Raw genomic sequence first — 133,008 nt, 5'->3', positions numbered from 1 at the left:
AAACACTGAACAAAAATATTTGCTTTAAAAGATAAGAAAAAAGTAGATACAGAATGTGATTAGGCATTTTATATAAAAGTATTATTGATTAATATTACATGGAACTGTTAAACAAGAGTGAGTTGCAGCAGCAGAAAATATCAGTTCAAAACTCAATATATGTTAAACCAGGCTTTCTTTTATGGAATTAAAACAAAAATCATAAGCAGTAAGCAAAAGTAAGAAGAGTCTTGACTATTTAAGCACAAAGTATAGCTTAATTTCTTGCACATCAAATAAATGGGTATTTGTGTCTAATCCTGTAGGGATGCTTTCATTTGTAAGCCTTTATTACAATTATTTAAATTAAAAAAAAAAAAAAAAAAAGAGCAGTTGCATATCAGCAACACCAAATCACAGAAAATTAAAAATATTTAGGCTGGAAGGGACCTCTGTTTGTCATCTAGTCCAGGCCTCTGCTCAAAGTAGGGCTAATTTCTGTGCTAGCTCATGTTGCTTGGGTAGAGTTTGATTTTGAAGATCTCCAAGAATGGAGATTCAACAACCTCTCTGAGCACCTTGTTTCTTTTTTAACTAGGTGTATAGTATCTTTTTTATTCCCTATAACTGGTCAACATTCCTGCTGTTGCAACCTGTCACAGCTCTTTTTTGCCCTCTTGCTGTGCAGCTCTGAGAAGATTTTGGCTTCTGCTTCTCTATAAAAACCCTTTAGTCATGAAGACTGTAAACAGGTCTCCTGTTAGTCCTCATCCTCAGACTGAACAAATGCAGATCTCAGCCTCTCATGATGTGGCTGTCCCCTAAACATCTTAGTGGCCTTTCACTGGACTCTCTCCAGCTTGTCAATCTTTCTCTTACTTGGTGACCCAAACTGGAACACGATATCCCAGATGAAACCTGATGAGTCCTGAGCAGAAAGCACCAGTATCTTCCTCTGGTTATGCTTGTCCTGATGCAGTCCAGCATGCAATTAGCCTTTATTGACACAAGAACACTGCAAATTTGTCATCCAACAACCTACATCATTTTCGGCAAAGCTGTTACATAGCCACTCAATTCATAGTCTCCACTGATCCATCCCCGATGCAGGACTTTGCATTTGTCTTTGCTAAAACTCATGAGGCTCCTTTTGACTCATTCCTCCAGCTCACTAAGGCCCCTTTGAGCAGCAGCTCTGCCTTTCAACATAATGACTGCTCCTGCAATTTGATGTCATCTGCAAAGTTGATCAGTGTGTTTTCCATCCCATCATCTGGATCATCGATGAAGGTTTTAAACAGCATTTTCCTCAGCATTGACCCCTAAGAAAGGCCACCAGTTAGAAGCCAAACAATTGACCACCACGCTTTGGGCTCAGCAGTTCATATAGTTCTCCACACACCTTGTAGTCCACCTGTCCAGCCCATATCTCCCCAGTTAGGCTACAAGGATTCTGCAGGATACTATGCTGAAAACCTTGTTAGAGTCAAAGTAACTGACACCCACTGCTTAGCAAGTCACTTCGTCATAAAAAGCAGTCGTGATCAGGAACAATCAGCAGGTAAAGCCCTGCTGGCCAAGTCACATTCTTGTCCTGCAAGTGTCTGAAACCGGCCTTCATAAGGACTTGCACGACAATTTTCCCAGGGACTAAGTTGAGACTGAGCAGCCAATGGTTTTCCAGACTCTCCTTGTTGTCCTTCCTGAAGATGAGCATTACATTGTCTTTTTCTGTGACTGTGTTCTTTGAAAGCTAGTCACCTCCCTCATCCAGCCATAGGCCAACATGGTCTTCTCTTTGCAGCTGATGATAAGCTGTTATTTTGTCTTTAACATCCTTCATCAGTTCCAAACCAAGACAAATAAAGGTTTGATCTTCCTAATTCCATCCCTCTGTGCCAGTGTGATCCTTCTACACTCCTTTTGGCAAACCATCCCTGCTTCTGCCGTCTCTACCTTTTCTTTCTGTATTTCCTCTGGAATTCCCTATTCAGCTAAGCTGGCATCTGCTATTCTTCATAGAGAGTTTCTCATAAATAACAGTTTTATATTACAATAGACTGTTTTTCACAGCTTTCAGTCACAGGGGCAGATACTGACATAAGTTAATCTGCTTAACTCCACTGAGTTCAGTGAAGGTACTTCGGTTAGTGCCAGCTCTGAATCTGGGTCATTCATAGAGTTTAAATAAATTATGATTTACAGTGATGAAATTGTATTGTTCATGACACACTGTGCAAAATGTATTTACAATGTCTTTTATGCAGTACTTTGGCATAAGAGTCGACACACTGAAGAACTAAAGAAAGAATATGTGATTCTATGAGATATATGATTGCATTTTGCAATGTACTTCCTACGTTGCATTTTTGTGTGTGTGTTAGAATATTGTTGTATTGCTGTGGAATACAAGTAAAATTTTTAGAATACTTAGTTCTATTTTAGTTTGAAATTTAATATTTAGTTCATTTTATATTCATAGTGTACCTGTATAATCTGTTCTTTATATGTATACACGTGTGATCTCCTTCTTAGTGAATAACAGGGATCTACCTATGTCTATAGGCACAGATATGAAATTATATCTCTGTATGCTCAAGAAATGGAAAAGCAGATATAGTCACATATTCTGCACAACATTTTTTTCAGTCTACAGTATAATCTTGTATTACTGCAGCTGTGGTTTTCACACACACAGTCCTTCATTGGAACAAAACAATAATGGTTTGCAGAATTTTGCAATTATAAATTTAAGTGTCAAATGGCGTATAAAGCATTTTTATATGTGAGAAAAATTTTCAGTGTCTCTCCTTATTATTTTTCTCTTGCTACAGCTATAGATTTGGTTCTGTTCCTTATAAAAACGTAAAAATATAGAACCTAGAGATCATATGTATACTCACCAGGTCTAATTACAATCTCACAACATACTAATTTTACTTCTGTAGTTTTAGTATTATTTTCTGCCTATTAGGTGACATCAGAACTTTTTTTGTGTTTAATCCTACTACAAGGGGGAACATATAAATAGTCTTATTTACCAGAACATTGACTGTGATGACAGCAAAGACAGCCTTGGGTCTCCTGGGATCAGGTTTAATATCACTACTCAGATCTACTGCTCGAGCTGTCAGAGAATACTAAGATTGTCTTTCACTGTTCATTGCAATTAAAATGTTTGTGCACTTGGCAGAGTAAACAACTGTATATTTTTTCTGAGCCAGATTTTTAATTCATTATGGGGTAGGATAAAAAAAAAAGTTTAATTTAACTAACCTCTAACATAACTTCAATGTGCAGTTTTGAATAATCTTAGTTTCACAGATTTTTAGATCGTCATTTATTGCTATAATTAGATAAACAATGGAAAGATTAAAGAAAATTTCAAGTTGTTTGTATTCAGTTCATGCTATAAAATTAAGCTGTACAGATTTTTAAGAATAGATAGAGTCCATATCTGGTGTTTTATAAAATGCAAGAAGGTTTCCTAAATTGCCTCCAGAAGTAGTATGATTCAGTTTACTGAAGCTGGCCAGTCCTGATATCCAACTATGACTCACCCAAACAGCAGCTATTGTCAAAAACATTAAACATGTCTGTGTAAGCACTTGTAGCCTGTTTGTTAGCACAAATCTCTTTCACAACTGTGGCAGTAGCTATGGAAAACCAAGTCAATTTATGACTATCATCATGTTTATACATATTGGGAGACAGGACAATGCAAAACACAGAAGAAACCCCACAAAAATAGATACATGGCTGAATAAATAAATAAATAAGCCTTTGCAGCTTCTAAGCAGTCTTGAAAGGAGAACAGTTGTTTATCTCCTGCCTGTTTTGCTCCCAGGTGTACTTTTATGTATTTCTCTGGACACATCACATCTCCTGCACTGACAGTGGTAAACAGCACCTCCCGGTGCAGCATGAGCCTGTGGGTCTCTCTGGGGAGAGATTCTGCGTGACAGCTGTGGAGCCTGCTCAGCCTCAGCCCAAGGCTGAGCGTAGTTCTTTCTGTGACACACTATTCGAACGAGACTAATGTTGCCAGAGTTTTGGCAGCTTGACCTTAACACTGTAACCTCTCAGCCTGCACTCCTCATCAAAAAGGACCCCAAAGTGCCCTAAATTCTCCAACAATTGCACTGTGTCCAGGTCCATTTAGCTAGTTTAAATCAAAGCAATCCCCACATAGAATTACGCTGCATTAAACTAATGGATGATTTATTCCTAATTATGTATACAAGTATATACCCAGCATTAATAATCTGTAAAAATACATCAGCAATTTACATGTTCACTAGCAGGCAATTAGAGTTGGGTTATTGTAAAAACACATAAATAATTTTATTGATTCCTGATGTTTGACTTTTATATTGCTATTTGCTATGTTTGCCTCAGTTGTTGAGAGCTGTCGTCTTTTGCAGCCTGGGGAAGTGTGTGTGTGTGGAAATAATCCCCTTATACCTAAGGTATTTTGGTGAACTAGATGGGAGCACAGTGTATTATTCCTGGACAAATGCCTTGGGAGCAGCCTAAAAGAAGATGAATTAGTGACTTGACCCAAAGAGTCAAAGTCAAAAGAAGGTGATCACACAAATTTAATTTTCTTATAGATGGTATACAAGAATATTATGCTTAATTTGTAAGCTATCCTTTCATCTTGCTTTCCCACCAACACAAAACCCTTTGGGGTTTCTGGAGCTGCAAGTCAACTACTGTCACTGCTTAATTTTACATAAAAGCATAATAAGTGAACCTATGTCCACTAATATCATTAGAATCACCCCACTTGGCTTCAGCAGTGTTTGCAATTGCAGCTAAAATGCAAACTTGGTTTTCCTCTTTGAAGTAACTTGTTTTGAAGTAAGAATTAAAGGCATTTATAGTAACTAAAAACCTTGTATTGCTATCAACAGGTACAGCTCATCTGTGAATAGATGGTACATAGAAATGTATCTATGTAAGGGAAAATGAATTTTCTACTTTACTAACAGACTTTAAGAGAAAACGATGTTTGGTCAAGTTAACCAAGAGGATCTGGTATGGAATATCAAAGGTGTGCTTTTTTTTTTTTTCTTTTTTTCTGGGGGGGGGTGTGCTTTTTTTTGTTCTAAGTGTTATTTTCCATAACAGGAAAACTTTTCACAACCATTTTGACAAGTACTTTGAGCATGTGTATCTTTCAGCTGCAGGGTAGTACAATTTATATCCTCTAATTATTTCCAAGGTTTGCAAATGACCCCTTTGTTTGTGACAGGATCCTTCCATCAGATACATAGTTCATCAGTGTGTGCTAAAACTACATCCTTGCAAAAGTGTCAGGATCATAATTTAAATGTTTAAACTCAATCTGATAATAATTTAATTACATTCATATTTTTTCAAGCATCTAGAGCTAGCACATTCTTTTGAACAGGATTTGTACTGGACTTTGAGGAGGGCTAAATATTATTATATATTGGAAATACATTTCAGAGTACTCTCCTCCTTATACCTAAGTCTTATCAGCCAGATCCTACATGAAAGATCATACTTCTTTTGTTTGCACTTCTATTCTATTAAACTGAAATGATTACACTACTAATACATACTGTAAGGTCCTTTCTTCTACAAAGACAGATATAGGCATGCTTTATTTTACACAGCATAAATGTGTATCATTAGAATCAGCTGGACTATTTACATGGCATAACATTAGATAAACACATAATTCTTTGCTGGGCTGAGGCTTAACCATATACATAAGTCCCTAATTCATCACAGCTTTATAAAGTTCCACTTACTTTAACTGAGTTACTTGTAACACTTAAATTATAAAAAGAGACAGAAAGCAAAGAAGAAAGGGAAAATCCTTCAGACTTAGGCAGATGCTTGGCAGGGGCAAGTTTACAACAAACTGATGAAGTCTGGCAAAATTATATAATAGGATGACAAAAGACCCCATACCTTCAAGCGTTAGGCAATGTTAAATGGATTTTACTGCTGCCATAATGATAATTAATATGTAGAACAGGCTATGCAAAAATCAGTAAGATTAATAATATATTATTCCCCCTCTTCCATGGTTACAGGAATACATTTGGTATTAATGCTAATACGTTTAACTTAATGGATTAATTTGGAGTCAGTGCAGAAGTTATGGACATTTAGGAAATGATCTGTTTGTAATTCCATATGTTTAATATTAAAATAAAGTGCCTCACACTGGTACTCTGGTAGATGTCACTTCACAGTGAATTAAAATTGCTTCAGACCTCAAGAATCAAAGAAGAATTCAAAATTATTCTGCTATATAGTCACACTCACGGATATAATTAAAGGTCTGTCAGCACTTTCATTACATAAAGCCATTTTTAAGCAGTTTATAAGTTGGCCATGACATTTTGCTTAAAGCTGGAAATGGGCTGTGAGTTTCCTGCCCGGGAGTGAATTTTTGTTTCTTATGAATGTAATTGGAATCAGACTATTTTCCTGTGTTTCCCATCCATGACAAAGGGGTTAAAGAACATTGTCTGGTTTTTACATTCCTCCCACATGTACAAAATAGCTCTGTGCTTCAGTTTAGCACCTTGCAGATAATTAGGCTCCATCAGTATACAGGCAAATAAAACGGATCCAAGGCACAGGCTAGATCACTGACCCATAGACATGTTGTCCTGGTTTCAGCTGGGACAGAGTTAATTTTCTTCCTAGTAACTGGTATAGTGCTGTGTTTGGGATTTAGTATGAGAATAATGCTGATAACACACTGATGTTTTAGTTGTTGCTAAGTAGTGCTTACACTAAGTCAAGGGCTTTTCAGCTTCTCATGGTCTACTGACTGAGAAGGCTGGGGATGTACAAGAAGCTCGGAGGGGACACAGCCAGGACAGCTGACGCAAGCTGGCTAAAGGGCTATTCCATACCATATGATGTCATGCTCAGTATATAAACTAGGAAAAAGCTGGCCAGGGCGCCACTGCCCAGAGACTGGCTGGACATTGGTCGGTGGGTGGCGAGCAATTGCATTGTGCATCAGTTGCTTTGTATATTCTTTTATTATTATAATTATTGTTATTGATATTGATATTGATATTGTTATTACTATTTTACCTTATTTTATTTCAATTATTAAACTGTTTTTTTCTCAACCCACGAGTTTTTTTCCACTTTTCTGATTCTCTCCCCCATCCCACTGCAGGGGAGGGGGGGAGTGAGCAAGCGGCTATGTGGTGCTCAGTTGCCATCTGGGGTTAAACCATGACATGTGTACTGTTTAATACACAACCCTGGTATGGTTTTTGCCCACTCCAGCCAGAGCTTTCCCAGTGTTCAGGGGCACTTTGGGGAATACCACAAGCTAAGGGCAGTTTGGATGTAGCCATGCAGTTTTGGAGGTTTGGGGGAAAGAGTTTAGTCATAACTCAGACATAAACTATGACAAGACATTTGGCCTTAGGGCCAGAGAACAATCCCATTTTATTTGCTGTTTTTTTATAGATGGCAAGTAGATGAGCCTGTTTTATTTGCCAGTATAGACCTACTCTTAGTGTACTTCACAGAGACAGACTGGTCAAAGATGTTTATAAGACAGCATGTGCTCACCATGTTAGCTGGTATATAGTGGTCTAGGACCATTTTAAGATACCAGTTTGGTTTGAGCTTAATTCTAGATAAGAAGAAACCAATATCCATGGGATGTTGAAAACACAGAATAAAATTACTCAGCTATTAACACCAGTACTTATCCAAAATGCATTATTAGTTAGGCAGAGCTTCAAGAAAATCAAAGGGTGAGATTATAACAGAATTACAGATACGCTGCTTAATTGACTGCTGTGGGCTTTGGAGGCCAGAGGCAAGATGAATGTATGCACAGTCACTGCCAAGGAATCCTTTGAAAGGAAATTGCTTGCTCATTCCCAAGAGAAATCATGAGATTGCTGAAGAGGTTAAAGGAGCTCAGCATGCCCATCCTCCATACAGACAAACCTTTTTCAGTATATGGAGTATTTCCAGCACTTCTCTCATCACCTTGAACAGCAACCCAAGTGGAGTCACAAGTGTTCTCACGACTGAAAGGTAAGCAGTACAGACTGTATTTGTTTATGAACAAGTGTCATCACAGATCAGAAAATATGACTGAAACACTTACTTTAATTTCATTAGTAGTCAGAGTAACTTTTTAATCATAAAACTCACAAAGAATTAAATCCTTGGTGAAAAGATTACTGTAGCCTGTTCCACCTCTACTCCTACATAAGAAGGTAACTAGGAGTTCTCTGAGAGGAACTGTTTTGGGAAGGTCAACACTGTATGCTTAAAAAAGACATTTAGAAAGCTATCAACAGCAGGAGATTGGTTTGTCTTATAAACATACCAGTAGCATGGTAACACAACTTTTGACACACTCTCTACCTGGAAAATAATAATTAAAATTAATATATTGTCACCAGTTTATCTAAGATAGAAAGACATGATCTGCCTGCACTCAAAACAAATATCTGTAAATAAATTCAGTGGCTGAAGAAAGGAGAACTCCAATCACAGAAGTATCATTGTTGTTATAAGATAAAATAAGGAAAAAGAATAGATTATGCTGCTTCAGGAAAAATTAAGGATAGACACTTGCTTATTAAACTGGGAACAACATCACCAAAAAAAAAACCCACAAAAAAACCCCAAAAATGCAAGTAAAGAAAGAGCAAAACACATGACCAAGGATCACTTGAAATGTAGCCCTTTTCACAGTTGCTTTACACCTGAGGCACATCACAGGTATGAGGACTGAGAAGGATTCAGTAAGAACCAGACAGTTAACAAGGTATGTTTTCCCTTCAGAAAGACCATGGCAAGCTGGATCTACCCTTACTGAGTACTGGCAATGACCTGGAGAAGCAAACAACAGGGCTTGGAAGGAAAATTCTCCATTGTAAGTTGCTTTGTTAGTGAAACTAAAAACAATTAAAGAAACACGAGGATTTGGCTTGAGACTGCCGCTCCAAGTTAATGGAAACCCCAGATGTAGTGAATTATGGACTCCATCTGCTGTGATTGACTCTCAGTGAATTGGAAGTAAATATAGGCTCTGTTTCTTACGCAGATAAGCCATGTGTTTTTCTTGCTATTTTTCCAATTTTCACAAGAATACTTAATGCAAAATGCAATGTTGATGTTTGCCTGACATTCCAACTGGTTGTGGGGTGACACAACATAGGAAATTTCTGAAAAGAAAGAGGAAGATTATTGTCTACATCTTTTGAAATAATAGGTACTTTTGCAGTGGTAAAATACATTCTGTTGCTATCACTGCCTCAGACTTCTGAAGCCCACTGGTGAGGAGCAGCAAGGCCTTCATAGTTCAAGGAGACTGTAATCTAATGGTACCTAAATGACAGATACTATGACTAAATAAACAGTTGAGTAGATAAACCAGAAGTGCAGTTATTAAAAGTTCTTTTGAGGTATTCTGTAAAGAGCCAAAAAGAAAGCAGAACACAAGACTCAAGGAACCATTGAAAGATGAAAAGGCCTGTTTTGATCATTTGAACACTGACTATAGCATAGTATGCCAGTTCACGTAAGGAAAAGCATATTTAGCCTACACAAACTGCTAAATACTGTTTCAAATCTTGGCAGTACTTATTTACTCCTTCCCCTGTTTAAGAGAGTGAAATTTAGCAGTAAGCACATAAGTTTTTCCAAGTCAATAAAGAAAGCGATTTTTCCTGTTTAATAGTTTTCGAACAGCCTCTCGTGACCTATGCAATCATTAGACAGTCCAGCAAAACCTTTTGCAATGGCAAGATTTTTTTTTTACCCTGGTCTAAAATCTGCACAGATTTTGTTTTACAGTACACTACCTAGATACAAGCTAAAGCATTGAAACAGGGATATTTCTTTACCATGTAGCTTGTGTGCGTGAAGGGCTCTGGAAATAGCTTATAACTCAAAACATTAATCAGGTGGCTTTATCTGCAATTACATACTATACTTTTCATATGTTGTTGTTATCTGAACTAATCTAAAAACAAACTGAAAGGAATCTGCCCTCCATTGTTTACTGTAGTATTTGAATACTCATTTAATCATGCTCTAGGTTTTAATTTAGAACTCAATCGAAAGGGCTTTTTGTTCTTAAAATGTGTGTTTGCCACTACTGAATTCCTCAAGTTGCATTTCCAGAATGAGAAAAAAATCACCAAGTACATCTGAGATCTGGTCCTGGGATTAATTAGGAATGCAAAGGATCCACGCAAACTGGCCTCTAGACTTTGGAAGAAAGTTGACGTCAGAGGAAGATTAGGCATAGCATGGCTTCACCCTCCCATGGCCCAACACTTCGAGAAACCTTCCCATCTGATAGTAGTGACAGTGGAGAAGAGGGATGTGGCTGATGCTGATGGAAACAATTTCAGTTCTTCATTAATACTAATAAGCAGTTAGTGAAGGGCTGTTCTGCACATGGGCAGCTATTTTAGGCTCATTTCATTGTGCTCGTTGAGGACTAGAGGAGAACAAAGAACATGAAGAAAAAGGTGCATGAAAAGCATCATAATCTTCATTGAATTTTTAGTAATTCAGTCTTTTTGTCTAAATTCATATATTTGAAATATTACAGATAAAGAGGAATATTATTGACTCCAGGAATTGCTCTTGGTGTTTTGGACTCCAGTCTTCAGAAGTTAAAAGTGGTGGGGGCTGTAGGACAAAGTCTCGGCCAGCATACATTAAAGCCAGTAGAGTGAAGCTTACTGTGTAAGAAGTCATGTACTTCTCCATTAAGTTTATTATGAGTCTACCAGTTTCATGAATTTATGATGGGCTTTTAGGCTCCATCCAAGGTACCTTAGGGTGTCATATGGGCACTGCCACTGTGCTGTGAAAGCAGTAGATACTTTAAAATGTGCAGATTTTGATTCTCAAACTAGTTGTTCTGAATCCTGCCTTTGGGAACATATTTTTCTATTACTTCACCAGTTCTAGTATTCTAAGAATGTTAAACAGTACTTTAATAATTAATTTTATAATGCAGTTCATAGATAATAAACTTTCAGGCTCTTGGAAAGATGTATCATATGAAAGAGCTCAGTAAAATGAAAAGGCATGTTTTGACTCAGTCACAACCCCCCTGTGACACAGAGATTGGACAGTGTTTTCCTTTGAAGTCTATATAACATTATCCTAGGTATAGTAATATGGATACTACTATCGTAAATAAAATGAAACTTCAGCTTAAGCTTCATGATGGTGTATTCCAAAATAAATTAGCTGTATTGCATATTCTTTCTTTAAATAAAGTAGGTCAAGCTATTATAAGAGTAATACCCCTTTATTACTGTTAATCAATGATTGTCTTCTCCAGTCCTTAGCCAGTTTAATGCTATTTTCTTATTTTCAGGCCAACAGGCTCATTGGCAAGTAAAGCACACAGCTGCAAGGCCTGCTAACTTCAGCTTAAACTCTGAGTTTTCAACTCTTCTGGAAATCAGGTCAGACGGCTGAGGTCAGAGTCTGGACTGCTATCGGTTCTCTACCTTCCTAGTTTAGACTGTGGTAAAGAAAAAACTCGGACCAGCTGACTGAAGAAGTCTTCTCTGGCTTTAAAGTTTGTAGAATTATTGCAAACTTTTTTTTTTTCCCCAAAACACAAGGACTCAATTGACTTTTCTCAAGGTGGAAGCAAGTGTAAATAAAAACATTTGGCCTTCATAGGCTGATTTACATTCTCTGGGTTCATGTAAATGGTATTGATGCAAGAGGTCATACTGAGGTCACTATTGAGTACAACTGGTCGGAATTGTTTTGCCAAAACGTTTTTGAGTGAAGGATGATTGTTCTGTTTTTACTAAAAATTTTCATTTTTCCTGAAAGTTTCAGTGAAAAAATATTTCTGAAATTAAAGTGATTTCACTTGGAAAGTGGGAAATTTGCATTCGTTTTCATTTCATGTATTACTTCATTTGACTAGTCAGACACAAGTACAGGGAAAATAATTTTAGAAGTATAAACATGAGAAATTCCTCACAGTCTCTAAATACATCCAAAAGCAAAAAGATGGGATTCTTTACTGAACAAACCATGCAAACTTTTCAGTCAGGAAACCTAACCTTTTTCAGGAAATGTAAAATTTTTACAAAGTAGAAATTATAAATTCCAACTGTTCTACTTAAGTTTCAAAACTCTTCTCAGCTCATGAGCTAAATATTTCACTCAGTAACCATCCAGTCTTCTGCCCCTCTAGTTCTGATTTCTAGATTCTAGTAAGCCCTACTTTCATTTAAAACACAGCATCATTGTGCAGATGCACAGCAATATGGGACACACCTTGCTGTGTTTTAGATCTTCAAAGACTATTAAGAGGGTGGATTTGTATTAGGAAAGGTCTGTATCATTTCTTCTTTAAAACAGTCTGGGTACTTCTTGTTGTTTAGCTAAGCTGTACAGGAAGTCATTATAAGTTAGAAAACTTACTCAAGAACTTGAATAAATAATAGACTGGGTAACTGGGGCTACTGCATTTAACTTGAGGAAAGATATGAAATAAGGACTTTAAAGTGAGGTATCTTCCAAGAAAAGCTATAGTCATTGTGATTACATTGTAGGTCACATCCCACGCTCAGTTTTGCATTTGCAATGAACGTGTTCATTTTCATAGTCCAAGATTTCCATATCCCAAAACCAAAGCAGTATAGGTATAGCATAATGTAGTACTGCTCCACTATTCTGTTTGTGTATTATAATAGACACTATTTACCAAAATGCAACAGAATATTAGTTCTGATTAGATAATTTACTTTCACTTCCTAAATTACTGTCCATATTTAATGTATACACATGCATTTCTTTACAACATTTTTGTAAAACAATTTTTGTGTGGGATTTTGATCTCTGTTACATAACTGAAACTCCAGATTTACATCTGTGTCAGCATACCTGCCCACTAAGTTAACTAAAAGAGAAAATAAAATAATTGCAGTATTTTATTAGTCTTAACAGTTTGAGAAGCACCCCTTTAAAAACAGATAATATCTTAACATCATGAAACAAAAGACATGCTTGTTGAAGGCAAAATATGTTGAAAAGAGTGGTTTTGAAGTAATCATTGAAAATAACATTGAGATTAAGTTTCATTCATCTATTAGGAAGAACTCCTCAGGCACTCAGAAAACCAGACTTTCTCATTTTCACTCTTAAACTCCAGAAGCATGATCGGGATTTAACTGTCACCTTTAATATTCTTTTACTTTGGTATTAGTGTTTAATTGTAAATAACTCTTCATATTTTAAAATATTCCTGGCCTAAGAAGAAGTGATAGATTGAACATGATCGAGCTGTTTCCTATTGATTTGGTCTTGTTGCCTGTCTCACGCCTGACCATCCGACCTGCTTTTGTTACTCCAGAGGTTAGCCTTATTATTACGGTTTGCAGCAGTGCTATGCATATCACTGGCCAGCACATTTGAATTAATTATGTTTTCCTGAAGAAGAAATGGGACAAGAAACTAGGCCAATTATTCACTGTTAACCAACAGAAACACATTCACACTAGTGGTCCCAAATGTTCCCTGGGCCTCTGTTTAAAATTAATCCATCAGAAAATCACATGGAGGATGCTCAAGACCCCCCTCCAATTATTTAAAATCATGTCATTAAATCAGACAAATGCTGGCACTGCAACTCAGCAGGCGCTAATTTAACCCATATGCTTTGGGACCGTTCCTACATCCTTTTGTCCTAGCCAGAATTTATGCAAGAATTATTTTTTTTCCTATAAAATAAAATTGTGTTACAAGATAACCATACAATTTTAAGCCCAATGGGTTCTTAATTGAAGATGGATAAATATGAAAAAAAAGCCCTTTAGCTTAGCAGAACATATAATGACTTCTTGGAGACTAATATTATAGAAAGGAAGATCCAAAAAGTGCCAAAAATCCGAAGACTGGAGCACAAGCATGGAAGTCCATCCACCATGGAATTATGTTCCACAATAAAAATAATCAAGACAAATTCTTACAGATGCATGACATTGTTCTGGAAATACTCTACTAAAAATATTAAATGTGCGTCTCCATCTCAGCCTCATAGTCACCTTTCTTGTCTTTCTACACTTCTCATTTCCATTTCTTCATGCTGTTTCTTTCTTCATTTTTTCCTGCTTTGTCACTTTTTTAATATCTTCACATATTTGTCCTCTATTTTATCTTCTCAGATTATTTCCCATTCTTTCCCATGTTTTCCTTTGAAATCTGTGTGTGAAAGAAAAGGACAAAACAAAACAAGTTAAGGCTTAACATAATTTGGATTTTTTTCTAAAATGATGTTGTCATTATGCACAATGCAGAGTGTTAATATTCTATACATCAGCTTTTCATATCATGACTCATTCTAAAAGGAATATTGATTAAATTATTATGTTGATGTGTATGTGACTTAGCAATGAAACTGTGCAATTTTTGGTATTTGGAAAAATAATAATAAAAAAGCACTAAGTTTGTTGGGGTTTATTAGAATACTAATGAAAAAAAAGTTGTCCACCATAGTCATGGCTACTGACATTATTCCACTGGCCATTTACTATGTAGTTAAACAAGTTTCAGTGCAGTAATCCCAAAAGGATGATGCAGAAAGTACTTACCTACCCACAAAAAAAAATGGATCTTCATTATTTATAGTTTTGATTTGTGTTGTGATTGTGCCAGTGCATGATTTAGGAGGTTTATATGGGGTTTTTTTTTGGTTATTGCTTTTGTCTCTGTAACAGCAACTTGCCATCTGGAAACGCTAAAAGTGCATAAAAGAAATAGGATTTATATGCAGAAACAATAACCCCCTTTTTCAAACTTTCTTCAGTCGGGGCTATGCTTTTGTGTGCAAGTTGCTCTTCTCAACTGTCATTTGGTTTTTGTTTTTGTAATGGGTCATCACCATGAGATTCAAGTATATAATTCTGTGAACGCTTCTGTTTATTAATGAGTGTTTCAGCTGATTAAAGAATAGTCCTCTTTACAGGAAATTCAAAGGATGTATGACGTTCAGATTGAGATGCTTTTCTTCATTTTTGCAAGCAAATTGGGAATTGTGAAGGACTTTTACGTAAGAAAAATCAAAATACAGTATTACCAAAGCAAGCTCGTGCCTTGGACTATGCAACTTTTCTATGAATTTGGCATTCTTATCAATGTTGTACAGCTGAGAACAACAGTGAACTTGATAAAAGCTTGGTTACAAAATGTGATGCATGAGTCCAGAATCTTGCTGCCTCAAGGGAGAATTTCGCTCAGCCACAGACTTTGGAATCTCATCCCAGGATAACCAGTCCTTCCTTTGCCAAAAGTGTTTCTAAGCTCTTGCAGCCTTCTTGACAGTAAAGTCCTTGAAGCCTTAACTGGCAAAGGCTTTCCCTGCTGCCTTTACAAAGCATTGGGTGACCATTAGTCTCCTCTCTCCCTGATCAGTTATGTCCTTCCTGGTTAACACGTGGGTACAAAAGGCAATGACAGAGGATACTACAGAAACTGGAATTAAATAAAATAATTGATACATATTTGTATTCATTTCCATAGGAAATTCCCAAAGGTGGACTGGCTGAACCAACAGTATGGAAAGCTGAGGGATGGAGACTTTAGAGAAGTGGCAGGGGGAGCAGAGGCAACAGTTCATACTAGTGGGAGATTGGAGTCTGAAAGGGCACTGGCTGTGTGACACATTGCTGATGGATGGACACATTTGCACGGTTCCCAGAAAACATCAGACAGAACAGAAGATAACTTTAACTGGAGATCTGTAGGAAATGTTTTTCATGGTTTTTTTTTTTCCCCCCACTGTGACTCACAGCTGGGAGGGGAGGTTGGGTGTGATCTTTCCAGGGTATTGGCTCTACAAGAAGTGTTCCTGCTCAGTTTTCCTGCTTGGTTATCAAAGTGTGGTATGACTAAGACAGCTGTGCAGTCAGGAGTCTGCGCACTCAGACCAGTACCAAAATTGCTGTAACCTGGACCTGCTAATGATAACTTGAAAGTTAGTCACCAATTGCTTTAAAAAGGGGAATACACTGGAAAAGCTAATACTTCAGGTCTCAGTCAGGACAAACTCTAAACCCTTATCAGTTGCCCATTCCCCTTCACATACTCTCAGGGGAGTTATATGTTACTAACAGTCTAAAAAATCTCCTGTATAGCTGCTTTCCTCAGGTAGATCATTAGAGGAAAAAAACAGATCTGAACATTTTAGTTGTGTTAATTAAAACATGACTGAAACTTGCAAAGTTACCAGAGCAATTAACGTGGTATAAGAACCCACACAAACTAGAACATATTATAATTTATACAGCTTTTCTGAAAATATTTACAATTTTCTCCTCTCCTCTGAGCAGCTGTAAAGCATTCTTTCATTCCCTTCCTGTGCCTAGTGAGATGCAGGATGGAAAGCATCCTCAGCTTTACCTCAGGAGACACATGGCAAGCCACACTTGTGTGATACTCATACCTCCATGAAGGTGAATATATATTATGTAGTCATCAAAAGCTCCCTTTATGTTTAATGAAAAGAATTAGGCACCTCAAATATTCAATTCATGAAATATATGGATTATACACCTCACAATTGCCTATTTTACTCCACTGAATATAAATACAACTCATTTAGCTCAAAACTGCACACCTAATTACCTAAAATTCAATTAAATGTTTCCCTGCATGCATTTTCTTCTCCATGTCTGCGTTTTTGCAGGCTCTAACAGTGTTGTATTCCACATGCTACTTTGGGTTATTTTGTATTTGCCGCAGTTAGGAGCTTCTGATATAAATAATCATCCTGTGGTACTTCACGTTTTTGACAGAATCCATTTAGAGGTAGCATTAGATGTCTTATGACGCAGTTTGAACTCCAATGAAATCAACTGAAAGTCTCCCAAGTTTTTGCACTGGAATTACATTTAAAATTTATTTTTCTAGGCTGTGATTTTCCAAAGAATCTCTCCTCAATTTCAATTTTAAGGTGTTTGTAGTGAAAATGCATGTTAGTATATAGTTTTGGACTGAGAACATGCTTTTATAAATATCAAATTCAGTTACATGTTAACAGCTTAGCTACAAGGTGAATTTCATATATGAAAAGGGGCTGTGGAAATTGTTGGAGTAAATTCTTTCTGAAGACTCACCACTCTTATTGTCTAATCCTCTTCCCCTCTCCACAGGACTTTTATTGCACAATATATCTTAAAGCAAAGTTCTTTAAAATCAATAGAAAGAAATAGGAAGAGTTTAACAAAGAAACCATCTTTTTGGAATAAACATTGTTTACAGGTCATTTTGTAGTCTTACTTTGGGGTCAGTTTCATAATCCAGAGCTTGTTCAGAGGTTTTATAAATCATTCACTATCTGGATCCACTGAAAAGAATATAGTTGTTTTAGCTAAAGAATGCAGCAGAGAAAAATAAAAAAAACAAAATAGTTAAATGAGCAACATGATTTTTTTCCTTATGCCTTTTTAAAAAGTAGTCTTGAAAATAGCATACTGTGAGCTAATATTAATCATATGAGGACAGATCACGTAAACAAAGCCTATCTAGTGATCTAGTTCCAAACTTCAGAAGAACTGTGAATCCTGTTAAATTTTCATTTTTTGTGCTTCCAAACCATTTTTATAATGTAACATTTATTTTTGATAATGTTTAGAACTATAAATCACTTTACTTTACAACCCTTGAGTCTTAGGATTTATGAATACAGAAGAAAATCTGTTTCCTATTTGTATGCTCTACTGTTTGGAATTACATGCTAGTAGAAGAAAATCTGTCCTTATACAAATGTGATAACACAAAAATATATGAAGGTGCCCTTGCTTAGGTATGACTAGTCAGCCTCAATTGGGAAGATCTGGTGTGTTATTTTACTTGAACTATATAACGATAAATAAAGTACTTGGCTCACAAGAAAAGGAATGATATTCCAATACATATGGGCCATATACTTCATTCTGTTTCTGTTTTGTGACTGTAATTCACTGTAAGACTCAAAGGTTGAGGATCAAGTGTTCCCAGTTTAACATAAATTTATATCACCTTTATTCTCAGTGAGTTCCCCATCTGGGCACTATTTGTCTTAGGGTGTAAGTTCCTTTCTTTGGTTCAGACCAAAATTCTATTGTGCACCTAAGTTACTGTTTTCCAATGCAAACTACTATCCATTCATCAAGGATTTCTCATGTTAAAAAATAAGAGTGTCAATAAATAGTTCTCAGCCTCCTATAGTTGAATGCAAAGGAGCTCACTGTTTTTTAAATACAGCACAGAAACATATAGTAAATGTACTTGCCTTTTCTGCATTAGTACAAAGAAATCCTCCATATAGCAATGGGCCTAAATTATTAAAATGGTTTTTTTTGTTCCTAATACACTTAAAAAAATTAATAATTTGGAAGAAAATGCATGCAATTTATAAAGACTTCATTAACAGAACTAGAATTCTAGTGTTATAGACAATCAGGATGCTTCTGCAATCACTGAATTCTTTTATAAAGATATGTGATCTTTTACATGCTGAAAATTTAGATCTGTGAGCAAGAAGGATGACAATCAAAATTCTATTCTGTTCAAGCTAGTATAGTGAAGACAAATTAGTCTCTGAAGGCAGTGACACATACAAGTCTTTCTTAAATGCAAGTCTCTTCATTTTACGGTCTCTTTTCCTATGGGATTTCACAGAAAAATTCAAATGTGGTTTCTTGAGATTGTTTTCCATAACATTTCAAGAGCATATCTTTAGACTTAGACGTATTAACCATCCTCCTGCTGTGAGTCAAAGCAATTTCACAAGAGCACTGTGAACTTCACAACTCAGCCCTGGATTGACTAGGTCAAGAGAAGAAAGATTAGAAACGTATGACACCAAAAAAGAAAGATGTCCTCAGTCAGTGGCATTTTCCTCTCTTTCAAGGTTATGAGAAGATTAATACCAGCTAGGAATGTCAGCAGGATTTCCAAGGTCTTGATTGTACAATGTCTTCTGTAGGACAGTCTAACGTACCTACAGAAGTCCTACTGAAATCAGAGTTGCTTTCAGACACAGAGGTCTGCCCAGTTGTCACTACATTGCAATTGCAGTATCTTAACAGAAAAGAAAAAGTAAATGAAAAATACTTATTTTACAAAAGAGTAATTAAAATAATTGACATTTTCAGGCATCCATGTATATGATTAGCCAAAAATCCAATCTCAAAGCACACTTTATCTCCTGCAACATATGTAAGTTATTGTGTTCTGTGCTGAGTGCCCTAAAACTTACATTTCAACAGTATTCCTATACAATAATCCATCTGCTCAAATGATATTTCAACGAATGGCGCTCAAATTCAGTTTGACAGAGCTAAGAGGCTACACCTTCTTTCAAGGGATACCTCCCTCACTGTTTTCCGCAAGGATTTAGATGGACTTCTGATTAACTTTGGCTTTTCTAAGGGAAAATGGTGGAAAAATGGCATGCCTAGGCTGCATAATGTGAACTGCACAGAAGTCTTGAAGTCCAGAAGTCTTTTCTTTCAAGTCTTCTTCTTGAAGTCCAGAAGTGTTTCTCAGAAGTCTGACATCACATCAGTTTAGCAATTTTCCCGTGGAGGTCTCCATCCAGGCATTCTCAATGAGAAAACAGGACAAAATGTGCAGCTCTTTTGATTATGTAGGACATTTTTTTCAGCGTGTTTTATAATCTGTTTCAAGAGTTTCTTCAGGATACAGATCTCTTGCAAGAACTATATATACAGCTACTGAAGTGGTATACGTTTCAGGAATCAATACTGACATGCCTAGGCCATAAAATAAAAAAAAGGACAAATTACTTTGACTGAATCAAGTTTGTCTAATTTTTTGAAAGGTCTGATTTTATTTACATATAAATATGCATTGCATTAAAGTTGTCAGCACTGTCTATCTATAGTTCTTAAGCAAAAGCTAGCAAACATTAGTTGATTTCAATGAAGTTAATAAAAAAAGACATTGAATTTAATTAACTCCAAGAGGAAAAATGAATAAAGTTGAACACCAAAGCACAGTTAAATATTGTTGTCTAACAAAGGCCATATGTGATTTAAAGGTGGCAGTGTATCAAGTAAAAGTCAGTTAAGAGACTGATGGCAAAAGTTGGTGTTATACTGATTTGTACTCATTCTTGAAATGCAGCCTTTCACTAGAATTATTTTACCTTAACACCTCTCAGAACACAAAATCAAGGACAGAACAAGAATGAGGAGTTAGTATGAACCTTCCAGATGCCTATGGTAAATTAAGAAATGGTCCTTTGCTTACCCTCTTGAGAGCAGATGAAACTGTATTCACTCTGAACAACTATACAAGGTTCATCCCATTTCTATTATTTATCATACTTCTCCTTCAGCTAAAAATTGCTATAGAAAATTTGCCTGCTGTCTACCATGCTGAACAACTTTGTTGTAGTGTGCCACTGTGATTTATCATGTGTGAGTAGCCTTTTTTCTTATCTTAGACTGTATTCTGTACCTCAGAGGCTGTTTTGTACCCTTGGATCCCTGGCACACTACGGTTCTGGTCCACTGGATCAGGTGCTACTTAATGTAAGGCATTCATTCAGTTAGTATGATTATATAAACTCTCTGGATGCCTAGATAAACATTCTGCATTCAGGGTAGTGGAAGAGTTAGCCGAAGCTGTACATAAAATATTTCATTTACCAAATTGCAAATACCATTTGTATTGTGCAAATAAAAAGAAAGAGCCTATAGTAAGAGTTTGCATAGCATACTTGTTTTTTGCACCCTAGAAAAATTCTCCAGGCCAAATCTACACTGGCTGCTACAGAAGGTTGGCTTAATACCTAAAAGGAGAGGCCAGGGCACTTGTTCAAACAGATTCAGTACCCCTGGCTCCTAGCGCAGCTAGCACAAAGGAGATATAACCAGGCCATGTTTTGAAAAGCAGCTGTGAAGAGAAGGGTTATGCAAAAGGCATGTATTCTGACTCTCGTCTTGGCAGGGGTGACTTCCAGATCCTCAGTTCCATTGCACTCCACCTAACTAGATTCAAGCTACTTGAAATTTATGTGACTAGGCCTAGTTTTTCTCAAGATGCTAGCTGAACAGGCATGATGAAACACAAGAGTAGGCACAGTAATATTAGCTTGCATTGTTTGTTTACCTTTAGATGCCATGTTGCATGCCATAGGATCTGCTTTTTGCTTGTCATATTAACACACAGTCTTCCATTGGTTGTGTCATGTCAGCTTTACTGTCTACAATATAGGCAACACAAGATTTATGAAAGGTCATATTTTATGAATTTTCTCTTCCTTGTACACACACTTGTAGTTGTATCACACTGTTGTTCTACTGAATAAACTTTGAAGCTCAATGCTGACTTGACTGCTCACATAGAAAAACCTAGTTTACATTGGCATTATTCAGAAATACAACTAGTGTGTAGAAGGCAAGAGAAATTTACAGCATCTCTCGGTTCTAGAGACACAGGATAGACTTTGGGCTTCTCAAGACTGTCAAACAGGCTGAAGAAGCATGATCCTACTTATCTGGTTATTTTGGGGTGTGATTTTGCTTGTCCGTTTTTTTGTTTTGTGTTTTGCTCATTTTTTAAGAAAAGAAAATGAGCAAGATCTCATTGAAATACACCATTAATTACTACTATGATAGTACCAATTTTAACTTTCCCAGATATTTAAGAGTGACAGCTTATGATTTCTTTTTATTTATTTATTTATTTTAAAATAAAATAAAATAAAATAAAATAAAATAAAATAAAATAAAATAAAATAAAATTAATAATAATAATAATAATAATAATAATAATAATAATAATAATAATAATAATATTGACTTAGTGTGCCTTATAGAAAATCAATTTCAGAATGTGGCTTGTAAAGAGAACAGGTTAAATGCAGAAATCAAAGAACTTTTTTTAGCAGTAGTCTAGTTAACATCCACCTGAACTGCTGAGACTGAAAATAAAATTTATCGATAATGTTTATATGGAAAGAGACATGTCAAGCATTGCTAATGAATATAGCACGTTCTTGTGCTGCACAACCCAGCATGACAACTAAGGTTTTTTCACAGTAGAGAAATTTCCAGGTAGTCTAGAATCACCATAGCTGTTTTATATCATTTCCAGGCTCAAAGCTGAATATTCAAAGGTTTTATTTGGGGAGTATTTTGTGGTGGGAATAGCCAGAGGCTATCTGCCATTAATGTCTTTTTTGAAATATTTGTGAGCATAAAAACCCCAAACTTTCACATTATTATTGCCAATGTTCTTTTTGGTGAAACCTGTGTTAGCCTCAGTAGCAATAAAAAACAAAAACAGGTGAGCAGATGAAAACAGTAGTATTAATTCTTGCTTTGGTACCAAAATTATTTTGTCCTTAGCTGAAATTTATTTTATCAAAGCAACAAAGAATACTTAGAACTAAAGAAATCTCACATTTAAAGTTAAGAATGTGCTGAAAAAATGATAATTTCGTCCTTGAAAGAAAATCAAGAAAATATTAAGTCAAGGCTTAAATACTGTAGATCTAAAAACTGAAATACTACAGAAGCTGGAAAAAAATCTCATTTATTTTGAAGATAGTAAGGCACTGAAGTAAAATAAGATCTTAGCTGGCAGAAGTTTTCCAGAATAAAATGAATATGTGAGAGATGATGTAAGAAGCATGAGTAGCTGGATTGAAAACATATAGAATAAAAAGCAGCTTATAACACTGTTTTAGAATCAGGAAAAGACATCTGGGCTTCAAAGAATCATGCTGAAGAAAGGAGACAAATTTCAAATCCATTCAAAAGCGATGACATTCTGGCAACTTTCTAGGGTGGTTCCTTAGCCACAGCTCCTCCTCTTATTGTCTTAGTTCTGCTGATTTTCAACAACAATAAACACCTGCCAAAATCAACCTGAAATCTATTTTGGACACAAAATATAAGATTACCAACTAAGTTAGAAGAACAAACCCAACAAAATGCTTTTGAAATTTGAAGAACCATGGTATTTTGGATTCTATCCACATGAAATACTGCTCTTTTTCAAATATGTGAGAGCATTTACTGGTATTAAACAGCTCTGGGAATTGTCACTGTCAAGAAGGAGATTAGTGTCTTGTGCTCTCCTTATGGTATTTTCAACTTCTGAACCAGCCTGTGACTAAATTTTTATAATGAAAAACGTTTGCAGTACTAATGCTGACCTCATTTGTCTCTTAAATGCTAAATGAACTTTAACCTTATAAATCTAAAAATTCTTCTGTAGAAACAAAAATCTGATCATTTATACATAGAAATAGAAAATATTGGACTTACTAGTATCCAAGCAAAACACTGTCTGTGGAACAGAAAATGAACAGGTGATAACACTATTTACATCTCTCTCTTTTCCCTTTAATATTGTTAGATTCGTTCCAGTAGGTTTATTTTCAGTCACATTAATAGAATCCAAAGGAAAAGTCTCTCCCAAAGTTTTATTTACTCTAGAGAAAGCACTACTGTCTGTTACTCCAAAACTGGAGTTTTGTAACTAGATTGATGTGAACATCTGTTTTATCAGGTAAAATAAGGTGATTTTGAATATTAAAAAATACCCTATTCTGCATGCTTTGCATGTCTTAGTCATCATTATAAACAACTGCATTTCAGAATTCAGGACATTGAGGAAGGAAGAATTAGTTTTCTGAAAGAATAACTTTATTCTGAGTACTGAAACTCTAGTCACTCTCTTGATTGTTAATGAACATGCCTGTGTGTGCATGCTTTTTTGAGTAATGTGAGTGGACACAAACTGAAACCCAGGAGTTGTCGTCTGAACATCAGCAAACACTTTTTTACTGGGAGGGTGACTGAGCACTGGCACAGGTTGCCCAGGGAGGTTGTGCAGTCCCCCTCCTTGGAGATAAAGCCGCCTGGACTTGGCCCTGAGCAACCAGCTTTAGGTGGTCCTGCTTGAGCAGGAAGGCTGAACAAGACGACCTTCAGAAGTCTCTTCCGAACTCAACCATTCTGTGGTTCTGTGTGATTCTGAGTATGTTTGTGCTTCTATTTTTCCATCTTTACTGGAAACTCTTATTTGATCTCTGTTTCCTTACTGTTTCAAAAAGAGTGGGTAACTGGTAATTGACTACAGCAATTCTCTTTAAGTCATAATACAAGATGAAGAGATAAATTACTCCCTGCACCATTTATCTGTCATCATTTTCAATATCCTCATCTGTAGTGAAAACTTCTAAGATTGGGTGAAAAACTAGATAATTCTAATTTATATCTATTTTGGCTGTAAATCAAAACTAAAACCTGTTTTGTTTTGTTTTTCAAATATTGTTCATAGGTACTACAGTAAAATATGAGCAGTGCAGCCACAGTTGTATCTGTCTCTTGGTTCATGTTCCTCTAAAGTTATGTTTTGAAAAATGTTTCAGAAGTTCAGTCCAAAAGAAAAGTGTTTTTCAAAATTCTAGTACTTATTTTAAACTTTTGCATTGGAAATCCTACCAAAAGTAATCTGGACTAATTTGGAAAACCAGACAAGGCCTAATTTTAAGGTTTTTCTATCTATTTTCCACATGAAAACTTTAATTATTACCTTAGTAGTTACTGAGTTTTGATTAATACTAATCAATCTCAATATATTTTTCTAAAAATAAAAAAAAGATTTTCTTTTAAACCAGTCTGGACTTATCCTTATCTAAACCTTTAATGAGAGTGGACAGATGGCCTCATTTCCATTCAATTTAGCTTTAACTGATACTCATTGATAAGATTGTGTCCTGAACAGTTTTTATGATAATAATAACAGTGGGGAGTTATTGATGTGGTTTTCCACGTACACTTATAATGATGTTTCCACTTACACATATTATAATGATGGACTCAATCTATACCCTAATGTGAACAATCTGAAGCTACTTTAAATCAGTAAACAAGAAAAATTATTAATTCATCTCAGTTTCTAAGTGATTAGTTCCAATTCTGCTGTCAGTGGATGAATATATACTTCATTACAATGAGCACTAGCTAATTGACAACCTTTTCCGAGCATTCCAAAGACAAGGCAAAATCTGACTGCTCATAAAGGCTGAAGTTTCTCCTGTATAGGGAATAGGTCTCCCTGGGTTATGTTTGAGATGTGTTAGCAGAAAGTGACTGGGATATTTTAGGACTTTCTTTGTGTATTACTACTTCATTAGTTAGAAACATTGCAGAATTGCTCCTGAGTCAAAACTAATGACCAAATTTTCACTTCTATACCTGATTTCTTTTCAGTAGCACTCTCCTGGCCAGCATTTGTACTCCAGGGCAAACCCAGCTGTACTTGCTCCTAAATGTTAATATGATATTGTCCCGTGACTGCCTTAAAGCATGCCAGACAAGATGCTTGCTTAAGAACACTCCCAGGGTGTTGTCCTAAGAGAGTTCCTGTATCATTTCTTGAAAGGCCATGATGTATGTCTCTGACATAAGGCAGGCAGGGCTTTTTACTCTCAGAAAGCTCTTGTCATTCATAGTTCACCAGTTAGAGAGAAAGGGGGTTGGGGGAAAAAGCATCACCATTCACATGTTCCTTCAATAAATTTAGGATCAGTTACATATGGATGTTTCAGGAAAACAGAAAATATTTATTGTGAAATGCTTCCTTTCTCCATGGAGAAAACATTCTTTCAGGTTGTCAGTTCATACTTTTTACATCAATTTCAGAACTGACTATGCTGTTATTTGTAATGACACTGACACCTGAAAAAAATGTAGATAAGCCCACTTAGGTAATTTGCATGTTTTCCTTTAGGTGTGAAACACGATTGTCCTTTAATATATTTTAAAGGATTTCACATGCATGCCAGATACTTTGAGAGTTCATATCTATAAATGAAATTTCTGTGGAATGTAATTAAAGAGAATAAGGCAGAAGTCCACTGTATTAAGCAAAGGAAGACTTTTGGGGCACAAATTGGAGGTAAGCTTTCCTTTTTCTCTCAGCAAAAGATTCAGGCGTTTGTTTTGGATTAAGCATCAGTGACATCAATGGCATAGTCTAGCTTTGATTGTTCTGGATCAGTTTTTAAATAAACTGTAATTTTAAACGTATCTTGGAACCCTATGTTTTAAGAAAGCAAAAATTCATGAGGTGTGTGAGGGCTTGTAGAACTATGGCTCATTAAAGCGACTTCTGTCTACTTCTACTGTCAATTCTGCACAAACTTATAAAAAGTTTCCTTTATTGAAGTACATTGTAGTGGAATAGGAGCATGGTCTACTTGATCATGTTTGTGGAATGTCTTTTGTAAAAAGAAAATATTTTGGAAGCTACATCCATGGAATGAACACAGATTCCAAATCTGACTCTGTCCAGTGAAGATGCTAATCAGAAATGTACTTAAAGGATTGAGTAGAAAGAAAATCCAGAACTCACTCGAGTCAGTGCTGAGTTCTTGCAAGCTGCCAACAGTTCAGTAAGATTTTTTTCTGCCAACAGCAATAGGCTCATAAGTTCGGCTTAGTCCTGTGGCAACAGGCTTGATCTTACTGAGATTCACTGAGTTAGTGATAAATACGAGATCAGCTGTAACCTTAGAAACCAAGATAAACAAAGAGACTGGAGCAAGTGAGAACCCTTCTAAAGGCAGAGGAAGATAGTGTCATCTTTGTAACATAACAACTGAACTGATCTTCACTGTTAGAAGCTCTTCCCTCTAGCACTAATTGACTCTCCTAGCTGAATATCTTATTTAGGCGCTGACTCCCATGCACCAGACCAAACAGCTGCATTAGTTTAAGGCATAAACCCCTCATCTTTCTGCTTCGTTTTTCTATCAAAACTTATGCAATGGGACTGGGGTAATAGATGCAAATGTGTTTATGCCTCAGTACAGATTAATTGGTGCAACTCCGCCACTTCTAGCTTCAGAGGTGCAAACACATATTCCTTCTGTCACCACTTTTCAGATTGTCCAGGAAAGTGGTAAGGTAAAAACTATCTTAAACCACCACAGCTAGATTTGCCAAAGGGTTCAGTCCTATTATTTTTAGTGACTAGTGTAAGTCCCCTTATTGTTAATCTATCTTTTAATGTTCCACTTTTTGTATTATTTCTCTCGGTACATAAGACATCAGTCTTGATTGTAATTTTCACCAAAAGGATCCAATGACAGCACAACTCATGAGAAAGGTAATTTCTGATATAATTTATGCAGAGCTCTTCTCTCTGATATTACAATCAGAAAATTAATAAAAACTCACCTAGTTTATGTATCCTTGACAACCAGGGACAAAGTAGTGATGTTCGTATCCTCTATTTTTTCCTCTCATTCAGCTACCAAGAAGTTAACTTCCAAAAGCAAATGACTACCTAGCCCCTCTCAGTTAAAAGTGAAGAGGTACACCAGGAATTTGCAGAGGAAAAAGAACAAACTGAAGTTGGTGAGCTGTTGTCTCCAAGTCTTAAGTTTTATTATTTCATTCTTGGAATACCTACATTTTCATGAACAAGATTAATGATATATTCAGGGCCTTGTTGCCACGGATCTAAAGCACTTGGACAAAATGAAACACATCAAGTCAGGTCCTAACCAGTGTTTCAAGGAAGCAACAACAGCTCATGCCAGTTCCACATGTAATATTTCCTTTGGATGTTTTTAAGCATAATTGACATTTTTCACTTGGACATCTAGTGATTTTTCAAGGTGAAACTAAGCTAGCCTATTAATACCAGAAAAGCAGGGGAAAAAAAAGTTTCAAAACTGTGTTCAAACCTGTTCCTGCATGAGACACTCAGAACAACTGAATGTGAACTTATATGTTCTCCTGCTTCCTTTATACAAAATTGCTTAGAAACGGAGTACAGTTGAAACAAACACTTCAGTAAGCTCCTTGAAATGACCCAAAGCCAGACCTTTTTTTTTTGCTAAGGGGCTGCAAATACTTAGGTCATATTACAGTTGATAGCAGTTTGTTTTGTTTGTCTGCCATAGCTGCAGATGACAGAGATCCAAAACCCATTGACTTGAATAGGCTTTGGATTGACTGTGGGGAAAGGATTTCCACTGTAGATAGGAATGCTAAAAACATAATCATTTAAGGCTCCAGTTTCAGAAAAATGATTCCAGCTTCTCTCTGTCTCTGTCTTGCACACACATACGTTTGCTTAGGATCAAATTCTCTCTCCTTTGTTCATGTTAGATTACCATAAAATCACTGAAGCCATTCAAAGAGCAAGGTGCAATCCAATGTGAATAAAGCTTTAAATACTTGCCTAGAGGTGGGAATTTTCCCTTCAGGCCTTGTTGAAAAGCTATCAGGCACACCTTCAAATGAGGTCAGCAGATTCCCAGGTGGTTTTACATACAACGTTGTCATCGAAAAACCCACTCGTATTAAAATCACATTAGGTTGCGAAGTCAGGTACTCCATGGCTAGGGTATGCCAGAACTGGAGTTGCCCTTTCTTCGCCAGATAGAAACAACCTAGCCTCAGGCTGGCTCTGCTTTTCCAGGACTATAACTCACAGACGCAGAGTGACTGGGTCCAGACAGCACTCACCAACACATGTGTGTCTCAGACTTCCTCAGAACAGCTGAAAACAGGATTGATTCAGTTACCAAGAAAAGAGGAGTGAGGCACAGCAGCCAAGTAGCTTGCTGCTATCAATCATTTATTTTCAACTTTCAAAAGAAAATAAATAATTTAAGAGGGCCAGGGGTGCATGAGAGGAGGACAGTAATGGGGAGGGAGAGACGAAGAGGGAGAAAGGAAAGGGAGTTCTGACTCAGTCAGTGAGTCATTTTTTTTTCTCTGAACAAAAGTTCAGACTTATGAACAACTGAAGATGATCTGAACTGATAGCTTAAGTATCCCAAGGAGGCAAAGAGTAATTTTCAGTTTCTTTTTTTTTTCCTGTGATAATCCAAACAAGTAATAGTTATGGGATTTATTAAATCCACAAATGTCTATGTTAACCAGGTACTAACCTATCAAGGTAGTACATAAATTAACTTGGAATAGGAAAAAACAAAAACAATAGATAATTTTTGCAAAGAGAAACATGACATTTCATGCTGAACACAATGAATGCTATTTCCAGAATTACCTTAGGTAACACAGAAATTGAAGACACACAAAGTGACTGAAGCCCTTACAAGGTGACTTGATGCACCCATCAGGACTTGCTGAGGATTCTGGAGACATAGGTGCTCTTCCTGGCTGTGTCACTGGCCCACTGGATTAATATGGACTAGGCACTTCTGTCATTTTACTAGTGCCCTTTTGATTCATTTTAGGGTTGATGGCGGAGAAATATTATATGAGATATATTTCACTCAATACTTTAAAACTGAGTAGCCCTTAGATGTCACTGACTACACTGTGTAAGGAGTCAGTTCAGTTGCCCTTATATTGGGGTGTTCAGTGCCATTTAAGATGCCTTCAGATGTCCTACCTGGACTCCAGCTGATGGTCCAGAAGGGCATGGTGTTTCCATGGGTCCTGTGTCTTACCTGTCTCATCCATGTGTGCATTTGGGATACCCTAGGGCAGCCATCCCAAATGGCACTGGAAGCTTGTGTTAGGTTAGTAAATGCCACTGACTGTAATGGGAGTTGAGAAGCTTATCTCAGATGTAGACAATTACATTTAGATGCCTCAGGCTATGAATTGGGTCTTATTTTCCAAACCCCAGTAGGATTTAAACTTAGGATAGGTGTAAGTGTCTCTGCACAGGCATCGAGGCAGATCTGTGAAAGCACAGCAGTGGAATATGTGGCACCTGCAGCATTTGGGGACTGAAAATCAAAATATCCAGCATGTGATGATCACCAAAGTTAAAATGCAATAGAGATGTAGTTTCTAGGATTAAATTTGTGTCTGTAAATTTTACCTAGAACCTCAACTTGGCATCAAAGCAATTTTTGAAGTCTGATTGTAATTCACTCATGAACTAATGACCATTATTCCCTCTATTAGGACCTGTTAAAAACTTACATATAGTTTTAAGTATCTGAGGTGGGAAAAGGTGTCAAAATTTCACAGTTTACATACTTCAGTTCATAGAAGTTTTCTGTCATTTTAGACTGCTAAGATTTATTTTTATTCAGAACTCTTTGTGAAAATTTTCTTCTGAAATATACATTTCCTGCAGTCCTTTTTTTTCTATTTCTGAACCTTTATAAAAATGTATGCCACAAGTGTACTCCCATTCTTATCACCTCTCTCAGTAAAATAAAGAGAATGGATTGAGATAACTTTAAAAAACTTGTGTTCTTATTCTGTACATTACTTTGTGAGGTAGCGCACTGCTTGAAACCAAACCTTCCTGATTAAAAGCCAATGTATCTATTGCATGCTGGTGATAGTTAATATTACAAAGACATGCTTTCAGTACTATGGACTACATGTGAATTAAACATCTGCCTAGTATTATAACACCAATATAAAAAAACTATTAGAGCATCAAATTATCATCTTGCAAAGCTGAGAAACTCATCCTGTCTCCAGGGACTTTCAGATATTACACTGATGCAACACTTGTTCTTAGCCAAATAAACTCTGTGCTACTTTCTTTGTTTCATTATGTATAAATACGTACATTCATTGTTTATAGACTGTTTACTAAGCAAGGCCAGGTCTGATTCACAGCTGTGAAATTAATCATGCTCTATGTAAAGGGGATTTCAGGGAAAATTGTTTTATATCAGTACTCTGACTCTTCAAAGTGTTCCTTTTCTTGTGTGGTAAACCTTTAAGGCCAGGCAGCACAACTGGTAAATTAAATCTATGATTATGTAACAGGCTCAAAGAACAGAAGATTAAAGGTACAAGCAAACAAAAGAGCACAACAACTTAAAACATATATTTAAACATAAATGTACAGCCTTCAAAGCATAAGTCAATAGCTTCATGCATTGACTGTTTGGCATAAGAAAGACATTTGCCTTATAAGCTGTTCCTTCAGCAATCTTCTTCTCTGATACAGATAGCAATGCACAACAATGGAAAGTCAGCTGTTCTGCCTGAATGTGCAGGTGACAGGAGCTCAAATGGAAAAAGATCAGCAAGTACCTCTCAAAGTGTGAATCCAGATTAGTTTGTGAACAGCTTCCATGTACCATATCAGCAGCAAATGTGTTTTGCTTGTTCATTGCCTGAATTGCCATTCATAGAGTTGTGCCATTGGTGATTTCTAAAATTACTTTGACCATGAGGCAGCACAAACCAAAAAGGTTAAAATTTGTCTATCTTTTTGTGCTGGTTTTGGCTGGGATAGAGTTAATTTTCTTCATAGTAGCTCATATGGGGCTATGTATTGGATTTCTGCTGAAAACAGTGTTGATAATACAGGGATGCTTTAGTTATTGCTGAGCAGTGCTTACACAGTGTCAAGGCCTTTTCTGCTTCTCACCCTACCCCTCCAGCAAGTAGGCTGGGGGTGCACAAGAAGCTGGGAGGGGACACAGCTGGGACAGCTGACCCCAACTGACCAAAGGGGTGTTCCACACCATATGATGTCATGCTCAGCAATAAAAAGCTGGAGGAACAAGGAAGCGGGGGGACATTCAGAGTCTTCCCAAGTAAACATTACACGTGATGCAGCCCTGCTTTCCTGGAGATGGCTGAACACCTGCCTGCCGATGGGAAGTAGTGAATGAATTCCTTGCTTTGCTTTGCTTGTGTGCCCAGCTTTTGCTTTACTTATTAAACTGTCTTTATCTCAACCCATGAGTTTTCTCACTTTTACTCTTCCGATTGTCTCCCCCATCCCACCAGGGGGGAGTGAGCAAGTGGCTGTGTGGGGTTTAGTTGCCGTCTGGGGTTAAATCACAACACTTTTACATTCAGGGAAATAAAAACTCAGGGTTCTGAACACAAAGACATTTTTTTAGTAAAGTAACATCTATATGTTTCAAACATCGAACAAGTTCTACTTCCAGATATGTTGTGTGGGATTGCTGGAAGGAAATCAACAGTCAACAAGGACATCTATCCAGTGGGGTTCATCACTAGTCCCTTATAACACCATAAAATGCCACAGAACCTATGGGACCGACGTTCCCCTGGAACAGAAGCTATGGACCCAGAAGGATCCCCATAGCACTGGAAATGACACTAGACAATGAAGACAACTGCATCCTGCAGATCAGTTCTTCATTTTATCCGAAGACATCTAGAGAGACCTCTCCAGATGTAGAAGTGTTGGATGGCAGAGTCCATGGTAACTTGTGCAAAATATGTTCTTTCTTCACTCTTCTTTTTCACCCTTCCACTAATGAAAGACTTGTTCAGAGGTGCTCTGGATCAGGGGCTCTGCTCCAGTAACAATCCTAACTGAGACAGGAGAATAAGATCAGGAGCTTCAGAGAAGATCCAATCAGCCTGCATTGCACACTTAGCAGGCTGACCCAGACTTAATAAAAATAGCCAACGGATAGAGTCAGATGCCTCTAAATAATAATTCTGAAAGCTTGTGTGCTGAGCAAAGATCCAGTAGTCACAGGAGTTTTACATCCCTCTGCTTGAGATCCACATCCTAGGTCTCTCTCCAGAGCCAGGTGGTTAGCATCTTTCTAAGAAATCCTGGAAAGAGGACAGTTTGCACCAGCAAAACTCCAGTCATTCCTCTCCCTAACCACTAATTACAGCATAAAGCTTCCTCCTGCTTTTTCTGATTCCAACAGCTTTCTTTTTGAACCCAGCTCCAGTGCATGAAGAGGAGGTTACCAGCATGCAGGGTCCCCTCTAGGCCTTCATTATAGCGCTGTGTTTTACTGAGAACAGATTGGGCATAGAAAGACAGGTGGGAATGGTCTGACCCGCAGAGTGTTATGTGAAATGAAGAAAATCACCCCACTAACAACTAAGTTTAAGAAAAACAAAAAATTTGACACCTAAGCCCAGAAGATAGTTTCAAGCACTAAACTGTAGTTTCATAGGCATTCTTAACTGCAGCCTTGAGATGTACACCAAAAGACTTTCATGCAAGAGTCTCAAACAAACTGCTGTCTTTGGCATTTCCTATTAACTGTCTTAGTGCTGTTAAGCCAGTTTCAGAGCCTATCTCCAACTGAGAGATACAGAGGGTACAGGATACAGAGAGGAAATCTAACTGTGCATTATGAATGCCACCATCATGTTTACGGTACCTGAATTTTAGGTAGTGCAGTGCTAAGCTGAATCAGCCCCTAACTCTTACCTGAAAGCAAACCAAAGAAAAAAAAAAAAATTGGCTCATTGAGCTTTGGATTTCAGCAATTCTAAACATTTTTGAGAATTAACCTTTTTATGTTAATTCTCTGTTTAACACTTTTTACAGGAAGATCTGGATTCTTGGTTGCAAAATAGTGAGTGAAAAAGAGTGAAAAAGATGTTAAAAAGAAGAGTAAAACATAAACTTAACAGCTGAAATTTGTAGAACTCGTTGTTCTTCCTGAAGGCATAGGCCCACGTAGGGAACAAGAGATCATTAAAGTTAATATTTTTCCGTTCCATCTATCCATACTAATTTTAGGACTTTACTGCTTCAGACTTTTGAAGCCAATCCATACTGAAAACATGATGTGCCATACAAAATAGAAATTGGAACATGCTTATTTTTTTGGCTCATGGCAGTTAAGTAGGTGAGATCATCCTGTTTTAATTACAAAGCAACTCCCCCCCAACTATGTTTCTTATGTTTAATGTTTTTCCCCTAATAAAATGCAAAGGATTATTACTATATAGAAAAACATGTCATTTCTTGACAAAGAAGAAATATATTTCCTGTCTACCATGTGTCTTAATATTGTTCACTTTTCTAGTGAAAAAACAGTTCAAACAATGCTACTGAGTCAAAAGCAGCTTTTGCATAAAGCAGGATTTGACCTCATTTAGGTTCATCCTGAAGAAGACATTTAGGGAAAATGAGTAATATATTGAGAAATGTTAGTCTGAAGTCACAGGACAGGAAAAGTGGGTTGTAGCAGTCATCTTCACAGTAAAACTACATTTCATTTTATTTAATAAAAGTAGGATGAGCTATCATAACCAGGTTATGTTCTCCATTGCACTGGAAATATCCATAGAAACTGAAGAACTGTCCCCCATCCTACATGTCAGGTATTCATTACATGGTTTTGATTTACACCTTTAAGTGTCAACTGATATAAAAGACCTTATCTCAAACATTTCTCATAGCTGTTGTAAAAGCTTGTATCCTGAAAGTGCCATTTCTTGGGCTCAGAAAACACGTAATTCTACTTCGAAGAGAAGTGTTGACTTCTCCAGCAAACACAAATGCCATGGGCATTCATTCAAAAGGACAGCTGTCAGAGAAGAACAAGTTACGTTCTTTTCTTGATATCTATCTCAGTGCCAGATCATACACTTAGAGGCAGGAAACTTGGATTCAAAGATCCTTAAAAGTGAACGCTACTAGACATTTTCCTCTTTCAAGAGGGCCCCAACTACCAAACTCTTAAGATGTTGCCTACTCCTCCTGGTGGAGCTTTCAAAATAGCCTCTGTCTGGAGTTGGAGCAAAGAAACTTACTTTTCTCACTCTGTGAGCACACTGTTCACCTAAGAAGAGTCTCTATTCCCACTATTGTTTCTGTGTTTTACGTGACTCCTCCTTGTATAACAAGCATAAACAGCCCTGGAGAAGAAACTAAAATTTACACTCCTTTGCTGATGTCCAGAGTAGGAAATCATATCCTTTTCTTCACATTCAATAAATTATTGAAGATTTCCCTGAAAAACAGAAGACAAAATGTTGTCTTCAGTAGCAGAAAAAACACTGAACTAACATTTCATATGACCTGAAATAATATTTTAACTGTTGCTTTGTTAGTGACTCTTTTAATCATAGAATCATAGAATCATTTAGGTTGGAAAAGACCCTTAAGATCATCGAGTCCAACCATTAATGTTTGTCTTTATTTGTTTTGAAAGGGATAGTTCAAGGATTTTTCCAAGCTGTGAATCCTAATCTCAAATACGGTGAAACATATGAGCATCTGTAATACAAAATCTCTCTTTTCTTCAAATATGTTATTAACAGATGTCTGCCTCCCGCACACTCTGCAAACTGCTTACAGGTGGCAAGGAAATTGTTTGAAAACACTGTAACAAAGACTCAGAGTAAGCATGTACCACCTACCCAAAGAGACCTTAAAAGATCCCCAGAAAGTCATCACAGAAGAATAACACAGGGTATTAGAAACAGAAGGGCATTCTTCAAGAAGTGGAAAATGTTTTCAAGCAAGAGAAGTGGAATTAAGCATAAACTCTGGCAGGTCTAAAATAAGATAGGTCAAAAATCACTTTGTTGAATAATTGCATGAGGGATAAAAACTACGAATAAAACTTCTTTAAACATATCAAAAGCAGGAAGCATGCCAGTTTGTCTTCAGGTTTGATAGATGATATAAAAGGTATAAAAGAATTTCTCCAACAAAACGCAGTCATAGCAGAAACACTAAGTGAATTATTTGCATTGGTGTTCACTATAGAGGAACGTATGTAAGTTCTGACACTGAGCCTCTCCTTATGGCAGACAAATCCAAGAAAATAACTCAAACTGAAGTGTGCCTAGAAGAGTTTTAGAGTTCTGATGAGTTTTTTATCATTGATAACATGAAGAAAGCAAAATAGTTTTCCCTTGAAAATTCAAAATGAGGTTATATTTGAGATTGTCTGAATTGCTCAGATCAGCTTGGATGATGAAAGACTGAAGGTGCTGAACAAAATGGTGTGTCTTCAAAGAATCTGTCAGGAGAAATCCAGGAAACTACACAATAGTAAACCTCTTTTGTCCTGGACCAAGCAACTGAACTGCATAGCAAACCACATGAATAAATATGATGTAATAGGGAATATTAAACATGAGTTTTGCTGGGACAAATCGTGCTTCACTACAGACCATTTGAGCGAAACAAGGATTACAGGTGAGCTACCTAATATACTATACCTGGATTTTCAAAGAACTTTCAAAAAGTTCCTCATCAAATTTCTTAACCTAACAGGAAAGGTCCCCTCACAGATTAAGGGTCAGTTAAAATCTGGGAAACAAACAATGAGAACAAAAAATGTGAAATGTTACTAGTGGTAACCCATGAAGATCTGTACTTCAATGTATGTGGCTAAACATAAATGGCCTGAGGTGAAGAGGAACACAAAAACTTTGTTGAAATACATCTTTTCAAGGCAGTCATGCCAGAAACTGACTTTAGAGAGATGAAGATATCATATGATACTGGATGTTTAGATATTAAAATGTCAAATGCAAATTAACTGTTGATAAAGACAAAATAGTTAAAAGAAAGTCTAGTTACTCATACGTCATGATGGACTTTAAATAAACTGCTCTCAATGAGGAAAGGGATCTTTGGATCATTGTTATTTCTCTAGAATCACCAGTTCAATGATCATCAGCAATCGGAGGAAAATAGGATGCTAGCAAAGACAGAATAAGAAACCTTGTACCACTGTAGAAATCTGTGGCAAACACAGGCCTTCCATCCTATGTAAAGTGCTACTCACCATCCCCCTCTTCAAATAAATATAGTAAAACCTGTAAAGGTATAGAGAGCTGTGAAAAGGATGATGAGAGGTAAGGAATGCTTTCCATATGAGAAGATTTTAAATAGACTAGAACTCTTCCCAGAAAAAGAAGGAACTGAGAGTGATTTGATAGGTTGTAAAATCATGAATGGAGTGAAGAAGGTGACTGGGGAATAATCATTCACTGTATTTTATAACACGAGGATGAGAAAACACCAAGTAGAATTATCAGGCAGTAGGTTTGAAGGAAGTAACAGGAGAACTATTCACAAAACACCTCGTTATATTGTGGAACTCGCTGCCACAGGTTACTTCCATTGCCAGAAGTGTAAATGGGTTCAAAAACACATTAAGCAAATTAAGGGTTGGAAGATCCATCAAAAACTAATAAACCTGATGATGTGGTGCAATCTTCAGTTTGAGAAAGCCCCAACCAGAGACGGCTGGAAGCTGCATGGCTGTGCAGTTACCAAAGCATTTGCTGACCAGTATCAACAATATGATATTGGCACAGATAAGTTTTAAATCTGACTAAAACCACATGTTTTTATGTTCTTAACTTTTGTCACAGTTTCCAATGAGTTCCCCTTACCCGGACCACAATTTATGAGGTACCTTACCCCTGTCTTCAATCTTTAGTGACTATCTTCATCTGACTTTATTTTTTTGGGCCTATATGTTGCACATGCACATCCTCATTCATCTTCGACCCTTGGATTATACCCATGAAGAGAAACCGACACTCATTGTAGATCACTTCAGTCCAACCAGGACCACAAGTCTCCCTCTGGGAGTACGTGTCCCTTTCCCTTCACCACCTAGGTTTTTAAATTAGGCATCTTAGTTCCATGGTAACAGTTGGGTAGGACAGATATGGAGGGTAGAGTAGTTTTAGATTCCTTTGGCTTTATTAAAATAAAAAAAGGAAAAAAAAAGAAAAAGAAAAAAAGAAATGGGTGAGAAGAAAGATGAGAAGATGTCTAGAAACAGAGAGGGAAACTATGAACACCAAGTTATAAAAGAAGTTGAAGTCATTTCTGGTGATTGTTAATACTTGAACTGGCCAACAACATCAAGATGTAGTATTTTTTAAACATGTAACACATTTCCGCACGTGAAAATTTCAGTCTTTAATTTTATTTTTAACCCACCTTTTCCAGCCTCCTGTGTTTGAATAATACGAAGAAAACATTGCAAATTATTCGTCCATTAACCCCTTTCCTTGTCACTGAAGTGCAGAGGAATGCTATTGAAGGGAAAAATGGTCACAGTTTATAAGGAATTTAACTGAAAGTACCATGAAGTTTTTTTTCATATTTTGTAAAGACCCAACCATCTAAGCAGAAAGTGTAGTGTTCCACTTTTTTCACCATATGAACTGTACTCTATTCCAGATATTATATAGTATCTGTATACAGAGCATGCCACAAAAAATCAATTAAATACAACCAGCTCAGAAATAGAAAACAGCAAATAGTACTACTAAACACATAATAGAATAAGGTAGAAGACATTAACCTGAAGATATCATATTCATCTAAAGAACAGGGGAGGTAAGTAAAATATTCTGATCAGCAGTATTGCTTTAAATATGGAAACTAAATGCATTCAAAAGATAACAAACAAACTTTAATTGACCATTCTGGAAAAAGAGACAAAATGCAATAATGTGGTTTAATTAAGCTACAGTGTTACCAAGTAATATAAGACCATGGTCCTTCTAGAGAGTTTATTACCATGTTTTCTCTGTTGGTTTATGTTAGGTATGTCACCAGTCCCGTCTTTTCCTGTTTGGTCCAGGCACATCACTGCCCTCCTCTTGTACAAGAGTTCAGGAAGGCATATGCTTTTCTCCACACATGGATAAAAGGGATCAACCACATAGAGATTTCCTCTGCATTATATCTTCTAGCTCATTGGTAGCATTTTCAGGAGGACTCTTCTAATTCCGATGCCAGTTCATCAGGGAACTGGTGAATGACTGATCAGTGTTTTAGAAAATGTTAATTTTCTTCACTAAGAGACCTATACTTATGTCATGGTATTGCTGTCAAAGAATGTAAGAGAGGCATCAGCTTTTGTAGAATGTGTTTTTATACTCACTTCATAGGCAAGTCCAGCCTCATCTGAAACAACTCACTAATTCATTAAATCACTCTTATAGACTTTGAGTATTCACACCAATTGACCAATTTACATATGTCTAGGTTCCAGGGCCTACAAGAGTCTCTTTTAGGTCCCTGAAGCCAATTCCCAAAATCTGTCACCCATAAGTCAGGTAATACCTTGAATTACTTCATGTATGGCTATAATTTCAAACTTTGATGAAAAAAACATTTATTTACAGAAAAGAGTCCTAGTTTTCATAGATTCTGTACAATAAGCCTTTATTGAGGTTTTCTAGATAAAAATTTAAGCCCAAAGTGGGTAAGATTCTTTAGGTGCTTCAAAATAGTTTAAAATGACCTATGTTTGAAAACGCTGGCATACCTATTTTTTTTTTTTTTTTGCAAGGGAGCTTCTATGAGAGACATTCTGCCTATGTCAAAGTAAAAAAAAGGTATTTTTTGATAATAGCCTGCCTGTCTTGTTGCTGGGATGCTTTACTTTGTATTTCAAACAGTTGGAGATTGAGAAAAGGTGTTCCCTTTCAGTACTCAAATTTCATGACACTGCTATTTTTTTCCCATCACATAGGAAAATCCCACACAAGGGAGACGATATAAATGAGTACAACTTGCAGTTACTTTGAGATGACAAATACCATGATGAAACAAAAGAAATTCCCCATTAAAATAAACCACATGTCAGATTTCAGCCCAGATTCAGTCAGCTCTCAACTAAGGAAATATGCCTTAGCTGTAGATCACGGAGTAAATACATATCTGCTTTACTTAAAGTGGCCCATAGAGAAACAAACAGAAATATGAGCTAGCGCTGACTATGACAATAAACAGAAAAGCCTTCCATGGTAGGCCATCTCATGCTTTTACCAATTACCATATACGAAAATAAGCTGTGGAATTCAAGGCAAAATATACCCAGTGAGTTCTGGACCTCATACTGCTCAGGGTATTCCCTGTCACTAGATATAAAAAACATGACTAACGGTTGGACTTGATGATCTTAAAAGTCTTTTCCAACCTAAACAACTCTATGAAGAATTGAAGCCTGCCACAAGGACCAGCAAAATATAATTAATTTCCTTTGCCAGAGCTAAACAGATTCTCAGAGATCTCTATTTATCCAATTAAAGAGAATAAAAAATCTTTTCAGAGAGTAAAGGAAATACTGAAAATAGGGAAGATAATAGAAAACTCCTTTGTTACAAGTGATTAGCTTTCTCCATCCTTTAATTAGGCAGACCAGGGAGGTATGCTATGTGCTTAGCGTTCAGTTTAGTCCCCTCAGACTGACTCCATCCCCACAACAAGCAATGTTGAAGTGCTTAGGAATTGTTGACGGCTATTTTTTTCCTTAGAACTGCATTGTTTCAAAAAAAGTAAAAGATTTTTCAAGTGTATGTATTAACAAATTTTCTTTGGGCAAAGTTTCATGTCTACCAGGAAGAAAACTCAGAGCAGGAATGCTATTAACTGCTTCTGCCTCCCCTATCTTTCTTTCACTCCCCCTTAATCATACTCCATTCTCAATTTCATAAAACCTAATTTTGTCTTGCCTCAGACATTCAACAAAATCTACACAATGATTGCTTTCAGGTCAGTCTACTTCGATGTAATTCCTTAGATACACACTGGGGAATAAAGTATTCCAGAAAAAACAGGTGAACTAACTTTCCTGACGTGAGAAAAAGAAATCTTGAATGGCTGACAGGGTTTCAGGCCTGATATTTGAAATGTCCTGACTGTAAGGTACATCTTGTCCGTCTTGGATGAAAAGTCAAGATTAATATTTTTCTAAAATATTCATTCTATTCAATCCAAGACCCAGTCATGAATAAATAATATAGGCCTTAGTAGGTCATCAAACATTCTTTTCTCAGCTGAAGTAGTTGAACAGCTTTTAGGGAGTTTTTCTATGAATGGGACAATCATTATCCACACACTTCATTGCAAAGAAATAGGAATGGATTGCTGGAGGGATCCTCGTCCATATGTAAATCTCCCATTCCAGTTAAAACAAGCACTATACAGTAACAGAAGTAACAGCAATGCTATTTGTGGTCTTCTTTAGAAAAAAGACAAAAAAAAACCAAAACAAATCATCCCATACATAGTTGTATTTCACTGTAAAACTAAATAACTAAAATAATTTCTGGTAAAACTGAGTTTAAACAAAAGTCAGACAAGACAAAATAACTATTGTATATTTAATGGATATACAGTGGTGCTTCAATACTAATTGCAAGGCTATACCTGTGAATAGTTGGATGATAGCAAAATTGTCCATTTCTATTGTGATGTTGACTTTATGTTTCTTTAAAAGATCTATTTGGTAACAGTTTTACTATTTTATATTTTTGTCACATACCTTTATTGCTGGCACTTCTATCTAGATATCTTGTGTTTAAATTTAAATGATAAATGATAAATGTTTACTTAATTTTTAAAACATTATGTTTATTACATTTTAAAAGCATACACATGCACTCACTGATCCTTTTAGGATCAAGATTTGATGAATATAAAATTTAACTTTTTAAGCAGAATCTGCACAAACCACATGTGCTTTGGGAATTTATTTGGTTCCTTGCTTTAAGATGTTTTGTGCAACCCATTTATGTAGTCATTTGGTACAAAGTAGGAGAATTAGCTATATAGGTAAGGTAAGGTACAGAAGTCATATAAGGTAGAAGTATTTGTATAGCCAATGCTTTCAGGGATAGGCTGAATTTCCAAGATTTCAGTTCAGTTATTGATTAAAAACAGTTTCTTTCTGATTATTCATACTAAATTATCTACATTTTTTTCTCATGGTCTTCAGTATACATTTCAATATGAGATACATCAAAGCTGTGGGATGTTAACAGTCCCTCTGCCTCTTGCTAAGTAGGCACAGATTAATTCCTTCAGGAGAGGTTTCACTCTGGGTAATTCATTTGATTCTATCAATCCCAGTTTCATCTTGCTGGGAAACTACTAAGATTCTCAAACTTGTTTGCTATTGGAGGCAGTGGTACCCACAGCATTTTTACATGGATTTTTCACTTGTGAGGATGAAAAAAGAAAATATTCACCTGAATTTGCTTTAAGCATGAGACATAATTATAGAATTCCATCCAGCCAGAGTAGATTTAAATATAAAATTGGAAATCAAGATACTAAAGTCATGAGCAATAACAAAACACAAATTAAGACGATACTTTATTTATTCCCATGTAGAGATCAGCTCCAAAATAAATTGTAGATCTTGTTGAACCATGAGTAGGTAGATCATGTGATGGCTCCTCTGCCCAGAGTGACTTTCCCCTTTAACATTATCACTCCCTCAACAAAGCATTTAAGCTGACTCCAAAACAGAAACCATATGATTTTATATTCTTATAATCTGTGATTCTGGCCCATATTAAAAAATGAAAATTAAAAAATTGCTTGTAGTCTAAGGGCCATAATACTCCAAAAGTCTTTAAATGATATGCTGACTAAAACCTCCTGAAGACTGAACATAAAGATTTCTTTTCTTCCACATATTTCAGCTTTTATTGCATTCCATAATTTCCTATATTTACCAAAGCTTATATTATGTTTGGGTTTACCTCTCATAACTATTTGGAAAATTAATATTTCACATGAATATCATGAAACATAATATTTCTTTCTCTTCCGTGTCCCACAGACAGTAAGTCATCTGCCTCTCTTTTTTCTCTCCCATATAATATAGCTAACTTAGTACTTCTCCTGTGAATATCTCCTCCCTCATCTTTGTTTCACAGTTACTATCTTTTCTCCCCAACTATCTAATTGGTAACGTTTAGTAAACCTTGGAGCAATCTCTTCCTGGCTTTGAGGATTGCACCATTCCAGACCTGAAAAAAGGCTTCTGTGCTGGAAACCCTGTTTATTCAAACTATATTAGCTGCTCTACTAAAGGTGTTCCCATACAGGAAGCTGTCTTTCTCAGTGAGGACACCAATTCACTAGTAATAAAATCTGGTTTCTGTTGTCCATTACTCTATCTTTTAGTTTTAGCTCAATAATAATAGAGAGATGAAATGTGACTAGCAACTAATATAGTGCTAATACATTGTGGTTAGCACAGTATGACTGGCAACTAATAACATACAACTAAGAATAAGTAATTCATGACTTTGTGAATAACCACTGAAATTTAAGGTATTCACAAATATAACTATCACTCATAATTACAAGTAAAAACAGAAGTATACAGAATTTAGCATCAATGATTTAGAAAATAAAAGACTAACTTTTCAATTAATAACCCAGCTGAGCTTAGGCTATATGAAAACTTGGAGTAATCATCATTACAATTATAGATGGAGCTGTATGATTTCACCTTTTTTGGTATTGTATTTCAAAAACTCTTTGTTGAAAGAAATGGCGTGATGGAGACAGAAGTGATGAATGCACTGAAAAATTGCTTCCTGTCATAAATGACTTTATAAACCTACTGGGAAATTTTTCATGTCTACATCTGGTAGATGGTGACTAATGCAGGATAATCAAATTAGAAATCATTCAGCCAGTAGGGACTAGTGACCACACGAAGGTCCAGTGACTAAAGCAAGATTAGAAGTTGATATGTGTAAATCACAACTGATTCTAATCAGAAGCAGATGCCTGATTTCAGACAGGTCTTCATGGACAAGATGTCAAAAAAGATTAGAAATAATTGAGTAGATGGAGACAATGAAATGCAGACTACATTACAGCACAAACAATTGACAGAATTCTATGCAAGTAGATATGCATAGATTAAATGCACAGTGTCCACAGAGAATATGTATAACAAAAAATAACTGCCTTTCTACCTGATGACTGTGTAATTTAAATGAATAATATTTAGTGTGTACATCATGTGTAAACACACTGTAAAAATGTGGAATAGCTGATTAAATTGGACATATGAGATAATATTCCCAGTCTCTGATTTTCCATGGGCTAGCACCATTAGAATCAAGCATTTGTTATTAATTTATAGAGTAAAAATGTGCTTTTGAGGATTACATGTTTATATTTATCCTAAAACAATTCTAAACTGTAAATTTACATTTTAAAATATTCCTACCAGTGAATATCAGTTAAAAATCATAGAATAACTGCAAAATATATTTGCTGTGGTATTTATTATCTCAATTTCTTTGTTTTCTTCTAATCATTTGCACAATCCATTGTGATAGTTTAGGGATACTGAATAAAGTTATATGTCCCTATCATTACTTTGAAGAATAAATACTAAACATATAACACCTCCTTCTCCTCCTACCTTATTCACACAGGCACAGAGAACTAATCATGAGTCACATGTTGTATTACACAAGTTTGAATTTATGCAGTATGTCTTACACAGAGAATGTTCTAAACCGTATCTGGAAGGATATGTTTCACGATAGAAGGATTTCTAGCACTAGCAGAAGACAACAATAGATTCTCTATAAAGCCATGAGAATATTTTACCAGTAATAAGCACAGCAGTGAGCATTGAGAAAAGAATTTTGACATTCAGATAACAGAGATCTCAGCAAAGTGCTTGGGAGAAGCCAGGGTATAGGTTAATTTTACTAAATGAGATTTTTTTAATGATTCTTCAATTTTTTGTTCTTTTCTCCTTTTGATTAGGTGATTTTCAGACTCTGATTGTTTGCCAAATCCTCAGTCTGAATATTCGTGTGACTTATTACACGTTACTCACACTTTTTCATTGGCCAGCTAAGTCTCACATGGCTCCGTCTCCTGTCTGGATGACTCTTTAACATACAAATGATATCTGCTGATATTTAATCATAATTCTGTACATAAATACTCCTGTGAGTTGAGATTTAGAGAAACACATACACAACCATTACTCTGACATGAATGTTCTTCTAAGCCAAAGAACAATTTAGACAAAGTAAGAGTTGGAGAATATTAGTAAAAATGTGAGTCAGAGGCTTTCCTGCAGACTGAGTGAGTGGGTAAGATTAATGGAAAGGATTGAACTTACAATAAAGTCACACTTTTACTTTCGTTGACTGAAAAGGGCCATCAAAAAAAAAATCAAATTTTTTTTCCACCAATGTCTTTTAGCTGAGTGTTCTTTATTGATTTTAATGGTAGGATCTTCAATGTGGGTTTGGGCATAATGCAAAAGTTTGTTTCCACTACCACATTTATAATGTGCCTGGAATCCTTGCAGGTAAATGTGATGACATCTGAGTAACAATTCAGCACCACTAAAAACAATGTCAGTAAGAGCAGGCTCAATCTGCTGTCTGCTATTAGAGCACATATAAGTCATGTATACTAAACATAGTGTCACTAATCCAGGAATGAAATCATACTTCAGTGCAGAAAATAGGAACTTCGACTTACCCAGCCATATATAATAGTTTCCTAAAAATCAAGACAAATGTTTGTACTTGTACTGTTTGTACAATGACTGATAAAGGAAAAAAGGAATTTGTGTGAGTGTATATAAGATATATTTAGAAGGATAAATTCATGACTCAAAGCACACGTATAATTAACATCTAAGTCCTTTTCAGCTTCTGAATGCAAACACTTAGAAGCAGGAGAAATTAGCAAAAGCAGAAAGTATATTACACACACTCAACAGACAGGATTTTTGAGCATGAAAAAAACCACTCTTTTGTTAATTCTTTGAATCAACAACATATGTTGTTTACTTATTGTTGCATCTTGCAGAAAAATAAAGTTGGCTTCAGCAAATAATGAGCAGATGAATTTTGAAGACAGAGGACTGTGCAGCTAGAATTACGAATACCAGACAGTAATGCCATTATACTGTGGGCTTAAGGTTTTTCCACAGCAAAATAATAGCCTGCCAGGCAGACAAACAAATTAGCTGATGATGGACCTCCCTTCCACAACTAACCTTTAATCTAAGACAGTCCATTTAACTAATGAGGAATCTTCCTCTTTTACTACTATGATCATATGAAAGTGGTGTGGAACTGATAAGCTGAAAAGAGTCAGTCAAGTTTTTGACCTTTCTCAGAAATTCCTTTGACATCAGCTAGATGAGAATGTGAGGACTCAGCCATTGGAGTAAGTCTCCAGTGGTCTAGCCCCTAGAAAGTCTCAAATAACTTCCTTAGTCATAACAGGCACTTTGGCCTGACTCACAACACAGACTAGCATGTAAGTTCAACTCCCACTTAAAATTGTTAGTGGTTTGAGTTCATCCCACTTAGTTTTAACTAGCTTAAATATAGAGGTCTAGTCTAAACTAGTCAGTTTCCAAGATCCCCACATAAGCCCCTAAAAATCTTTCAGCTTCTGAATTTTCCTTGTGAAGTACTTAGAATTCTGCTCTAAGGTATGTGCTCATTTTGAGTAAAATATTGTAAATTAGCTTAGTGGCTATCTCATACTTTACTCCTTTTGGACTCACAAAACAGGAGTTTTCCAATCTCTGACATCTGTTGACCAGCAGTTTCAGAGTACATGCAAATCCTCATGGAGGTAAAGGAGGATGAAGTGCTGCCCTTGTTCTACATAAACTTTTTTCTGTTTGATCACTCAGATGATGGAGCATTCAGCCTTTTATTCCACTGTCACATGATATGGCTTGAACTCATTTCATTCACATTACTAGGGCAAAGAAGTAGTAAATGAGCTAAGTAGTAAGCTCTTTGGAGAGGGGGCAAAAAGAAAGAGAGCAAGAACACAGATTTTCTCTCATTTTCCAACTTTTACTCGAAATGGTCTAATTTTCACAAAATTAAATAAGAGTAAGCCAAGAAGCAGGTGAGGGTATTTTGCCCTGCAGGCTGTGGAAACAAGTGTGAAAACATGCCTAAAATGTAATGTAAGTCTAATCAGAATTTGCGTGACAACATTACATTAATACTGTTTCAAAAAAAATGGACAGATTTGTGGATAGAAAGTACATGTTTTGGGGCTTTTTACTTCAGTTGCCATTGAATGCAATGTTATCTCACTTTGTAGCAGCTCTGTTAGAAGACTTACAGTTTCAAAAAGGGAGAAGGAATGAAAATATACAAAGGTTTCTTTGCCCTTAATTTTTTTAAGTCTGCATTATAAGACATTCCACAAAAAATAATGGGCTTAAAATAAAGACCTTGGAATCAGGATTTTTCTTCCAAATCAGCCCTTGGGTCTTGGTATCCAGAGTTAATGACGAATGGCTCAGTGGGCCATTCATTTTCCTCATGGAGTCACTGTAATTCTTCACTGAATAAAGTTCATATCATGCTCTGATACTCCAGGAGAAACACTGGGACAACGCAGTAAGAATTTGTTTGTACAAGAGAGATATAGTGCTGCGATGACTTTACCAGTCCTGGTTTGCATGACAATGTTTCTAATTTCTGAAGACACATTTAGCCACCCAACCCAGTACAGCTGTCTTTCTAACTATACTTAATCAAAGGCAAAGGGCTAGGCAAGCATATAATGAAATGGACAATGCTTTTGACTTATTGTTTGATATAATCAACAGGGTTGTAATCAAAGACTACTGCCATTATTGTCCTCAAATTGTGTTATGGATTAAAAGCATTATGAATTATCAGAACAAGACCTATTTGTTCATATGCTCCCCTCATTCCCACAGTACAATACCATTTGAAGTGATGTATTCTTCCTTGAAGGTGGGCCTTCCACTTAGCCTGCTTCTCCACACTCCTGCAGATCTCATGCTTATTAAATTTGTGATTAATTGTGCCCTGCTCTTTTATTTTCTTATCTATTACTCAAAATTCTTCTCTCTGCCCCATGTTTTCTTTGATAAGGTGTTGCTTGGGTATCATAACTGGTGGAGGAGGCTGTGAGATGTATTGGCCATAAAGTTTCCATGAGCAAGAGGTGCTCTGAAGATAGGTTGTGCCTCATTATCAAACTGCAAGAAGAGAAAGTTAAGGAAATAGCAGGACCCAGACATAAGGCAGGAACGAGCTTTTGTTTTGTTTTGTTGGTGGACCAGAGTCAGCACAACAGGGGAAACAATATTCTGGAGAACACATGTAGCCCCACAGTGCCTATCAGCATGTTAACAAGTGTCCTACTCTACTGTTGAGAGAGAGGGTGCTCTAGCTGATTGGTATAGTTTGTACCACAATCCAAAATCCTTGTAACACTAGGTAATATGTGTGTTCCTCTTCCTACTTGTAGTACATTTACTTTTGATCTAGCCCTTCTTTTACCCATTTTTCTATGACAATACAAAGCATGAAACAATGTTTAGCTGCAGTTTGATCCACTCTGTTACTTCTGTGCTACACAACCTTTGCCTGAACCACTGAAGTTAGTTCATGGTGTCTAAATTTCAGTGGAGCTGTGTTGTTAGAATCAGAGCAGTGCAGAAATAGCTTTGGGATCTCATCTTCTGCTCCTTCTGATCATGCTACTCCTACCATGATTTCAGAAGGATATTCCTTGAGAGGATATATCTCCCAAAGAAAACAATTATTTTGTTAGAGTATTTTGATAGGATACTTCAACAGAACAGTTTTATTAACAATAGACCACGAAGCCAGCCCTGACTTATGATCTTAAAAGCTCTTTGTTTTAAGACTTTAAGAGCTAAAACGTGATCTCAGCATCTCATTGCATAGATTAATCTCAGAAAGGATACTTCCGTTTATGTAACATTTAAAACGTCAAGACTGCTGACCAGTTTATCTAATGACAGACAATTAGTATCACATTATCATAGTGAATGGCCATTAAAAGTAACCATATAAATCTAGTCAGGTATTGCTAACTTTGTACTTGGTTCTTTTCTCTAATCCCTATATTCTCAAAAATCCTGTGTTCCTCCTAGTCTGAAATGATCCTACAGTATTTTATGGATAATCTTGATATATTGATTATGTGAAGACCAGCACATCACTGAGGATCTTCTCCCCAAAAAGAAAGATATGTATCAGCAAGACATGTAGCATATTTGTCGTACAATCTGTTTTGGTACTAAATGAAGTAAAAAGTAGTAGACAGTACAGGCTCAAAGAAGGCTATATGGTATGATCTTATTATTAATTGAGAGGAGGTGATCATGTATATCTCATGTTTGCATATCCAGGGAAAATGTATTCCCTTGCAGTAAGTTACAAAGGCACTACTTGCCCTTTACTACTCCATGGATTTCCAGAGAGTACAACATGGATTCACTATGACAATTAAACAATAATCCAGGTAGTGCAGAACTGTGGTAATTTTTTCTAAGAAATCATCTATCCGAATTGGATGTGGTTTCAAATGTCAGAACAACAGGGGCTGTTGGAAAAAAATCTTTCAAGATATCTCAGACAAAGGCAACAGGAAATATAACATCTGGTGACCCCAAAATATAAAAGTTTTCTCCAATAACCGCAGGGTTAACTGATTTCGATGACTGAAAGAGAAAAGCATCTTATGAGACTTAGCTACAAATCGCCTTCAAGGTTGGTGCAGACAGACCACAACAGCCAAAACCTGGAAAGAAGTAGATTTTGGCCTAAAATTCCCTAAAGAGAGACAGATGAACATCAAACACAAGAATTTGCAGTGGAAAGCAGCATAAATGAAAAAAATGGCATCTCCTTTCTCAACATATATGCCTTCCCTCAGCTTATCTGATTTTATTAGGAAGACAATATTTGTGTTACTCCTTTTGATCCACTGACCTCAGAGTTCTGATGCTGTCTGTAGATGCTGTACCCTGCTGTGTACAACTGAATTAAATACACAAACCCAGTCAGCTGAAACCTGTCAAAAATCCTTCTAGAAAGGAGGCTGTGTATTCAAGGATGGCAGATAGAAAAAGCTTTCAACTTTAATGAAATACTTTATGCCCAAATCATTCAATCCAGTCGGTCAGTTCTGCGGAATCACTCTTTATAAGGAAATATCTGAAAGATACTTCAAGATGGACTCAGTCTACAAAGCAGTTCAGAAATGACTGAATTATTGTTGTTTTAAATGACCCTTTAAAAAACGCAGATTCTTCCTTTCTCACATACACGTCATCTACAAGCATTCTCTGTTCTGCTGAAATTCTGTCACCCTTTGAGGCATCAGGAGTTGGCTGTTATCAGAGGACAGATACATGTGTTGATTGTCCTCTAGATGGATAGGACATGACAAATTTTGTTTTGATCTCCCTTGGGGCATAGGAGATTTCAGCTCTTGTCTTAAAAGGATGAAATGTAAAAGTCTTGATGTGAAATAAATTGGAATAATTACAATAACTGTCTAATTATACATGGCATGGAATAAACCTCAATTTCAATACAGTTCAGCAAAATCTAATGAGGTCTGATGTTTACACCTATTTCTTGGCTCCCAACCAGGTTAATGTTCTCATCAAATCTGATTGGCTCTGGCAGGATCAGAATACCTGGCATTATAGTAATACAAACATTGAAAATAAAGTTTTATAATACCTTATTTTAATCCATATTTATGTTAAAAGTAACAACTTTGTCTGTCTTTTCTCTCTTTTTCTACCACTTACACTTTTTACCCATATTTTTAAAATTGGGTTTCACTCTCTCAGCAATCTGGGTACATAAGGATGCCTTACTTCGTTGCCAAAGGGAAAACTGTGGGACAGAGTGGAATAAAAAATTTGGTTGAGTTATGGAAAGTATAAAATACAGAAAGCTCAGTTTTGCTCAATAGTATGATTTGATGCACCTGTACTCATCATTCACACCTAACTAACAAGAATTCTTGTATCAACCAACAGCAAGTTTTTGATGAGGGAGGATGGAAGAAGCAGCTCTGTTCTCTCTCCCACATAAACACCATAATGCTATCTAGTGCTGGAAACACAGGACAAACAAAAACAGATGAAATCCTAATGCCATAAATCCCATATCAGTTGGGACTTAGATCTCTAGAGCATACCACATCCAAAACAGCAACTCTGTTTTCTGGGACAGCCTGATCCTCTGTTTGTGAACTGCCTCCCTTCACAGCCTCAAAGTTCACCTTAGGTTGGTCACAAGTACTTCTGATGAGATGGCAGTCTTTTAAATACCAGCTAAAACTCTGCTGCAATCCAGTTTATTGGCAATCACACTAGAAATCTGTCTAAATGTTCTGGAGAAACCCTAGAAGTTTTATGTTGTCATAATTGCAGCCAACTTTGACAGTGGACAGATACCTGCATATAGATTAGGTAACACTCATTCTCATTGACTGGTCCAGGTCAGTGCCTGCATAGTGATTCAGGTCAGCAGACCATGGCCTCAGGGGGGAGAAACACTCTGTTGAGCTATTGGATTATACCCTGAATAAAGCCTAGAGTTCTGTAGGTACGAAGTCATTCATTTTGCAGATTTGGAGATTTCCACTTCTGCACAGACAAAATTAGTAGGATGCATCCCAAGTGAATGAAGTAGACAAACATTTCCTGTTATTTGACTGTATTCTCAATAGAAAAGGATAGACGTGTACCTCAGACTGGATTATTATCTGGTGGTACCTAAGTTGCATACACAGGCCACAGAGCAGACATTTGATTTCAGTAGTCTAGAACTCCATCCGCAGATCTCAGAAGTGCTTATTTCTTTTCAAAACTGTTCAAGGGATGCAGGAAGCTACATTAGAGAAGCTCAGATATTCTTTCTTCCCTTTTCTGGCGCCAGACATTTCAAACTGGAAATGAACCGGTGTCTAAACTGAATAGACTAGACACCTGAAAGAAGAAACTCAAGTCTTTTGTTCACATCAGAGGCTCAAGGTCCTTGTCTGGAAGGGAATTTCACAACTGTGGATCAACCTGCCAGGTCCCAGCATAAACCATGGCAAAAATAAGAATATGCACATGAAAATAGGAAAATCTGTCTGGAAACCAACTAGGCAAGTGTGATTTTATGTTAAAATATGAGGAAAAGGGTAAGGTTAAGCATCAGCTTTCCATGGGCTGCAAATTCCTCTCTCTCTGTTAGAAGAAATGATTTCTTTAGGAATCAGTTTCAGAGTTTAATGCAGAGATTCAAACTTCATTTGGGCATCAAGACCTTAACAGAAATGAATCAGAAGGAAAATTATGCTTTTTCACTACTGTGTAGTTATGGCAACCTTTTGGCAGATGTGTATGGATTAAATTGCAGGGAGATTACCTTACAATAACCCAAACCTCCATAAAGCTCTCCTTTGCCAGCCTGATCTTTCCCACTAGATCTTCACCTCTGTCTTGCAGCCAATAGTGAACTAATACAGAAATCCCAGAAAAGAGACATTACCTTGTCATTGCAAAGTCAAGCATTGGGGTAGGCTGTAGGAAGTACAGCCTGAACAAGGGCTGAGTTTCATAAGTCTCCAAACTCATTTTGAAGGGAAAATGTGCTGTAATCCAAGCAAAGTTGATTGAGATTTGAATACAGAACTCGGTTTTGCACAGAAACCATGGGAAAATCAAGCAGAACTAAGGGAGGATTTTAATTGGTGTAAATTTTCACTGGTCAGAAATCAGGTGGACTGTTGCCACTGTTTGCCAGCTAAAGCTTTAGTCTTGTAGATTTGGTTATTCATATTTCCAGGAGACTGGTTTGGGAAACTAGAGAGTCAGTGTGCATGATATAGACTTTTTCAGAGACCTGGGGGAGATATTTCATAAATACAGGAGGCTTCAGTCTTGACCAAACAGGTCCATGCAGAATTTTAAAACTGCTGAACAGTGTGTTATAAACAAAATGAGCACAATGAAGATATACTACAAATTGAATTAGTAACTTTCCCTGGTTGTTGACTTAAATTTACATCAGAAAACTTTATAGAAACTTGGCAGAAACATAGCACAAAACCCAGAGGGAGTCAGAATTATTGTCATATATAATACAATGAAAAAAATTGGTAATGATTCAGAAGACATGATAGAAGTCTACACTGTCCACGTAATTTCAATATATTTAAGAACAAAAAAGAAGCAGACAGAGTAGTACTTCTCAGTGAGGATAATTTTACTGTTCCAGACATCACATGGGAATAATAGATCTGTAGAGACAACAATAACGTTTTCATAACAATGAGTGTAAGCTCACTGCTATATTGTTGGAACTAAACTATAGTTTTCTGAACACAGTGCTCTCCATGGATCATTTCTTCCAAATGACTACTGTGTGTTAGCCAAACAAGATTTCTTCAAACACTATGTGTTTTTTATATCACTGTGTGTGCATTTCTGTGCATGTGAGTGTCCATGTGTGTAACTTAGATTTTTTACAATAGTCTCATCTGAAGAAAAAAAATCATTAAATACCATCCCAGCCACTACAGAACATCTTACAAATGAATGTGTATTGTTCTTTTTTGACTAACAGCTGCTTTTAGTTTAAGTAGTTTACTGTAGCTAAAAGCTCTGACAATCCAGATACTTTTTGCTATCAAGGTTTATCTCAACCTGCTAAAGCCTAGATAAGGGGTTGCCAGTTTTCCTGCTTCAAAGGAGACAAGAGTAATTGGAAATATAAACTCTCCCATTCATCATTAAAATGCACATTTTTATAGGACCACAGAAAGCATCTGTATCTTTACTAAGACAAGGCATGCATTAGACAGATTTAAACTGAGACTGCTCAATACAGCAGATCACTTGTCTGACATTTGCAGATGTTAATGTGCACACACTCATTTCAGAAGAGGAGAAAATAGCACATGCTTAATCAGAAGATTATTTTACAGAATGAGGTCCTCATCCTGCATAGTTCTTTGCTTTAGCTGAAGCCAAGTGCCCTTAGTCCTTCACCGAGGCATTCAGTACCTTCCAGGATCAGGCCCTATAACTTTTTTCAGTGCAGTTTCTCTCACTTGTGCCTTGGCATAAAGGCAGTTTTGTACAGCTGGATCCAAGACCTAAGCAATCCTGAAGACAATTACAAACACTGTGCCTTGGCCAATTCTGTCAATTATTTATTTTTACAGTCCATTAAGAAAAAGTGGAATCTACCTAGCAACTAAATAGCACTGTTTTGTATAAGATGTACATATTTCCTTATGGTCAATTTGATGGAATCTTCACTTCCTTTTTAATAGCTTGCAAATTCATGAAACAGTTTCAAAGTGACTTAATTTTACTTCTACAGGCTGCCATTATCATCAGAATATACAAATTCCACAGTTTAAAGTAAGGTTTACCAGAGAACGAGACCAAAAAAAAAAAAAGTTCGGTTCCTTCCTCTTGTGCTCAATAATTCTAAAATGAGTCCCTGCTTGTTTCCACTGGAACACTGCATAGAAGGTTACCTGATAAGATGCCCATTAGTTTCCCTAGTAAAAGATATATTAGTGTTATCATAAAAGAGGATTCTGGTTAACAAATCACTGACAACTAAACATATGGCACTTCTAACAAATCTAGAGGTTTCCAACAAGTTTTTTCCATTCAAATGCTGTCTCTGTATATTCTACAAATGGTGGGTTTTGCAGGATACGTGAGTAGCCTCCAGTAAGCAAAATTACTTGTTCCATGAGAATGAATGAACAAGAACCATCTGCACAGATATTTTGAAGATTTTATATATATGTGTGTTTAGATGCTTTCCTAAGGAAACAGGATCACAGGATCACAGAATGGTTGAGGTTGGAAGGGAGCTTTGGAGGTCATCTTGTCCTACTCCCCCTCTCAAAGCAGGGTCACCTACAGCTGATTGCCCAGGACCCTGTCCAGGTGACTTTTGAACATCTCCAAGGATGGAGAGTCTACAACATCTCTAGGCAACCTGTTCCAGTGTTCAAGCACGCTCATGGTAAAAATGAGGGGGGGGGGGGGAGTGGTGTTCTTATCTTCAAATGTAATTTCCTGTGTTTCAGTTTGTGCCTGTTGCCTCTTATCCTGTTACTGGATACCACTGAGAAGAGTCTGCTTCCATCTTCTTTACACCCTCCCATGAGGTATTTATACTCACTGATAAGATACCCCCTGACCCTTACCTTCCCCAGGCTGAACAGTACCAGCTCCCTCAGCTTCTCCTCATATGTCAGATGCTCCGAGACCTTAAAACACGTTTGTGGCCCTGCAACACAGGAGGCTGTTGGCCTGCTTTGCTGTGATGGTGCATTACTGGCTCGTGGTCAAACCCTCACTGTTCAGGTATCCTCTGGTCCACCCTTCTCTAACAACTTTTGAATCCTCTGATCAAATTCACTTTAAAGGAAGGATAGGAGTTTACAAAACAATTGTGTTTCAGCACATGCAGGGCCCTGGACCACTCATGTTACTGCTCCCTGTTGTTCGGTGAGGCAGATTTGGTGTCACCACATAGGAAGATATTTAAGGGAGACATATCCATAGGAAATCAAACTTCCTTATTTCCTCTTTTAACAGAACAACATCTTGTTTATTGTAATTGCACAGGCTATAGGCATACTATAGCCACACTTGACAAGTTGCTCAAGTCTGCAATCCAATTATGTATGAAAATACATGATCAGTACAAGAAAATAAAAGATCAGTAGACTCCTGGAGGATTTAAATAGGATAATAAGGAAACTACTCCTAAATTATTCCATAATGAATATTATGTCTTACACTAAATAATTTTAATGAGCCCAAAACCCAAAAGAAAATTGTATTTTTATACTACAGAATTCTGAGAGCCTATTATAAAACTTCCTGTGTACCTCTCTTTATGTATAACTTCTTTAGAAGTCCTTCTAGACAGCTATGTGATTAGGTTTTTTAAAAATATGTTTTGCCAGCCTCTTCGCCTCTTTTATGACAAGAGTCTATATTATTTTGTTTTTCTTGCTTGTATCTTGTATACTATTTGTCTGTGTGATTGTGGTTTGACAGGTTCCTTTTCTAAACCCCCAAATGTATTACTTATTTACATACTCTGAGACCAAGTTTTATAACAGCCTTTAATGCTCTAACCTGAGCCTTAAAAAAGATTTTATTTTTGAAAGATTGTCTAAGAAGAGAGGCCCTTTCTTGTTCTGCAATTACTTTATACGTGTACAAGGCCCTACATGTGCCTGGCACTTCATATACCTAAGAGTTTGCAGAACAGAGTTTGGGGTGGTTTGTTCGAGGGTAGTAAAAAAAGTCACTGCTGAATTTCCTCTTCTCAAAGAGCTGTTGCATGGTAGGGCTGAATGAATTTTAAAACTCATTTTAAGATCTGGCAATATGAACAACATTGGCGTATAATTTTTCAGCAAAATGAAATATGCATGTGGAAGAAGAAAGAAAAAACCAAGATACTTGCAGTCTAATCCATTTAGCAATCTGTCTCTAATTTTAATGATGTATTTGTCATTTTATTACTCACAAAATGTCATTTTATGAAACTGTCACTATGATATTAGAGAGGAACAGCTTGCGTTAAACTGTGTAATGTCTTTGCCAACTTTCAATGTTAGTTGCATTCTACCTCTTTAGAATTTCCCTTACACTTTCAATTCAGCTTGGATATATTACTTCGTGTATCAAACTTTTGTACATAGTTGCTGTACAAAATGTGTGCATTTCATCTTGGGGCAGATACAGCAACGATTGTGTTTAGTTAATTCAACAATATGGCAATTATTCTGAAAATCATTGTGTAAAAATAGCCTGATGTGAAATGAAAGTCCTGCAGGATCCTGAAATACCTATCACAATTTTTAACAGTAATATTGAATAGGTGAAGCTGTAGTCACTTTCAAAGAGAAAGAATAATAAAAAGAAAAGCAGTGACAGTAGAATCATAGAATTATAGTATATTTCCTTTTCTCTTAAAGATGCTTAAAATTATTATCTTCATGCCTGATAAGCACTGAGCTGGTGGAAAGGTAGGTTTCTGTTGGTTTGGTTTTTTTAATATAGACTTATATCAGCAACTGTGATATACAGTTCATTACAGTTAAATGCAAGAAATTCACAGCTAGTCAATAATTCCAAAATTTGTAAAATTTTCTTCAGGAAATACAGACAAACAAACAAAAAGGCAAAGTTCATTGTGTTTTTACACATATAAGGGATTTAGGGAACTTTAGGTTCTCATCTGCCTTCTTCGAAAACTGTACCAGTTTCTCATGTTTTTCATGTTCTATTCAAAATTGTTGCTGTAAATAGGTAGAAATAACTACAACTTACAAATCTTAGAAGCACAGATTCACCTATGTCTTCTTTTGTAAAATGAAGGCAGTATCTGCTAATTACCTTTCTATGATCTCATAAGGAATCAGGAGAAAGCAATAGCATTTTGTATTGCATTTTGAAGCATGAAATATAATAGAGTTGTAATAAAGTTGTGTCATTGAACGCAATACTCAAACCCAAAGAAGGAAGTGTTTTTATTAGAATCAGATGAAATTATGGCTGAATTAAGATTAATGATATTTGTTGAAAGAGGAGCATTTCTAAAATGAAATTTTCTATTTAGGAACCACAGAATCACAGAATAGTTGGGGTTGGAAGGGACCTCTGGCAATCATCTAGTCCAACCCCCCTGCTAAAACAGGTTCACCTAGAACAGGTTGCACAGGATCACATCCAGGTGGGTTTTTAATATCTCCAGCAAAGGAGACTCTACAACCTCTCTGGGCAGCCTGTTCCAGTGCTCTGTCACCCTCAAAGTAAAGATGTTTTTCCTCATATTCAGATGGAAGTTCCTGTGTTTCAGTTTGCGCCTCTTGCCCCTTATGCTGTTGCTGGGCACCACTGAAAAGTGTCTGGGCCCATCCTCCTGACACCTGCCCTTAAGATGTTTGTAAGCATTGATAAAATCCCCTCTCAGTCTCCTCTTCTCCAGGCTAAACAGACCCAGCTCTTTCAGCCTTTCCTCATAAGGGAGATGCTCCAGTCCCCTAATCATCTTCGTAGCCCTCCACTGGACTCTCTCCAGTAGTTCCTTGTCTGTCTTGAACCCGGGAGCCCAGAACTGGGCACAGTACTCCAGACAGGTCCTCACCCGGGCAGACTAGAGGGGGAGGATAACCTCGCTTGACCTGCTGGCCACACTCTTCCTAGTGCACCCCAGGATACCGTTGGCCTTCTTGGCTACAAGGGCACATTGCTGGCTCATGGTTAACTTGTCCACCGGGACTCCCAGGTGCTTCCCCACAGAGCTGCCTTCCAGCAGGTCAACCCCTGACCTGTACTGGTGCATGGGGTTATTCCTCCCTAGGTGCGGGACCTTACGCTCGCCTTTGTGGAACTTCAAGCTATAAGCAATTTTTTTTCAATGTTTTCTAATGAGCAATCTTTGATTTTGTTTTTGAAACAAAGTCTGTCCATTAGCAATTAATGAATTTAGTAGGAAAAAAGGGAATTTGAAGAGTTAAATTACTGAATGGGGGAAAGATGTGGAGGATGTTCCCTATCAAACAAAGAAATTCAGGATGACATTCCCTTTTGCAGGCACAAAACCTTGACCACAGCAGGAAGAATTATCAGAAGCTTTCTTCTTGATTTTGTACTTCTTCCACTGAGCTGAAAAAAAAAAGGTATTATAACTATTTAAAATAAAGAATCAATGTTATCATGGTGCTGGGAGGGCTGGTGGTTCCCTGGGCCAGAGGCCAGGGGTGCCAGAGGCTCCCCGGGGCAGCAGGGCAGGGCCTGTCAGCCAGGGCCTGTCCCTCACAGCCAGGGCAGGCCGGAGGGGCAGTCAGGGCAGGCCCAGCCCTGGGCATCAGGCACCTCCTTGGGAATGGGGACAGGCTGATGCTGGGATGGGCCGGGGCAGATGGAGATGGTGTCCTACAGCCTCACTGGGGCAGGGACTGATGGCCCTGGGGGCTGGAATGGTGTCCTAGGGCAGGGGGAGCCCCAGAGATGGGTGGGGATATTAGAGCCCCTGTGTGCGCTCAGGGTCTTGACAGACAGTCAAAGATAAAGTGACTCTTGACAAGCCAGAGGCAGAGGCAAGAACTGAATACAACTCTAATAAATTCTAGTTTCATAATCTGTATTGTCATTAGAAAAAAAAAAGTTTCATGGTAATAAAGAATTGATACGTATATTGATTGCAAAGGACTATTTAAAAACTTATTCTTCCTCTAGGGAGGAGCATGCCCTCAAGTTCTTCCACGTGAATCCTCACTTGTCATCAACATTTGTTTTTAATCCACAAATCTTCCATGCTAATCTCAAAGCAATTGCCTTCTTTGTAGAGCTGTGGAATTGAGCTTTGCTAAACAACTTTGCATAATTTCTTGAATATAATTCAACTGGCTTGATCAAATAATTCATGTGATTTAGGTATTTGTAGTACACTTTTCAAGTGTACTTTTCAAGTCTTTTTTAATCTTAAAATTCCTTCTGAGGATGGACCAGAGTTTAATTTAGAGAAAAAATTTTGCAAAGCCAGTATCTGGGTCTTTTGCACATATACTCATACACTTTTAGTCTATAATGTAATCATAAAGGGGTTTTGACCCTGCCACGTGAATGTTTTGGGCTTCATTCTGATCTTAGATGAAGCACGTATCAGATACAGTTATCATCATGCTATAAATATATCTCTATATTCTACAAAATAAATGTCATGCCTGGTATACAATCTGTCATTTGTAATTTTGAATCCTAAGAGATATGTTTAGACAAGTAATATAGATGCCGCAGAGATATACAATCTAAATTCAGCTCCAGAGAACAGTCCAGTTATAGGTGCTCCCCACAGACTGAGAAGTAATTGGACTGAAAAATTAAATTACATTAAATTAAATGTGCTCTGCATTACCTTTCAACTACACAAAGATATATAATGAGACATCTAATAAGTCTGAAGACTAAACCACGACACCACATCTATTTTCACAGGAGTTACACAAACTGTGGTTAAAGCAGAAGTAAATTTGAATTTGTCCTCTCTTACATAGTTGCAGTTGTTGAGCCTTTGAATGTCATTTTAAGCTGTTATTTTAAAAAGAGAAGAGGAATGAAAGGGAGCCAGTAACATTTTTAATGTCAGTTTTGGAAGTCTTTTTTATGTTTATGGTGTTCCTGGCTTAGGTACTGTATAACAAGTCCCTTCCCCAACTAGAATCCTTATCCACATTCAGCCAAAGTCACAATGCTTTATAAATTCACTGGATTATTTGTGCCTTCAAAGGAAAGCACTTGTCAATGGGACTTAAGTTTATGCTTGAAGTTAAACATATGTTTAATTATGGTCCCAAATGAGGACCTAAGTGGTTTGTTACAGCATAATCTATTCATGTTCATATTATGGTGCTAAGTATGTCAGAAGTGGCAGTCTGGCTATTCTGGCTGAATTTCTATAGGTACATTCAGAATTTGAAAAGCATAAACCACAGCATCATGATAGCATATACAGATTCAACTCTTGCTACAAGTATGATGGTTCCTGCTGTGGAATTTTTAAAAACTGGACAAAACCTAATGTGTCAGTTATCTGGTTCAGCTATCTTGCACACTATAAACTGACTGCTTTCTCTCATACAACTTCCCTAAGAGCAGTTATGTTAAAATTCACATCAAAGATATCCTGTTAGAAAAATATCGACTCTTGATTCTTGCCCTCTTCCAGCTACCAAATCTTTACCCAGCTAACAGTCTCTAGGAACTAATTTTTTTTTTTATTTTCATGGTTTGACAGACTGCACTGCATCTGCCCAGACAGAAGAATTAATCAAATGAAATATCTTTGACAAGATTTGCCAGCTGGTTTTGACTGCTACATGGCAGTGCAAAACTGCTGCAAACACAGCAATTGAAGAAATTTATGGCAGCTCTGTATCACCAGAGCAATGCAGCAAAGACAAAATCCACTGTTGATCTTGACCTTGGCATATTTCAGACTATTTTTATTCTTCACATCATCATGTAACTGTTTCTTACAGAGATCCTAACTATAGAGATCACATTTAGTATCACATCAGTAGTAGCCTCCATCCTATATGATTCAGCTGACCTAGCACCTATTACAATAAGTCCTAAGTAAGGTGACAGAACCTCCTGTAATCAGATCCATTCTAGTTCATGTTACTTATTTCAATGGAATAAAAATTAATTTTGGAGGGAAAACCAAGCCTAGTGAGTCATACCTCTAAAGGGGCTGTCCATGTTTGCAGCTGCAGTTTTGTGCCAGATCACAGGCATGCAATGTCTATTGTGCAAATACCATCTACGAAGATAGTTCTCAATAACGTGAAGTACTGGACAATATCCTTAAGGCTGTAAAGGTGAAATGTTAGGTACTTAAAGATCTTTTTAGTTTCTATACTCTATGAAATATTTTCTTTTCCTAAGAGCTGATATTTTATTTGTTTTGAATGTAAGACAAAACATTAGGAAAGGCCTGGAGGGAAGTCTAGCACACAAATGACTAGTAACTCCCTCTGCTATTGGAAGAAAATATGTTTTGGTTTCTTTCTTCTTAGTCAAGTAAACAGATAAATATATTTCCCCTGGCTTCCATTACAGCGAGTTAGCAGTTACAGAAGAATCCTTTCAGTTTTGATTTCCTGTCAGCTTTACTAACAAATGACCACAGAGTACAGTGTTCTCTTGGTGTGGTTTTCATAGACTCTGTGCCTTAAAAGGAGTGTTTCTGAATGAAATCGCTATATATTTTCATTTGGAGGGGTTGGTGTGTTTACTGTATGCAGTACATTTCCCTTTTTAATGAATGTGTGAAATTGGGAAAATAATAGGAAGGATGTGGCCTGAAAGAGAACATTTTTTAAAAAAACTTTTCTTCCTTTGATCTTCATCTCCTAAGTTGGAGTCAAAAGACTGACTAAATTCAGATACAGACATAAACTGGTTCAGGCTGCTTTTTCAATCTGCCCATAGCAGGCAATAAAAACAAACCAAACCAAACCAGCTCCATGTGCAAAGGGCTGATCTCAGGGAAGTCAGTGGCATGCTGCTGAGTGATTTCAGTAGAGCTTGCTGAAATTTCTCCCTTGAAGTCGAATTTGTTCTCATAGGTCGATCTTCCATTGAAAAAGACCTGACAACAGGGGTCATGAGCTGTGGTCCAAAGCTGTGTGTTTCCTAAGCTCCCCAGTGGCCGCTCCTGTGGATTGGAACCTAAAATTATTGCCCTGCTTTCTCACACCTAAAATTCCCTGAGGGTAGCCCCTAACCTTTTCATTTATCTCTACAGAACTTCTCTATTTCAAGCCAGGCATCAATTCACTACTCACGTGCAGACAGTAGCCCATCCTGATGAGCAATCAAAAACCTACTGTATAAGCACAGTCTTTTCTAACAGTTTTTCTCTTTTCCAGAGTGAGTTTTCTTTTTCTGCTCTCTCACAGACCGCAGAGCTCTGTCTTTACAGACATGGCCTCTGGAGAGAGTAAGGCAAATATTGTAGAAATGCCACTCCACTCAGTGCATTTGCTGTATTTTGTTCTTCAACATATGTGTGCCCAGGTAGCCATATTTTGTTCTTCAACATATGTGTGCCCAGGTAGCCCTTTGCTCTGTATTTTGCAGAAGGAAAACGCCCTGCAGTGAAGTGCTCAGTACTGCTGCTGAATCTGCGCTGAGGGACACACACAGTAGTGTGGAGTGGGGGGGAAGGGGGAAGAGAGACAATATTACTTCATCACTTCCACCCTTACAGAGAAGATAATGAGGAAAGCACTTTCCAAATAGGGAAAGAGAAGTGTCTTCAGACAGTTAAGGAGGCCAAGAAAACTGTCAAGTGAGGAGTGAAGAACATTCCAAAAAGCTGTCCTTAGCAGACCATAAATCTTACCCAGCAGACAGTTCAAACACATCACTTGCACCAGCCCTACTCTTCCCTGTTTATTTTCTTCCTGTCAGCATTAAAATAGAATAATAAAGTACCAAACAAACAAACAAGACAAACAAGAAAATAAGCAAGAAAACCCAGTAGAGAAGAAAAAGAATTGGAGTCCTTGTCTGTCAGCAATGTTGAGGAGTCCCTTGGATCACACTGTGCTGCAGCCTGTGCAAACACCACTGCCTCGCCACATCCAATTCAAGACAGGAATTCACAAACTTTTCTTAAGTGTCTGAAATAACCATTCAGAGGAGTATGGGAATGCCAAGACTATATTTAAATATTTAAAAAGGAAGCACATCCAAAACTTTCAGTTTATGCCTGAGTGAGGTGTCTTCCTGTAAGTTTTGGCTGCCCGAGCTCACATATTCTTTCCTGCATTTAGTTAGAAACTGCTTTAAAGGTAAGGAGCATTACATGCTCCTGAAGAATTTGTCAGGGAAATGGGAAGAAAAGTCCATCCTCCCCCAGCGTGGAGTGGGAAAGACAAGAAAGTCTGCTGCCAATTTTGAAAGGGAATGCACAATTCATACCCGAATAGGCAGGGAAATACCTCTTTGGAGGAAGCTGCACAGAGCGGGAGCCTGGGGAGGTAAGCAAGCACGCTGGAGGGAAAACAAATGGATTTCAGTTGGAAACCAGCCTGGTCTCTGTCAAACATACCAGTAAAGCTGACATGTTCCTGCAGACTGAGTTGGTAAGATCTGCATGTCATGATGGGAAAAAGTGCCAATAAGAAAATTTAGTAGCTTTAATGCAAAGGCCAGCTAAACAAAACTGAAAAGCCTTATTTTTATTTTTTTTTAAACACAAGCATGTGTAAAACCATAAACCAGGCAGGAAGGTAGGGCTAAATAAAAAACTTCAGTAGAAAGTTAAAGGAATTAATACTCAGGGATTAGTGTTAGGGAGTTATATGAACTAAAATGTTGTTAACACTAAGTGGCATCGGAGGGGATTAAAGAACACCATGCTCACAAATACAGCCCATTCTCTCTGCTAAGATAAAGTAAGAAGTCAACCTGGAAAACCCATCCAGAACTTTAGAAGAGACTCCTAACCAAATTAACTAAGATAACAGCCCAGAAACAGCTCCAGTAAGGAAGAAAGTTTCTACAGGAAAAATATTTGGTTTTAAGACAGCTTTAACATCAAGGCCAGCCTCTGGTGATACCTAACAAAATTAAAGTGGAATAAAAGGAAAAAAAAGCATCCAGAAGGGTCTCCAAAGGCCTGTGCACCATTTCAATTAGCAGCGTAGATGCAAATGATTAGTATTGATTCCCTAGAGAGTTTGAGCATCTTAAGAGCCAAGGCTGAGCTTTTTAATTCCAGACTTTTGGGGCCTTCACATTCAGATTATAGTTTTACTGATGGGTCCAAACCAGTACACAGCTGGCTGAACGCCAATCAGGTCTACTTGTCTCCTTCCAGGACAATAAACATCAATGCCAGAGCTTCTACATTGCTTCAGGCAGAGTAGATACATGTGTATACGCACACATTAACAGGCACACACACAAAGACATATGCAAACACGCTGTCGCTGCAGAACCAATTGGATTGGTTTGGATCCAGCAAATCCAGAGCATGAGCAAAGGAACTGAGGCACATAAGACTTTTTCTCACAATTCAGGCTTACACTACAGAATTATGCCATCACAAATGTGCAAATTCAGGATGTGAAAAATTCATACTCCTGGCTGTCACCAGTAAGCTTCCCCTTGTTATTCTTGGTTATTAGACAAACTGAAATAAGTGCTCCTGGTAGGAAGACCTTTCTTTTCAGGTTGTCCTGTTCCTATACAAAGGCACTTCAGTTAGCACAGCTCTGGGGGACAGGGGAAATCCCAGGTTATAACCCTTTTCCTGAAGTATCTGTGTAGACCAAGAAGTTCTGAATTAGTCAGCTAGATACCATTGTAACGGTACTGTGTGCATTTGTGTGGGTGTGGTGTGCATTTGTTTGTGTGTCCATGTGTAATTTGTGTGCTTTAGTGCTCGGTGACATCAAGCCTCTGGCTATGTATGGACGATTTTGTACAGAGGGCTGTGGAGCACCTCCCCAGGGATGGCCAAACCTCACTGATGTGGGGTGTGTAGAAGCCATCTAGCCCACTAGCATATTCCTTTCCCTGTGTTAATGTACTTGATGGCAAGCTGGGAACATCAGTGTGGATAGTTGAAGGTTGGTATCTGTGTATTTCAGGACTGCAATGAGTTTTCACCTCCTACAGGTGTTCTTAGAGACATATTCTCAATATGTTCAACAGGAAAAATTAAGGCGATGTGGGGACTTTGCCAACAGAAACATAGACTTCAAAGAACTGAAGGATCAGGCAATAATTGGGACTCAGCTGCATCGTGAGGATGTACAGCAATGAAAAACAGGCTTTCAAGTGGATGCTTAATGCAAAGCTTCCACAACTTACACTGCTCTGAACAGCAAATATTCTGAGCTTTCATTTAATTAAAAAAAAATAAAAAAGAGAGAAGAAACTATGTGATGGTAGTTTTGTAACTGCTATGTGAAGTTACAGTACTGTTAAACACAAGGCTGAACAGCAGATGGCATATTTATGCCCAAGACATGAGACTATTGTTGACATGGTTTGTAATAGCAATGTTGATGTAAATGCATATTTGCTCAGTCTGTGCATCATGCTGACATTAATCCTCAGGGAAAGAAAACCATCTGGAAAAATTGCATTTAGTATAATCTGAACTAAATTAAATACTATAAACTCGCATATTACTCAAGGTAAAACTTCTCTCAAGTGGACAGAAGGACTATATCCTTGTTTGTGTTTTACACTAGCCTCATCTAATCCTATGTGTGCTGCTAATGCCATATTTCCTGCCTTATTTTTAAAAAATTGCTATGAATTGCACTCTCCTGTATATATTTTTTCTCCTAGTAGAATATATCAAATAACCCAATCGAGGACAACACTAACTTAAACAGACACAACTTGAGCTGTCTCAAGCAAATACCAACATATCTTAGGCTCTGAAGTGGTACAGTTTTTTGCTCAAGCGGGGGGGTTTCCCTAAGGAATTCCCTAAGGAATGTATTATTATGTGTATAAAAACTACATTAATAGTAACTGCATCCATCATGTTTTTTTAATTATTATTATTATAATTATTATGACAAAAAATATTTGAATAGTAAGGAAATCATCCAATCCTTATATTCAATTAGACTCTGACTGCCCAAAGTTGATAGTCTGCAGTGGATCTTTGATGCCCAGGTTTGAAGTAAAACATACGCTGTTCTCCTCTGCCACCCAGTACCAGCCTAGAACATGCCCTGAGTGGTTGAGTAAGTCAGGATCTGAAACAGCCCCATGACAAGGTCCAAGGGGTTTAGAAGGAGGATTTAGGACCTACCCGTTAGCCCTAGATGGAGTTTTGACAGTGATTTCAATGCAAGTAGAATCAGGCCCTCAGACACAGAAACGTAACTTTCACTTCATCCTCTGTGACCATATGGAGAAGTCATTGCACCTTCCCAAGTGTTCTGAACCAAAGTGAAACAGCTTTAGGAAAGCTAAGGCTATTAAGCTATTCTATTGCAGCTTTTCACACCATATATCCTATGTTATAAAAACTGAGACAACATGAAAAAAAAAATTATCTGTTCATTTTAGGGCTTACTTTGATATTAACTTTTTTATGGTTTGCCTTTTTCTTCCCAGCTGTTTTCTTTCCTATTTATTGCATGTGGGTTTTATTGGAACATAGCTGTCCAGAAATCGGTGCTTTTGAAGGCAAAGTAGATACACAACTGAACTCTACTAAATGGCCTGCTCTGTTTACATGAGCCTTGTTAAATAACAAAGAGCAGAAAGCAAGTACTGAGCATCTATGTGGGTTTTCATCATTTATCATCTGCAGATTACAGGGTTCTTGCAACTATAAAAGATAAAGCCATAACAGAAAGTAGTATGAAGGCAATATCCCTTTGTAGATCTTTGTTGTGCAAACTGCTGTACAAGTAGTTAATTCTCATGGTTTCCAGGAGGTAGATAGGTCACCTGAACATCCTTAACACTTTGAATGTAAAACTATAGCAAGATATGGTTTTGACATATGGACTATTTCTAGATTTTTATAACTTTGGAAGCATTCCTGCATGGTTGAAGTTATTGGCAAGTCTCCCTTTGATTTCAGGAGTTCCTGATAAAATCCACTGATTTTATGAATCAATTAGGAAATCTCCTTTTTGGAGTGCAAACAAAAAGAAAGTAATGTTTACCATGGAACATTCAGAATCAGGCTTCAAACAGTTTGCACGTGAGTTTATTTGAAGAATGATTCACTGTTGATATAGCTGGAGTTGTTAGCAAATATATGTTTAAATCATCAAAAATTCCGTGAAACCAGCAATGCTTAGAACTTTGAAATTTCGTCTGGATAATGAAAAAGGAGTAATGAACTTACTTACTGTCCTTTATTTGAACTTACCAAACCAGGATGCCATGATGCTGTAGGAGCTTGGCAGTACGCGGCTGGACAGAGACACTAATCTGGGGAGGCTAGGAAGGGTGTTGCTTGTTTCCTCTTTTGCTAGCTATTGCTGTTGGCTGGGTTTGATGTTAAGTGCAGCAGCAACACCTAGGTCTGTGCAAGTTATTGGTCTCCTTTGCATCATCTTATGTACCACCAGTAGTACTAAGTGACAGAGTGAGAGGAGCCCTTTCCTGAAGTGTAAAGTATAGTAAAAGAAGTATTTAAAATTCTAAGCCTCTCATACGGAAATTGCACAGAACTACAAACCGCTTGGGAAATATTCATGTTTAGGTTAAGCACACCCTTTCCACTGCAAATATACTTTCTTCGTAATAAGCTTAGGCCATTCTCAGTGCAGAATTCCATCAGGAATCTGTCAGGGAGACTCAGCAGGATCACGGTATGGATTTGGCTGTATCTTTCATTTTATGTGCAATTGAACACATGAATATCTTTAAAGTACCAGTCTTTCTTTCTCTGCACACTAAAATCCCTCACTGAAATTAAAATTGGGAGCCTAGCAATGAGGTGCCAAACCTTCTTCTTTAAATAAGAAATATAATGCTAATTAAGCTGTTGTTTTTTATAAAATACTTTATTAAGAATAATAAGAGTAAACAAGGTTACAAAAATACCAACTTTATTAACTAATGAAGATGCCGTTAATTACAGAAGATTTGTAATACAAGTTATAACCACAGTGTTCCCTTTTCATTAGGCATTCAGCCAGTTGTAGTTAATGGGAGCATTATTTTTCCCACTTAAATATGAAAAAATACTCTTATCATACACTGAATTCCACAGGCAGCTCCCTGAAGTTAGATCCCAGGCAGGGAAACACCATACATAAATGCCCAAGAGTATGTTTAAAAAGGAACACTGTAAAATTTCAGGGTGAAAAGCCATGTTAGTTCCTGCCAGCAGCCCCAACATTCATAAAACAGTAATATACCAGTGCACGTGAGGGAGGAAGAAAATAATTGCTAAGGAAACAAGGTTAAACAACCAATCCATTAGGTTTTATACAGGTTCCATGGGGGTCAACTAGTTTACAACCAGCCTTCCAGAAGGATGGCAATAAAGCCTTACCTCCTGTTGCAGTTGCTGTGGAGTTGGGAATCTGTGTGCTTTTCAGTGTACAAGGATGCATGTAGTTCAGTGCACGGCCATAGGGAAAAGCACTGAGCAACTTTCAGCCCCTGCTCTTTTGGCAATCACATTCACTGATTTCAAGGGACATTTTGCCTGAGTAGATTTTGACCCTCAGAGATATATTTGGACCCTCGTCTGAAAAGCTCTAACTCAAGTGAGTAGCTCTGTCAAGTACATTGGCATTACCTGCAGCAAGGGTTTGCAGAATGCCTCAGAGAATTTTAATCTTAAACTAGAGAAGAAGATTTCAGCAGTAGCAGCAAAAATCTAAACCAGTACATTCCCAATGAGAGCTACAGTTTCTCTGAGGGTCATGAGGTTTATGAGAGAAAAAGAGATAGGGAAAAAAGCTTTTTTAAGGGACAAATGTTTTCATTAATGAAAGGAAGAAGTGTCAGCCAGTTCCAATGCCCAAAGAAAATCAGTAATTAAGTCAAACTAACTTCAGTAGCACAAAATCAGCTCTTAGGTTTTAATTCCAAAATTTTATATCCAGTTATTACACTTTGCAGCGAGCAAGGATTATTTAGAGCAAGGAGAATGAAGATGAAGTTCAATGGAGTTTAAGAATGTCCTTAGATAAGAATTTAAGTTCTGTACCCTTTAATTCTAATACGAATAAAATCACATCTACAAAGTAAAGTCCAGATCTCACTGAAGTTAGTAAGAGGCTTTCCAACAATTTAGATGGGCATTAGATCAGGTTCCCTTGTTATTACAGAGAGAAAAATGTTAGAACAGTGAAAAAATATCTGTAGAGTGTCCTTTCTTAAGAGAATCCTGTAGTTATAACAGTTGCCTGGTACAGTACCATTGGTACCAACAAGAAATATTCACAGGAATAAATGAAGTACAAATTCATTGCCACATATCATTAATCTTCTCTTCCCTTGCTCTTCAGAGTCTCACAAGCCCTCCATACTGAGATAGGGAGAGCAAGAGCACCTGATAAGCAAGTGCATACAAACATGTTAAGTTCTGGAGCATCAACTCTGCACAATTTATTTCACTGAGGCGCTGCCCAGAACAAACAGGTAAAAATCCTTACACGTTGTCTAACAAAAAACAGTATTTTTATCATATATATATATATGTGTATATATATATATAAAAATCACAGTCTTCTGCACAGCAGAAGCGTATAACTAAAATATTTTAGGATTTGATTTTTTTAGATAGACATAACAAAATGCCTGCAAATATAATACAGTGAGCACGTAACAATTCTTAAAATACAAAGAGTGAACATGGAATTATATATTTCATCCACATTCTACTTGTGACTGAAAACAAAACTCACTCGGAGTTTTTCAAAAGTCTGTCTTAAAAAGTTAATCCTTTCAATAAGATATGGTCAGTATATACTTAGTAAGAATACACTCTTCACATACATGGCAATAATTAACTGTAAATACATCAGGCTAAATCCTGCCCTCTTTAGGCCTGGTAAGTAAGAGAGCCCAAAAGGAGCATAAAGCCTTCAGAGGCAGCCAGAATAGAACCAGACAGACTGCATAGCATCCACAACCTCAGATCTGCTGTACAGAGAAATTGCATCTTGTCCAAAGAGACTATTTACATCAGGAGGAATTTCAGAAGCTCCGCTTGCTGAAAGACTTCTTATGTGCCAGTAGAATCTGCGGGATGCTTGACACAAATCTCAGCAGGCCAAGCCACTTAAGCATGGACTGAAACTCATCCCAGTTCACCAGGAGATGTAAGCATATTTGAGTCCCACTGAAGTCAAAGTGCACTGCTGAAGAAAATAATTTGGTGAATCAACATGAGGGCTGCCTCCCAAGACAGCTCCCCTGAAGTGGTTACTTTCTGCCAGGGCAGAATTCAACCCTGTGTCTTCTGAATAAAATGTCCTTTTATATGTCTACACCATGATGTCAGCTTAGCGGCTATGCAGTTAGATATGATACATATACCATACAATTTGTTACTGGAAACATATACAATTACATAGTCACAAGTGAAGTAACAGTGCAGTTACTTATGTGATTACAGGTACAGTAGTAAAACTAACAATTGGATATTTGTTGTATCAGTTTTCCAGAAATTACAGGGTAATTGGTGCCACCTATAACAACATATTTGTATAATACTTCCAGCCTTACAACTAAATGCCTAAAGGAGAACAAGCGCTTTTCATAGATGCTGATTATTTGTTCCCTTTCCCCATCAACATAGAGGAAAATGGTGGTTCTACATACAGGCAGGAAACAAACTGCCAAACTATTGGTGATGTTTTCCCTATTACGTACAAGATCATATCAATCTCTGCAGTAATTTTATTACCCTGAAAGGAATTATACAAAGGATATAATTTTGTCCAAATCTAGGTAAGTTTTTATTAAAGATCTTAAGTCTCTGAAAAGATTATTAATGTATAACTTACTTTTCCCAGTATTAAGTCTCTCAGCCAGGTGCCAGATTCAAATCTTTTTTTTTTCCTGCTGTAAATACAGAGTTACTTTCATGAAATAACTAGAATCAGCTGAATTTTTAACACTTGTCTGTCGAGAAAGATTTGGGCATTTGACTGAAATGTCTTTTAATGGCCAAAGTCTGCCAGTAGCTAATCAGGATTAATATTTCAAACTGGATGAAATGAAATTTTTCACAGTTATTTCTGGGACTAACTTTAAACAAATGATCAATAGTTTACTAACCAATCCACTTCTGCGGCTCTTCCCTCATCCAAAAAGGTTTTTGAGATATGTTAGGGGACCACATACACACTGAAGGAACCAAGTGCAGAACTGGAGTCTATAACCACTGTGTAAAAGGAAGTGATATTGACTTCTCTGAGAACTCTGCTTATGGCAGGCTTGCCAAAGTCCATCAATAATGAAAAGATTAATTTCTAAAGAGTTTTTTTTTTTTAAATGAAATATTGAAATCTTTGACCTCTTATAAGTGGGGAAGAGAAATGCGATCATATATGCTGTCCTTGACATATGCATATATCTCTCAGTAGGTCTTTTGTCATATATGAAGAGAAATATATGGCTCATAGAAAGAATAAGATGTGTTAAATAAAATTATAATTTGTTTCTCCTTCTAAGATAATCTGAAGAGCAGCATAAAAGAGGACATATGATCTATTTCTACAAAACCATTTATCATCCAGTAACAATACCTTTGCAAAATTGTATACCCATTCAAGTATCTTCAGGAGATATGTCACCATACTTGCATATACTGTAAGTCACTCCAACATTTATAAAACAACACTGATAGACAAAAACACTAAAAACACACATAAATATTAAAAGAAGCTCAACAAACTTGACTATCAAGTAGTTAAAAAAATTTTGATCTTTACATTACACATTAATTCCATGTTGTCCAAAATCTTTCTTTGAATGGAATTTGTTGAGTTTTTCAGGGTTTTCTGTAGGTCATCATAATCTTGTGTATCCACCGGGAGTAATATGAGACCCGAACAAAAATCCCAGGACGATTTCGAATGGCACATCCGCGGCCAGGAACAATGACACCAACTACTATCTTCAGCCTGTTTTGTTCACAAACTAAGGGACCACCATAATCTCGCTAGGAAAAAATAAACATGAAGAATGTCACTTCTCAAAATGCTTCAAGACACAGCTCTCACCTGTCTCCTACTCACTGGTTTCTTTCGGTGGTGACCTAGCTCAATGAACAGGCAATAGAGTTGTTCTTGCCATAGGACAAAAACCAGCTTCCAATGTTTTTCACAACCAGAACTTATGCAAACCAACGTTACGGTTGGCCTTTGACCTTTGGTTTCTTCCTATGCAAATTAAACCTTATGATCCATCTTTACATGTGAGTCTGGTGACTTCAGACTACCAGATCTTACTCTCCTCTTTCAGCTACCTGCAAACATAATATTTGTTTACATGTATATAAATCAGATGAGCAGAAAGTGAGTTGACTGATAAACATATTTGTTGTGATAACCAGCTTTGCATCAAAGACTACTGAGAGAGCCAGGTTAATATCCTTCTGTCAGTCAATCATGTTGCAAGGCTTCAGGAATCTATGTGTACTAATAGGCAGGGGGGTAGGGGGGTGGGGGAAATGCCAAACATAATAAAAGGTAATATTTTGTAGACATAATTTTGAGACATAACTTGTTAAAATATTCTTTTTCATTATTCTGAATGAATGAGACATCTATGCACCAGTACATGCATTCAGTGAAAATTTGGACTATGACCAACTCGGATCGGCATCTTATTTAGCACTAAAATATATCCAGTCTAAATTAAATTGAAATGGTAATTTAGTACATTCATATAGATTTGGGACTTGAACATAGATACTGCAGTTTTTACCCAGGCAAGATACACTGAACCTAGCAAACTAGCTGCAAAACTAGACAGTAAATGTTCATATCGGATTGTGAGACATTGTTTCAAAAAATAAAAGCTGACAATTAGCATTGTATTCTCTCCGGATCACCAGAGAAACAACAATGCTTGACCTTTATTTGGTTTGGGCTTTTTTTTCTGACTGACAGCAGATTAGTTCCCACATGAACAATGAACTATGTCAGTACCATCAGAGCTGCTCATAAAACACTTTCAGGCGTGGAGTTTCACCTGCCAATCTGATTTTGTTTCTCTGCTTGTTCTCTGCTGAAGAAAGTAGCTTCAAAGAGAACCTCAGGGAGCAGGAAATAATGCAGTGATTAAGACTGATTGCTAATATTAATTCAGTCCATTTTTTTTTTGCGGGCAAAAACAAAGTGCAGGATCTCCAGCAGACTTCCATGCAGATGTTTCATTTATAAGACTTGACGTGTCTAAGAGCTCGTTTATGATTAAATATTTGATTTTGAAGAAAATACTTTGTAATAACAAAATTATCCTTTAGAATATTAATATTAAATGGAAGAGGCCTCAGCCTGATGAAGACCTCATTTCCCCATGGTTTGGTAGTACCCCCAGGTAGGGAAAATTTCACTGTTCTGTTAACATTATTAGGAAATCATCTATTCTACTCCACATATTAAATTCATAATAATACTCATGACTGCCCTCCTTCTAGACATCATCTCATCAGGCAGATTTTCCACACAAAAAATTATATCTTCCTGTAATAAATGATCCACAGCATTTCTCCTCAGATGTCTTTTCTCCATCATAAAAACTAGACCCAAGCAAAATAACTGTATCAAACTACACTTTCACTGAAGAGGTTCTCCTGTCCTTGCTGATAAGTTGTTCAGGTTTGATTAGGGAGACCAAATGCTCCAGCCTTCTGATTAATGCTGAACGTCAGCACATTTTTGAATCTTTCTCCTTCTTTCATAACTTTATCAACTTTGTTGAGCAGTGACTCTGTAATTTGCATGCAAGTCCTCACCTAAGTAGTTAAATTTGCTCCAGCCTTTGCATTCTACTCAATAAAAATACATTGCTGTTTTTAGCACACAGTTCACTTTTAGCCCTTATTATACAGAACACAAATTTATCTCAGTCTAGAAAAGTGTTTAGTCACATCAGTATATTTAACATTCATGTAAATCTTTTACTGGTGTGGTGGCACAATGAAATTGAAGAAAAGGAACATCTTCCTGCACTCTGGCAGAAAATTGATGACTAGAAACACAAGTCATTTTCCAAGGCAAAAGATTAAAATCATTTTTTGTGTACACATTTAATGCAGAGAGAATAATTATAAAAAACTCTAGTAAATTATTTCTGGGAGAGAAATAGCACAGTTGATGGCTACTAAGAATGTATTAGGAAATGTAATATTTACCTCACAAGGCCCAGCACCGATGGTTTCAGCCACAGCACAGATTTCTGACTCATTCACAGTGATTTTCCCTTTGAGATATTGGTTACATTTCTCATTTCCCAAAATAAACAGGTTTGCTACTCGGAGAAGGCCATCATAGTTAATTACTAGGATTGAAAAGAGAATGAGAACTTTATTCTATTTTAGGGAGAAAAAAAAATTGAAGATGCAGTCTGGATAAATGTACTCATGTAACTTCAGTTATTGTACTTTCTCTCCAGTACTCAGATTTTTGTCCAGCTTCACTGTTATTATAAGTTTGTCTTTTGGAATTCTTATATTCGCTACAAATGAGATTTGCAAGAAATTTATTTGGTGCACATCAGTTCTCTGAGAATATCTGGAGAAGTTTTTTGTATGAGAAGAAAGTGCTAGGTAACTGGGTTTACTCTACAGTCCGCCACCAGCTTGCCCTGTCATGTCACAGAAATCAGAAAAAGTGAGCTTCAGAACTCCATCAGTGGAGTGAGGATTTTGCCCCCTGCCTTAAACGGGAATTAACATGTAGCAGTGCCTGCCATGGCCTAGGGAAGGATGCGTGACTTGAAAAATACTGTAGCAGAGCAGAGTTTTTCTGGTTCTGTACTCTCAGCTATATACTGAATGACTTTGTGCCTGCAAGGGCAGAGCCACAGCTTTGTGCAATCTCCATTCATCAGTGTGAAGGTCAGGAAGCAGGAGCCCTGTGGAGCTTGCTCTTGTTCTACATATTGAAAGACTAGTCTGTACAAACTGCGAAGGTGAATAAAGGGCCTGGACCTGCCTGTTCCCTGCACAGCCATCAAAACAAAATGCCAATCTTGCCCTTCACTGAATTGTTATCCTGCTTTCTTGAATACAAATAAATGGTTATGACACTTCTTCCTTCCCTGAGTAGGATGCTGTGAGGATTATATTAAGTAGTGCATGAAATACAGCACAAAGTCCTTGGATGACAGATGTTATGTATTTACCGTATTATATAACTCCACAACATTGCAAATTCCTTATCAGTTCTCTTAAGCTAAGCTTTCCTGTGATGCTGCACCATGCTCCAGCCTGACTTCCCTGTCCCCCAGACAGCCATTCCCCCCAGAGGGTGGCTAATATGGCCATGCTGGGAACATCAAAGGCAATCTGGGAGAGGGCTGGTACAGATTACATGCCACCCACAAAGAAATGCAGAGTAATGGTTACAAGGAAGAGAGCCTCAGAATTACAGTCTAGTTTCTGCTCTGGTTCCAAGACAGCGTGAGTATGTTGCTGCTGCTTACTCAGGGTCTGTGGCAAAATGACATTTGAGCACAGTAATTATTGGAGTAATTATTGTCAACTGGCAGCTATTAACTTTATCATCAACACATAATTAGCCAGATATAGTATTTACCAGACTAAATAAATGTCTGTTCTCCCACATATTTGTATTTACTTCACACAAAAACTGTGTTTAATAAACATTAGTAAGGTTGCAAAGTCAAGTACTCAAAAGTTAGGAAATGCCAGACTTAGAGCTGCCTGTGCATCCTTAGTTCACTGTCTTTGTGTATGTTAATTATGTCTTTGATTACATGATTTTGTATTAGTTTTTCCACAGGGAAGCCTGCTTTGGGTTACAGAAAGAGACTGCTCAAGGAGATGAATCAGAATTTTTCAAAAAAGGGTTAGAACTCTACAAAACAATTTTGCCAGATTTTTTAAACGTGTAGAACAATATTTTTCTCTAGTTCATTCTTTAAAATGTTTGAATAAAAAAAAAAAAGGATGGAGTACTAGTAAATATTTCCTAATAAATGATCTTAGATAAAATGCTCAAAGATTTACAAAATTAGAAAAAAATTGAAAATGCATTTTATAACAAAAAGTGTTGGACAACCATGGCATCAGGCAATACCAGCAGCCTCACCTATAATGACAAGAGGAAGTAAGCTGTCAACGTATTCATTTAGTTTTTAAAAATAGTTTCTTACATCCAGTGTATCCCCATCCATAAACACTGCAACTGGTCTTCTCTGGAATGGTACATCCAGAAATGGGCAATCGAATTATTTCTACAAAATTTGTCAATATGGCAGGTCTGAAAAGAGAAAACAAATAATAGATATAATGGATTTTACTTAGCCTTCTAAAATGTGTCTTAAAAATGATGTTAAATCTACTATAGACCACAGCAATTAAAAACTGTGCCAATTCTTTTCCTTTCTTTTCCATCTTTGAGAATATGATGGATTCTTCTACCTATTTTTTGTGCTACAGCTGTTAACTGTCAAAAGATTTCTTGAAATGCTGTCACTATTTTTATGCTATTTAACTTGGGTTTTCATCTTAAAAGTAAGTAATGATGGCATTTCATTTGAATATATAGTTTTGCTAATATGGAGAATGTTTGAAAGCTCATGTATACAAAAGGATCTCAGTTACAATCTGGTGCTTATTCTATAAATTAAAACCATATACTAGTCAATGCGGGTTGACCTCCCAACAAACCTAAACCTGGTTATCAGGAAAAAAAGTAGGCATGATTTGTCAGAAGTAACATCTGTTTTCTGAGGAAGGTAGATGAACTTTTTTGCATATATTAAGTAAAATTTCTTACAATTGGAAGCTTACCCCATGGAGAAATCATCTACAGTATCAGAGAAAGTAGAGAACTGAATTTGCAAATCTTATTTAGGAAGAATCTCATTCATCAGTTGAAAATCCTGGAATTGGCAATAATAGCTACTAACCTGCTAAGTTTCAGTAAGACCAAATCTGACCCTGCGGGGCCATATACCAGCTGGGAGATATTCAGAACTTGTCTGTGCTTCTCCTCTCCCTTTCCTTTGATGTTATGGACTCCAAGCCAGGCTTTGTAGTCTTTCAAATCCTTGTACCTAAATGAGGCAAAGTTTATTAGGATTTTCGTGAGTGTATAATAAAATAACTCAAAAAAACTCTGATTATGATGATTATGCTAGAAGATCTTAACTAATACTGTTCACCAGAAATGGGTTTATGCTGCCAACTGCTATTCCAAAGTCAACCTGCTTGGATGTAAGTTTTTGGTCTGAAGCCACTACATAATTTTATCTTTAATTGTTACTAAAATCTAATTTTTTTCCTAACAGTATCCAAACATTTAGATCCTTGGACGGTATGAACCTTTGAATTTTCTGATATTTACCCAAGTTTTCTATTTTATTCTGTCCAGTTAAGAAGAAGCACAAGATTATTTTCATAAAGACGCAATTGTCTAACCATTACATTTGGAAAACATATTTATACTTCTATGTAAAATAGCTAGAGGTCTTTTAGATTAACAATAATAACAGAAAATACCAAGGTCCCACAGGACTTTTACATCAGAAAAGCAGTGCTAAAGCCAAACAGGAGGGAAGAATGCTACATTTAAGTTGAAGAAATGTTGTGCTTATAAGTCCCTGAAAATAGATGTATTTCAATATTGCAAAGCTACAGACTACTGTACCGAGAAGGGAAACACTGCCTTGCCGTTAGAACCCACTCTTCCTTTATCAAAGTACCTCCACAGATATGCTTATTCCTAGGGGGAGAGAAAAAAAAAAAGAAAAAGAAGAAAAAGAAATAAATTTTAAAAAGTAATAATGCTAGTTTCTACATAGTCAAAAACTTTAAAGAATACTTTTGCTCCCCACATATGTTTGCTGGTGAAAGGTGGCTGACTGACAGCCTGCGAAAACATGTCTCTGTCCCTTTGCTCTACAGTTTCAACACTTATAGTAGCGTGACTTTGCAGAGATTTACGCCAATATGAATAAACCAGGAGGAAAGAGAAATTCAGTTACTTTGTTCATTTAGTGGTTTCAAAGTTGAATTTATAATAAGACCTAATTTAAAAAAAAAAAAAAAAAAAAGCTAACATTCTTTGTAATAAGAACTGGACTGAAACATTCAAGCAAGTCCCCAAACTGCCACCAGATGTAAACAACATTTGGCCATTATTCATGTAGGTATTATTCAAAGCATTGACCTCAAGGTGGAGAGTTCCTATTTGATTACCAGCCCTATGAGATTTCTGTCCCCACATACTTCAGTTGGAAACAATCTGCAATGTATGACATCCTACATGTGATTATAGAAAACCTGCAGCATAATATATCAAGTAAAATTAAAGCAATTAAGCATGACAGTCCTTTCAAAAATAAAGACGACTGTGGAATGCAGATTAATTAGTTTCCTTCTTTGTGCCTCCAAAATCACATTTATTTTCTGCAGCTCTGTGGAAAGTGAATCAGAATTGTCAGCAATTTGGGAAAAGCTTAAAATCTCACAATTTATAAATTCAAATCACACAAATGTTCAAAGCTTTGCAAAAAACTGCTGGAAGGAGCCCAGACTCTATATGGAGTTCAAAGACAGCAGAAAACACAGATGCTTGCCTCCTTTTTTTTTTTTTTTTTTGATTGTGTTTTGGTTGAGGAACAAAATATCTGGTCCAAAAGGCTGGATTCTTCTTAAAATATAGACTCTGCCCAGTTTTATTATAAAAATGTCACAATCAGGAATATAAATGTGTTCTTGCATATTATGTTTGCATTCCTAATTATCAAAAAGAATTTACAAGATCACATCATCTGCTTTAGAAGATTGACTAGTACACATAGGAAGGTTAAACTTATTATTTAAATGTGGCACAAATCCAGAGCTGATTCCATGAAATAGGTGAAATTCATCCAAATGTATTTAAATATACCTGATAACAGAATTTGGATTGGATATATAAGAAAATATGTCATTGATTAATTTAACATTTAGACGTGAGCCTTGGTTGCCAAATATGAATATAAGTTTCTAAGTATCACTAAGCCTTTACCACTGAGACATGGCAATTCCATTTTGAGGTGTACAGTTAATTTTTTACAGAAAGTCCTGAAGCCATTAAGATTTTGTTTCAGACAACATTCTATTTGCTTCCTTGGTAACAATACAAAATAAAACTACATTTTTATGCCCACATGTAATACTTAAAAATATATTTTGCTGCTGTGGTATCCCAGGAATCCCTTTTTCATAAAAGAATCTGCAATCATTTAAGCACTCATCTGCTTAATGGAATTTTGTTGCATAGCACAAAATCCAGGTTCAACTACCTTAACATTAGTTATTTAAATTTTAGGCACCCAGATGTAATTCACCTTACCTGTCTAAAAATTCCTCAGACATCAAGGCTGCTTCAAAAATAGTGGAAAGAGAAACTTTTCCAGAGAGTGATTCAGCCCACATATCTGGTTATTTAGTCTAGGAACAGAGTGGTGTTCATCTAGAAATGTCTTTCTGGACTATCTGTTAGACTTCCAGAAAGGTCTAGTTCTGACTGGAGCTCATAAGATGCAAAGATTACCAAGGATGGGAAGGACCGCCAGAATTTCTCTAGCAATGAAGCAATGTAGAAAATAGGCTTTTTGCCTTTTCCTTTACTCCAATTTTTCATTTTAGACCTAATTTACAACACGGTTTTAAAAGAGATGATGAATCATAAGCTAATAGAAATGAGCTGTACTTTAGTCTATACCAGCAGACAAAAAAGACTTTTTTTTTTTTTTTACTTTTTTTTTAAATTATAGAAGATACAGGGCTGATGCGTGACATGTATCTCCTGTTATACATTAATGATTCACACTTCCAGCTGATGAGTTATGAACCAGAGTAATGAACATAGGAAACTGTAATTCTGTGTTCTGGCTTTTACACAGTAGCAAATTAAGGTCTGCCATAATGTAATACACATTTCCAGCTGCACATGTTAAGGTCTTGTTTTACAGAATGAAAAGGATTTCCCTATTAATACCAAATGCATTTCAATTGCATGCAACGATATGAGCAGAAAGCTAAATATGACACGGGTATAAATCCAACACTTCACAACTAAATGCACTGCTGTTAAATTGAAAATATTGATATGAAACTAATTTTTTTTTGTAACAGCCTCTGACATAAACAGTTTAATGCTGGATGCTAAGTCAATGTTATGAAAAGGTCTGCAGTAGCTAATTGAAAGAGCAGAACACTAAGAATGTTTTACAAGCTCATGTGTGTAAGTTAGTGATAATGAAAATATAAATATTTCACTGACAGAGTGAATACTATGGAATCACCTGATGTTCCAGGAATGCTGATTTTCTGCTTTTACAGAATTTAACTGCGATCTAGAAATATTCTTATTATGGTCAACCTTTTCTACAGTTCCAAAACAAATATCCTAGTAGACATATTGTCTTTCTAATCAAAGTGATAGTTACCTGTATGTCAAACTAACCACCCATCCTTCGTTAGTTTGTGTTGGGATTCCATTTACAACTCTCAAATGTTTTGTTGAGGCACAAGGAATGGCAGTATCTGAAAGCAGGTCCAGAGATCACATTTTACTAAAAACAGCGGTAGGAAACCTGTACAGCTGCACATAAGGACCACAAGAAGGTCAATATTTATTACGGATTAACTTTCCTGCTCTAATGAAATATATTTCTAGAGCATCAAAACTACTCCAGTGAAGCTGGGTCATTCTATATAGATATTCACAGGGAATATAAAATGCATATATTTAAATAGGTTTTTCAGAGATTTACATGGTTATAAAGCAAACATTGAAAATTATTACCATATCACACCACTGGTAAGAGGACAGTGAGAATAAATAAAATAGTATAATAAAGCTATTCCACATTTTCTTCATGTAAAAGCAATTTTCCCCAAGCTCTATGTTTTTTTGTATCTTTAACCGATCTTTCTCTTGTTTCCCAATCAGAAAGAAATGGCTAGTCTTAAAGGATACGATACATGCACTGCACAGTACATCTGCAAACTTACTTACCATCCAAGCTGGTTGTAGTAGGAGTTGTATCACCTTCACCTAGACAGACACATAAGATAGCCATAACGCAAAATTAAAATAAATCTAAAAACTGAGTAAAAATAGTCAGCAAATGACATATTGTTAATTTTAATAGTTCAAAAAGTTTTAAACTTCAATGATTTCTTTAATAGTCTGCAAAAGCACAATTTGGTAAGGATTAACAAGAAGGTAGAATTTCATTCCAATAGAATGAAATAAGAATTAAACATTTTGCAACAGGAGTTTCAAGCATTTTTCTTCTTGAAGAAGTCATGTAATTAAATCCAAATCAGATTTAATGAAAATTTCTAATTTCCTTAAAAAACTTTGAAACTTCAAAAGTCCTTTTATGTTGCTATCAGCAAAAACTTATCCTTATGAAAACATGTTCCCCAAAGTCTTCCATCCAGTGTAAGTCAAAATACAGTTACAACAAGGTTGCTTAAACTTGGTTCAAAATTTTGGCCTTCAGTGAAGTCACATGCAGCTACTGAAAATTTGCACAGGCAAAATTTAAACACTCATCCAACTAGATTTCCAACATTAAGCAAATATATATATATATATATATATATATATATATAAAGGTATACAGTTATATACAGTTAAATTTCCATGTGTACGTATACACATATGCATCTATGTGTATGTATGTATGTATGTATACATATAAATATAAATATATATATATATATATATATAGTGCAGTTTGAAGAGACCAGTTAAAGGCACCAAGTAAATACACTTGGGAACTGCCAGCATTTTCTCTGTACTGGTTAAGCTGGTTATCAGTACCTGAGTGAGCTACTAGTAGTTTAATACTAGTCCATAAGAGTTACAATTGTAGAACAGACATATGCCAGCTCTGGAGTTTGATTCCAGAAATCATACTACTCACCATTGCCATATACCCTACAAATGTTTGCTGTGAATATTTCCTTAGGAATTCATAGATCCAGATAATGAACTCAGAGTGAGCGAATAAAATTTGTGTTTCTTCAGCTGTTGGTCTTTATCTACGCTGACATAAATAAACTTTTGCGCAGTTTGTTTACTCTTCGCATAGATGCCAAAATATCACCTGAGACTTCAAATATCACCTCTTAGAGATGCTGCAGTTCAGACTATGAGGAAATGCAGCAGATTGCTGCCAGGAATGAATGTAACATTATTCTTAACCTCTAGAGATCACAGACGTATTCAAAAGCCTGATTTACCATTTAAATGTTATCCCAGGATAGCTGGCGCAGTGATTTAGAAATAAGAATTGAAGAGAAAAATTTTGAACATAAATGTGAATTGCACATTTTTCAGCATAAATCTTTTTCCACTTAATGTCAATTTATTACTGAGTTCCCTAGGATTTTTAATTCTGTTTATTTAAGCTATTCAGATTTTAACATGCAACTTTGGAGAAGTGATGTTCCTAATTCTTGCCAGGAATTAAATCATCCCATAAACATCTGAAAGCCGAATCTAATCTATATAGCACATACACACTTCAGCATATATATAGTGAGTTATCCTAACTTTACAAACAGATACAGATCACATAAAGAGACGATGAAGCTTGTAGCACAGAAGATAACTGTCCCTGGGTTTCTTGAGGCCACAGCCAGCATTCTGACCACTAGACAATTCTTTGTCTCCATCCAGCCCTCATTCAATAGCTAGATCTTTTGGAAAATGTTTGACCATCTGTAATAGCCCTTTTATGCTCCTGCTGCATAAATAAGCCTTGAAATCTCCAAGCTGGTCAAGGAAAAGGACCCCTTGTTCATATATTGCACAAGCAGTTTCTGTCCATTTCTTTTCAGTCATGCAAAATTGATTCTTGGTAGAATTACATATTTTCTGCTGCCACAAGTGACAACAGAAAGGTATGTATACACATGTGACACCATGGCTTCACTGGGACTGCACAGTTGACAATGCCTGAGGCATACCAAGTACTCACATCGAGAAATAGGGCAGTAATCCCAGGGAACAAGAGGATCATCTGTGTAACACCAGGGACCATGAAAATCATCATCTGGATTGCGGCAATAGTTTTTCTTCAGTTTACTAACATCTGGTTCTCTGAATATTTGTATATGCCTACAGGGAAAAAAAAATTCAAAGTGCTGAAAAGCTTTATTCTATAGCCCAAATTTTCAAAGGTTAAATGTTGCTTTGCTCCACATTGTAATATTAGCTGATTGAGAAGCCTACAGGTCAGGGTTTAGGGCTGGTTAAAATCAAAGGGAAGATGAGACCCAAATATTTGCTGGATCTGGGTCCAAGTTTCCTCTGGTTTTTAAGCACTGTGTCCACCAGACAGCTGGGAAGTTTCTAGATCTCCCACTCGAGCTAAAATCCATGGATACCCTGAGGAGGGATCTTTACACTGATAAGAAAAGCATCTGTGTTGCCCTCAGTGAATCTGCAGGCCCCTCTGAGAGCACAGGTACCCTGCAGATTAACAGTTAGCACAAGGGAGCACTGAATCTGCAAAGAAAGCTGAATCTCAGGCAAAGGAAAGACAAACGCAAGAAAGATAACAAGACTGAGCAGCAGGCAAGGAGAGGGATGAATGGCTCAGACAAATTGCAGTGATAGGTCACCTAAGTTGCAAACCTACATGAGGCACTTTAAAGGTGAAAGTTTGGGGTGACAATCTGAAGCAGAGCGAGCTGTTTATTTCTGGCTTGTCAGACAGAAGCATACAGGTTGCCTAAGTTACAGCTGCACTGCCCTTTTAGTTCATAACCAACCACGCATGCTGCTTCTAGCACACCCATAACCAGAGTAACTGCTGAAGTGAGACAAATAACTCCCCAAAGAAGTTCCCAGATGGAAAATTTGTGGGAGTAAGAGAAGAAAGGCTGATCTGTGCTCAAGATTATATGAATGCAATTGCATCAAGCACCCAGTTGGTTCAAGCTGTCTCATTCACAGCTAATTGAAGACTTATCAGAGCTCTCAGAAGTCATGAACTTAAACCTCTGGCTCCCTTACATGGACAGGACACTGGAATACGTATGCTGTCTCTGATCCTGTGTAGGGAAAATCATGTATAGTCCAGTTGGTGATTCCAGACAGTGCCACTGAAAGTCTGCCTTTTGCAATACAGCTTCCCCAAAGGCTGACTTACTGACTTGCATGCCTTCACCTGACTGACCATCGAGTCAGCAGCAGGAATCAGGGACAGCCAAATTCCAGAGGGGAATGGCTAATATGTTGGGCACTATTACTGTGGTGATCATGAGCACTAACTCAAGAACAAGTATCAAAAGTAACATAGACATAATCACACTGACTTTAGAAACTAAAGGAAAACAAAGGGAAAACTCTTTCCATCTGGGCCACTAATGTGTGTAATATCTCATATATAGCAAAATTTTTGATGAATCTCTAACTTTGTGCGGTACCTGGAAGTCATTGTTCTTGTCATTCCTGAGATTTATTAATCTGCTCTGAACCAGCAGAGACAACACTGAGGATCCTGACATAGCTGAAAAAGTCTTGGAAACTCACAACTTCTTTCGTAATTACTGTTGATTCATTTTTACTTTAACAAATTGTCCTGGTTTTGGCTGGGATAGAGTTAATTTTCTTCTGAGTAGCTGGTATAGTGCTGTGTTTTGGATTTAGCATGAGAGTAATCTGATAACACACTGATGATTTAATTGTTGCTAAGCAGTGTTTATACTAAGTCAAGGACTTTTCAGCTTCCCATACTCCGCCAGCAAGGACGTGCACAAGAAGCTGGGAGGGAGTATAGCCAGGACACTTGACCTAAACTGGCCAAAGGGATATTCCATACCATATGACGTCATGCTCAGTATATAAACTGGTGGGAGTTGGCCCGAGGGCAGTGATCGCTGCTCGGGGACTGGCTGGGCATCAGTCAGCAGGTGGTGAGCAGTTGCATCACTTGTTTTTCCTGAGTTTTGTTCCTCTCTCTCTCTTTTGTTGTCTTCCTTTTCATTACAATTGTTATTATTATTATTGTTGTTGTTGTTGTTACTATTATTTTATTTTACATTCTTTTATTTCAATTATTAAACTGTTCTTATCTCAACTCACAGGTTTTCTCACTTTTACCCTTCCAATTCTCTCCCCCCTCCCACTGAGGGTGAGTGAGCAAGCAGCTGTGTGGTGCTTAGTTGCCAGCTGGGGTTAAACCACGACACAGATAAATTAAAGCAACTTGCCATTTCTGCTACTTGAATATGAAGCCAAAGTAATGATAAACAACAGAAATTGCAAGTCGCTTTAATGGCATTTGATGTCAGTGTCATTAGATCGTAGACTCAAGATTCAGTTTCAGGCTGCAAGGGACCTTAGGTGGTTTCAAGTCCAACCTCCTGCTTGAAGCAGCATGAGCTATGAAATCAGATTGATGAGATAACATTTCCTGCTTTATTGCTGCTATCCTCTCATAGAACAAAATTTTCAAGGACAAAGATGGGGTAAACTAGGCCAGTAAACTAAACACTAAGAAATATCCCAAAGCCTGCAATTAGTGGTTAGCCTGAACAAAGACATGTTGCATAATATATTTAAACACCGAGAGAATTAAAAAAAAAAAAAAAAAGAAGAAGAAGAAAAAAAAAAGATACTAAAGCTCCAGGGCATAAGGGGCTATTTTAGAATCACTGCAGAAGAAAAAGAGATGCCATCTGGAGGCAGTATTTATTCAGGACTCACTGAACCATCTCTTTCTGTTTTGTATGTACACACCTACGTAAGTCTTCAATATTCTTGTCCCATGTGGAGCAAGTTAGCCCAAATCTTGTCTTGGATAGATTCCCCATGTAACTCTTGCCATTGCCACGATAACAATCTGAATAAGAATGTTGAGACAAAAAGGAGTAGAGGGTGATTGTGCAACATTGAAAAGAAAACTCTTCTTTTCCATCAGTAATCCAAGTAATTAAAGACAAGTGTTATATTTAGCAAACACTATACAATATAAATGAGACAACTGTATAAATCAAATCAGAACAAAAATGGGAGAAAGTCTTCAAATTTAGATCCATAATCTCCTGCTTGAGGCCTTCATTCTCAACACAGTAGCACGTTAAATTTTGTCTTACTTAGATAAACTGGGAAAATTTCTTTCATAAATAGTTTACGGTTAATTTAGAAGGGTCACACGGAATATTCTAAAAGTTGTCAGGAGCTGTTTTATACAAAACAAAGTAAAAATGCCCCCTTAATCCTCCCTCCTCAAAAAACAGGCACTCAGCCTATTTGAAACAACTTACCATTGTATAGATTCTGGATACTGGCAACAGTATATAATTCTAGACTTTGGCAAAATCAAAAAATCAACATGACTTTAATTTTAATGTAATTCAAAAACTTGCCTGTTCACTCCAGCAGAAGTCATGTTTAATTCATAAGCTTTTATCACAAGCCTTTTTGAGACTTTTCAAGAGGATTGTTTAAAATGATCACTACTATAAAGACTTTTTGTATAAACCATTTCATTTCATATTCATCAGTATTTTCACTTTTTGATAATTGATACTTTAGAAAAAACACAGAATGAAAGTCAAAGTTTAATCCTTTCTCTGACAGAACTCTTGCAACTGCAACTCTTCCAAATTTGAAGAGAAAAAATAGCTAAAATTTCAAGACTGAGATCTTAATGCAGCCTGATGTAGGGTCGTAGGTCTGAGGGTTTAGCCTCAGTTTATGCTATGATTGACATCAGTTCTCAGGATGCAATAATACTCTTTAGAGTAATACCAAGACCTCATGGGCAAAACAACATCGGCCTGAAGACTCAGAGTGGACTTTACAGGCAGAGGTAACAGCTTGAAGCTAAGAGGCTATATGGGAAGTCCCACGCGTTTTTTTCAGCTCAACTCCTTTTAGACAAGGGGGTATATGGAAAAAATAAATTTAAAAAAATCGTTTTTGGTGGCCTCATATGCAATTATAAAAAGACAGTGAACCAAGGAAATGGGCTCAGCTCTGGAAACAGGCCTTTCAAACTAAGAAAGGTAAGACAGTGGAGCAGATCTCCAGCTAATATAAAATGACACACAGATTCACCTTGTCTAAAAATCAGATCCAATAGCAAATCTTTGCTGCAGCTTTCCCTGTTGGAATTGAAACATGAACTGAGAAATGAATCTCATTTACACCATCATGAATCCCAAGTATGCAAATAAAGCCAAAGCGGAACTACACAGGTGTAATACAGATGTACTGAGACCAACTTCTCCAGTTTTCAAGCCTGCCTATCTGCCATTTGGAACAGTACAGCATTCACTTAAAATCATGTTATCGCCCTTCCCTCTGTTACCTTGTTCATTTGATACATCGCATTTAGGAATCTGGGAGCAATAACCAATACGGATGTTTGGGTCAGTGGTAAAACACCAGGGTGATTCAGATCCATCTGGATTTCGGCAGTAGTTCTCCCTCAAATCCCTATAAAAATAAATATGTTATCTCACGGCAGGGATAACCTAAACCCACTGATGCGTTCTATTGCTTTTTATTCTGAATTAGCAATAATATAGGCTCCTTAAGGTCTGTATGTTACTGATCAGTGTCAAGTGCAAGGGGATGAGGAGCTAGTAAGAACACAGTGTCCAGAAAAATATAGTAATTGTAATAAGAATACGGGTATGGGAATTCATTTTCAGTGGACCTATGTTTTGACTGGATATAAGATTTCATTTGAAGATTAACAATATTTTCAATATAGCTTATTTTTATTCAGGATTCTCCATCAAAATTTGCATGCAAACTGACATTGCATACACCTGCAATCCATTACAAGTGCTTTTAAATACAAACATTACCAAAGTGCTCAAAATTCCCTGTACTTTGAATGGTTCTGCTGAGTTTAGAGAAACAGAGTCCTGTAGACTGTCAGTGATTCATTTAAGAAACTGAATCTTGGAATATAAAAAAATGTATGTGGAAATTCTATACAGCTGTTACCTTTAAAGTAAAAGTTAGTCACAAGGGAACATCTTTAAATGTCTCTCACAGCTTGCATGAAATAGTCAAACCTCTTAAATGTAAGTTTTATTTTCCCATCTCCTGACAGTTGTTGCCATGTTCTGTGTATCTCCATACTTCACTGTATTTTTCCATCTGCAACATTTACTTATCGAAAGAATAGGCCTAATACTGTAATTCTTACTCATGTGAGTTTTGAACAGTCGTACCAGCAGTTCTGTTGGTTTTACTCAAGCTATTGGCCTGAATAGCCATAATGCTCTCAAGCGTTAGCAGAATAAGCAGTCCTAATATTGTTAGCCCCTCTACACTGCTAGGAACATTGTTAACACTGCATGAGGGCTTAATCCTGCAGCAGCGTTACATAGATACAGCGCAAATTGGTTTAAGTGGTGGTTTGTCTGAGAAAAACCTGTGGGATCAGGCTCAAGCACTAACTGCCAGGTAAATTCAAAGTGGTCCTGAGATTGGCAGAGGAGGCTCAAGATCAGTCCTATTTTCCATTACAATGATGATTGATTGTTACATTTTCAGTATATGTGTTACAATGCACAGTATTTGATCAATAAACTGAATAGTAGTGAAGGGATTAAGACAACAAATCTAACTGTTTTGCTCAAACAAGCTATTGTTAGAGAGATAATACAAACTCAGACTGGAATCTTTTCTTTAGCTTGAAAGATCCACACTATTAAATTCCAGCACAAGCCCAGACTGATATTTAGTGGTCAATAAAGACATTTAGTACAAACTGGGCTTTGGGTCCATGCTGGTCAGCTAGGTTTCCTCTATGCTCAGTGAAAAACGGACTGAAAGACCATGATTAAGGTAACTGCCTAAAATAAGCAGATTATGCACATCCTGGGAGTATATGAACTGTACAGAAAAATTAGATGACCAGTGGTCCTTCAAGTAAAAGCGGACCTATTCATGCAAGTACATTTAGTAATGAGACAGATAAAGGATTAAAAAGACAGAAAATAAAAGAAATGTTGTCAAATATTATAAATGTCAAGTATTGCCAAGGAGATTACAATTTGGTAACATTTCGAACATATTAAGTTAAAGTCAGTAACCAAACTGTGAACAAGTACCTACCTCCATGAAAGAAAAACAATAGTAATGTACCAGCACTATTGGGATTCATGTCCCAGTCTGGAAAACATCCATACACTTCACAATCAATTAAATTGGTGAATACATACTCGAAGAAAAAGTTGATAAAAACCACTACAGTTTCACACAAGTTTAACAAGAACTAATATTTTGAGATCTGAAGAACTGATTTTCCCATGTTCAAATGGTTTTCAGCATCAGCAAGTGGAGTGAATGCATCAGGTTGCAGAGCAGGGACAGGGATCCTATGGTCTACTTTGCTGGCATGAATTTCTAATCATTTGTAAATTAAGTTCTTTTTCCACTGCAGTAATACCCATATGTCTCTACTCACTTGCACTTGAAGTTCTCGGGAGTGATGTTGTGCTGGTGAGGAAACTGGGAGTCCCACCGCTGGCACTGGATTCCACTCCATATGGTGTTGACCGTGCCACGATAACCCTCACCTTGTCCCTTAATGCATGTTGATGTCTCAGCTGCCGCCTCCGTGCTGTTCACAATGCTTTCATCTGCAGACCCAGAGAAGAAGTGCCATTTCATTGTCTGAAGACTGAGCCTGGCTCAGGATGTCAGGTTTGAACTCTACATTGCAGTTCAAATCGTGGTAATTGGAGTTCTTTGGTGAAATTGCCAATCTGATGTCTTTTACAGAATAATTTTCTCCTCTTTACATTCACAACATCCGTGAAATCAAAATAGGTGTTAGACCTTATGCTAGTTTATCCACTTGCAGGCAAAGAATCTGCAACATTTAAGAGCTTTTGCTTAATGAGACACCTGGCCTATGCTATATCATTGAAGGTCAGGAGATATTCTTAGTTACTCTTTCCATTTCAGCAAATATTTTCTCATTTGTTTAGCTTTACAAAACTGAGTGACCACCCATGTGCACACTGTTAAACATGTTAATACATGTTTGCAGGGGTAAAACCCAATTGATTTTCTCCAAAGAATTCCCAGAATATCGAGTCACAGCAAAAATTATGCTGATTAAAAAAAAAAAGGAAGATAAATCCTGTTATAAACTAATGTGCTAAATCCTCCTTGAGGTTTCTCTTTTTATGCCTCATATAGTTAGAGGGGGAAAAAAAAGACAGCTTTTGGAAATCAAAGATCAGTATTCTCTACAGAAAGACAAATGTTTTAAAGACTAACATATTCATCAGACGCAAGATCTTTTACAGATGTTGATATACTCTGCATTCATCCTGGTGTGGGCTGTCTTGAACTAAATTCAGAAAAACAGTGGTTTTTGAAATGACTCATTCAGATAACTTGAAAGTGTCTTTTTATTTCTTATGCAATTTTCCTAATTGTAAATTAATGGCACAGATATTGCATCAGATATATACAAAGTACTACAAAACTAAATACACTACAGTAAGAGCAACGCTTCTAAAATGTCCCAAAAAGCTCCCAACATAATATTTTTGTAAGTAACTGCCCATATGTTGGTAATTGCTATTGTTCACAAGACTAATTTTATTAATTACCTTAAAAGTATTAGTTGCCAGCAATAAGTATGTTAATAAAGTTTTAAAATTAGTTTTCTTCAAATGGCCCAGTGATTAGAAAAATATTTGTATGTTACTCATAATATAGCTAATTCCTGGTAACTTGATCCAGTTCTATGAACTTGCAGAGAATATGGATCTTAAGGAAACCAAATGTCATAACAGATGGGTTTGGCTGATTTGCTGTCTAATCTTCTATGTTAAAGATCACTTCCCTGTCAGATGATAACGTCAAGTTGTGCAGTTGAATTATACATTTCTTCATGTGGGAGAAAATTTCCCCTTTTCTCTTCATCTGGTTGATGTTTTTACATCAGTGTTTCATGGTCAAATTAATTTCCTGTCCTTCCTTCCCAAGGCACTTTGTCTGCAAAGGTTGTCCTCTTCCAATGGGACTGTGAGTTCCAAGCTTGTTCCAAAGTCAAAAGGACATGGCACTGCAAGTATCACAAACAGGCTTCTGCAGGCTGACAAATGTACCCTTTCTAGTGGATTCATCAAACAGGCTTGCAGCTAGCAACTATATTTTTAATCATTATTATTCACTTTTTAAATAATTGGGCAACAAATAACCAAATTCATACGTCTAATACAAATGCATAGCTGCATATTTCAGTTTTTCATCATAACTAGTATATGAAAACAAATTGGAATTATATTCTAAAATACCTCCTAAGCTGATTAGACTGAACACTGCTGTGCCACATTCAAGTACATATTAGTCTTTTCAAAAAAATATATGCAATCTTTTTATTAAAAATGAAAGAGATGTGGTGTATAATTTGGACAAAAATAAAGAGTTACCTACAATGATAAATTTCAGCATACTTATGCCATCCTGGCTGCATATTTCTTAAATAAATTAATAAATTACAACTACATAACTCTAGCAAAAAGTCTTCTTAAATAATAGTAATAATGCATAAAAATTCAACCTAATACAAGTTATTTACAAAGATCTTATTTATACACAAGAAGTTACTATTTCAACTGTAATGAACTGTCTAGTACATCTACTCTGCGCTCAGTCATACTAGGGAAAAAGTAATTAGGTTGGAGTTTATGTATCATTGTGTGTGTGTGGTTTTTTTTTTTTTGAATCACATGCTTGAAATGAAATAACTAATACATCATTTGATTTAAGCAAGGCCATAGAGTCATTTTGTAGAGCATTCCTTCTTATACATCTACAGATATATAGCTCATCCTCAAACCTTACACTATGTGTCTGGACAGTGACCTCTATCTGTAGATCAGATTTTACAACAATTTGTCCGTCTTAAAATGTCCTATTTAAAGGAACCAGCCAAACTTAACTGTCAAGTTGTCATGAATACTTTCACGGCCAAGCCACTACTGGAAAGAATTACATTATAATGGCTAAGAGAGAAATTATTTCAAAATCTGCAATGTGTGATGGATTATCTGCTACTGCTACTTTGCGGCAGCTCTCAGTAAGAATTCTAGTGACGAAGAGGATCACTAAGATATTTTTATTTGAATTAATAAAGCAATTCTATGATTCCAGAAGGTCCACAGAACCATCCCTAAACTCTTCTTGCTATACCACCTGCATTTCCTACAAATGTCTAATTTTCAAACATGAAAAACATTAATCCAAAATATTTCTGCAATCTAATTCTGAAATTCTGAGGGCTTGTGCCCTCAGAAACAACCTCTGCCATTCTGGCTCTTGAATCTCACAGAAAGTTCAAAAATTGTCAAAAGCAGCTCAAGAAATCCTTCATTCAGCTGGTGATTTCCACAAGCAGGCATGATGGGAATACTGTCCCTGTTCATGTTAATCAAAGGTGGTCTGGATGTGCGCAGGGACATGCAAAAGTTTGAGGAGTGATGCCTGCCTCACCAGGCATTACAGAGGTGCTCTGCAGACTATAAGGCAGCTGCCAAACTTTAAGAAGTGCCCAGCTTCTCCAAGACTACAACTTAAATAGTCATATCCTTTCAGTACTGGTATTGTTCTTGAGTCTAATTACTCTTGTCACCCACATAGCCAGTTATCTAAAATTTAATAACTCCGAGCACGAACATCAGATGTGTAGAGCACTGGTGAAAGAGTCCTGAAAACTCACCAGTTCTCTTACAAGGTGGAAACAAGATCAAGCTAAAAATCAGTAAGGCTAAATTCCCATCCTTATCCTAGCAATTCCTCTAAAATATAAATTAAGACCTGCAACTCCAAGGGCTTGTTCTAGTGAAAGAGACATTATGAATTAAGTTAGAAGATGAATTTAAGTTCAATAAGCAATCCTTACTATGCGGGCAGGTACTTTAATTTCATATTAGAAGTACCCCTTTTTTTGTTGTTGTTCCAGTTCAGCTTTTATAGTTCTGAATTGAGATAAAAAGTACTCTTAAAGGAAGATCACACAAAATATCATCTTATAAAAGACTATTATTTATGATTTGTTAATTAAATGTCACTTCTTATTCCTGTATGAAACTTCATTATGATCAGAAGAATTTGATAATTGTCTAGCAGCATTTTGCTACTTTTGAACTTTGTTGTAGGTTTTTTTTTGTATTCTGGATGACTCAAATTAACCATGTAATTCAGACAGCTACTTGAGGATTTCCTGTTAGTAGTATTTCCACCTTCACACGTTCACTCTGAAGACCCCAACCAAAGTGCAACAATGTAAAGGTTTCCTTTTTTCCACAAACCCCTCCCTATTTTGATACTTCAAAATACATAACTTTATTAGCAAAGGCCAGCTCATGCATTCATAGATGCTTAAGTAAAGAGATGAAACATTATCCAGCGCTTCATTTGTAAAGCCACAGATAGTCTTCTCAGTTCTGGTTCTCACAGCAATGCCAGCATGAGGGAATCAGCAGGGGCCTTGAGTCATTCTACAGCTGAAGTAACCAGTTAGAGTACTATTTCTGTCTTTAATCCCAATGACCCAGAAGAAAATCCTGCACAAATTTTAGGTCAATGGTGAAACTCCTACTGACTTAAAAGAAAGTAGGGATTTTGCTGGAGTATTCATGTTCTTTCATGGTAACACTGTCTATGTAATTTTTGAAAAAAGACATAGTTGGAAAAGAAGCAGCGTCCTAAATTACTTCATCAAGAAAATTCCTACTTTTGCTTATATTGTTGCAATGTCTTTCCTAGTGTGTCAGTGCAATTCTGCAAATGTCAGTAAGAAACCTGAGTGATGTTATGGGGAGAAGCTGCTCATGCTCAGTTACGCTGTCTCCAGGCATCCCTACCTCAAGCAATATGATCTACAGTTCTGGGGAGTATGATAGTGGCAGTTCTTTTTTTTCCATATGTTTCCTTCAATGTACTATCTCACAGTACATGAAACATGGGAAAAAAACCACAGCACTGATTTCTAGTGTTTTGGGCTTTTTTTTTCAGTAAAAACATATGAGAAAGTGAAGAAATAAATTAGACTCAAGTTCAAGGATCATGGTACTGAAGAACTGAACTCATTGTCACCTAAAACCTGCACACCTACAGTTCATTTATCCTTGAGCACAGAGAGATCTTTCCAGGTTGTTCCAATATCTACAATTAGGTTTTAAATCCAAACAATTTTTAATTCAATTCATTAAAAAAAAAATCTGGATCTCTGCAGGTTCAGAGCTCTTAAATCTATCCTTCCAATCTACCATAGAAATGATGAAAAGGATCTGAGAAGGATCCTTTTTGAGGAAATGTAGATTAAGCCATTGCATACACAGTGAATGCTGGACCTCTGCTATGCCTCCCTGTGAATCAAGGTAGAAGGTAACACTTTATCAACTACTAAACGTCAGTCTCTTTTCACTACGTCCTTTCTATAAATATCTTTATCTTACATAAATATTAAGCTCAAACTGAGTGGCACTTTCATTTTTTTACATACTATGATTCAACAAATAACTCTTTAATCAGAACTTCACATTCAAATAGGCAGTTGAAATCTCTGCTTTTAAAGAATGAGTAATCTAATATTGGTGATTCTTTGCCTTCCCAAAAGTTGTAGGCATAGTGCAATGGTTCATTTTCCACCTAGATTCTCAATTTTGCTGTTTCATTACTTGCTCTTTCCCATCAAACCCAGACCCTTATTGAATTCTCTCAGGGCTTTTCAGTCTCCAGTCACCCCTGCCTATTGCCTATGAGTACTGACAGCAAAGGCTAAATCCATGGTAAAATCAGCTGGGTTGGTTGGAAATCAGGTAGGCAGCAACCAAACACTGTCCTCACCATAATATTTCCATATAGCTCTGCAGCTTTTGAATGACTGGCATATGTAGTTTCACTTCTGGGTCTCAGCACCTCTCTCACAGCCCTATAGCTCATCCACAGACGTGCAGCTATCCTTTTTTTCTTTTTTTTTTTTTTAAAAAACAGTATTAGCTCCCCACTCCTGTCTTCCCTGTAGTCCATGTCCTCATTCATGCCAAAGTAACAGTCATTTTCTTTTTTCATATTTACTGTCACTGCTTCCATGTCTTCATTTCATCCTACACTTCTTTATTGCTGTTATAGTTGTCCTTTTATCCTCTCTTCTAACCAAAAATTGTCTCAAGCCAAAACCACAGACACATATGTGAGCAACTTCAAACCAATCCTGGGGTCCCTGAAGTCTTAATCCAGATCCAATTTTTGCAGCTTGAGCCATCTCTAATCCCTAATTGCTCCTGTCATCTCTTTCTCACAGCCCTGGCTGTAAGCCACAATGTTTTATGCTGCCTTCTGTGCTTGGAAATAAAGTTACAATGCCCTCCTGTCTCTTCAGTCTTAAAAACATATTTATTTTCTGAATGCTTTCTTCCACTGACTTTTTTGCCGAAAATTTTGTATATGAGCTGTTGTCAGCATTTTGGCTATAGAGCATACTAGCACTCATGACATGTAGCAAAAGCCACAAGCAGCATGCTGCCTTGTGGTCACTCCCCCAAAGTGAGGACACCTACGTTTTTGTATGTGGTCCAAGGACTTGGATTTGCAAAGCATTTTTTCTAATTAGTATTTCTTGTAAAATATATAAACAGTCTTCAGCATAGGAATGAAAAACCTGTGTGAGAATCCAAACCACAAAGCTATAAAGACATATAACTCATGATCTTCTCTTTTTAGTGTACTGAGATTGCACACAGCCACAGCTTCAGAAAATGGAGCAGCCACTGAAACCCAGAATGGTCTAGTGATTTGGGCTCCCTGCTAGTAGGTGGGAAAACAGTTTTTCTATGTGCCTCAAGAAAGACAGAAAACTGAAAATAGGGCCTCCATATTTTGCATTGGTATTCTGGTCATTGAGTTGGTGATATAACAGTAGTATCAGCAATAAATTCCCTCTTTGGGTTATAAAGGAAAGCACGAAGCAGCATCGCATCTTAGGTAGAGGGCAATGCCATATGCCTGTGCTAAACATCATTTGAAAGTATTTGCTGGATTAAGCACTTGAAGATCACTACTTTTGTACTCTTCTTCATATAGATTGCTTCAGTAATTTCCAAAGATCTACAGTTTTCTGCAGTGAAAATACAGTTTTGCATGTGAAATTTCCACTGATCTTAATATACTTTCTAACTGAAGATGAAAGAATTTCTTGTTAATACAGTAAACTTTTGCCCTGAAATGAGACAAAAGGCTTTCATCACAACACTAAAATCATTACATTGTGGGGTTTTTTTTTTTTAATTTTATTTTGATTATTACCATTTCTTCAGGACTCTAATTGTGACTTGGGTAGACAAAGGTAACATTACAGTAGGTTGCAGATCTCCCACCCAACTATTTTATAAGGCTTAGGCCAGGCTGTAGATACTGAAAGTTGCATGGACTATAAGCTTACGTGACTAACAAAGCCAGATGTGAATCCTCAGAACACTGACACATTAGCTCAGGAAATGCCAAAGGATAAAGGTTTATAAAAGTTGCATTTGTGAAACAGTCAGCTGTAACTTAGGAAAATTTTTTTCGTAATAAAAACACTGCTACCAGGGGAAAAGAACAGATCTAGTATGCTACATATGATTCATATATTATCTAATAATTAGAGAAATGTAGGAAGCACAGTTTAGTTTTAAAAAACCCAAAAAAACAAACAAATAAAAAACCAAACCCAAAAAAACACAAACCAAAAATCCAAAACAACACCAACCCCTAACTTAATGAATTAACTAAAAAATTGGAAAGATGATTCAGTTATAGAGCTAAGCAAGACTGTGTTCACAGTGGGGAAAGACTGAACTTTCACAAATATCAAAGATTATCAATAACTGTAGATACAATTACATGAATTAGTACTGTAGTTCACAAGCAAGACTTTCAACATGGGTATGACTTAATGAGTGCCTGACACCAAAAAGGCAGTAGCCCTGTTCAGCTTCTGTCTCCAGAGAACCCGATTACAGACATGGCCCAAAGTAGCAAATTAACCTCACTTTTTTACAGTGCAATAATTTTGCTAATTTTGACTACCTTATACTGGATTTACTATGACATATGATAGTGCAGAATAAGTTTAATTACTCTGCATCAGGAAGTACATTAAGACTATTCTTTCTCAACCTTTGGATTTCAAACAATTGACGCTGATAAGAAGTGACTGACTCCCCAAGACATTACACTGGCCTAAGCCAAGAACAAGCAAGGAGAGAAAATAATGAACTATTGGTGGTGGAAGCAGAAAACATGGCATAATTTGGTTTGGTAAGAATTCCAGGGGAAGAAGGAGAATCCCATGCTTCCCCCTTTAGGTAGCAACTGCTCACACATAAGGTTCATGTCAGAGCCATTCCCTCTTCTCTCACCCCCCACCTCCCACCCCCCCTAGTATTTATATACATGCTACCATTACAGGAAAAATACAAGATTACATCATGGAAACAGACTTTGTGTAAGATCCACTACTGTCTCTATTTTATCTGGATTTTAGATACCCCAGTACTTGTTTATCTTGGTTTATATAACGACAACAACAACAACATGCAGAGAACCCTGAAAATTAAACAGTCATTAAAAATCACTCCTTATATGCTTGTTATTATTTTTCTTTTTTTTTTTTTCTTTTTTGAATTCTCATTTAAATCCAGTTCCAGGTGAGCTTTATTACTCTTTTTAGTAGAATCTATTCTCTTCTTCTATCCACCTCACAAGACAGCCAAACGAATTTTACAATGACATAAGCCTACTGAAGTGACACTTAGAACTAGATGAAAAGCAGAGTGTCTGGTTTCAAGGATTTTTTTTTTTTTTTAACACTTAATTTTGGTCAAAATTGAAGCAGGACAACAAAGGAAATTGTAGTTTCCAAAACTGAAGATCTAAGAGAAACTGACTTTCTCATGAGCTAACATGACACTGATTTTCACTGAGCAGCGTTAGAAGCTTCCCTTTGCCGCTACTTCATGGAAAATCCAAAAATACTGTTTTCCCTTTTCTTCATGTATTTCTGGGGGCTCTGCCACAGGGCTGGACCACATGAAGCTGACAGGCTTCTACAGTGTGGATTCAGTTAAAGTCATACCTTATTTTCAGCAATTGCCTTTATTCCCAAGATGTTATAAACAAAGTATTTTGAGTAAAGAGAATAAAAAAATCTGCTGAGGTATTTAATATCATGCTTGTACATTGATTATTTCACACGTTGTCAGTTCACTAAGGGCAAAAAATTGGACCACAAATGTGGCAATGAGAAGTATGGGGGATAAGGGAGGTCACTATCACCTGTAGATCCAACAAGCTGTGAATGAGACAAGGAATTTCAGGGATGCAAATCTTAGTTTCCTGGTTAAAGCATGTCCCAACAAAACTTAATTCTGCCATCTGCCTCAACCCCAGCATTATCATGAAAGTCTAGAAAAATTATGTTACCCAAGTTTTCAAGGGAGGTCCAATAGTTTTACCTTCCTCATTGTCCCTGTAATGGTCATTTAAGACATCTAATTATCAGCAGAACAAAGCTGTCAGAACTACTGTCAAAGTTAGGAGGATTTGGGCTTTAAAAATAGAACATGCCACGGAATTCTTTAAAAATTCTGAACTAAAGCATCTCAAGGTAGGCATCCAATATCTGTATACCTTAATGTTACTTTGATTCAATTCCCTATTTGTAAAGTGAGGATAACAAAAGCCACCATCTTGTAGTTGATGGATGAAAAGAAATTAATTGCCTGTGGAGTGCTTTGATACTGGAGTGCTGAATATCACAGAGAAACCCATGAGGAAATTAATAATTCTGTCTTCAGCACAAGGCTGAATAGTGTGCAGGAACCAGGCCTAGAACCGCACAATGTGCAAGAGGAAAGCAAAGCAATGAACAGCTGTTGACAGACAGAGCACTGAGTAGGGAAGGTGTGCATGCACCTACTCCCAAACTGTAATGCAGATGCCCAGCATGGTCAAATTAATACTGTACATGAGATCTTCATGATGTTGCCTCACTTTTTTAGTTCTTGATTTTCCTACATTTTGATGCAATTTCCTGTATGTGAGATATACACATATTCCAGTGCTAAGTAACACACAACTCTTTTATTTCCTGTCCAAATTAAAAATAATGTCTTCATAGGAGATGCTCTTTGAAAGCTATGTTTCAAGTGAAGCGCAATCAATGCACTAGCTGTGGTCCTATATTGCTTGAACTATCTGTGTCCAGATTTTGGAAAGGAAAAGGAAGTAATAAATTTTGCTTGAACTCACCACACGTTTTAATTGCACAGAACTCCCAGGGGGTGTTAGGGTCAAGAGTGTAGCACCATGGTCTCAGCTTGCCATCAGGATTGCGGCAGTAATTATCATCAAAGCCCTTGTCAGGATATCTGCAAACCACAACGAGAAATGTGTCAGGGAAGTCTTCCTGGCAACGCTGCACAGGCTTGCACAAGGTACTTAAAGGACAGTCTTCAGCAGGGGCAAACAAGAACCAGGTGCCATTAACCTTGGGTCTGATCCTGTGAGATGAATGCAGATACTCTTTTAACACTATTAGAAAGTTAATAACATAAAATCTCTTTCCAAATATGCAGCAGAATCAGACCTCCACTGAGGGGGTTCCCTGCTGTGCTAATGCACAGGATACCGGATGGGGTAACCCTGCTAATTGCTAAACTCTTGCTCTTCTGTCTGTCAACTGATGACCAGACTGTAAAGCCACGTGTTTTTTTAACACAGCCCAATTAAGTGTGGATTATATAAACACTGCCTGGCATGCCGGACTCATTAAGAAAACAGGTTCTTCAGTGCAACAGCCCTGGGTTCAAACTGGAAGCTATTTTGAATAGCTATGTTATTAATGATAGCTCCATTTTTGTAATAGAGCTCATTCTAGGTCATGCTCTCATTTCAAGCATTGGGGAAAAAAGAGAAAGATAAGGAATTAACTTCCATCTTGCTTTATCTCATTAAGATTTGAAACTATTGTGCCACTTAATTGTTTCCACGTTTCTACTCCCATCATTGAAGTATCAGGCAGATATTCAAGATAAGGAGGTTCTTTTTCTATAAATGTGCTGTATTAACATCTATAAACTTAAAGAGGATATAAATGCGTACTTTTTTTCCTCCAGTGAATACAAATTCTCTTGGTTTTCCAGTTTTATTGAAACATGTTTGTAAAAGAAACAAAAAGTAGATTTGCCCCCAAGGGAAACATGAAAAGTATGTAAGAGAACAATAAAGTTAACTACCTGGGAACTTGAACCCACTTACAACTGCAAGCAGATGTGTTTCACACGAGCAGAGGAAAATATGATTTACAAGACTGTGTTTTTGCTAGGATGTTTTTTCTGTCAATCGATCATGCTAATTCTGACTCATGCATTTGCAACTTGATCTCCCATTCCTTGGGAAACATCAGGTTCCTTTATCTATACAAGGGACACGGACAGGATTTAAGTAGAATTAAAACAAACAAACAAACAAAAAAACCCAAACAAAAAACGCCCACAGAACACAAAGAAACAAAACACCAAAACCATCAAGGAGAAACCTCACAAAACTGAGAACTCAAGGGCAATCAAGAATGTGGTAGTTTCAGATCTAGCAGCAGTACCCTGTTATCTGCTAGGTAGAAGACAAACTGTGAAGGAACAAATTGTGTCCAAGGATTTCACAAGAAAGCAGTTAAAGGGTAATAATATGGTAGAAAATGAGATGGCTTTGGCCACCCAGTAGGTGCAGTGATGAGCTTTGATGTTGGCAGCACATGCTCCATGTCATGTAGCAATGGAGAGTCCATGGCACTACCCAGGAACCAAGGTGAGTCCAGGAATGGCAAGGTATTGGCAGTCATAGCTCCCAAAAACCATTCAAAACAACTGGGGATGTACAGACTCCACTCTCTAGAAGGCAAGTCTTTCATAGCATTGAATGCTCTGTCCTTCATAATATTACTTGGTATGTTCCTACAGTATGTCAAAAATGTGTTATTTACAAACTAAAACTTAAGTAGAGATGTAACATTTCTTCCAGGATCAAGCTTTGAGTGTCTTTGTGGAATGGAGTAGTGTCCGTGAACTGTATCTTTCCACATACTATATCTCTGTGCCCTTTTCTAGAGCAACAACAGCCTTCCCAGTCACTGGTTCTTCCCACAATATTCAGACATGCTTCTGGTTTCCTTCATGTCCAGCAAGCAACAGTTCCTCAGTTCCTATAGAAAAGGCCAACTAACCTTTAAGACACAAATATTAGGGACAAGATAAACAACAGGGCTTCGAACTGTTCCACGCAATTCAACAGTGAGACTGTGGAGGATTCCCTGAGAGCTTGTCCCTTTGCTCTGCACACTCCTCCTTCCCCAGTACACTTGGGCACAGGCCTCTTGCTTAGACACAACAAAGAGCCTGAGGTTTCCAAGATCTTTCAGAACCCTACATATTTCTCTTTTTTTTCCCCTTGAAACTGCAGTAGCTGTACTTCACAGCTGAAACTGAAATGAAGCATTAAGATACACGTCTGGTGTCAAAATCAAGACTTTTTCTCAGTTTCCAGGAGGGAAAAAAAAAGTGTTAGACAAAGAGATAACATTTATCCTCTTTAAAGACAGATGCTGATCTCTAGCTCTGCGAGAACTAAACTGAAACTTAGTATCTAAAACTCTTCATCGATATTTCTTTTCCTCTCCTTTTTGTTTTAAAAGACATGCAGGACTGGAAACTTGATTTTGTATAAAGTAAATTTTCATACAAGAGATATAAACCAGAGTATTTTAATAAAAGAATACCTGCAGCTATTCAACTCTTATACTACACTTCAACCCTACTTTCCTCCATGCAATAAGTACCTATTTTGACAGCATATTTGGTTTTGAGCAGAAAATATGAGCAGAAGTGGAGAAAACTGCTGCTTCTCTATGCTGCTCTATGCCTAAGTCATTTTCCTCGATGATCTTCCTTCCATACTGAGGCATAATCCTGCCTGTGAGGAGTACACAAGAGAACTTCAGAATACAACTCTGCATCCACTAATAGCTAAAAATGGGTCATGCAGGAGCTGTTTGGGGCGATTCCTACTGCTAGCTATCACATCTAAGTAAATAGGTGTTATCAGTTCTGTTCAGTAACTGACCTCTGAAGGGAATAAATGTGGACTAATTCATTGAGGTGACAAAAAGGAAAAGTGAGATGTATTCACCCTGAGCTGAAAGCATTGTCCAACAGCAGATAGACCGAAACATCTGAAAAGATTACTAGTTTTACTTCTCTTTCTTCGTCATTGTAACTGATGAATCCATAAATGAAAATAAGTTTAAATCTGTCCAGGTAGTCCTTCCTGGTTTCCAGGTTATTCACATTACCCCTAGATGTTCTAGTATAAGCCTCTCTAGAGATTGCCATATTTTAATGGATCATTTCTTCCAGACCACCTCTCTTATTTTTAACTTAAATAACTATTAAAAAAAACAAATAAACCAAAGCCCACAACATTTTTAAAAGCTAGTATAATCAAAGTATAATCGTTACTACCTTTAGTGACCATTCTATTAAGTTAATTAACATCAGTGTATTAGAAATGTACTGGACCTCAGTTACTCTTCTGAAAGCACATACAGATCAGTTCAGTCTGGATGGGTTGCTTTTTGATAAAAAAGCATTTTTATTACAGTCCGAAAACTCTCAAGAAGATGTTTTCTGAAGGAAATCTTTCAAGGAGGAAGGCAATCGTTCATGAGACTGCAGTTAGTCTGAAAAGTCATTTTGCAAACAATCCGAAATGAATGGAAAAAAGACATTTCCTCCTAACAGTAAAATTATTATTGTTTGTACCCAGAAGTTCTATAAATGTTTCACTCCCAAGGAACAAATTTCTTTCTGTGACTTATTCTAGAATGCACAGCAAATGAATGGCAAACCTCAGAAACAGATTATCTTCAGTCCCAGTCTGCTAATACAAAATATTTATTGTAGCAGAACTATGGAAGAGCCTGTTATTATTCATGAAGCAGATCATCTGAGCCAAGCGGAAAAAGAGGTTGTATCACATAAACTCCAAAACTGCAGATCCTTAATGTTTTGCTGAATAACCAGGCTTTTTAAAATCTACCAGTACCCGTATTTCTGAGTATAAAAATGATGCTTTATTTAGTGAAACACTTCAATATATATATATAAAGATACTTTCAGTGGAAGGTCTCAATCATTCTGAGTTTGTTGATTCTTGCAGTCTTCCTCTAGCAGTTTAAGTTTATTCAATCCACTTTATAAATGGAATTAATCCAAAATCCAGAGCAAAACTAAAATGAAAATTTAGTCCCGTTTAAGAGAAACACAAAGGCCCTTCTGTGTGGCCTAACCCCCCCACAAAATCCTTCCAAAAGCATATATTATAGATGAACCTTTGCAGTTGGATGAATTTTGCCCTCTAGGACAAACCCTAACAGGGATGCAATTTGTCTTGATATTTCTGACTCATCTTTTGGCATTATATATCTATGGCTAAATTAAAAAAAAAAAAAAGTCTAAAATAGAAATCCATGTGCATAAAATGCTAAACAGACCGATGAACTCCTTTCCCAGACTGGAAAAACACATGTAGTGGGCAAATATTTTGGTCAAAAAAAATGGATACTTAAACCTGATTACAATAGAAGACCATCTACAGCTTTAAAGCTGTTCAATAGTTCAGAAAAAGAGCATACTCTGACTTGACAATGTTGCAAGTTTATATTCACTAATTGTGTTAAGAACTCTAATAAAAATTTATGACTTTTAATCATTATTTATTTTGTGATTACTTTAAAGCATTTTAAGCTGACTGAAGCTGCATAGCAACATATACAGAAACATTCAGAGGTTAATTTTTTACTGTCAATGAAGCTAGGAAGGAAATTTTGATCAATGAATGCAGCACATGTACAACACTGCACTACACAGCTATGGGATGTAGCCACAACTGCACAAAATATCCTCTAGTTCCCATCCTGCATCTCCATCACAAAGGCAGTCAGTCTGCACACAACACGGGCCAGAAGCCCAAGCAACTAAAACTGGTGAACTCCATAAATTTCAGTTCAGCTAGTGCTGATTTTGCTGATTTTGCCCAACTGGTTCCAGGATGTGTATAATTTTCAAATTATAACCACATGGATTTGCTTGGGGGGAGGAGAGGTTACCTCTCTGGACGAAATTTGTGCTTGTGTGGTCTCTGAAGATCCCAACGCTGACACTCCTTGCCTGACTCGGTGTGATCCATTGGCCCTCTGTAACTCTCTCCATTGCAGGTCATGCATTCAACTAGGAAAGAAAATAGGTACTAGTCATTTATTATGCTGATGACTTGTAGCACAAAAAAAAAAAAAAAAAAAAAAAAAATTACTTCCTATCGCTGCTGTTATAAATTGAAACAAACCTAAAGAGGTATAAAAGGTGGTATCTTTTAGTTAGGTTGGTATGGGAAATGCTCTTTGGAATAGAATTGCATCTCTTTCTTAGATCTAATCCAGATGTTTAAATTTGGTATCACTTTATAGGACACTTATGGTTTCTTGGCAGGTAGGTGTGAGTTAAGAGGCATTCATGTTCCTAGCAGATTTTTAACCTTACTTATGGTTAATAACAGAGAGAGACACATATCTAGGGGTATTTTTTAGAGGTGATATTTTCTCATTAAGTAATATTCATTATTCTAAATCACTCTAAGTTGTAGTATAATTACAGCACAAGTTTAAGTACAGAATAATGGCTGAATCACAATTTCAATGCAGTGCAGTCTGTCTCTTTAAATTCACAGCACTTTCAAGCTACATATGATACTGTTTCTTTTCGATACTAATTCTTTTTGGCAGCTTAAACTATGATACATTTTCAGCCCTGGTTTGGGAAAGTGGAGGGTGGAGGGAGAGTGGGCAAAAGCTACCAAAGGGATTTGAAATCCCTGTTGAACAAAATATGCTTCATAATTTAGTATGAGAAGTCTTCAAATATAAAATAAATTCACCATAATTAACTATACACACATTTCTCAAGTGCCCTCTAATTAGAGTAATTGTAATGAAGGATCATTTAGTAAATACTAATTTATACAGTTACAGATCTCACTCTTCAGTCGAAACATCCGCTACCAAAGTCTTCATCCTGCAGTGAGCTCCAGGTCTTATCCCATTTGAAGCTCACTTAAACTGATCTTTAAATGTTAGCTTTTAATAGATTTTCAAGCTCCTTGTAAATCATTCTCTTCCTCCCTCTCTTCCTTTTCTTCCCCCACCACTGCATAGTTATTGCACATCCTATCTTGAGAATTTAAATGGGTTGATTGACTGGAACTGAATTAGCTGATTAGCAAGATATAAGAACTTAGTTTGGAGGTTAACAGAACTTAAAAGTCAAAAAATACAATGGTGCATATGAAACATCTTTCAAATTCTGTGACTTGAAAGTCAAATGGGACTGAATTTTATAAAAAGTTATATTTATTTACAGTATTTATTTGAAAAAACAAAATGCATGCTTAGATTGAACTTTCGTCCTGTAATCCAATATCTATATTTTCATAAAAAAGAAGAACAAAAATTGATTTTACCATGGAATGGCACTAGAAGATTTTATCACATAGTAATGCTGAAATTGTTAATGGATTCACTATGGACTAGACAAGTGAAAAAAGGCTCACATTTGTGTGACCAGCACAACTTCATTGTTCCAGGTCCTCTGTGACCTGAAAAAAAGCTGTTGAGCCTGAAAGCTTGTTCAAGACTTCGAGAGTATTGGAACGTAACAAGATCTCCTCTTTCTCTAATAACTGCTTTTCTTGCTACACTACTTATTCTTACTGAGAAATCACGTATTCTTTCTCCAAAGTCCACGAGTGAGTGTCACTGAAACTCTTGTTTCATCGTACCTGTTCTGTGTAGTTGCTGTCAGCAGAGAAAAGGCAACTTTCCGCATGAGCCGTGACGGTTACCTTGTGAACAGAGGGGGATGTCGCAGACTTCATGGCGTGTCTCCGGACTGGTGGTGAAGCACCATGGCCCTCCTTCTTCCCCTCGGGGGTTTCGACAGTAGTTTTCCAGCAGGTCTTTACCCCGATAGCTCGAAGGCAAAAAGCTAGTTTTAAAATGACAATCATTACAGTATAAGAGCATGCAAACTTTGGTGTTAATCATACTATTTTTTAGAAACAGTTAAAAACAATCACATTTCTGCTTCCTTCTCCCTCCACCCTGCCTACACAAATGCACACACCCAAATATCTGTCCATACACAAATGCACATCTTCAGTCAGGATTACTCAATCAATGGCCTAAATCTGGGACAATTTGTCTAGCCTGTAGCTTGCTCTAGCAAGTTTTACTCCCGTCCCTTGGGCATCCAGAGCCAACTATCTCCTGCAGAGCCAGAGGCAGCAGCACACTCCCTGCCCGCCCTTGCTGCACTCTCCTTCACAAGCTCATAACTACACAAACAATAGTGGAAGACCCTTGGACGAGGGGGGAAAAATGTATTGGGTGCATATAGGGGAAAAAATCATTGGGTCCATAGCCATGTCAGTCCTGCCTTCCTATGCATGTTGTGCACATATAGCAAGCCCAGCTGGGCTTAGTGTGCACCTACTACATAAAGCCCACAAGCAGAGAAACCTCTTCCCATCCTCAATCAGGCAGCAGCTAGAACTGAGCATCAGGAGCGTGTGAGTGTGACCGACTGGTGTGACACACTGTGCTGAGAGGCTTTCACTGCCCAAAACCATGGACTGCTTTGCATTTCAGCATCAGAAATTTCCCCAGATCCCGCTTTAGCTGTCTTGCTTCATGTTCTGCCACAAGCCCCACTGTTGTCACCTTAGGGTCTGCTACTTATAGACCCACTCATCATTGTTATTGTACAAATTAGGTCATTTACCAGTGACCTAGCTGACTTAAACTGTGCTCTCCCTTTCATTATATTTTCTGCTTTTGCTGTAAGGGGCTATTAAATAACAATACCCCTTAAGATTTTTCCCTTAGATTAGGAGTTCTCAGGCCAATGCTAAGCACTTTGGTTTTTTTAGTGATTTAATAGAAATGTGAGCTAATACTATATTTTTTGCTTAACGCACATTTTCAGTATGAGATTTTGTTGCTTATGGTCAGTCCATCAAATATATAAACTCTCCAGGGTCAAGGTTTTATGTTCTTAGCTGTCTGTAAAATTATGTGCTTACCTCTAGAGAAACCCCCCCACATTCACTGAGATATATGTAGGCATATATATATATATATATTTATACATAAAAGTAACACTGGTTATTTTTCCCCACAAACTAGGTAATCAGTAACCCCATAGTAAGGAGCCCAACCCCAGAGCTGGTTCTGTTCAATGCCATTGCAAGAGCTCATGACCCCACTCAGGCTGCACATTGCAGACAAACCCAGTGACACTTCACTGCCACTTTCATTGCAGTGATGCTTAAACGGCAGCTAAATCTCTGTAGCTAAAACCACATTAAATTCAGAGTTATGCTCAATTCCATGAATTTTTTTTTTTAATTGAAAAATTGGGCAAAATACATAGAGGATCACACAAAACTTGCAATTCAACTTAATGAATTGATTTAGTTTTTGATCTTTCTAAGACTTGTTCCAGGTTTTTTTCTTCAGTATATTTAAATTCTGGTGGAAATATCAGCAGGAAAGTGCATCTTTTATTCTGAAAATTCTCAGTATTTTGTTTTGGGTGTTTGCTTTTTTTTTTTTTTTTTTTCCCCAGTTGGTTTATTTTTTGTTTTCTTTTGGTGTGGATTTTTCTAATCGCCAAAGGAATTCAAATGTATTTATGTTCTAGAGGAAAAGAAAAGGAATAAAATTTCAACTAACTCCTTTTAGAAGACTGTAGACACTTGCAGCTTAGGAAACTAAACTAAGCACTTGGGACAGTCTTTATACACAGACACTGATTTAATTTATATACAAAAGCAGAAAAGAAATGTATGGTTCCTGCTGTCCTTGTCAAATTCTGTGCTACAAATGAATAAATTAAAAATTTAAAAAGAGAGAGAGAGAGAAAGAGAGAGAAACAAAAAGAAAAATCTGACATGTGACATTTTAATCATGTTTTATTCCCATTAATGAAATCTTTGAACTAACTGGAGTGGAAAATACCTCTGTTAATTACATTGTGGTTCTAGTCAGGGCAATGCTGAAGCATTATTTAAAAATGCTTTTCTTATTTTTGGTGCTTGAAGAGAATAATTTTTATGTCATTAATGCTGCCTATAAAATTGTTGCTACTGTTTTTCCTCTGTTGTCTTGTAATACAAATCCCTCACATTTTTTTAGCTAAAGACAGGCCTGGGCAAACTTTTCTGATGGGACATTGCAACCTTAGTGTGTGTCAATGTAGTATGTCAGTGCATATTAGAAAATTTTATTTAATTTTCCTGCTGGAAAATCTTTCTGCTCAGCAATTATGGACATTAGAAAATATAGGGAAAAAGCATTTCAAATTACATCAGATATGCTGTCAGAACATTAAAAAAAAATCTAAATTAATAGCATTAGAAACTCAGGATGGGTCAGATGTACAAATGGCTTCAACAGGTACTGAAGCAGCATTCTTGAGGGAGGAAAAGATGAGATGCAGTAAAGACACACCCAGAAACGGAAGACAGAGCCACGCCTAAAACTGTGTGCTGATTTAGTTCAACTATATTAGGTAAAGAAAAAAAGAAGAAAGCCAAAAACTGAAGCCAGTAAGAGTAATGGTAAAAACAGCTTCAGCCACAGCAAAAATCATGGAAACTAGCAAAAAGCATGTGAAGTACTGCTCTACTCTTTGACCATTTCTCTTTGAGCTCTTTTTGCATTGGCTTTATCCATTTTGATAAAAAACTCTTAAGAGCAAAAAAACCCGATGATCTTGTAATGTGTACTAGGATGGAGATGAAAATAATGGAGCCTTGATATCAGCTTGGAGTCTCCAGATTCTACTGGAATACAAATAAATAAAAATATAATTTGTTAAATCCAAGCACAAGTATAAAGTCTGAAGTTATTTCAATTCTTTCTGGAAAGACAATGAAAAATCAGTAAAGTACATTTCTCCCTTGAATATGAAGAAGGGATTTATTTTCCAATGGTACTTTACGATAATCAGATGTTGAGAAAAACTGACCTAAAAATCTAAGCTTTTCATACTAATAAGTTCCAAACACACCACTACTGTCTGCTTCTTCCCATCTCCCTCATGTCTCTGATGATGAAATCATATTTTCTGATGTTGAAAACTAAAATTAGCATGCAGCCACCTCATTTATCCAGTGACCTTTTGAAAATTAAACTTATTGCACAAGGCAGGAGAAAAGTCATTCTCATAAAATACATCATAGAAGAGTGGCTGTCCAAATGTATTAGATAAAGCTGTGTATGTTGTATATTAAAATGCAATTTAGTGATAATATGTACTATTGAGACACCTTTATTTAATTATATAAAGTCATATGTCTATTATATAGAATAAATGTTCATTCTCGCTTAGGCTGCAATTATTGATAATTCTTTCATTTCTAAAAGATGAAGACTGTATACTTCAAGGTGTTGAGTCTCAAGAGGTCATTGCTGTGGGAGCTGATAGTATTTATCACAGGTTCACAATTAAGAGCGATTCTGGTCCCACACTGAAAATCAAACACACTACCATCTATATTATAAGCAGCCAAGTCTAGTCAAGTCCAAGCCTGAGGCTCAGCTTTGTAACACATCATAAGAGGAGAGAACCCAAGTATCCTTTGCCTTTTGATGTTGTTCCAAGATATCATCTGGCACACTGGATAGATTTGGTCAGGACAGGACTGAGCAGTGCACAACCCAGTTCCTCACTAACAGTCTCCAGCTTGGCTCCTCCTAAACAAAGTGCTGATGCTGGGAGTCCAGAGCAAACGGCAGCAATGTGGATAGGAAGCTTATGGGTGAGAGGACACTTTGGTTTTGGCTCTTAAGAGCTTATTATCTAAATGGCTAAAGCCAATACAAAAAGGTTCAAAGAGAAATGGTCAAAGAGTAGACCAGTACTTCATAGTCCTTTTGCTAGTTTCCAGCAACGCTTGTTGTTGTTGAATCTGTTTTTACCATTACTCTTACTGGCTTCAGTTTTTGGCTTTCTTCTTTTTTTCCTTAGACAATATAGTTCAACCAAGTCTACTCTCACGGTGTAGATATGGCCTCAGGTCCTCACTACATCAGGTCTTAAACTCAAAACTTAAGTCCCATACCTGCTGCATCACTCTTTAGTTATTGCTCATATGATCTGAAGGAAAGGTTTTCAATAATCTGTTCAGTCCTTTCCATGTATTTCTTGCCTAGTCTAAGTGCTATATTCTACAAATAATAGAGAATTAATAGTAACTATGCAAAACATAGTAACAATAATTATATACCAATCAAATAGGTGGGCTAATATCCCTAATATCCCTCGCTTCCTAATAATGTATTTTTTTAAATTACCCATTTCCCGGGAGTCTATTAGAAAATAGTAATAAACTTCCAGACCTCAGGCTGGAGTTATGCAGCTGTTTTGTTTCTGCCAGTAGCTAAGAGATCAAGAGGATATAAACAGCTAAAAAAAATGACACAGGAAAGGAAGGAATCCAGACACACAGGCTGGCATTAGGAGAGACCTCTCTGGAGAAAGCCCAAGAAGGTACGGATTTTCTGGGATCTGGAGAATGGCATCTCTTGGGGAAAGGCAAGAATACACCTAAGAGATTTTGTTGTCTAAGGTCAGTTTTTTCATAAATTCTTTGTCTGTTAATAAGTCAAACCATGCTTTATGGAAGCTGTCTGAGCACTATTCCCATTGTCTCTGCTCCTGAACTCTTACCTGTGCTCATGGGGGATCATTGAATTCCAGGCTTGACACTGGATACCACTTTTGGTAACAGATATTGTTCCTTTGTAGTCTGCTCCTTTTCCGATGATACAATTCCTTACATAGTCTATTGAAAGAAAAGAGAAGAAAATTAGGTGTTTGGTTAATGTATTTAAAATTAGAGCTCATCATTAGTTTTCACATATAAATAATATATTTTTGACAGCCTTTAAATACTTAATTATTCAAAATACTGTTTAATTGTACCTGTACATTCTTGTCTCCTTTTTTTTTTCAAAATATTGATCACTAACTTCCCAAAGGAAGCTACTGAAAATGTTGCCAAAGTGTCTGATTGACCAAAAGTCCATGTCTGAGGACTTAAGTCCCCCACTCATTAATGAGGTAAATAAAAGCAATATTAGGTCAATAACAGTAACTCATACAACTGAGCTTTTAAGTAGTAAACTTAAGTAGCAATTCAGACTGGGACATACGATGGTAGGCAAATATGTAGGTTGGAAAACTGAGCAAGAGCAAGTATGTAGACAAACTTGCCTGACCGCAAACCCAGGATATTTGTAAATAAAACTGTAGGATTAAGCTTTCAGAATGCATAAAACCACCCCATGCCCAGAATACTTCTACAGCCAAAAAGTGCCTGACTGACCTCAGCTTTTTTCCCCCTCCATAGCTGGAAAACCAAAAATCAGTAAATAAATCAGTTACCCTTCTTTTCATACAGATCAAACGCATGGTCTTGCTTCTTTCTCACACCATTTGTCAAGCTGTTGAAGGATAACCAATGGCATCGTTTTGTAACTCTGTCATAAGCAAAGGCCCTGCAAAGAAAATCTGGATGAGAAAAAAATATCTGTGTGGTTTATAATAATGACACATGGCCTGCCAAGGAGCATGCAATGACATCAGATTTATTTTTACTGGGAAAGTAAAAATACAGAGAAACAGCCCAAATTACTATTTAAACCCACAACTGTGCTGACAAGAACAAAGAAACAAAGAAATTAGATTGATGTGGCCATTATATTAAATACCAGCTTGGTTGTTCGCACTAATCTAAGAGTTCCCTTGTCATTTAAGATCTTTATTTTAAAAGTGAGATAAATGTGACTGAGAGAGCATTTGTGTCTCCAGTTGTGCTGTGTTCTGGGGAATAAAAAGGAAGACTCTAAAACATCATCTTTGCTTTGCTTACAATATGCCTCTGAAATAGTTAAGTATCTCACCCTGATGGCTTGAGGAAAATTCAAGCGCAAGGAGTTTGTTTCTTGCCTAGAGCAACAGAGCTGTTTAAAAACAAGATTATTTTTATTTTTATGAATAATCTAAACTGTGACAGTGTACCTACAGCTTGTCCTTGCTTTGCTTTTATTTTCCTTTTTTCTCTTATTTTTAACTGCTTTCAAGGATAGAGTACAATGTGTGCTGAATTGAGTGGATTGGGGGCAGGCAAGACAGACAAACAGAAATCAGAAGAGCAAAAACACTTTCTTTCAATATTTTAAATTAAATGTGCAGACCTTTTTCTGCTAGCATAATTTTGAAAGGAAATTCTTTAAGTGTAGGTAAAATATTTTAAAGGATTTTAAAAACACAGTTGACTGCCTGGATGGGGGCAACAGTTATTCCAATAAGAAAAAAAGAAAAAAAAAAAAAAAACACAACAAAAAAAAAACATTGACAACTCTTTTTTTCCCTTAATTTCTCATTAGAATCAAATAACAAATCACTGACATGACACTATTGTCTCTAGCCCACCACAAAGTCTACATTTCTGTCAGTCATCCCAAACCTTCTGATATTTTATTCTGACCTGAGAAGGCATTTTAACACTTCTTGATAATATCCAAAAGACATACAGATTTCATACACTTCATCCATACTTTGGCTGTGCCATATTCCTGAGCACTACATCCCCCAACTCAAAGCTCTTTGATCTTCATTTAATTCCCCTCTTGCCATACAAGTTTTTCTGTGTGAGATCTTGCTGGCTTCAGTTAAAAATATTACAAGATCCTATCCAACCTCCCCACTCTTCTCTCTTTCAGACATCCTCTTCATTATCGTTTCCATCACCAAACAGATTTTTCATCCAACTGCTCTCTCTATTCTGTTGACTCCAAATGTTTCCAACCTGCTAACCTTCATCCTTCTGCCCTTGTTCAGCCTTCTGTTCTCTCCTGGCTAGTTCTCAAATATGAGCATATCCAAGTGCCTCTAACTCCATCTTCACAAAAATATCCTTGACCTTTCCTGCCTTTCCAATTACATTCTCCTTTCCCCTCCTCCCTCCTAAAGTGGGAATGCACAATGCACTGTTTACAAACATTTCTTTCAGTTTTTGCCTTTAAGTTGCCTTTTGGTTTCTTTCCAGTTTGGCTTCAGCCACTTCTGCACATAAAAGTTTCTAACAATCTTTTCTTGGACTCAAATCTGGAGGGGTTTTACACTTCCAAAGTCAACATATTTAAGCAAATTCTTGGACTTTCTTCTACTGTTACTGCCGATCACAACAATTTTTGTTGTTGCTATTTGTACTGAGATAGTCGGTAGATTTTCTGATCAGATACTGGAATCCTGTGGTTTCTACTGGAATCCCTTTCTGTGTAAATACAAAGACACTCTAGAAATTAAGCAGATAACAAAGGATAAGACAGGCACAGCTTTGTAGGTAAGGAAGTGACATGTCTGCAAGAGTCATCTGCATAGCCAATAAAATAGTAACTATATTATCTTTTTCTCATCCATAAGAAGTGTAGTGGGAAAAGCTGCAAGGATGACTGCAAGAAAACAGTGGGAGTAATGGACTGCAAATGGTGGTGAAACAAAGGAATAAGAGCAGCTTAGCAGCAGGTTAATAAAGCTGATAGGGAAGGTAGAAAATGATGCACAGAGAGTTATGAAGTCAAAAAGACAAGGTAAGTGAATCTAAGGGGTACTTTGATGAGGGATTTTAGGAATAGTGGTATGAAGAAGAAACAAGTCTAGATAAGGATCTTGCAACTCAGTTGGAAATTATCAAGATCTGTGTAAGCGTGATAGCAAGGGAAAAGAGGAAAGGTCCATTCTGAGAAGTGACATATATTAGCTCCAACAAAAAGGTGTCAGAGTTAAAAACAGCAAGGATTAAAGATTATCAAATATAATACTCATAATTTACTTGCAAGTTATACAGAAACTTATCATAAATAAATCAAAAGTTGTTTTTTGTTTTTTGGGTTTTTTTTCCCCCAGAAAACAAGGAGTGGCTGATCCTTTGTAAGCCTGTAGTGACTGGAATCTGCTACTTTACCACTTTCTGACAGAAAAGAAACCCAACCCTCTCCCTGCTTGTGTGCTTCACAGGGCACAGACCCAGGGGTTGCTGCACCCAGTGCTATTGTCACAATTATATTACAAAGTATTTCTATTTTATTTGATCTTAATACTTAAACAAATTGAATTTGCATCCAGAAAATGAAACATCAGTGCTGTGACCCAAGTGATGGAGAACTACTGCATGGGTATGGAGCATCAGAATCAAGCCATGAAAATGTCATTAAACAAAGGAAAATCCAACTCTTGTATTTCAAGTATTTAAAATGCCATTTTGTGTTACTTCTTATTTTAGAATGCTGCCACAGCAACCAGCAAACTAATTGGTTTTAATTTAAGTTGGCAACAAATTTCACCTTGTAGTAACATACATATGCTGGGGATCCTATGAATAAGAGGGAAGCTTTGTTAATCACTGATTCCTTTAAAGGGAACACATGTCAAATATGTGTTTACAGTAGCATCAAAGAACTATGCACACTACAACAGGACTTGTCCGGGACCAAATGGGAAACCACAAGAATGTTCCCAAATACAGAAAATCCCTCTTTCTCTGCTGCATAGTGGTAGCACAGGCAAGACCTAACCACCTACACCTCTGCTGTTAGCCTTCCTTGCTAAAAAAGTGTCGAAAAATTGCAAATTCAGAGCACGATTAGTCAAATTTACAACTCTTTTTCATCTGCAGTGCAGAATAGTTACACGACTGATTGGAATTCTGCTGTCTGTGAGTAGGATTCTTCCAAGCCTTGTTCTCAAAGTCCCTTATGGCTCCTCTCTGTTGCTTTATGACTGATTACTGCAGAGAGAATTTGCCCCTTAATGAATCCATCAGACACTGTCCCAATAGAAAAAATTCTTCACAAATGAGAAAGTAATAAAAATTCAGAGAGATTCTGGATTATTATTCATGTAAAATAGAATCAACAAATACATTAACCTACTTTTTATTTTCAGAACATAAAACATACCAGCCAGAGCAGCTACAACTAGCTTGAGACAATTTTCCTAAGCAGGTGCTGGAATACAGAATTGTTGTTTGCTTGGCATCATTCAGAATTTTTTTATGCTTTGAAACTTAATTTTATAGTACTCCTCACTGCTGACCATCAGAACTCAGGGATCTCTTGCTGTATTGAATACAACCTGATCTGCTTGGCAATGTTATCAGTGGAAGCTCTGCCAATAGGAAAAGGAGTGGCTTGTACCATGTGAAAAATATTAGTGCCTGGAAAAATAAGTAAACTCTGCTCATTGTTTACATATATAAATAGTCAAAGTACAAAAGAATACAAACTAGATCTTGCAGCACTGGAATTAATGGCTTAAAGAAGGATTAAATTACAGTCGAGGATCTTTTCTGCCAAGGAAGAACTTTTGTTATCACATTTGGTCTAGCTTCCATTTGTAGTGATTGTCAAAACTTTTTTATGTTTCAATATTAGGCTCACATTTAGCCCAGTACTCACCAGTACAGAAGTCATCCATTCTCTCCAAGATTCTCCTGCATTCACGTTCTTTCATTTATTGCTAATGGTCTAGACTAAGAGAGGCCAGGGGGATAATTTATGTCTAATACATGGGAAAAATAATAGTGATTTGTTCCAAAAAATAATAGACAATATGCACAAGGCAGACAAGCAATCAGCTGCATGATGTGTTTCAAAGAGACAGCAGATGCTGAAGAATAGCTATCATATACTTGTAGTGATTGTGCAGCCCAGAAGGTTTGATTCCATTGTATCAGATTCGTCATACTTGCCAGTGAACTTCAGCAGTGCATGTATCTGTGTTCCATGTGTGAGGTTCCCATTGATTTCAGTGAGAGTAATGTGCAAAGAATGAAGACAGAATATGGTCTGAAGTGGTGCTGAAATACTGCAGCTGTGATGTGTGACAACAACCATTTTATAAGAGACATAAAAATCTCAGAAATGTTCACCGAACACTACAGTGCAGCACAAGTCATCCACATCTTAACATGAGGATATTTTTTCACCTATGTTATGGAAAAGATTACAGATTGGACAAGCTAAGAAAACAGAACAGCTCCAATAAAGCTTCAGAAAAGACTGACACTCTCTGGACAGGTAGAACAAGATCATGCAAATCAAAAAAGCACAGTCTTTAGGATGTCCTCAGTACAAGCTACCACTGATGACAATTACAGACAGACCTTTGGCTATCTATTATATAGATACCATTAGGAATAAAAAAAAAATTAAAAATAGAGATACATAACTTACTTGCAAGTGAATGAAAGGCCTTTGTTCCTGCTGCATCTCTTGGCACATTGCTCAGTGGTATTTAACAGCTTGGTTTTCACTTCCAGTGTTTTGTTTACTTTAATGAGCATCAACTCTCCTGTTTTTTTGAAGTCATGAAGAGGATTTCTCCTTTTTCCCTTACCCTCTAAGAAAGAAGTAAAGAAAAAACAAAACAAAACAACAAACCACTGTAAAGAAGAGTGCTGAGATTAAAGATGTCATTGAATATGAATAACATGTATTAGGAATTATAGGAACACTGGTACCGAAAGCAGAGAAATTCACCGAAATAAGGTACAAGCAGATACTTGAGAAGAATTGATTATTTTAGGTGGTGATCTCCATTCCTGAAAACAGGAATGGTAGGAATTATAACAAGATTAATTTCCAATAAAGACTTGCATAATGCTAGAAAAAGGCAAGAGGAAACTTTTTCACCCATTGTAAAATTTTTTGAGAACCCCCAAAATATGCTTGATAATAATGATCTGAGATCTTATAAATATTTCTATGAAAAACTCAAGTGAAAAAGATGAACAAAGGTCTTTTTTGGATGGACAGAGTGTAGTTAAAATCAGAAGGAAAAGGATATAAAGGTTATACAGAATCACAATCTGAGTATAATAAACTGTTCTTAAAACAGCAAACTTTTAATCACAAATTGTGAAACTGAGTGGAGCCTGGAAGTGACACAAAATAATCATTTGTCCTCCCTCTGCTCCAGTGAGCAGCCCAAGTGTTGCGTCCCGTTTAAGTGTGACCGAATTAGTGTTGTTAGCCTACAGAAAAGAAGACGAGGGGAGGCAGAGGCCATAGCATGGAAACAATCTGCACTGCTGCAAAGATTTCTGCAAAAAGGAACTCACTGAACTGGTTTCCATGTCTCCATTGAAAGGCCCATAAGAAATAATATAAAACAGAGCAGGGAAGATTGGCTAGAGATGTTTGGATAAAGTGCAAGAGGAAAAGTCTTTGATTGCAAGAAAACCCCACAATTTTCCCAATATATATGTATGTTTCTTTTTCCCCGTAGAAACCAGTCTGCCAGTGTAGGCTTCTCCATCGTCAGTGACGGCAGATGAGTACCTCTGGAGAGTGATTCTCCTTATTCTGACAGATGAGTAACACAGGGAGGACAAATTGCCCTTTGGATCTATTTCTCCTATTTCACTCAATGATCCCAGATGATCTTTTTGGATTAGATGGCTAATCTACGTACAGTTAGGTGAATGAATCCATCCTTAATTTACAAAGTAGGTACTAGTATTTTTCATAACTTCTTTCTGCATAACTGTTTTCACAGCTGTCCTTTCATTTTTGTCTAGAGAATGTGCAACAATGATAGAACACGAATGCTCAGGATCAATTTATTAAATTTTGCCAGAGTCTTTCAAATATATGAAACCTCAGCCAAGTGGTCTGTTATCCTGAATAGATAATTCCTCATGCAAGTGCACAGTGCACTTAGGTCAGTAAATTTTTGTTTGGTGCGCTCCGTGCAGAATAACTCTGTAAATTGCAATAGCTGAGGCTCTGAAGGAGTTACTGACAACTCCACATATTGTAAAGCCAAAGAGGGCTTAAGGGTGTTCCCTTTGCAGAACTTCCACCCTGATCATTAAGTGAGCTCACATTTTCACTGGATTCAGCTAAATCACACCTCTCAGTGGTGAGTTATCCCCAAGACACCTAAAAATACACCAAAGATATTTAAATTAGCTTTCATCAAGCTTCAGCCTTTTCAAAAAAGAAAATCAAAGGAGTAGAATATCTCTTCTGCAAAGTCCCTATAAAATAATCTTTACTCCGTCTTATTCTCCTTCTTTTTGAACTGCTGAAGGTGAACTATGCTATTCCCCTGCACCTAATAGCTCACAACTTTAATTCCAACTACAAACATTTTCAGAAAAAAAGAATTTCTTTCCCTCCAAATCCATGTTATTATTATATGAAGAAGCTTTTGATGAAAAGATCAAATGTTAATAGTTTTGGTGCTGTGTTAGGAACTCATATCAGCTCTCTTAAGCATTTTCAGCCTTTTATTTGTGCAGTGCACTTGCACCCAAAATGAATGTTTAGGGAAATGCTGTGACGACACTCCTGCCTTAAGTATCTGCACCCTGTTACTGGAAGCCGTTGTGTCTACACTGAAGCTGCTTTATTTTTTGCTGTACCTGTGATAGAACCAAAGTGTTGCAAAAAGGATTGCATCTGCTCTTTAAGACAACCACAGAAAAACAAGCTTTTGTGGTAAATTTCTCAATCTATTATCTTACAAGACATATTTGTTAGTTCTATGTTGTCTCAGCCAAGACTTTTATGTCAAATGGAGGTAAGAATCTCTACAGAAATATCAAAGTATTTTCTTTCAGTTCTTGATGCTAACATTTCCCATCTACTGATAAGTGTCATTATCTTAATTCCCAATGATAACAGCTTCTTAAGCTCACCAGCTAGCATGCAAGAATACGATTTAAAAAAATCAAGAAATTCTGTTCTGCGTGAAAAACATGGTTCACAGTTGTGCTTTTTTTTTTCTTCTTTTCCTAGCAGTTGTCCAAAGAGGATTATGGGTTTGATCTTGCATTTAGCAATTCATAACAGCCTGATTTACTTTAGCTTTCAAACAACAACATTCTATGACTTGCCTATAATCCAAAAGGCAAAGGGCCAAACGCATCTGTGATGTGACTGTTAGAACCATCAGAATAAAGCAAAGCGCTACTTTTACAACTCTAACAACAAAATAAATAAAAATAATTGAGCTTTTTAACTCCAAATTAGGTGCATTTATAATTAAAATCTTAAATAAAGTGCCCTAGAAATGCTCTATGTTGAAGGTTATCATGCAATATGCTATAACACAAATATTAATTTGTGATTGCCATTCATTTCAGTTTCCTAAACTTTGATTAATCAGGACTTTTGGCTATTTTGTAGGCTATGTCCTCTGACATTTCTTGTAGTTGAATATCATATTCTAAGGAAGTCTGACATTCCACTTAAACTTGAAAATAATAGCAGCTGATTCAAACACAAAAGAATTCAGTCAAATATGAATCAACATTTTTTTTCTTCAACAGAAACAACCACTAACTAAAAATATTTCTTCAGTCAACTTAAAAAATTCCACAAAAAGGTGAGGGTGGTGCCTCTTTCTATTTCTTCATATGATAGCAACCTTGGTTGAATAGAAAAACGAAGAGCACAGCCAGTGCCCAAGGAAATGGGAACTACCACATTTGCTCTAGTCGGATGCAGCATTGGACAAGTATTCCATAATCTCATTTAGGATTTCCACAGTCTCCCTGCTGGATCTCGTCCATTTTCATAAAATGCTTTAAATATTTACTGAAGAAAAAAGTTTCTCACAGTTAAAGACATTTACCTGGAAGCTACAAGAACCCAACTTTCGGTTCCCTTACTACCTTTCTCTTACGAGGTTTCTGTATAATCTTCTCAGATATGAAGCATTAACTGAGACTGCTTAAACTATAGAGCATCTGGGGGAAAAGATTTCCAACAATACCTTTTCTTGGAGTAGCTCCAGTCCTTGCCAAATCAATAATCAGAGATAAAGAATATCATCATTCTGCAGCATTTTAGTGAGAAAACTCACTAGGAAGTTGCAGTATCTGTATTCTAGAACCTATTTAACTGCAATTTTAATTATATTTATACAAAATAGAACCAGTAAACCAGCAAGTACAGAGAGTAATGGATGCCATAATATTCAATATCATAGAAATTAAGACACTTTCTTGATAACAAGACAAATAGGCTTGAATCAGTAAAGGTGTTTGTATTTTGATCTCTCCCGCTCTCCAGATATTTTCTAATCATTGGGCTAATAGCAAAATGGCAGCAAAGTAACTTCCTTTTTCTCTTCTGGCCCTGTGTCCCACAGCAAAAAGGGCTTTGGGCTCCCATGCCATCACACCACGCAGTCCTGAAACTACCTGATTATGTCCTATATCTCAATTAAAAATTCACACCTTGCAGAAAACAATAAGTCTGATACTGAGCTATATGAGAGTCAAGAAATTCAGTATAAATCTAGTTTCAGGTGATTTAGAGTTCAAACACCTGAGCAAGTCAAATTTCCCAGGTCTTAGTCTGACCACAAAAAGGATTTGGTTCTACATTATCTGTTTCATAGTAAAAAACTAATATAGCCAATATGATACCATTGTTGTGGTAACCAAAATAGCATATGGGACATCAACAGGCCTAAAGATCACCATTGTCCATTATAATGAGATCAAAACACTACTTGTATCTTCTATAGCAAAATTTTACAATGAAATTATCTGACTTTATCTACGTCATTGATAATCCCTTTCTCCTTCCTCCGCCAGTCCAGCTTTTTCTAATATAGCTGTATATTTAGGCTTCAGTTATAGTCTTACAGAGTACAACCGGAGCATACTGGCTGTCTCCCCTAGAAAAATCTATGCTTTTATGGACTTGTCATAGACTCTGCAAAGCTTTTATTAAAAAGGAGTTATGATGCATTCAGCATGTCAGATTCCAGGGTTTCCAAGTTTCACTCTAGTCTATGCAATAGTTAGTGCTTTCTTAAAGAAACACATCATGAAGTCTTGTAGTAACGTGAGAAGCTTAATTCCTTTCATTTCTTTCTAATTTTTCATTCCACTTTATTATACAGAACAAACACATCAAAACTCAACACCAAATTTTCCAAATGAGAAGAGAAATACATTTAAATTAAAGGTTTTTATTTAAATCAAGATTCTTAATGAAATCTTGATGGTTTGGTATGGAGTTTTACTTCCTTATTCTGTTGCTTACACTTGCAGAACTTCAGCATTTTACAAAGTAGTTATTTGCTTTGTTGTGCTAAACTTTCAACTGTCTGGAGTGATGAAAATTTTTTTTTCTATTATCATAGTTACTGATGTATGTAAGTTAGATACAGGTCTTCATATCATGGATGTAAAAAAGACCTTTTATAATTTTCAGTGTTGAAAAAAATATGGAGAGTCACATAACAACACCACTGTTCATTATGTTTGTTACATGTCAGAGATAAACTAAATCTTTGGGGAAAAAAAAAAATAAATCTAGAAAATTAAGATACCTAAATTCCTTAGGCTGGAAGATACTGTCAGAGAACTGCAGGAATCAACTGCAGTCCTTCCAAATACTGCAATGAAATGAAAAATAAGATGGCACTGGGGAGGAAAACTGAAAGAGGGAAATTGTCCACACACTGTGTAGGAAGCTCAGAGAAGCTGAAGATTCAAAATATATTCCAGTAAAGAAAAATGGTCGTATAAAGTGATACAATTATTTCAGAAATATAGAAGAAACATAGCCCCTTTCTTTAGTATCTGGTGGCATTTGAGATCTCTGTTTAATATTTTGTATCATGTTTTTAATGAAATGAAGTCACTTGACCTTGAGCAGTTAACAGATGGACTACTTAGAGATTGAATTATGTGTGTTATAACTGATAACCAGGTCGGAATGTCAAAATGAGATCAGCTATTAACTCAATTTTGCAAACAATCATCATTGCAAGCCAAAGTAAACTGGATTTCCCCAATGAGCTAGAAAAAGAAATTCATATGAGAGCTGAATTTCATGCGACAGAAAACTTAGGGGGAAAAAAAAAAGCAGAAATTTACCATCATATGAAAGACCTTCAGAAAAAAAAAAAAAAAAAAAGAAAAAAGAAAAAAAGCCCAACCCTAAACACACCTGAAATAAATGCAGGAAAGCACTGTTCAACACAATAAGTACATAGCAAACATTTTATCACAAAACACCATACTCAAGAAAAATTGCATGGTAACACCCAAGCAAAGATATTCATAAGAATGTATCTGAATGGAAAAAAAAGAACAAGCAAATCACAGATCTCAATAAAATGTACAAAGCAAAAATCTGCAAAACCATAGACTATCACAGTGTCAGAAGACATTTTTCATAGAAGATATCAAAGCTGAATCCTTATCTCAGTATAAATAGTGACAATTGAATGCAAAAATAAAAAATAAAGTATGCTTAATTACATGCATAAAATTACATTTTGCAAAGTTTGTGTAAGAAAGAAGAAAAATCAGTGAGTAGGGTTTGAAATAAAGCAACAGTTCTCATCATACTTGGGTTGAAGAACAGTATGTAAATGCAGTGAGGTGTTTAACTTGTTTATAAAACATGATTCAAGTGATACTTTTAATTAAATTCATTTTTAATTAAATTCAATGACGTATTTCCAAGACAATGCTTTTCAAAGGATATAAAACATCAAGGGTAAATTGCATATTGGTGCAGGCCCCAGTGTGACAGCGTAAATATACTGGCTTCATTAAGAGAAAAAAAAAAACAAACAAACTTGACCAGATGGCGAAAGTAGATGTTACTAAATGGTTTCAGACACCACACACTTAAGTTAACAGTATGGAGACAGTAATAAAAGAAAAAATGTTAAAGGTGAATGTTGATACTAAAATCATTAATAGAGTCATCAAAGTATTGTTATCTATGAGAATAGTTAGGAAACACTTTTTAAACAAATACATTCAAGGCAGTTTTCCCTCTTAAAGCAAGTCCTAACAGAGTCACTTTGATAAAAAGAATTAACGCTCAGCACTTTTAACTTACTTTTAACTTACTTTCATTTACTTTGACTTCTCCTTATGCCTGTTTCAGTATCTGAAATGTCCAGATTCCTGGCTAGAATGCAAAAAAGTGAACACCTTTTCCAAATGACTTCTCATTTGGAAAAAAAAAAAAAAAAGAAAGGAAGAAAGAAAGAAAGACCAACATAATGAGAAACTGAAACAATTCTGAAACGTGCCCAAGAAAAGAACTTTGTAGATTGAATAGACTTAGATGCTAGATTAAGTTTAATACGGTTATTTATGCAAGACAATAATTTGGCATGAAAGAAGTTTACCAACCATACCCATAAAAACTGCAGTCAGCTGTATAGCTGGAAAGTCACCAAAATAAAACCAGCTGTCCAAGGAGGCATCTCTAGCTTGTCATAATTAAACAGTTTCTCAGAAAGGTATCTGGAGGATTATGTGATTATTTTAACTTCTGAAATTTATTGTCTTGGCAAAACAGCCATTATGGGAAAAAAACCCTACAATTTTTAGAAAGTAGTTTGAAATATAGATATATAATATAGAGATAATTTTTTCCTTATTTTTACATTGGCTTTCAGTCTAGTTGTTGAGCAGATTCAGGAAATGCAAAAAGATATTTCTTTTGGGCTTTGCATTGCATATTACCACTCACACACACACCCCCATGCACATATACCCCTTATTAACAGCTGCAAAGATTGCCTTGTTACTTGGAACCCAACTTCGTGTTTTTGCTAAGTCCTGCCTTTGTAACCCTCTCCTAAGTCAGCGTGAAAGCTCAAGAAGCTAAGGATAAAGCTAACAACAGATAGTATATTCTAAAATGGGATGGTATATGCAAAAGGACAGCTCTTTTTCTTCCAAGAAAAGGTTATCTGCTCAGCAGGATGCTGGGACCCATTGGCAGAAACAAATGTTCTGCAGTTTGTACTCTGACTTGCTGTATCTAACCTCTGGCTAAATTACTGAGAGGATTTTCCCTTGTAAGATTTGTCTTCTTATACATTTTGCACAAGAATTAAATCCCCACCATTTCACATTACATTCCACAATATTTACAAGCATTTGGTGTCTCCTCCGAGGCACCCAGCATGTTGTACGCTTCTTTTGCGACGGAGTCTCAGCCACTGCTGAGGATGTTCGGGCATGGAGTCGGGGATAAAGAGAAAAGCACAAGCAGGCAGGGCAGGGATTTGGGCAAAACAAAGAGTGACAGACTGCTGAGGGCAGCAAGACAGCCCCTGTGAGGAGTGATGAGAGCCGTGTTGCATGTTGTATACATAAAAACAGTGCTGCTGGCCAAGGCCGGGAGTCATAGGAAGAGCTGGAGCTGAGGGGAGATGGAGGGAGCCGCCAGTCCCCAGCTGGGCCAGCAGCACCGAGGACTGCCAGGCATGGCCAGGCTCATCAGACAGCACAGGGGTGGAGGCCCACAAGCCATTGAAAACTCCTGCAGCTAGATTTTGCCAACACATCTGACTAACCGGGAGCACGTTCCCAGCTCTGCTTTGCTGCAGCACTGCTTTGCGTGTAGGTACTAACCACGTTTGGGAACAGCTCTACTATCTTCCAAGGGCACTGCCAAAAAAACCTGCAGAATAAAGATGGGGTAATGGCAAGGATGTCATCACCCCTTCCCAGTTTTTTGTAGTTGCCATACTTCCCCACTGCAAGGTACAAACATTGCTCACATCATGCCAATTCTCCTCCTATTCATGCTTCCCAAGCAAGTGTGGAGATCAATCTTTTCTCACCTCCATGATCAATCCTTTCTCACCTCCATGCTGCCTTCTAGCCTCTGCCCTTCAACCTCACCTCAACACTGATGGGGAGAAAGTGAAATTCCAACACTCATCCAGAACAAGTTATTGCAAAATGTTCAGGGCAACCCTCTCCTCTCCACATCAAGCTTTTACCCATCAAGAGGCCCAGTTATCCTGCTTTCAAATCTCCTTGGAAAAGTTTGAAATGCTTAAGTGGCAAACTAATGTTCAGAGTAAAGATCCAAAAGGGAGATATTACGCTCTCCGAGGGAGACTGCACATTTCCCTTCCAACCCTGGCCTCAGTTGAAGTATTACGATAATGACAGATGAGCTCCTCCAATAAGAGGCTTTCCTTTCCTTGACTTCAGTGCACAATTTTCCAGAGTTTTATGCAACATTTTAATCTCACGTCTTTCAACTCTATATTCTCCACTATGTTGCTTATGAAAATGGCATTAATAGAAACAGAAAATCTGTGAAGCAGGGTAAGTGCTGTATTACATGTGAGAGCAAAACAAGCAACCCCTGGCACTCAGCACCAAAAGGATTCCATTAAACAGAAGGAATACAGTCTTCCAACTGGCAGAGTATCATTTCGCTTTGTTGACAGTATATAGTATAATGATTATCTACAGCTGGGATGGGGAAGTATAAATCACATTAAATTTTTAAAATATACTTAGCTATGCAGACCACAGGAATACACAACATTTGAACATTGATTATGGCTATGGGATTTTATTTTATTTTACTTTAAGCAATAGTTATTTATAGGAACTGAGTGCAACTCCCACAACTTCATTAGCAACTGCTTCAGATCATCCAAACTACAGAAAGTGCTGAGAAATTTGAATAAACACACTTGGCTGACAGTCTTTTCACAGAAAAATATATCTTTATTTTAAATAAATCTTTAACATTCACTCTTCTGCAATATACCAGTCTACTTTTTGCTTTGATTAGAAAGTAATTTTTAGTTTCACTAGATTAACATTATTAAAGAGATACTGTCTAAAAATACTGAATAGTAAGAGTGTCTGAACAAGGAAGAAAACTCTCTGATAAAGTTATTAGCTACACATTAATTTCTTTGTGCAAGTGACAGAGACAGGATATTGATAATGACTAGGCAAGTAGTCTATAGGAACCTTGCACATTTATCTTTCACCAATCACCATCTTATCTTTTATATATTAAAGAGAAACTCAGAAACTGATAGTGTGGACAGCTTGCTGACATGAAAATTTCTCAGTGTTTTCTTCACCCTCCTTTTTCTTTACCCATTAATCTAACCCAAATGTATTAGCCAGCAACCTTGGTAGCACAGGACATTGTCTTCACACAGAACTTAGGGCATGGGACTCCAAACCTAAAAGATCCATTCACAGAAGAAATAACACTCATCATTAAGTATATTTTAAATCAGCTTTGACAGAACAGTAATAGAAAAAGTATGGATATGCATTAGCAAAAGACTTCTTTTTTTCCCTATTTTCAGATTCCGTTTTGATCACTTAGCTTGTTTTTCATATATAAAAATAATAAATATGTAGTCAAATATTAATCTTTCTTAAAAACATCCCATTTAAAAGAATTCAACATCCTGTATGAAGATACCATGTATGTTTAGAAAGCAACCAGTATATTTTCAGAAAGGAATGGCACAACATCCCCTTTCCCACATTGTAAAAACCCAGACACTTTTGTTGAAGATCATATACTTTTAAAAAGCAAGGTAAGCACAATGGCAGCGTGTGGTAAGAGTCCTCTTTCTTGCCCATAAGGCAAACAATAGGACTGATTAATATTAAGGTGGGTGGGGGAGGAAAGTTAAGAAAGGAAGGGTTTCCAAGAAACTGTCACTTTGAAAGTTGGCCAGAAAACAGGTTCTACTCTATGAAAAAATCTGAAGTTTTGGAAATTTAATTTTCCTCCACATCAAGATGAACCATCCACTCCTAAACTGGACAGCCCATTGGTTAGGGCACCACCCTATCCATCAGGCTACTCATACTGGTGGTACCGAGGCTGTCTCTCAGTCTCTCCTGTTGGAATATTAGATAGCTTAAATAGTCATTGAGCTTGGTAACCTACAGACCAGCGCTAAGAGCCTCAGTCAGGGAGAACAAGGACTTTCTCTCATTCAAGAAAAGCGTCCTGACTATCAAGAGAGCAAGCATGACCTAGCTTCTTATGAACTTGGCTATAGACCAGCTTCTTTATCTTTGGCCCATGGAATAAAGTTGGGGGAGGTGTTTATTCTGCTTCTTTTTCAAACTAGCCCATAAGTTGATGAGTTTCTGTCGCAGGTGAGGGTTTCTCAACAGCAAGTACCACAAGCTATTGTGAACGTCTCCTGCTGCAAATTTCTCTGTCCTTTGATTTGGGGGAACCAAGCCAAAGAAAGTTTCTGTTTAAAAGGAATTATTTTAGTGGAAAGTTTTGATGGGTCAGCATTTTCCAGTTAAAAAAAAAAAAAAAAAAATACATTTCCTCAGAAAATTCCTAACCAGCTCTAGTCATCACTTTTCAGAGAGGTCACATGTCCATAGAATGGAAATTGCAATGTATGTGGAAAAGGAGTTCAGAAAAGTGTAGTAGCATAGTGCTTGTATCTCTGTGTCACCTGCTAAGAATGTCCATGAAAACAAAATCATCACTGAGCAGGCTGAGCACAGAAGCTCTGGCGAGATGCTCAGCATCCTACAGAACCACACTCTTACTGTAGGGGAAAAATGACAGGTTTTACTGCACGTGATGCTGCCAGTCTTTTTTTTGACTTGCCCACTCAGATCATAAAATATGCACTCTGAAATCCTGTTTCAAAATATTTTTTTTTTTAATTAGAAAATGTAGTTATGTCTTGGAAACCATCAATGTTACTTGCCATACACATCGCCTGATGCCCTCAGACCTTGCCCCAAGACCTAGACGCTCCGTGTGCCTGCCCTCGCTCTGCCCGCTCCTGGCAGATCCTTTCCCTGAATTGTGGCTGTCTTTTGTTTCTGTCTGTGCAAAGGTCTGACCCTAACAATGTTGGCGGAAGGAAGGAAGGAAAGGTTTGTGGAAACCTTTGCAAACTTTTTTTTCCTTAAACGTCTCCCCAGAGGGCCAATAGAAACACAGAGTTAGCTCTTCAGATATCCAGTCCAAGGGGGACACTTCAGGAAAGAAATTCAGCTAAAGAGCTTCCAGCACTTGATTACTTATTGTTTGTTCCTTCCCCCCCACTCCGCCTCCCGGATTTCATCGGGAACATCTAATGAAATTACAAGTATTTCAGTCTGGAAATAGCATGTTCGTGCTGCTGAACTTCAGTAAGGATATTCCCTTTCATCAACATACTATTTTGTGGTTTGGGTATTCCTTGTCAACTTCTGTCATTTAACATTTATTCTACCACTTGGAAATTAAGGACACATGTTACCTCACGTCCTGATAACGGCCGGGATCATCTATGGGCAACGACGAGGTTTCCTCCTCCCGCTCTCAGTCTCTACAGGGCTCCCGGTCCTGAGCCAGCCCCGAGTGCCCCTTCACCCGGGGAGGAGGTGGCGGGAAGCACCGACCTCTCCGCAAACCACCTCTCCGCGAAGCCCTGGCCGCGGCCACCCTGCCCCAGGCGGAGCGAGCCTTGTCCCGACCCGCCGCGCTGCCCCCGCATCGCTCCGCACCTCAGCCCTCCCTGGGCGCGGGAGGCGCTGGGCGGGCACCGGCGCACCTAAGCCCCCGCCCGGCCGCCGGCTGCGGGGCGAGGTGCCTGCCCCGCCGCGCAGGTAGGAGCTGCCGGGCGCCGGAGGTTGGCGGGGTCTCCCCGCCTGCCCCACCTGCGGGGGGGGATGCGCCCGGTGCACCGCCCCAAGCACCCACCCTCGCCACGGCGGAGCGCAGGCGAGGGAAAATGATGCAGCTGTGAGGTGGAGGGGGGTCACTAGCGAAGTGATAGAAAAACTAACCTGCCGCAGGGATGGTGATGGGAAGCAGCAGCAGCTGATGGAGCAGCAAGGCTGGCAGGAGTTGGGTGACCCACATGGTGCTGGCGGCCCCCCCGGCGGCTGGCGGGGAAGAGAAGAGGAGATGGCTCCTCGGAAGGACCCTGTGCACAGCCGGTCACTAGAGGAGGCAGAGTGAGCCGAGCTGCTTTTTATTGCGATGATCTAAGTTTGTTGTGTGATTAACTGGAAAGATCTGGGTCCCAACTCCCTCTTACGGTAAGAAACTGTTTAACAACATCCCCTCTCTGCCTCCTCTTCTCCTCCCCTCCCCAGGAGCTGCCTCCCCTCCCGCCCCGCAGCCAGCCCAGGGAGAAGGCTCCTACCGCCTCATCCCTTCCTCCATCCTTCCCTCCCTCCTTCCCCCCTGCCTCCCTCCCTCCATCCCTTGGGGGCTCAGGAGGAGCAGCCGGGCCGGGCCGGGCCCCCCAGCTCTTGCCCCGGGGCCGGTGTCTGCTGCTGCGCAGCCCCCCGGAGCCTTCCCCCACCCCCTCCTCACAGCCCCCTTTGCCTTCTCACCTCTGCCTGCAGACATCTCACTTCACAAACAAACCTCTCCCTCCCTGCAGACATCTCCCTTCACAGCCTCCCCCTTTCTCCACCTGCACCTCGGCACCATTCCCAGGCAGCACCCTCATCCATAGCCATTTCAGCAGGACTCCCCCACCTCATCGCCAGGGACAAAGCAAGGCCAATTTCCCAGTAAGGAAACTACTTTTCTCCAACCTGTCCATGGCTGCCCCTGACCACCAGCCTGGCCTTGCCATCACCCTCTTTGGCCATCTGACAAATGCCACTTCCCCAAAATTGTGGCAACCCTGGGGAACCTAAAGGTCAAGTATCAGCTGGCTGGCGTTGCTCCACGGAGACAAGCCTCAGTCCAAAGCGAGGCCGGACCTTCCTTCTGTCACAGGCAAAGTGGTTGTAGTTCTCCCATTGCACTTCATTTTAACCTCAAGGAAGCAATGGCATTGGTTTTTGTTTAAAATCATGAGACCGGCCTTCGTGACACGTGAGTGTTCAAAAATAAACACTTCAGGAAAAGTTCTGCCTTAATTTAAACTGTTCCTTTCTCCCATGCACGCACCTACCATCTATAGCATGAGTGTGTGACAACACAGGAAACCATTTCCCTCCATTTTCTGCAAATAAACCAGAGACCTGCATGTGGCCCCGTGCCATGTGAGTCAGAAAACAGGTCTCCTTCTCCAGCCCAGACTTCTTTGCCCAGACTTACTATCCATAATGCTGATAAACACATTTGAGTGAAACAGTTTTTCTTAAAAACGGGTTGTTTCCCGAGCCACGAATGTTCATTGTTAACTTTTATTCATTTTTTTCCTATATTCCCAAAACATATATTTTTTTTCACCCAATTTATGCCCAGTGGCAAAACATAAAATTTCCATTTGGGAATTACTGCCTTGGTAAGTGAAAGAAAGGGCACAGAAAAGAGTTGAGAGAGAGTCTGTGAAGAAAATATTTTGAACATTTGGCGTTACAGGAAAAACACATTTATGTGAGAAAAAAAATACTTTCTGAAATCTGCAGAATGAAAATTATTTCTAGTTTGTTGGGTTTTTTTTCCTGTCTTTGTTTTTCTCCCAAGAATAAAAGTTAATTTACAGGAGTTCCTTAGAGATGCACAACCTGAGACCAGAGATAATGTATTCCACTGGCCAATGACCTTGTGCGAAATCCTTGCCCACTGCAACTGATAGAACATGGATATCTCGCTTAGTTTTTGTTTTCTGTTTTTCTCCCTGTGCTTAAAGATAGACATACATATAAACAATAAGCAATAAAAATAATCACAGCACCATGCTGAGCCCAAAATAGCCACACTCTGTTAACCAGATGTATTTGACTTCTTGTCCATGCATGTGATGAGTGACCTTTTTTTGTATAAAGCACAAAATCATGCGCCATTGACTTTACAAGTAGATTTTTTTGCCACTGACTTCCCTGAGGGGAGCATTTGGCCTGTAGTGAGAGTTCTGAATTTTAGGAAGATTACTGCTATATCTCTTGAGGACTAGGGTGTTCCCTAATGGAGAAAATATTTTGCTATATGGATTTCCATTATTAATACATAGTCCTGTGTATTATTCATGATGTATCTGCAGTTCTGCTTGAGAGCTCAAGCATAAGCTTCTTTGGCTGCATACATTATGCTGGGCAGGTGCAACTCCGTAGTCCTGGTTCTCCATTTGTCCAATTTTGGGGACCTGCTGGAGGACACCTCTGCCTTTTACATAAGCCCTATATATCTCCCCTTGGTAGAAACTAGGGCACACAGAGTGGAGAGCCAGGGACAGAAGGGAGATTAGAAAGGGAAAGATCCTATAGATGCTCTGTTTGTAGGCAGTCAAGACAAAGGTTTTCATCTGGATCTGGGAAATGAAAATGCTCTTTGGTTCTGCATCATATACAGCAGAATGTAGTATGATCCTTTTTCTTTGTCTTCTTGCCCCATGTATTTTACAACTGAAGCATAGTATTTTAGTTTGGTTCAAACAAATTTTACCTTGAAATGAATTTCAATATGAAGGAAGGCTGCAAAAATTGCTTTTCATGCTTAAGTTTTCAAAAACAATTCCATGTTAAATTTCAGTCTGCACATAGAGAAACTAAAGACCTAAATATGATAATCAAAAGTTGTAGGTTTTATGCAAGAATATTCTGTTATGTTTTCTAACCTTTTGAGGCCATGTTTTCTGTCCTATAAATCTCTTTATCTTTTTCTGGTTTGGGGGCTTAGCTGAGAGTGGGGATTTTTGGTTTTCTTTTTCTTTCTTCTATTTTTTTTGGCAGCTTTGCAAACTTGCCCTGATAACCTGACTTTCAAATTAGCGTAGCTCTGTATTAGGAAAGTAACATAACATTTCTGTAGAAGATATCTAAATAAAAAGAATTACTGCACACTTTACCAAAGATGTATTTGCTCTGGACTGCCTACATGAGTAAAAAAGTTCGAAAAACTTTATTTTGGTTGGAAAAGTAAGCAGACATGACCAAATACATAGAAACTGTTATTTTTATATTCCCTTTTCTGACCATAACCACAGCTGGATCTGTTTTTCAGATGTAACTTGCTATTCAGAAATGCTAGATATTCACAGTTTTGGCAGGAATCTTCATACACACACAGAGTAATACCAAGTCACAATTAGCTTTAAAGAAAGCTTTTCTAAATGAACCAGCTTCTGTCATATGAATCACCTCTTGTGTTCAAAATAAACCTTTTTACTTCTTGATTTATCTGGTATAGGTATCACTCTATTAAGGTCCAATAAAATAAGTAAGTGTAGGTAGTAATTATTGTTCAATATTGAGTTGATTGATAAAAAAGTCTTAAGCTGCCTTAGAAGTTTAAACCAAGCAACTATTCTTCACATTTCAAGCAGGATAAATGTTTATTGTCTTTTTTTATAAACTGAGCTTGAGACTAGGAAGGCAAAAAGACTGAGGTATGGACTGTGAGATTCAACACTGCTGTGGGAAAGGCAGAGATTAAGCAGAGCTACAGCACATGTCAGGTGTCAATACTTGCTGAGGCACCTCAGCCAGAGTCCCAGCTGGACACATGGCACTTTCCAGCCTAATCCCCAAGCCTTCTTCATGCAGAAAGAAAAAGGCAAACAGGGCAGGAAAGCTGAAAGGAAGAGGGGGAAGAAAGGGATAACAAGATCCAAGCACAGGGATTAATGTCTAGTTGAAAGCAGAAGCTCAGGAACTCCCCTGAGCCCACCATTTTAGATACAGCCAAAAGGATTTTGCATGTCATCATACCAAATGCTGCAGATCTGAACTGCTAGTCCCAGAGGGCAAATTCACCAAACTAGTCAAGTGTTTAGAGTTCCATACAGTGAAGCGGGAGAGTGTGACACCTCAGACGAGGCTTCTTGTTGATTAGCCACCAGGGAAACCCAAGGATGAAGACAAAAGCCACACCTCCCTCTGTAATGTAGGCACTAACCTACAGTCCTGAGGCAGTAACCTCTGCAAACATGGCGTTCACATGTAAAATTCCATGTGTTTTTAATAACATAAACTGTCTCGCTTTAAAAAGCTTCTTATTCCTTCAGTCCATGTCAGAGCTTGCAAATAAAAATTAGTCAGGAGCTATTACCTGGCTTTGTAGGCACAAGGTATGGTATGATTTGGCTTGAAACTATACAGCTGCACTTTTCTCTACTCCAAAACAGACTTGTGCAAGCAGCTTCACACCTTGGCTGAGCATTTTCATGGCACAAACATGCAAAATAATGCAGGGTATATGCAAAATACAAAACTGTTGAGATTATATTTTTATACACAGATGCATACTCCCGGGGAATGAAAAGTATGGTTTTGAAGTTGCTAAGGTTGGGATGGGATTCATCTGAGGGTACTTAAAGAGCTGGCTGATGTCATAGTGAGACCTCTCTCAATGATTTTTCAATGCTCTTGTGAATCTGGAGAGGTACCAGTTGACTGGAAGCTGGCAAACATTGTCCCAATCTTCAAGAAGGGCAACAGGGATGACCCTGGTAACTACAGGCCTGTCAGTCTCACCTCTGTGCCTGGCAAAATTAT

At 37.3% G+C, this 133,008-nt stretch overlaps 1 protein-coding gene across 2 annotated transcripts; it reads right to left on the bottom strand.

The window, feature by feature from the left end:
• Positions 1-67,485: 67,485 nt before the first annotated feature.
• Positions 67,486-128,541, bottom strand: HGF (hepatocyte growth factor). Of its 2 annotated transcripts, none has more exons than XM_009462917.2 (18): positions 128,395-128,541; positions 116,033-116,198; positions 111,180-111,292; positions 110,463-110,577; positions 105,571-105,713; positions 103,784-103,904; positions 98,872-98,990; positions 89,021-89,195; positions 86,903-87,030; positions 85,327-85,429; positions 82,559-82,698; positions 80,581-80,619; positions 80,009-80,105; positions 77,218-77,292; positions 76,478-76,624; positions 75,719-75,825; positions 73,734-73,879; positions 67,486-71,534 (listed from the first exon to the last, which is right to left on the bottom strand). In XM_009462917.2, the coding sequence occupies exons 1-18, from the start codon at positions 128,468-128,470 to the stop codon at positions 71,364-71,366; spliced, it is 2,181 nt and encodes a 726-aa protein (XP_009461192.1). In that variant the 5' UTR covers positions 128,471-128,541; the 3' UTR covers positions 67,486-71,363. The 2 variants fall into 2 exon arrangements, with proteins under 2 accessions (XP_009461192.1, XP_087621352.1); XM_087765226.1 differs by having other exon boundaries at positions 105,571-105,698.
• Between the last annotated feature and the right edge of the window lie 4,467 nt (positions 128,542-133,008).

This window comes from Nipponia nippon, unplaced genomic scaffold (genome assembly GCF_047370975.1).
Source record: "Nipponia nippon isolate SJK-2023a ecotype South Korea unplaced genomic scaffold, ASM4737097v1 scaffold_3, whole genome shotgun sequence".
Lineage (NCBI taxonomy): Eukaryota > Metazoa > Chordata > Aves > Pelecaniformes > Threskiornithidae > Nipponia > Nipponia nippon.
Note: the sequence above shows the minus strand (reverse complement) of the source record. Positions and strands in the feature narration are given on the sequence as shown.

Bases quoted from the DNA above. Each gene is read 5' to 3' on its own strand.
- HGF (XM_009462917.2), bottom strand. From the start codon at position 128,470: ATGTGGGTCACCCAACTCCTGCCAGCCTTGCTGCTCCATCAGCTGCTG. The intron at 85,430-86,902 runs GTAACAGAGGGA...ATTCTTATTCAG, and splicing joins CGATGTATCAAATGAACAAG to ATTGTTATCGTGGCAATGGC. The intron at 76,625-77,217 runs GTACAGTAGTCT...TGCCTCATTTAG, and splicing joins AGGCAGTGTTTCCCTTCTCG to GTACAAGGATTTGAAAGACT.